A 144,179-nucleotide genomic window follows, 5' to 3' on the forward strand; every position below is an offset into this window, starting at 1 on the left:
AGACGAGAGGGACAGGGGAGGAAAGAGGGGGGAAGGGGAGAACAGATGGGAGAGGAAGGGCAGGAAAGCAGACGGGAGAAGGGGAGAAGAGAAGGGAGAGGAGGAAAGGAGAGGCGAGGGAAAGAGAGGGGAGGGGAGGAGGGAGGAGAGGGGAGTCAGCAGAAGAAACAGAGGGAGGAAGGGAGGAGGGGCAAGTGGGAAAAGGGAAGGAAGGAGGAGGAGAGGAGATGGGGGAGACAGAGGAGGGAGGATGGAAGGAGGTAGGAGGGGAGGACAGGGAAAGAGGGAGCAGGGGAGGAGAGGGAAGGAGGGAGGAGGGCGGTGGGAGAAGGGAGGAGGAGGGAGGGAAGGAGAGGAGGGAGGAGAAGGGAGGAGGGGAAAAGGGAAGAGGAGGGCAGAGAGGAAGACGGCAGAGGGGAGGAGAGGAGAAAGAACGTGAGGAGGGCAGGAGACCAGGGAGGAATGCAGGGGAGGGGAGGGGAAGACAGGGGCTGGGAGAAGAGAAGGGGAGGAGAGGGGAGGGAAGAAGGGAAGGGGGGGAGGGAAAAAGCAAAGAGAAGTAGAGGGGAAGAAAGAAAAGAAGTAGAAGGGAAGAGAGAAGTAGAAGGGAAGAAAGGGGAGAAGAAGGCAAGGCAAGAGAGAGAGGCAGTGAACCCCAGTTCCCTCTACTCTGACATGGGATTTCAGTGTATAAATTCCTACAAAAAACAAACCCAGTTAATCACTGGCTTCAAAGTGTTAGTGTGAGTCTGGAGCCTACCCCTGAGTCTAAGGTGTTGATGTCCCGAATCCACAAAGGGGAATTCTCAGTTTTTCCACCAGTTTCTCATTAGTAAACTCGAGTGAAGCTGCCTTCTGTGCATCCTATGATTATGGCAATTCTTTTTTCTTTCCCTTTTTCTCAGAATTTGAATTCCGAGGAAGATTTTAATGGTTCTCAATTCATCACCAGCATTGTCATGGGACCCTGGAAATGTCTCACAGACATGTGTCACCTTTCCTTCTTTTTATTCTCCAAGATGGGAAGAGATACACTATCTCTTGCTTTCTCCACTATCTCTTGGCTTCTCCCTTTTCTTCAATCTCAATAAAAATATGGTTATCCTGAAAAGTCTCGTGGATGTGCACATTTTTATTGGTTGTGATTATTAATCTACACAGCACATGCCGCACGCATTTCCTGTGTAATGTAGGAATCAGTACTGATTGCACGCCCGTTGTGCTTGCAGATACTACATACACTAAGTGATCGTTTCAAGGGGAAAAAAAGACAATTTAAAACTGACATATTTTTCTTCTGTTGGCCATGCTTAAATTCAGACTTCTGCTTTCTAGGCAGTTGTTTTCCCATAAAAAAAGTCATGAAAATTAAAACCTATTTACTTTTTTCATCTAAAACGCTTTCCTTTGCCCAGAGAAAAAACTCCTCCTGTATAAATATTAGCTGGGCAGGAAAGAACTGTTTATATATTATTATAAAGCCTGAAAAATACCGAGAAGGGAATCTTCTGTTTATTTTTTAAGACAAAATAATATTTAAATGCTTCAATGGCTGGATAAGACGTGAGAAAGTAAATTAATAGGAAGAGAAAAACTTTAGTAAAATTACACATTCCTATCTTCCAGTAGTTACCCTATATCATGAAATCACTGAGGATGTCTCATACATAGCATTGTATCTGCAGAGAATGGGCTCAGCAAATCTCCAGCCCTTAAACAAATGCAGGCTGAATATTATTTTCGTCTCCAATATGAGGAGCTTTGCCAAGTCAGGATAAAGCCCTAGCGGGGAAGAATGTAACTGTTAGCCAACGACCACGGAGGCATCCTGGAAACAGCTACTTTTCTTGTTACTCTTTAGGCTATTTTAAAATACAATTTCTCTCGTTGCCAATCCTTCCACTCCATAAATGGGAAGCGTGTTCTCTTATTTGCTAACGTTTGTCATTTGTTTTCTTTAAGTCAATCTTACTTAGTCTTTCTTAGTAAAAGCATCTGGGGAACGCTAGCTTATTCATTTGTCACAAACAATTTGCAACACTGCCGTTTTGGTAGGGCTTTCAGTGTAGCAAATAAAAATACAGCCTACTCACTACCATAAGTATGACCCGCATGTTGTATGGGATATACTTCCACTAAAACAAGATTTACTGTTTACCCCAAATTAAAATTTAACTGGGTGTCCTGTATTTTATCTGGGAACCCAACTTTTATGAGCTGAAACTATTGCTGTTTTGTTTTGTTGTTAAAGTACCATAGGGTATGACAATGATACCATTGTGGTCTGGGAGAGATGTTTCATTGCTGGCCTTCTGAAGAAACTATTGGAAGCCAGTCATTATGATGACGATATCATTATGGTCTGGGAGAAATGCTTCATCATTGGCCTTCTGAAGAAACTAGAAGCCAGATTGTTGCATTACAGTCTGCTTAGGGTTCTATCTTCCCTCTTCAACAATGACAATTTGCCCTGAGGGTATCTGTAACATTAAAAGTTCATACCTGCAATTTGTCACTGAACATACAATGCTAGGTGCCATGGCTCATGTCTGTAATCCCAGCACTTAGAGGAGCCAAGGTAAGAGGACTCCTTGAGGCCAGGAGTTTGAGATCAGCCTGTGCAGCACAGCGAGAAACTCCTCATCTCTACAAGAAAATGTAAAAATTAATCAGGCTTGGTGTTTTGTGCCTATAGTCCTAGCTACCAGGGAGGCTGAGGCAGGAGGATAGGTTAACACCAGGAGGTTGAGGCTGCAGTGAGCCAAGATTGCACCACTGCACTCCAGCCTGGACAACAGAACAAGACCCTATCTCAAAAAATAAAATTAAAATAAACATAAGACCTCATTGTGGAATGTGACATTCAGCTATTTAAATTATCTGAAAATAAAAACATGTCTTTGTTTGTTTGTTTGTTTTTCTGAGATGGAGTCTCACTCTGTCAGCCAGGCTGGAGTGCAGTGGCGCGATCTCGGCTCATTGCAAGCTCTGCCTCCCAGGTTCATGCCATTCTCCTGCCTCAGCCTCCCAAGTAGCTGGTACTACAGGCATCTGCCATGACGCCTGAGAATTTTATTTTTGTATTTTTAGTACAGACAGGGTTTCACCGTGTTAGCCAGGATGGTCTCAATCTCCTGACCTCGTGATCTGCCCGCCTTGGCCTCCCAAAGTGCTGGGATTACAGGCGTGAGCAACCAAGTCCAGCCAAAAACATACCTTTTAAACATGCAAGGAAAGACTTGACATGGAATTAAAATGAATTAGAAATAAAGGTTGCCTTCCACTTCTGGATTTTCTGCAATAAAATGAAAACATACAAGTTTATCAGATGCTCCAGACATCACCTCATAACCCTGAAGTAGATTCTAAATGATCCAGCCCTAGGGATTTACAAAATAAATGAACAGACCTTACATTTAGTCCTATTAAAAAAAAAAAACAAAAAAAACCATGAGAACACATCATAATTATTATTCTGCCTTGAGAGAACCAAAACTAAAGCGTAATCACTCCCACTAACCCACAATTATCTAGTTACAAAGAAAAATGTTCCCATTTTGTACTCTTTCTTGGAACACATAATTATTTGGAATGGGTTCTTTGAAGGATATTAATTTTCCAATTATTCTGTTCTAAAAGGAGTCTTCTGTGTATTTCTAAGAATTCTAATTTACCCTTTTCTCAACTCTTTCCTTTAGCATAGAGGATGGTGATACCTGACACAGGTTAGAATCTGTGCAAGGGACCATAACAGAGATGGAAAGAGTAGGTATCCAATCTAACTCTGCTATCATTGAATAAATGAATAGTGGACATGCATTCGTGAAATAGTTAAGGCTAGATGTGGTTTTGAGGAAAGGGGAGGCCACCATAGGAAATGCTAAAACCGCCTTTGCAAAAATTATAACTGAACAGAGCTTCTGACCTAACCGACTCCATTTCAAAAAATAAAAAAATAAAAAGCAACTTGTGGCCCAGGGGTGGTGGCTCATGTCTGTAATACCAATATTTTGGGAGGCTGAGGTGGGAGAATGACTTGAGGCCAGCCTGGGCAACACAGCAAGACTCCATCTCTACAAAAAAAAAAATTTAATTAGCTGAATGTAGTGACACGTCTCTATAGTCGCACCTACTCAGGGGGCTTGAGTGGGAGGATCGCTTGAGCCCAGGAGGCGGGGGCTGCAGTGAGCTATGATCGCACCATGGCAGTCCAACCTGGAAGATACAGCAAGATCCTATTTAAAAATAAATATTCTCAATGGTCTTGAAGTGTTAAAAATAATTAATTAATTAAAATTAATTACAGCAACCTGAAAAAGTATAATGGATGATTAACCTAAATTACAACTTCAATTATTTAAACATAATTGCAAGTCAAAACATAATAGTATTTATGTACACACTTGGCAAAGAAAATTCAAAAGTATAATAACATTTATGATAGCAAATGTCTGAGGAAAAATGTTAAGAGAACAACTTTAGGTGCACTAAATTTAAAAGAGTTGAACTGAGCAAAGAATGATTTGCTAATCGGGCTGACTCCCAAGCCAAAGTCTGCTCTGAGATTCCAGCATAATCACGTGGCGGAAGATTTGTGGATAGAAAACAGAAAGTGGAATATGAAAAGCAGAAGTGAGATTCAGAAATAGCTGGTTTGGTGACAGCTCGGCATTTACCTTATTTGGGCACAATTTGAACAGTTGGCTACATTTGATTGGCTGAAACTCAGTGATGGGTGCAAGAGTAGGCTATTGTCCTTCTACATCTCCACTTGTTAGAGTTCACAATGTACCGAGAAACCTTTGGGCTGAACTTAAAATACGTAAGGAGGCAGCTTTAGGCTAAACTTGATTTCACAAGTATTTTTTGGTTGTTTTCTTTTTAAACTATTGATTGAGTATAAACAAGAGGAGTATTATATTTTCTGGAGGCCAGTTTGCCAATGTTAAAATGTAAAATGCCTGTAAGTAACAAGTATAAAGGTGAGAGGTGCGGCAGGAGGTATTCATCTACGTTCTTTTCTTCAGGGGAGAAAGAAGCACCTTACAAATGGTTCTTGGTTCCTCTGGGGACCCTAAGTCAATCCATGATTTTCATGTGCTAACGTGTCCATTTAAAACAATGGAGTGGGAACAAGAAAGAATGATGGAGAAGCCACATTTCTGCCATGTTCTTGAGGCTCCTGGCTTTGGGGTGAGGTCTTTCTGACTGGGCTAATTCCTTCTGACCCTCCTAACATGCAGGACAGTCTAAGGAAAAGATTAGAGACCTTAAATGAAGCCCCTTAGTTCCCAAGTCCACCAAGAGAAGGGGAGAAAGAAGCGCCTTACAAATGGTTCTTGCTTCCTCTGGGGACCCTCAGTCAATCCATGATGACTCCTGGCTTCTTCCAGCTCTTTAGAGGTGATTGTTAAAATATTCAAGAGCTAGCTGAGCAGGGTGGTTCATGCCTGTAATGCCAGAATTTTGGGAGACTGAGGTGGGTGTATCACCTGAGGTCAGGAATTCAAGACAGCCTGGCCAACATGGTTAAACCCCATCTCTAATAAAAATACATACAACAAAAATTAGTCAGGGATGGTGGCGGGTGCCTGCAATCTCAGTTACTTGGGGAGGCTGAGGCAAGAGAATCACTTGAACCCAGGAGGCAAAGGTTGCAGTGAGCCAAGATCACACCATTGCATTCTTGCCTGGACAACAAGAACAAAACTCCGTCCCAAAAAAATGAAAAAAAAAATTCAAGAATTTTGTGAGCTAGTTGTTGTTAAACTGTTGGCAGCATGAGATCAATTATGGGAAGAATAAGCATTTACACCACAGAAGCTGTCAAAGGCTACAAATTGGGGCTTTATTTTACCCAGGGGAAACGGCTCACCAGCACAGCAGCCTCTTCCTCTTCTTTGTTTTTTTTTATTTTATTTTATTTTTTGAGACAGGGTCTTGCTCTGTCACCTGCACTGGAGTGCAGTGGTGCAATCATAGCTCACTACAGTCTCTACCTCTGGGACTCAAGTAAACCTCCCACCTTAGTCTCCCAAGTAGCTGCAGCCACAGGTGCACACCATTACCACATTCAACTCATTTTTTTAATTTTTTGTAGAGACAGGGTCTTGCTATGTTGCCCAGGCTGGTCTTGAACTCCTGGGCTGAAGTGATCCTCCTGCCTTTGCCCGCCGAAGTGCTGGGATTACAGGCGTGAGCCACTGTGTCTGGCATAACAGAGTTTTCCATCTTCTTAATGCTGTTCTTTTTTTTTTTTTTTGTCTTGTTTTTTGAACCATACAGGAGACTTAATAATCCCTTAGAGTCTTGAAAGGACAATGGTAGCCTGATATTTAAGGAGTTCTTTTCATCTGGCCAGCTACTAGCTTGTTTTTAAGGTGTCAAGAGAATGCCAGTGATAGTGGGGATATATCAAAAAGTAAATGTGTGACAAAGTCTGGAATGCCTGTAGGAAAAACTCTGAGGTACTAAAGAGTTCTGGAAAAAAGGAGATTTCCAGCAGCCTAAATGTAAATTTTAGCAAAAAATATATTCCATGAGCAGCTATCACTTAACCAATACAAAGCAGATGGGTAAACCGAGGAACAAAAATAATTCTCAATATAGAAATAAAATGCACTGTAATCTATTATTCAAAATAACTGGCAGAAGAGACAATAAACTACTTCAACACATCTACTAATTTACTTCCAAATGTTACCTAAATATGGCAGGTCCACAACTACTAGCGAATATTCACATGTTACACACAGACTATGAAATAAAACACAAAATGGGCACTCATAAAAAATAAAATTAATGAAAGTTTTATTTGGCATTAATAACCTAACATGACATGGAAACCCTTTACTATGTGATTAGTTGCAAAGTTCAGAAGTTGAATAGGGAAAGATGGTTTATAACAATTGTTTAGTTTTTGTTTTTTTGTTTTTTTTTTTTTTGAGATGGAATCTCACTCTTGTTGCCCAGGCTGAAGTGCAATGGCGCAATCTCAGCTCACTGCAGCCTCCACCTCCCGGTTCAAGTGATTCTCCTGCCTCAGCCTCCAGAGTAGCTGGGACTACAGGCGCATGCCACCATGCCCAGCTAATTTTTGTATTTTTAGTATACAGACAGGGTTTTGCCATGTTGGCCAGGCTGGTCTCTAACTCCTGACCTCAGGTGATCCACCTGCCTCAGGCTCCCAACGTTCTGGGATTACAGGCATGAGCCATGGTGCCCAGCCCTGATTATTTTATGTAGTATTGTTTGTAACATCAAAATGGCAAACCATTTAATTCTCTTTTTCTTAGGCAACTAGATAAATTACAATGAACCTTATTCATAATGTCATACCATGACTGCAAATGAAAATACAGCATGATGGAGGAGAATCATCACTAATACAGTTTCACATGAGGAATGCACCACCTACGTTATCAGATACTGTTCTAGGTGCCAGGGTTTCAACAAACCCAACCAAAGACCAAATTCCTTGCCTGCCTGGAGTTTGCATTCTAGTGGGATGAGGAAGACAATAAACAAAAGAAAGAAAAGGGTACAAACCAGTAGAAAGTGCTCAGTGATGGAGAGAAAAAATAAATAACTTTGGGAAAGTGGTAGACAGTGTTGGAAACAAGTTAAAATTTTAAATAAAGTGCTGGAGGAATTGAGAAGATATTTGAGCAAAGAGTTGAAGATGGTGAAGGTGAACGCTATGCTGGTATCTAGAAGAAAAGGGCCAGAGCAAAGGCCGCATGGCAGGAGCTTTTGGGATGTGTTCTAAATCAGCAGAGTCCAGGCATTGGCAGTGGATGCCCTGGAGAGAGACTCTGGGACATTATTGACAGCGGATCATGGAGATGCTCCTACACTGTTGTTATAATGTTATTTTGTCCTCTGAGTGCAACAGAGAGCTACTGGAGGTTTCTGATCAGAAAGGGAGCCCACAGGAATAATTACTGCCCCTATTTGAAGATGGATCCATTAATACGGAGAACAGCTTAAGAAACATGCCCAACACGATGGCCCCAGTGAGAAGCAGAGCCTGACCCAGGTCTCTGACTCATGACTCAAGGCACTTTCAGGCACCCGAGGCTCTTACTTACAATTCACTACACTGTTCATAGAAATATTTCCTGTTTGGCAAAAGATCAAACGTTGACTTGGCGACATTGACTAAAATCCTGAGATGAATTCAGAGAAAGGAAAGGCAACACATCAGAAAAAAATATCCTTCAAATGCCCACTGCAAGAGATCTTTACACCTCTTTTCTATTTCTTGTTGTGAAAGCTTAAAGGAAGATCACCATTCAAGTTCTGGTTCTTTCTGTTTTGCTCTCAGTTGATGGCTCCCAAATGGTCCCCAATCTTATTTTTCTAAGTAGTGGTTTTCAACCAGGGGAGATTTTACCTCCCAGGGGCTTTTGGCAATGTCTGGAGACATTTTTAGTTGTCATCACAGGAGTGGGGGCCAAGGGGGATACTGGTATCTAGGGAGTAGAGGCCAAAGATGTCTATAAGCATCCTATAATGCATAGAATGGCACCAACGACCAAGAATCACCCAACCTCAGATGTCAGCAGTGCTCAGTTAGAGAAACCCTTGGCTTTTGCATGACAAATTCTATCGTTCAACCTATCTAACCATCTATCATCCATCCCTATAAACCTATTATCTATCATCTATCCCTGTCAACCTATTATCTATCGTCTATCTATTCATCTATATCTATCTACCTGTCATCTACCTATCTACACACACACACACACACACAAACACACACACACACACACACACACACCCCTCCTGGGCTCAAGCAATTTTCTTACCTCAGCCTCCTGAGTAGTTAGGACTACAGGCATGCACCACAACATCCAGCTAATTTTTTCATTTTTTTTGTAGAGACAGGGTCTCACTAGGTTGCCTAGCTCAAGTTTTATAAATTGTAATAGAATTGTGAAGCCCATATAACAATTACCAAAGTAGATACTGATAGAGAACTCTATACATGATGAAGTGGTTTTATTTCTGGGATATGTTTTAAGACTTATTTTCATTGTCACAAATGCTGTAACATTTACAATATGAAACATGACAATATTTACATATTATAATATTTAAAAATTTTAAAAATAATTAAGCCATTTAAAATATTGACTAATTCAAATTTGAAAAGCTAACCAAACCCCTCAAAAAGATATAAATTTTTTAAAAATGAGCCATCAAAATTTATTCTGCCTGTCTAGAAAGAGTATATCTACTACAATCTTTGCAGCCTAGAATAAGGATGATCTGTCATTACTTAAAGAACACATTTAAAGGCAGAAAACTAAGCTAAACTTCAGTGAAGATAAAGGGACAGAAAATGTTAGGGAATAGCCAAATCAGGTGAAGAGTAAGAAAATAAAGGTATAGGATCAAGATATAGGCAAATGGTTAAAATGGTACACCCTCCTACCTGTTCTGTGAACCCTGAAGGAGTCATCGCTCAAGGTGGATCCCAAGTCACTCAATGGGACTACATTGCCCAGGCTGGTCTCAAACGCCTGGGCTTAAGCAATCCTCCTGCCTTGGCCTCCCAAAGCACTGCGCTTATAGGCATGCACCTCCGTGCCTAATTATAGCAGCTTTTTTGCACCCTGTGCAGCAGAGACTGTGTATCCTGCAGTGCGGAATATCTGCCATGTGGTCCCTAGAGATAATTGCCCATCCCTGGATTAGACCAAAGGAGAAAAGTCACAGCTTGTTTGGAGACAGAAGCGACAAAACTCAGACTTCTGAAAAGATATAAAGTTTTATTAAACAAACCTAGAATCATCAGTAGTATTACATAAATTAGACAGCGGTAAAATTTTCCTAGGGCATATGTACAAATCACAGTGATTTCCATTGCGCAACAAACAAGATTAAAAATAGGCACTCCCCTCCCTGACCCCCCATGAGAAGGTGGGGTCACTCCATGGGGTTCCCAGTTCTGGCTCGCCAAGGGGTGCACAAACCTGCCAAGGCACTCTGCCTGTGTGCACGGCATCCGGCAGCAGTCACAGGGGCCCCAGAAGCACGTTGGCAACAAGGTGAGGCTGCCCAGTGTTCAGCACAAAAAAAGAATTCAGCTGCGACAGCTGAGCAGAGCTCAACAGCCATCTCAGAGCACAAGGACTGCGGAAAAGCTTCAAATCCCACCTGCTAAAACACAGATGTAATGCTTTTTATATACAGAACAGACATGTCCACCATGGAAGATCAAACTAAGCCTCAACAGAACTTCCCAACACACAACAATTTACAGAGAACCATGACAGAGCATCCCCCTGTTATTAGGAAGGACTGTACTGCTGGGGGCAAGGCCAGATGGTTTGCAAAGCAAACTTGATTATGAAAAGGCTTGGTGAAAATACAGCCCACCTTCACCAAGACACACATACACACAGGCACACACCCCAAAGTATCCAAATGCATTAAGACACCTGTTCATGTGCTTTTCTTCTTGCTTTTAAGTGAATCCCGTCCATTTAAGTTAGACTAATTAGAAGGTGTTCTTGCCTCCATCAGCAAGAGAAAAACAGTGCATACGACTCCTCCAATGTGTGTAAAATGCATGCTAGGTAGATTGAAGGAAAAATGAGAGGAACCCAGGCACCCCATTTCAAATCTCTACAACTGGAGAAATCAAAGGCTGCAAGGACTGTGTAGACCTGATGCAAAGTTAACTGGCTGCAAAAATAAAACCCAAGCCAGTGCTATCTTGCACTCTTGTCAATCAGTAGCTGGAGCAATGAATGATTGTGACATTCTGGTGGGGTATTTGTGCAGCCTGAGGTGCACCTGGCTACAGAGTGGAGCCTTGGAGTCTTTAACAGTGTTAAGCCATAGTTTCACAGTTACAATGGTCCAAAGAACTAGAGGCCATGTAGGTCAAACACAGAAATGGTGAACACATCCCAAACCACTCAACTGTTTAGTTCCACTGGTGATTTTTTTTAATGGATAGTGATTTCAAATGATTTGGTGTTTTTGTTGCTTTTGCTTTTTCTTCAAAGCAAACAAATAATTTGGTCTTTAAGTATGGACAGAAAGAAACAAAACACTGAATGAGAAATTCAGTAACAAGTGATTGTGCAGTTGTTTGATGGGCATGGAGAGGGAGTGGGGCTGAACTGCATTTTGAGGGGATGAAGCGTGCAATCTTACCCCACTGCTGGGGGGTTTCTGTTTCTTATTCCATCATGCTGACAGCAAATATAATTTGCCCATCGCTGGCTATAGATATGTTTAGGCTAAGCAGGATTTAGACTTCTGTTGTGAAGGAATTAGAAGAATTCAGTAGATACAGTTTATACTATTCGGTTGTGACTTTATTTCCTTCCTGGCTTTATCAATGCCTATGAAAGCAGGCCGGTGGCATTTCCCTTCAGAAAAACAACCTCTTGTTACTTCTTGTTTTAACATTTCCATTTCCTAAAGATATTCTCTTACTGTATCCCAATTTAAGAAAATACTGCCAATTCATAAAATTACATTGAGCAAAGTAAATTTGTAATGTTTTTCTGATACAAATTTTGTGATTATTATAAGAATTTTCCTCCACATTTTGCACAGTGATTGTTTCACAATCATCTATGGGAACATTTTGGAATGCCCACCCGGGTCAACTATTTTTATTTTTTTATTTTTATTTTTTGAGATGGGAGTCTCACTCCTTCGCCCTGGCTAGAGTGCAGTGGTGCAATCTTGGTTGACTGCAGCCTCCGCCTCCTGAGTTCCATATTCTCCTGCCTCAGCCTCCCGACTAACTGGGATTACAGGCATGTGCCACCACATCTGGCTAATTTTTGTGTTTTTAATAGAGACGAGGGTTTCATCATGTTGGCCAGGCTGGTCTCAAACTCCTGACCTCAGCTGATCTGCCTGCCTTGGCCTCCCAAAGTGCTGGGATTGCAGGCATGACACACTCTGCCAGGTAAACTCTTTTTAAATTATTCAGTGATTGTTCCATGTTTTAGCTCATTTTGATTAAATTAACCTCTACATGACATTGGGCCATTTAAATTATGACCCCGCCATGGGCAGTTAACAGGTAGCCTGTGTCTCTTCAAATGCTGAAATGTGTGTGACGGTCAAAAGTGGGTTTCACACCATCACACGTTCTTGGAATTGCTTCTAATTTCTCATTTGTTCTGTATGGCTGAAGGCTGATCATGATGTCTGTAAAGAACAAGGTCACCAATGTGCTTACATATTTCATTTTCCTGCATATCAGTTCACAATTAAGGCATTTCAGGCTTTCCTGATGCTAATGCTCATCTGAGTATGAAATCCTGGATAATAAAACAGACAACATAAAATTACACATATGGACTCATGGGTTTATGTACTTTTTAAAGTGTGCTCAAGTGTTTCATTTATGGTTTTATTAATAATTTTTAAAGTAGAATGTTCAATAATATTACTATGATTTATTTTTATAGTCAGCAAACATGAGACTTCATGCTTTTCCTTCTAGCTCCACATGTCGGTGCACAGTGTAACCTTTTTTTAAAAAAATATGGAATGCTGCATGAATCTGCGGATCTTCCTCGCGCAGGGGGCCATGCTAATCTCCTCTGTGTCATTCCAATTTTAGTATACCTGCTGCCGAAGTCAGCACCAGTTTCACCTTTTCACATTCACGGTAAAACTGACGGGAAACTGCATGCTAAATGTTCAGACAGTGTTAGTCAGTCAGGCCCTCAACTGTTAATCCCAACAGGATGGTGAGTGAGAAGCACAGGCTGAAAATAGAGTTGTCTAAAACATTTCCACATTTCACAATCTGAACATCATTTTCCACTGAGTTATTAATTGTAAAGAGTTTATTCTACTGAACCTACTAATTATTCTCACCTACTGAGTTGACCTCCACGTGAAGAAAAGGTCACTGATGAAAAAGGGTGGCTATGTTCTGTTTCTGTAATTTCACTGTTTTAACATCTTTTTTTTAATATAGAGATGGGGTCTCGCTATGCTGCCCAGGCCAGTCTCAAACTCCCAGGCTCAAGCAATCTTTCTGCTTCAGCTTCCCCAAATCCTAGGATTATAAGAGTGAGCCACTACAACTAGCTTCACTGTCTTTTAAAGCCTTAAAGTGGATGTTCTCTTCATACCACCTCCAAAAGCAAAAAGCCATTGAGGTTTTTTGGGTTTTTTTTTTTTTTTTATGGAACAGGGTCTCACTCTGTCACCCAGGCTGGAGGGCAATGGTGTGATCTCAGATCACTGTGGCCTGGACCTCCTCAGGCTCAAGTGATCCTCTCATCTCAGCCTCCTGAGTAGCTGAGACTACAGGCATGCTCCACCATGCCCCGTTAACTTTTTTGTATTTTGTAGAGATGAGGTGTTTCCCAGACTGGTATTGAACTCCTGGGCTCAAGCAATCATCTCGCCTCAGCCTCCCAAAGTGTTACTTAGGATTACAGGTGTGAGCCTGGCCCAGTGCCTTCTTATCTGTAGGCGAACTCTGGCCAAATCTGATTACATTTCCCTTGACATTTTGCTACATTTTTAAAAATGTATGGCTTTTCCTAAGAGAAACTCTCCACAGTACTGATGTGTGATGTGTGTGCAGAAGAGAGGTAGCAAGTGCTAGAGGGAGAAATCTCTTCCCAGATATTGCTTGGAAAAACAGCTCCAATAGCAAGGAATGCACCGGATGGCTCCAGAGAACCTGAGCTACTGAGTTTTGAGAAGAGATTAGGAGCCGGGGGGACCCAAGTGGCTTCTCACTGCACACATTTTCACTAACACATGGCAAGGGTACACTCCACCCCTACTCTGGGTGCAGAAGGAGACAGATGAAGGCAGGGCATGGGAAAAAGAAGAGGTGGAGAAGAAAGTCTTGGAGGTCTGTGTGAGTGTACCCCTGTTGTCAACAAGGCATTCCTGGAAGGCTCCAAAACCTACTTCTTCAGTGCACTCACCCCTGCCACAGCTGGGCCCTGTGACCTCATACACAGCAGATTTGAGCAATGCCATATTTGAGGTGAGTCACAGTAAAGAGAAAAGGTGCACCCTGTTCAGATGTCTACAGCCAAGTTTCGAGCCAGGATGGTCCAGAGAAAAAGCAAGGAAGAAAATGAGTTATGTACAAAGCCAGAACCCACACCCTCAGTTTATGCTGTGTCTAGCATGACCCACATTTAGCAAGAGATGTTTGAGAACAAACTCACTGTATGGCTGTCATGACATCAACACCCAGGGAAGAACATCTGGAGGTTGCTCCTTTCGGGTGTCTCCCCAGTCATTTCCCAAGAGAACACTCTCACGCCTGGATTATTCTGCATAAAACAGCATGACTTGTCGAGGAGAGTATTAGGCACAGTCAACATGAATATTTAAAAGGAGAAATTAGGAACAGGTGAGGTTCCTTTTGACTCTGCCACCCACTCACGTCCTATAGATCATCTGTTTCTCGCTTTTCCCAAAACTAAAGGTGAAATAAAATCTCTGCATGAAGGTCAGCCTTATAGATGAGCTGATCTTAAAAGTTATTTGTGAACTGTGGGAGGTGTATTTTTTCAAAAAATTTCAACTGGGACTTTAATAGGTAGCCATTTCCCTGTGCAGGATGAATTTTTTTTTTAATACAGGGTCTTGCTCTGTCGTCGAGGCTGGAGTGCACTGGCACAATCAGGGCTCACTGCAGCCTCAACCTCTTGAGCTCAAGCCATCCTCCTACCACAGCTCCTGAATAGCTGGGACTACAGGTATGCACAATGACACCCGACTAATTTTTATAATTTATGTAAATTCCATAGAGACAGGGTTTCACTATGTTGCCCAAGCTGGTCTCAAATTCCTGGCCTTAAGCAATACTCCCAACCCAGGTTCCCAGAGTCCTGGGACTACAGGAACAAGCCACTGCACCTAGCCTAGATGAAATTTTTGAATGTGACACAGGTTTTCTGAATACAGTGCATTGCTCTAACAACTTCAAAGTCATTGTGGATTCCTGCAATAAATTTGCTCCCACATCTTCTCCATGTTTCTTCTTTTAAAGTCTCAAGTTACTATGTAGGAAGCACTGAAGATACTGAATGTAGACACCCCCGGCCCCCGGATATCTTCTTCCCCCAAACTATACAATGCATATGAGATGATTTTTTTAAAAATGCATGCAACATACCCTTCAGATGTTGTCCCCAAGAGAAGGGAAGATAATTTGAGAAACTGAATTGAAAAATAAAAATAATAGGCTCTGTGAAGTATGTATATTTACATCACTGCACAATTTTTGTGCATCTGCCATAATGACTTCTATATATATATATATACACACACACACACACACACACACACACACACACAATTTGTGGTTATAATCAAATAAGTCCAGTTCAAACTTATAAAGTCTATGAGAAAAACCAAGACAACACCAAAAGATAAGATAAAATCTACAACGAAACAATTTTCAAAACCTTCCTACAGTGTGGAATTCTGGTTGCTTAAATAATGCCAGTTCCATGAATTTCAACTGTGCTCTGATCTATTTCTATACACACAGGTACAGAGAAAACTGGCAATGTCCTCAGGCCGTGAAGAAGACATTTTGCTTCTGGTCTGCTTAGGTGCAGTTCTTTGTTTCAGGCAGATTCCAATCTTCCTGTTTCTAGCATGAAATAGGATGAAAGATTTTATGAGTTGCTCAGTAACTGGATGAATTTTGTAATCATCATCTCAATGATAATACAAAGGTTTCCTTTGCCTAAGTGATAACAAAGAAAACTTCCCTTTGTAATTCTTTTTGCAAGGATCCATAAGCCTGAATTCTAAAAGGAGAGGCCAATAAAAAGGAAATGAAGAATGTTTTAAAGGTAAGGGGTTTTTTTGGTTGGTTTGTTTGAGACGGAGTACAGTGGCGCAATCTCAGCTCACTGCAACCTCCGCCTCCAACTTCAAGTGATTCTGCTACCTCAGCCTCCTGAGTAGTTGGGGTTACAGGTGCCCGCCACCATGCCTGGCTAATTTTTATATTTTTTGTAGAGACAGGGTTTCACCATATTGGCCAGGCTCAGCTCCAACTCCTGACCTCAGATAATGTGCCCACCTCGGCCTCCCAAATTGCTGGGATTACAGGTGTGAGCCACTGTGCCCAGCCCTGTTTTCATTTTGAGATAAAGTCTAACTCTGCTACCCAGGCCAGAGTACAGGCACAATCACAGCTCACTGCAGCCTTAACTTTCCTGGCCCAAGCGAGCCTCCCACCTCAGCCTCTAGAATAGCTGGGACAACAGGTTATGTATCACCACGCCTGGCTTTTTTATTTTTTGTAGAGATGGGGTCTCACTATGTTGCCCAGGCTTGATCTCAAACTCCTGACCTCAAATGAGCCTCCCACCTTGGCCTCCCAAACTGCCAGTATTACAGGTAGGAGCCACCACACCCAGTCTACATAATGTCCTATCACATGCTTATCTATAAATAGATAAATTTATCCACCGATAGATGAACTACACAAGAAAAATGGGATCCCTAATTCAATATGCTTCCTCAGAGAACCTTACAGCAAAACAGAAAATATTTTATTACAAAGTAAAATAAAAGACATAATGAGTCAGTTCTCCTAAATTCCTCCTCCACATTCAGAAAGTCATGCAGGGTGATTCAAACAAAGATGAACAGCTAAAGCATAGTGTGGTTTTTTTTGTTTTGTTTTTTGAGGAGTCTCACTCCGTCGCCAGTCTGGAGTGCAGTGATGTGATCTCAGCTCACTGCAACCTCTGCCTCCTGGGTTCCAGTGATTGTCCTGCCTCAGCCTCCCAAGTAACTGAGACTACAGGCGTGTGCCACCATGCCCAGCTAATTTTTTGTATTTTAGTAGAGATGGGGTTTCACCATGTTGGCCAGGGAGGTCTCAATCTCCTGACCTCGTGATCTGCCCACCTAGGCTTCCCAAAGTGCTGGAATTACAGGTGTGAGCCACCCCGCCCGGCCTAAAGCACAGTTTCTAAGCTGCCTTCAAGTGCAGTGATTCATCTGAACTGGTGTCTTATTCACAAGAGAAGATTTGGCTTCATGAAGAAATATCTTCCTGCATAAAATTCCTGAACCTAATCTCTCTTCACTGAAAATGCCAGAGATGTGTTTGGTGTACAAATTACTTTCGATAAAATTACCGAGATAGATTAAAATATTGCATATGGGCTGGGAGCAGTGGATCACACCTGTAATCCCAGCACTTTTGGAGGCCAAGGCGGGTGGATTACCTGAGCTCAGTAGTTTGACACCAGCCTGGCCAACATGGTGAAACCTCTACTGAAAATACAAAAACTTAGCCTAGTGTGGTGGCACGCACCTGTAAACCCAGCTACTCAGGAGGCTGAGGCAGGAGAATTACTTGAACCCAGGAGGCAGAGGTTGCAGTGAGCCAAGATAGTGCCACCGCACTCCAGCCTGGGCAACAGAGCGTGACTTTGTCTCAAAATAAATAAATAAATAAATAAAATAAAATTCATTGAACAGAGCCCTGACCACTAGCCAAACTATATTAAAAATGATTCCAGCCAGGCACAGTGGCTCGCGCCTGTAATCCCAGCACTTTGGGAGGCCAAGGTGGGCACATCATGAGGTAAAGGGATCGAGACCAGCCTGACCAACATGGTAAAACCACATCTCTATTAAAAATACAAAAATTGGCTGGGTGTTGTCGCATGCACCTGTAGTCCCAGCTACTAGGGAGGCTGAAGCAGGAGAATCACTTAAACCCAGGAGGCGGAAGTTGCAGTGAGCCGGGATCATGCCACTGCACTCCAGCCTAGCAATAGAGTGAGACTCTGTCTCAAAAAAATAAACGAATAAATAAAAATAATTCCACTTAGCAAAAATAATACTTACACATGCTTTCTCAAGAATACATACCAGACTGAGAAAGGCTAGACCTATGTGTGAAATCTTTTTCAGGGACAGTAGGGCCAGCTGTGGACAGTATGTGATGAAACTATTCACTGATTATGAGACAAAAATCCATCAAGTGGAAGCTTTTTTGTTCTTTAAGTAAATTTTATACTTGAAGGGGTCTCTATTAGAGGAAATATATGGTTTATCAACTAGGGGTCCTTCATACTAAAGCAAACCAGTCTTTACATCATTTTAAAGATTTCCTGGAGAGACACAATTTGTAAGATGTTATGGGCGAGTCAGCTAAAATGTAAGCCCCAGAGTAGAGCAGAGAAACAAAAAGAAGAAAATAATTCAGGAACATCTTATGATTTTTAAAACCCGCAACTGGATTTCATGAGCATTTATGAAGTTGGTAAAGTTACACGCTCTCATGTTAATACAAACCAGTCACCACTGTAAAAGCGTTCATCACACACTGAGAGGTGAAGCCATGCCATGGAGACAGGTTATCTTCTCGAGGTCATAGCCACCTATTCCTCTACCATTTTGTTGTCTATTATTTTAATTTGTATCCAGCTTTCCTCTTGGTACATCCATGTAAACACCTGCCCAGGATGGAGGGCTCTCATTCACCATGTCTTTCAGCATGTTGGCTCCTCTCCCCAGTCAGCAATTGTGACATTTGGTGTCTGTTTCAAAATGGTGTTGGTTAGCCAATTGGCTTTCCACTTCACATAACTGGGAAGACTACAGGAAAATTACAGGAATGGAAATCAAAATGGGAAAAACAAGCTATGTCAATGAATAGACACATCACTGACAATATTTTGCTTCACTGGTATTTTTCTTGCTTATATGTTATAGGAAGAAAGATCTAGTTAAAGACATACAAGCAGTTTAGAATTGAGGAGTAACTGAAAGCTCTTTTTAATCCATACTTAAAAACTAATAATAGACTTTCAAAGGCTCAAGGAAATAACACAGTCAAAACCCTTTTTCAGTCATCTTAAATTAAAGCTTAGCAAATGAGGGATTCTAAAAAATATTATTATTATTTAAAAAATAATAATAGATCTTCAAAGGCTCAAAGAAGTAATAGACTCAAAATCCTTTTCCAGTCATCTTCAATTAAGCTTAGCAAATTTCCTATGAGGGCATATTTCTTCTTCTTATTTTTTAACCAAAGGAGACCTAAAGAGACTTTTGAAAATAACTTGTTAATTATTCTAAGGAAGCTCGCCTGTCACTCGGTTTCTGGAACAGGGACCAGAGGAGCTGGGCTTCTCAAATGTTCAGGCACACACAAACCACCTAGCGGTCTTATTTAGACGTGCAGGTTCTGACACAGAACATGGATTCTGGACTGTCACGCTGATGCCTCTGACGGTCACATGCTGACCTGGAGTCACAGGCATGGCTGTGTTTATTTCGCTGACCCTTGCAATCAATCCCCTTTGCTCTGCTTCACTGCTGACCTCTGTGTGCATGAGGTTAAGCCCCACTCAGTAAACACAGCCACACCTGGATGTGGGGTCGAGCCAGTCTCATTTTTTGGTAATTACTAAATATAAAGATATACCTTCCAGATGTGAGCTCCTGTCCTCAGAAATTCTTGAAGATTTCTAAATCCTTCTGCGGCACGGGCGCGGCTGTGTCCCAGTCATTCTCAGGGTAAGTTTCGAAGTTGGAAGTGTCGCCGTCGCCAGCTGTCGTGGGCACGATGGGAGGCTATAAGACATGGCCGAAGCACTAAGGCATGGTTAGAAAGGAACGGGACACTTGGATGCTGCACACACCCCTTTATTTCTGTCACTGTACCTAAAAATGAAAATGATTTGCAAAACACTAAAGCTGTCTTCCCTTCGTTTATGAACGTGGCAATCTTTGAATTAAAATATTGTGAATGAGGCTGCGTGTGGGGACTCACACCTGTAATCCCAACACTTTAAGAAGGTGAGGCGGGAGGGTCGCTTGAGCCTCAGAAGTTTGAGACCAGCCTGGGGAACACAGGGAGTCCCCTGTCTCTACAAAAAATACAATTAGCTGGGTGTGGTGCTGTGTGCCTGCAGTCTCAGCTACTCAGTAGGCTGAGGTGGGAGGACTGCTTGAGCCCAGGAGGTCGATACTCCAAGTGAGCCATGATTGCACCACTGCATTCCAGCCTGAATGACTGAGTGAGATCCTGTCTCAAAATATATACATATATAGTATTAAGTAAGCTATGGTACAGTCATGTGATGGAATACAATGCAGTATTTTTAAAATGAGGAAGCTGGCTAGGCGCAGGGGCTCATGCCTGTAATCCCAGCACTATGGGAGGCCAAGGTGGGCGGATCACCTGAGGTCAGGAGTTCAAGTCCAGCCCGGCCAACATCTCGAAACCCTGTCTCTACCAAGAATACAAAAATTAGCCGGGCATAGTGGTGGGTGCCTGTAATCCTAGCTACTCGGGAGGCTGAGGCAGGAGAATCGCTTGAACCTGGGAGGTGGAGGTTGCAGTGAGCCGAGATCGCACCACTGAACTCCAGCCTGGGCAACAGAGTGAGACTTTGTCTAAAAAAAAAAAAAAGGAAGCTAGCCAGGTATGTAGACAGGTCCAAATTATACAGTCAAGTGCAAAAAGCAAGACTATAATCACGTACATACTATGCTACTCTAGATTTGTATAAATGAGTGGCAAAACTAAGAATGCATGTATGCATGTGTGTTTTTATTAGCACAAAGAAACTCTAGAAGGATACACAGAAAAATTTAATAAAAGATGATTACCTACAGGTGCTTGGAGGGGGTAAAAGGGAGACTTGGCAATATATCTGTTTTAATATTGACTTGGTTTTTGACCAACGTGGATAGATAAAATGTACTCAAACTGTTTTTTTAATGCAATTTAATACAATAAAGTATCTGAAAAGGTAAAACTTTGTGAACAAAATGATGTGCATCAGCCCAGGCCCGGTGGCTCACGCTTGTAATCCCAATACTTTGGGAGGCCAAGGAGAGTGGATCATTTGAGGTCATGAGTTAGAGACCAGCCTGGCCAACACAGTGAAACGCCGTCTCTTCTACAACAACTACAAAAAAAAATTAGCTGGGTGTGGTGATACACACCTATAATCCCAGCTACTTGGGAGGCTAATGCAGAAGAATCACTTGAACCCAGGAGATGGGGGTTGCAGTGAGTTGAGATTGCTCCACTGCACTCCAGCCTGAGCAACAAAGTGAGAGTCCATTTCAAAAAAAAAAAAGAAGTGTATCATCCCAGGCTCCAGCCCCAGAAACTCTGGTCTGAGCTGAGGACAGGTAATTAGCACTTCTAAGCATTCTCCATTCTTTTGACTCTGAAGTGCAAAGGTGAAAACACTACCATTGAACACTCCCATCAGTAACATATGCAGTTCAGAGTGTTCACAAAAGCCAAGATATGGAATCAACCTAAGTGTCCACCAATGGATGAATGGATAAAGAAAGCGTGGTCCATACACACAATGAAAAACTATTCAGCCGTAAAATGGAATGAAATCCTGTCATTTACAGCACCATGAATGGAATGGGAGATCATTATGTTAAGTAAACTAAGCCAGGCTGGGTGTGGCAGCTCATGCCTGTAATCGCATCACTTTGGGAGACCAAGGCTCATGGATCACTTGAGGTTAGGAGATTGAGACCAGCCTGGCCAACATGGTGAAACCCCATCTCTAGTAAAAATACAAAAATTAGCTGGGCGTCTGTAATCCCAGCTACTCAAGAGGCTAAGGTATGAGAATTGCTTGAAGCCAGCAGGTGGAGGCTTCTATGAGCAAGATCGTGCCACTGCACTCCAGCCTGGGCAATAGAGCAAAAATAAATAAATAATAAATAAACTAAGCCAGATGCAGAATGAGAAATACAAGCACATTCCCACTCACATGTAGAAACTAAAAATGTTGATCTCATGAAGCTTGACAGTAGCATGATGATTACCAGAGAGTGGGAAGGGTGTGTGGGTGGGGGATGAAGGGGAGATGAAGAACTCTTGGCTAAAGGGTACAAACATTCCGATAGATAAAAGGAGTAAGTTCCAGTGTTTGACAGCATAGTTGGGTGGCCAGAGTTAACAACAATATATTGTATATTTCAGAATAGCTAGAAGATTTGCAATATTCCCAACCCATAAAAATGATAATGTTTGAGCTGATGGATACCCTGATTACCCTTAGTTGATCATTACACATTTTTTTTTCTTTTTTTTTTTTCCTCCTTTTTTTTAGATGGAGTCTCGCTCTGTCGCCCAGGCTGGAGTGCAGTGGTGCGATCTCGGCTCACTGCAACTTCTAATGCCTGCATTCAAGGAATTCTCTGCCTCAGCCTCCAGAGTAACTGGGATTACAGGCAAGTGCCACCATGCCCAGCTAACTTTTGTATTTTTAGTAGACATGGGGTTTCACCATCGTGGCCCAGCTGGTCTTGAACTCCTGACCTCATGACCCACTGGCCTTAGCCTCTGAAAGTGCTGGGATTACAGGCATAAACCAGTATGCCTGGCCAATACATTCTATGCGTGTGTTGAAATATAACATGTACACCCATAAATATGTACATGTGACAGTTACACCGCTTAGCAGCTATGTAACCTTCAACACACTGCTTAACTTCTCTGAGGCAGTCTACTCATTTATAAAATGGACAAGTATTACATATTGATAAAAATGCCAGATTTTTTTTTTTCAGATGGAGTTTCGCTCTGTCACCAGGCTGGAGTGCAGTGGCATGATTTCAGCTCACTGCAATCTCCGCATGCCAGGTTCAAGCAATTCTCCTTCCTCAGCCTCTGAAGTAGCTGGGACTACCAGCATGCACCACCACACCCAGTTAATTTTTGTATTTTTAGTAAAGACAGGGTTTCACCATGTTGGCCAGGATGGTCTCGATCCCTTGACCTCGTGATCTGCCCACCGAGGCCTCCCAAAGTGCTGGGATTGTAGGGTTTTTTTTTTTTTTTTTGAAATGGGATCCAGCTCTGTCACCCAGGCTGCAGGGCAGTAGCACAATCTCAGCTCACTGCAACCTCCACCTCCTGGAATCAAGCAATTCTCATGCCTCAGCCTCCCAAGAAGTTGGGAAGACAAGCATATGCCACCACGCCTGGCTAATTTTTGTATTTTTTGTAGAGATGGGATTTCACCGTATTGCTCAGGCCAGTCTTAAACGCCTGAGTTCAAGCGATCTGCCCAAACTGGCCTCTAAAAGTGCTGCAATTATAGGAGTGAGCCACTGCACCCAGACAAAAAGCCAGATGTGCAGTTTGGCCAGAAATGTTCCAAAGAATATTCTCCACGTAACACTACCATCACTGAACAATGACCATGGTGCTAGACACTTGCTTATCTCTGTAATCCTGCTTACCACTTTCCACTAGAGGACGGAGTGGGATTCACTAGTCACAGAGCTAGTCAGGAATCAGGCCAGGTCTCCTAAAATCTGCTTCAAAATCTGGGATAAGTGTCCATGCAGGGATGAATGGACAAAGAACATGTGGTATATGACTGGGTGTGGCGGCTCCTGCCTTTGTGGGAGCTAGGTAGATGGTTAGCACTAAGACACTCAGAGTGGGGAACTTGGCTTATGAACAGTTTTAGACAAATAGTTGTATTATATAAATTAATTACATGTCAGCCATCAATAAAGAAGTCCCAGGATTCAGAGGCAGTCCCTGTTCATGGGAGAGCTCGGGCATACTGAGTCACCCACTGATATGTGTTGTACCTTCAGTTTTCTCTGCGGAACAGCTTCCCAGTCCACGGAGCGGAACCACCGATGGCGTTTCATATCATTCGCCCCATTCTTCAAAAGAAACAACACGTGTTGTCAGTGTACAGAATTTTGACAGGGCAGGAAAGAAAAATACCCCAAAGAATCTCTACATTATTTTAGTATTGAAATAAACAGACCAAGTTTGCTGCATTTTGGAGAACTGTGCCTGGAGGGTGAGCTGCCAGGAAAACCTGCAAGCAAAGCTGTTAGTGTTTTGTTTCCCTTTTTTGTCGCAGAAACAAATCCAGTCATTCTGCTCCTGTGCAATGCATTTGCATTCCGGACCAAAGACGAAAAAGGTAAATACGATTCCATCTCTCGACATAAAATTGGACAGACAGTAATTTCTCAGTTTGTCTCCTGTTTTCATCTTGGCAAACTTATTCAGTATTTTACAGACATAGAAACTAGGGTTCAAGGAATGATGTTAATTTGCTCCGTAGGACCCAGCAAGTAAATAACAAGACTGGGAACTCAAACTAAGGATGTCCAATCTAAGAGAACTTAGGAACGACATTGCACAGCCTGGCAATTAACAAGGTGCGTTCAAGTCGGCCTGCTTCATGCTCAAGGGTAGCACCAGGCATCGCTGGCTCACACTGTGGCCATCACGACCTCTGAAATCCCTCCCAAGTGCTCATCCGTAAACCTCACTCTGCTTCCTTTTCTTATACTTGTAGTGATGTTGTTATCAATTAAATGTGGGACAGCAGAAGAAATAAACGTAGGTTCCATGAAACAGAAGCCAGTACATCTGAATTTAACGCGTCTATCAGTTAGCATTACTGTAGTTTCAAATTTCTTATCCTTAAAGAGGAATACATACACAACCATATCTTCAAAAGGAAAAAATGTGAATTTTTTCTATTGTTTTCCCATCCAGTTGTTTTGACAACTTTTTCTTTTCTTATTGCAAAACAGGTATTTTTGATCTATAGCTAAGTCAGGCAACAAACAATAGCTGTTGAGTTTTACCTTCAGCAATGTTGTGAATAAGAATAAATAAGAGTGCTGTGAATAAAATAAGAGAATAAAATAAAACAAATTTTACCCATCAGATAAAATTCTAATTTGGATACTAAAGGATGTGTGTGTCTGGGTATACTCACATGCATACATAGTAATAAATAAACACATATATTTATATATACACACATATATTTATATATACACATACTTATATACATACACACGTTAATATATACACATATATTTATATATACACATACTTATACGCATACACACGTTAATATATACACATATTTATATATACAAATACTTATATGCATACACACGTTAATATACCCACATACATTTATATATACACATACTTATATGCATATACGTTTATATTTATATATACACATACTTATATACATACACACAATATATACACATATATATACACGTACGTATACACATAGACACGTTTATACACACATATATTTATATGTACACATACTTTTACATACACATAAGTATCCAGATTAGTGTGTGTGTGTCTGTGTGTGTACGATATAAAGTGTGTGGGGGGTGGGAGCAGTGGCTCACATTTATATTCCAGCATCTTGGGAGGCCGAGGCAGGAGGAATGCTTGAGCCCAGGACTTTGAGACTAACCAGGGCAACAAAGTGAAACCTGGTCTTTACAAAAAAATATTAAAAATTAGCCAGGCATGGTGGTGCATGCATGTACTCCCAGCTATTTGGGAGGCTGAGGTGGGAGGATCACTTGAGTCTAGGAGGTCAAGGTTGCAATGAGCTGTGATTACACAACTGCACTCCAGCCTGGGTGACAGAGCAAAACCTTGTCTAAAAAAAAAAAAAAATTGTGTGTATGTGTGCGTCTACAGTCATGAGCCTCAAAATGACACTTCAGTCAACAATGAATGTCATATACAGTGGTGCTCCCGTAAGATTATAATGATCTTAAAAACTCCTATCCCCTAGTGACGTCATGGCCGTTGTAACCACAGGACAGAGCATCCCTCCTGTTGCACTGCCAGCCACGTAACAGTCTAACACATACGTTATCTGCAGCACCTAATAGTTGGTAATGATAATAAATGACTGTTTCCCTGATTTATCTATTTACTATACTCTACTTTTTTTTTTTTTTTTTAAGATGCAGTTTCACTCTGTCATCCAGGCTGGAGTGCAGTGGTGCCATCTTGTCTCACTGCAACCTACCCCTACTGAGTTCAAGCAATTCTCGTGCCTCAGCCTTCCAAGTAGCTGGGTTACAGGCATGCACCACCATGCCTGGCTAATTTTTGTATACTGTGTAGAGATGGGGCCTCCCTGTTGTTGCCCGCACTGGTCTGGAACTCCTGGGATCAAGCAATCCTCCTGCCTTGGCCTCCTGAAGTCCTGGGATTACAGGTGTGAGCCACCGCACCCAGCATCACACTCTATATCTATATACCTACATTATATATCTATATATTTATACTTATATATGTATTATATTATATATTATTTATATTTCTAAATATAAATATATTCACATATTTCTAAGTATATACACTATATATTTACAGATATATAAATATCAATATATAAATATATAAATTATAGAGAAATCTACATAATGCACAATTATCTATTTATATAATGTACAGATAAATCTATATTCCTTTGACCTTTTTGTATGCTGGATTGTATATGAAGTGTATAAAAATGCAATGTGTGTATATAGATACCCTTTATATTATATAAATAAATTTGTATATAAATCTTTATATATTTTATATTATATAAACTGTGTGTGCCAATGCATGTGTGTGCCAATGCATGTGTGTGTATAAGGCCAGCTAATAAGAAAAAAAGGAACCCATGTGCTGGGGATTTTCCAAGCGTGAAGGGCACAGCAGTGTCCACAGGGGATGAGGGAGTTCAACAGAATGGATGTGGTTCCAGAAGAAGGAAAGACCCCCGAATGGAGAGGTGCCAAGCAAAGAGAGAAGAACAGCAAAGTGCGATGGTGACAGGTGCAGGAGCAGGTGGCTCATCCATCCTGGCTGCATGAGGGTTCACGGGGAAGACCAGGGAATCATCAGACGAGAAGCGCGGGATGAGAGGAACCTGGAAGGTTCTGAGCACCAAGGTAAGGCCCTGGGGCTCCAGGCTATGAATGACAAACCCTTCTTCCTAGTGAAGACGAGGGATTGATGGGGAAAGTCAGGGGCGTGGGGGGCAGTGCCACAGGCAGCTATGAGAACTGCCTGAGAACGCAGTGATACACTCAGGCTGAGGATGGTGGTGCAGCTGAGAGTGGAGAGGTGGTCACAGCAGGAAAAAGAGTAAGTGTTCCTCTCCAGGGCACCCATAGACCAGGGGCTACCCACGAACATAACTCCATTTTAATCAGACAGTTTCTTCCTTGAGAACCTAAAAATAGAATGTAGGCTCCAGCAATCCCACTACTGGGTATACACCCAAAGAAAAAACAAATGAGTATATAATTTGCACCCTCCGCTCATTGCAGCAGGTCAAAACAGCCAAGATGTAGAATCAAGCTACATGCCAATCAAGAGGGCAGTGGATAAAGAAAATGTGTAATATATATACCATGGAGTACTATTCAGCAAGTAAAAGGAGGGAAATGTCATTTTCAAAACATGCATCAACCTGGAGGATAGTATATTAAGAGAAATAAGGTCCAGGCATGGTAACTCACACCTGTAATCCCAACACTTTGGGAGGCTGACACAGATAGATCACTTGAGGTCATGAGTTCATGACCAACCTGGCCATCATGGTGAAACCCCATCTGTACCCAAAAATACAAAAATTAGCCAGGTGTGGTGCAATCCCAGCTACTCGGGAGGCTGATGAAGGAGAATCTTTTGAGGTTGCAGTGAGCGGAGATGGCACCACTGTACTCCAGCCTAGGCAATAGAGCACGACTGTCTCACACACACAAAAAAAGAGAGAGAGAAATAAGCCAGGCACAGATAGACAAATATAGTCTGACCTCACTTACATGGGAAATCTAAAAAAGTTGAATTCATAGAAGCAGAGAGTAGAATGGTGGATACCAGGGGCTGGGAAGGGGCTAAGATGGGAAGTTATTGGTCAAAAGAGAGAAAGGTGAGTGAAACAGGAGGAACAAGTTCAGTCCGTCACTTGCACAGCTTGGTGACTATAACTAATGATGTATTCTCAAGAATCTCTGGAAGAGTAGATCTTGCTGGGTGCAGTGGCTCTTGCCTGTAACCCTACCACTTTGTGAGGCTGAGGCGGGCAGATCACTTGAGCTCAGAAGTTGAGACCAGCCTGGGCAACACATTGAGACCCCATCTCTTAAAAACAAATTTTTTCAAAGGGTAGATTAGATCTTAAGTTTTCCCACCACAAATAAATGGTAATTATGTGAGGTAATGCATATGTTAATGGACCCATTGTTCAATGGGTGCATATTTCAAAACTTCATGTTGTACATGATAAATAAAACCATTTTTATTTGTTAATTTTACAAAAATAAAATAAAATAAAAGTCAGTGTTTTCTTGAGTCTCTTTCAGTTTATCTCCCTATCAGGAAGCTTTAACTAGACTTTAAGACCTAGCTTGGGAGTTTGTGAGGTTTTCCCCAATTCCTTTGATTGGGAAACTTGTTCTTCCCCCTTGGAAGGTACCTATGATGGTCACTACGCCATTCCCAGCAGATTCTAGATATGGGTCGTCTGTGATTCCCTGCAGTCCCAGCAAGAGACCCAGCTCTTTTCTAAATGGCTGTGGCATTAAAACAGGACCCGTCCAATCTTATGAAGAGCCGTGGCACAGATGAGTCCACACCGTGCAACCTGGCTGGATAGGCTCCTTGGAGACCTGAAGGTATCGGTTGCTGTCTGCAAATAATGTAAAGGACAGAGGCTTGACTACTGTTATAGGGTAAACAATGTCCCTCAAAAAGATATGAGCACATCCTATCCCCAAGTGCCTGTGAATATCACTTTATTTGGAAATAGGGTCTTTGCAGATGTAACTAAATTAAGGTTCTTGAGATGACATCATCCTGGAGAAGGGTGGGCCCTAAATCCAGTGACAGGTGTCCTCATAAGAGACAGAGGAGGAGATACAAACATAGAGGAGAAGGCCATGTGAAAATGGAGGTGGAGACTGCAGTGGTGTGGCCACAAGCCCAGGGATGCCTGGAGCCCCCAGGAGCTGGGAGAGGCAGGAAGGATCCCCCCCTAGAGCCTCTAGCAGGAAGTGGAAACAATTATTACACACTGGGCAGTGGCTCCCAAAATATATGCCGATGTCCTGACTTCCAGTACCTGGCAATGGAACCCTACACGCAAATAGGGTCTTTGTAAATGTAATTAAGGGAAGGCTCTTAAGATGAGATAATCCTGCATTAGGGTGGCCCTAAACCCAATGACAGGTGTACTTCTGAGAGAGAGAACAGAAGACACAGGCACAGAGGAGAAGACTACATGGAGGCGGAGGCAGAGACTAGAGCGATGTGTCCACAAGCCCAGGGATGCTTGGAGCCCCCAGGAGCTGGGAGAGGCAGAAAGGATCCTCCCCTAGAGCCTCTGGAGGCCTGAGATATCTGATCTCAGAGTCTTGGCTTCCACGACTGGGTCTGGGAGAGCATAAATTCCTGTTGTTTAAGCCCCTTGTTTGTGGTCAGTTGTTATGGCAGTCACTGGAGACTCCCAAACCACACAGAGGGTGCAACACGAACCCAAGAGAGCCAAGTGGTTCAACCCTCACACCCTGGTGTACTGTGTCTCTCCAAAATGGAATTTATAGGGTCAAGATGAATATGGAAGACCCTCCATGTATAAGTCCCTCCAATGTTGTCCAGAGCTAGAAACAGCCTACAAAACGTCCATGAATTCTATCAAATCCGGGAATACCAAAACATGCATATAAAGTATGATACTATTTATGGAACAGTCTGTTTGTCAATTATGTATTTGCCTTCATATAAAAAGTTTGTAGAAATCATACCTGATGTATAACTTCTAAAATCATAGCTTACATACATAAAAATATATACACCCATGTCCATGGCAGAACTATTAACAAAAGCCAAAGGTGGAAACAGCCCAGGCGTCCATCCATGGATGAATGGATAAATAAAATGAGGTCCACCTACACAAATGGAATACTATGCAGCCATGAAAAGGAAGGAAGCTCTGACACAGGCTACAGCATGGATGAAACTTGAAAACATCATGCTCAGTGAAACAGGCCAGACACAAAACGTTATATTTTGTACAATTCCATTTTTAGCAGAGCCCAGAATATAGAACCGTACAGAGAAGTCAGTAGATTAGTGGTTGCTTAGGGTAGGGGTCCCCAACCCCAGGGCCATGAACCAGTAGCAGTCCATGGCCTGTTAGGAACCAAAATGGGCCACACAGCAGGAAGTGAGCAGCAGGTAAATGAGTGAAGCATCATCTGTATTTACAGCCACACCCCATCATTTGCATTACCACCTGAGTTGCATTTCCTGTCAGATCAGCCATATTAGATTCACATAGGTGCACACACCCTACTGTCAACTGCACATGTAAGGTATCTAGGCTGCATGCTCCGTGGAAAAACTGTCTTCCACGAAACTAGTCCCTGGTGCCAAAAAGGTTGGGGAACGCTGGCTTAGGGCAAGAAAGGATGAAAGATTAGAACAGTGATAGCTGAAGGGTGCAGGGTTTCTTTTTTTGAGCTGATGAAGATGTTCTAAGATTAACCACGGGGGTGGCTGTACGTAATCGTGTGTATACTAACGGAGCCACCGAATTGCACATTTTAGATGGGTAAATGGCATGGCGTGTGAATTCACTCTCCGTAAAACTGTTTAAAAAATAAAATAAATAAGTAAACAAAATAATGAGTAATAACTTATAAATTGTTATTGCTCTATTAACCTTGCTTGAGGGGAGGGGAGATACGGTGTAGACCCAGTTTGACGTTGTGGGCCCAGAAACCCAGAGTTGATAGATCTTTCCTGGTAGTTTCAAGTAAAATTTAAAAAAATAAATAAAACACCAGATTTGAAATTTAGGCAGTGATTAAATACGACCGCTAAGCCTTGGTTTATACCTGCACATGCCAATGTGGGTGTTAGACGGCAGACACGCACATCGGGTACCACTGAATACCTACGGGATCAAATACTGACCTTCATGTTTCCTAATCGCCTTGTTCTGTCAACCACGAGCAGTTTCTTAATGAGGTCTCTATGTTGGGGAAGGAGACAAAAAAAAAAAAAAGTACACAGATTATATATCAACATCAGCAAATGCAGCATGGCAACAGAGATAAGATCTATCTGACATGAGGACCGCAGTTCAATTTCCACTTTGGCAAAACACTTTCTAGTGCTTATTTCCTACTATCACCGGCTCTCAAATAGTTTATGCAAGGCTGGGTTGCCCCGTGCAAGGCTGAAGCTAAGGGAAGGGGGTTGATTACATCTTTGTAAAGAAAATACACCTTTGAGTAGAAAAGGGTGAAATTTATATGTGCCTGCAGGGAGGATCCAGACACTTAACGTAAACATGCCTGTCAGGCTGTCCCTGCAAAATAGAAGACATCTGCTTTCACCAACATCAACACTCATGCGCTGCCCTGGGGGTCTGCTTATTGATGGGATTCCTGTTTTAAAAGGCTGGCTTTCCCATAAGCACACACATTAGGATGAGTCTCCTAAGTCTGCTTCTTCACTTGTAATCTTCCTTTTAAATAACAGACCATGTCAGAAGTACAGCAGGTGGGGAGGCCAAGCATAATGACTCATGCCTGTAATCCCAACATTTTGGGAGACCGACGGGCATGGATCACTTGACGTCAGGAGTTTGAGACCAGCATGGCCAACACGGTGAAACCCCACCTCTATTTAAAAAAACAAAAAACAAAAAAATTTAGCTGGGCATGCTGACGCTTGCCTGTGGTCCCAGCTACTTGGCAGGCTGAGACACAAGAACTGCTTGGACCCAGGAGGTGAAGGTTGCAATGAGCTGAGATGGCACCACTACACTCCAGCCTGGGCAACAGAGTGAGACTTTGTCTCAAAACAAAACAAAAGAAAAACAGCAAGCTGGTTCAATTAGGATGGGTAGTTGGAGATGATGTTGAAGACTTCCAGGAGATTAGGTGAGTTCTAAGATGCATATTTATGGAATTAGAAATGATCATTTGTGTCTGTGTGTACACATATAATACACAGAGTATATTATGTATAATAATGTACATAATATGATATAATAATGTAATATATTGAAGTCCCCCAAAACAATCCAATACCCATGACTGCGGTGTTAGCATCTAGGCTCTCCCGGCATAAACTATGCCCCAGGGTAAGTAGCATGAACTTGGACTGGGCCACTCCCGGGTTCTGTGACAGACTGTGGAGTCTCTGCAAGCCAGGTGATGTCCCAGGGTCAGACTCCACCATCTAGATTGTGAATCTCACCAGTCCCATCTGATTGGAAATTTAACCAGAGTTTCCTGCTGCCGTGCTTTCTGAATTACGATGAGATGCTTGTCACACTTCACCGCTTCTCTGTCTCAAAGTAAAACTCAGAGACCATCTGTCTGCCTCCCGCTAAGGCTGGGATTTTGTAACCATTGTAAGGCTGAAAAGCTTTGAGTAGGGTGGGGAATATAAACATCACTGAAAAGTTAGAAACCTTTACAGTACTTACCGAGTTTCTCCTTCATTATTTTGACATGCTGCCCCTTGCCAAAAAATATTAAGGTCATCAAACACTATACCCCCAAAACAGTCCCAAATAAATATGGGGCTTTTTTTCCCCCATAAAATTTACACCACTGTCTGCCCCGTTAGTGCACACACTAAACTTAAAGCTGACCGGAGTGGGATTATAAGACAGATTTCTTTATGCTTTTATATTTTAAATAAACTTGTTTCCTTATCATTCCAATCCAATTAGCTTTTAAGTATGTGTGCTAATGGGGCAGGCAGTGATGTGTAAATTATAGGGGAAGAAAAGCCCCATGTTTATTTCAGGATGTTTTGGGGATCACCTTAATAAACTTCATTCTGTTGTTGCTGTTGTTGTTGTTGTTGTTTGTTTTGTTTTGTTTTTGGTGTTTGGCATGTAAGATGACCTTGTTTTTTGTTTTTTGTTTTTCTTTTGGTGTTTGGCATCTAAGAAAACGAAGATTTATTTAAAATACAGGGCACAGTGTCTTGTAATCCCAGCTATGCAGGAGGCTAAAGTGGCAAGATCAGTTGAGACCAAGAGTTTGAGACTAGTGTGGGTAACGTAGTAAGACCCCCCATCTCTACAAAAAATCAAAACATTAGTGAGGCATGGTGGTGTGTGCCTGTAGTACCAGCTACTCAGGAGGCTGAGGTGGGAGCATCATTTGAGCCCAGGACATTGGGGCAGAAGTGAGCTATGATTGTGCCACTGCACTCCAGCCTGGGTGACAGAGCAAGACACCCGTCTCTTTAAAAGAAAAAGTAAAATACCAAAGCAAATTCTTGTAAAGCAGTTTAGAAAGCAAACACTGTGGATGAGAAGGGGCCCCCCAAAAAGGCAAAGCCCTATAAAGGAACAATAGAAGTGTCCACAGCTGTAGATGGGTCCCTTGACCTCAGGATAGCGATATATCTGCTGGCACTCTTTTGATTCACCATAGCCAAAATTCTAAACTTTATTTATGATCCTGGCACCAGCTGGCTCCTCTCAGATCCAGATACTTTCAGGCATGAAAAAAACACTAGCAGATAAAACCTCTGCTGAATTGGCAACAAGTCCTAAAGCTTTGTTTTGGTGTTTTTGTTTCTTTTAAATGACATTTATTTCTATAAGGAATGTCAATTCTGACGTGCCATATGCCCAGGCAATATGTTTACCCAGTCAAATGTTAAAAGCTGCAGGAACCAGCATGACTTTAAAAGCTGAGAATCAAAATTCTAGCATCACAGACAACCAGGGACAGCAATTTGCATAAGAAATGTGTCATTAAGGCCAGGTGCAGTGGCTCACACTTGGGGAGGAAAAGGCAGGAGGATCACTTGAGCCGAGGAGTATAAGATCAGCCTGGGTAATGCAACAAGACGCCCCCATACCCATCTCTACCAAAAAAAGGAAAGATATGAGTCATTGAGGCCTTGCTTCTCAGCCAATTTGATAAGATTTAACAAATAATGGAAAGAAGTGAAGTTTTACTCAACTACCACTGTTCCTGCTCTTGGTGGACCCGCACTGGGTATGTAAAGAGACAGGGGCATCGTGGGGAACACTGGAAGGGGCTGGGAGCTACATAAAGAGAGGCACGTTAGATTAGACCATACCAAGATGGTCACTGATGGTTCCCTACTCTCTAGGAGAGAAAGAAGGACAAGTGGCAAGAAACTGGACTGTGATTACACTTCTGGTTTGTTCTACTTCTGTAATTCCCTTTTTTGTTGTTGTTTCCACAGAACATTGGAAACCTCTCTGTGTGTTTGTGTGTGTGTGTATATATGTATATATACACACACACACACACATTTTTTTTAATTTTAATTTTTTTTTTTTTTTGAGACAGGGTTTCACTCTTTCATCCAGTCTGGAGTGCAGTGGTGCAATCACAGGTCACTGCAGCCTCGACTTCCTGGGCTCAAGCAGTCCTCCCATCTCAGCCTCCCTAGTAGCTGGGACTACAGGCACCTGCTACCATGTCCAGCTAATTTTTTAATTTTTTGTAGACATGGGGTCTTGCTACATTGTCCAGGCTGGCCTCAAACTATTGGATTGGCCCGAAGCAATCCTCCCACTTCGGATTGCTCCTGAACTGCTGGGATTATAGGCATGAGCACCTCACCTGGCCAAACTCGATCATAAAAGTGCTTTGCCATCCACTTGATATAACGTCACTCAACTCAGATGGGATTTGGGGCCTGAGAGAGAAGTTCTATATAATCCTTTCTATTTCCTTCCAGAGCAGTCGGCTTCTGAGGTGCTGTTTCCCCTGACACCTCCCTGTCTTACCATTCACTGCACAGGGTGTCCCTTCTAGGCGACTCATTGTTAAGCGGAGCCTCGTTTTCTTGCTAAAGTCTTTTAAAGCCTGCCTCTATTGTGTCAAACACAACACATGCTCAAGCCAATAAAACACGACCTTATCTTCTGTTCAGACAAAGGACCTCTGCTTAGGATGGGGTGCGTTCACCACCAAGAAAGTCAACTGAACGTAGCCAGTGGCCCCATAAGGGGCATATTCAAAACAACCTGGTCCATCACCCTGAAATAAGTCTTCTCTGAACTGAACTACCACCAGCTCATAAGAAAATAGGCCATGGAAAAGAAAAGTTTAATTCTCAACTAGATGCATTTAGCTCTAGTTTGTGCCCAGGGGGCTGGTGCACCCATCAACTCATCTGAAAAATACAGTGAAACAAACAGAAATCAGTGCTTCTTACAGTAAAAATGGCTACCAGTTGACCAGATTGGGTAAGGTACCCAGAAAACCAAAAGCATTCTTATATTTAACAAAATGTCTTTTTTCCCTACTGCCACGACCTTTATAAAATGTGCATCCAAAGTTGCCAATATCCAGCAACTGTAAATATTCTTGAAGCAACATGCTCAGAACTGAAAATGCTGATGTTAAAAAGGACTTAGACGCTGAGCATAATTTAAGCAGAAGAGAAAGGATAAAACTCTGCTAAACCCATCAACAGCTCTGCAAGCCACAGAATTAGGAGGATCCTTCTTGTCAAATTGCAAAACTGCTCTCTTATAAAATATGATGACAAACTCATTAATTGGCTCATTTTAAATATAACATATCACCAAAAGAATAAAATATGGCCAAGACTCATTAAAATGTGAAGCTATCATTAAAGTAGAATACTGAAAATCTTTTTCTTTTCTTGTGGAAAAGACAACTGTCCAAAATAGTTTACGCGCAGCACATTTAATAACACAATATGGTATCCTGCTGAGTGCGTATTTTCACGGTGATTTTAGACACTTTAAAAATAAACACACCCTGTGATGAGGCAAACGGTTTACTTACTTTACACGGAAATCCAAATGTCTGGGGAAATCTAGTTTGCCTGCAAGAATTTTCTGATAAATGCCCAACGGGTTTTCATCAAAAAATGGAGGAAACCTGTTAGAAAAACAAACATGTATTTTTAGTGGGGAGTAAGCATGGAAAAAAATCCCTGCTTTGTAACGATAGCTATTTCTGCTTCACACAGGCAGAAGATAATTTATTTCACATGCTCTTCCCCGCACACTGAAGTTGTCACGATCTGAAAGCACGTGACAGTCAGATGGTTCCAAGAGGCAAGGCACTGGGTGCCACAGTCCGATGCAGGGGAAGCTCCCTTGGAGAGAATATAAAGACCATTTGAGAGGTGTCTGCTGAGCAGAAGGCAACTCCTTTGGGCATCTTATTGAGGGGCCACCAGCTCATTCCTTAACTGTGCACTAAACACTGGACAGAAATGCTCTCTCATGTTTACCAGGGTGAATCCACCACCATGACCAAGCATGGAACTCAAATGTCTCAAGAGCGAAAAGATAAGCACTCCAATTAAAAAATGGACAGGTGGTCTTCACAGACATTTGTCAAAAGAAAACATGGAAAAGGCCAACACGTATATGAAAAAAAATGCTCAACGTCACTAATCATCAGGGAAATGCAAATCAAAACCTCAATGCGGTGTCAATCATCTCAACCCAGTTAAGATGGCCATTTTCAAAAAGACACTGTGATCCCAGCACTTTGGGAGGCCGAGGCGGGTGGATAACCTGACGTCAGGATTTGAGATCAGCCTGGCCAACAGTGAAACCTCGTCTCTACTAAAAATACAAAAATTAGCCAAGTGTGGTGGTCAGCACCTGTAGTCCCAGCTACTTGGAAGGTTGAGGCAAGAGAATCACTTGAATCCCTGGAGATGGACATTGTAGTCAGCCAAGATTGTGCCACTGCACTCCAGCCTGGGTGACAAGAGTGAAACTCTGTCTAAAAAAAAACAAACAAAAAAACAAACAAAAAAAAAGTATACACACAAAAATAACAATGCTGGTGACGATGTGAAGAAAAGGGAACTCTTTTTTTTTTTTTTTTTTTTTGAGACAGGATCTTGCTCTATCAACCAGGTGGGAGTGCAGTGGTGCAATCTCAGCTCGCTGCAACCTCCACCTCCCAGGCTCAGCCTTCCAAGTAGCTGGGACCACAGTAGGTGGCACCCACCACCATACCAGGTAATTTCTGTATTTTTTTTGTAGAGGTGGGATTTCACCATGTTGCCTAAGCTGGTCTCAAAGTCCTGGGCTCAAGTGATCCACCCAGCTTGGTCTCCCAAATAGCTAGGATTACCAGCGTGAGCCACTGTGCCTGGCAGAAAAGGGAACTCTTACGCAATGTTGGTGGGAACGTAAACTAGTAGAGCCACCATAGAGAAGAGTATGGAGGTTCGTCAAAAAACTAGAAATAGAACTCCCATATGACCCAGCCATCACATTACTAGGTATCTGTTCAAAGGAAAGGAAGTCATGATACTGGAGAGACATCGGCACGCCCATGTTTACCGCAGCACTATTCACAACAGCCAAGATAGGGAATCAGCATAGGTGTCCATCAACAGATGAGCAGATAGGTAAAGAAAAGGTGGTATCTACACACAGCAGAATACTATTCAGCCATGAAAAGGAATACAATCCTCTGATTGGCAGCAACATGGATGAAACTGGAGGACATTATGTTAGGTGAAATAAGCCAGGAAAAGAACATTAAACAGCACTTGTGCTTACTCATACATGAAAGCTAAAAAAAAGCTGATCTCCTGAAAGGATAAAGAAGAACAGAGGATACTAGAGGCTGGGAAGGGAAGACGTGAGAGACAGGGAGAGGTTTGTTAAAGGATATAAAATTACAAGCAGATAGGATGAATATGTTCCAGTGTTCTATAGCCCTGTAGGGTGACTATAATTAGCAATAACATGTCGTATAGTTTCAAACAGACAGAAAGAGGATACTGAATGTTCCTAACACAAATAAATGGTAAATGATTGAGATGATGGATATGCTAATTACTCTGATCTGATTACTCCATTCTTCGTATCAAAGCATCACTGTGTACGCCATGAATATATACAATTATTATGTATCAATTTAAAAAATAAAATAAGCTTGGGAAATAGGGCACAACCCAGTCTTAAAAAAAAAAAAATTGGCTGGGTGTGGTGGTATACACGTGTGGTCCCAGCCACTTGGAAGGCTGAGGGGGGAGGATCGCCTGAGCACAGGAGGTCAAGGCTGCAGTGAGCTGTGATCACACCACCACACTCCAGCCTGGGTGACAGAGTGAGACCTTGTCTACAATACAATACAAAACAAAATAAAATAAAGTATTTTAAACAAGTCAAATAATACAATGCAATGCAATGCAGTGCAGTGCAGTGCAGTGCAATACAGTACAGTACAATACAATACAATACAATACAATACAAGCCAGGCACTGTCGCTCATGCCTATAATCCCAGCACTCTGAGAGACCGAGGCAAGCAGGTCACTTGAGGTAAGGAGTTCAAGACCATCTTGGCCAACACAGTGAAAGCTGTCTCTACTAAAAATACAAAAATCAGCTGGGCATGGTTGTGGGTGCTTGTAATCTCAGATACTTGGGAGGCTGAGGCAGGAGAATCACTTGTACCTGGGAGGCAGAGGTTTCAGCGAGCTGAGATTGTACCACTGCACTCCAGCCTGGGTGACACAGTGAGACAGAGTAAATAAATAAATAAATAGAAATGAAATCAAATATAAAGTAATTGTTAAAGTAAAGTTTATAGTGGTGAATACGCCACTATGGTCAAGAACAGGACACTTGCAGAGGTTGCAGTGAGATGAAATTGCACCACTGCACTCCAGCCTGGGTGACAGAGTGAGACGGAGTAAATAAATAAATAAATAGAAATGAAATCAAATATAAAGTAATTGTTAAAGTAAAGTTTATAGTGGTGAATACGTCACTATGGCCAAGAACAGGACACCTTTCTCGAGGCTTCCTTCAGTCTACAGCACAAGCAATACCTGACATGTACTGCCTTGGAGAGCCCAGTATTGACCCTGCTTGCACAGCACTATAAGGCACCCACAATAAACTGCAATTGAACGTCAGTGAAGTCCTTTTTTTTTGAGACAGGGTCTTGCTCTGTTGCCCCCAGGCTGGAGTACTGCAGCGTGATCCTGGCTCACTGCACTGAACCTTGACCTACAGGGCTCAAGGTATGCTCCTACCTCAGCCTCCTGAGCAGCTGGGGTTACAGGTGCACACCACCATGCCAGGCTGTTTTTTGTTTGTTTGTTTGTCTTTAATTTTTGGTAAAGACAAGGTCTCACTATGTTGCCCAGGCTGGTCTCAAACGCTTGGGCTCAAGTGATCCTCCCACTTCAGCCTTCCAAAGTAATGGGACTACAGATGTGAGCCACCACACCCATCACTGAATTTCTTTATATTCCTCATTCATGGAACAGTATGTGGCACACAACAGGTGCTCAATAAATGTGTACAGGCCAAATGAAAGAGCCGGAGATATCATATTTTTCTTTTGTTTTGCGACAGGGTTTGAGTCTGTCACCCAGGCTGGAGTGCAGTGGTGCAATCACAGCTCACTGTAGCCTCGACAGGGTTTGAGTCTGTCACCCAGGCTGGAGTGCAGTGGTGCCATCACAGCTCACTGTAGCCTCGACAGGGTTTGAGTCTGTCACCCAGGCTGGAGTGCAGTGGTGCCATCACAGCTCACTGTAGCCTCGACAGGGTTTGAGTCTGTCACCCAGGCTGGAGTGCAGTGGTGCCATCACAGCTGACTGTAGCCTCAACAGGGTTTGAGTCTGTCACCCAGGCTGGAGTGCAGTGGTGCCATCACAGCTGACTGTAGCCTCGACAGGGTTTGAGTCTGTCACCCAGGCTGGAGTGCAGTGGTGCAATCACAGCTCACTGTAGCCTCGACAGGGTTTGAGTCTGTCACCCAGGCTGGAGTGCAGTGGTGCCATCACAGCTGACTGTAGCCTCGACCTACCCCAGGAGGCCATCCTCCCACCTCAGGCTCCCATGTAGCGGGGACCACAGGTGTGTGCCACCATGCCTGGCTAATTTTTTACTTTCTGTAGGGATGCGGTCTCACTATGCGACTACTTTTTAAGGTGCAGGAGCAGAGTCTGTACTTGTAACTGAGACTGGGTAGTCTGCAAAGCTGACCAAAGCTCGTTGCCCCAAGAAAAGCATTTCTTGACCCCTGGAGCCCAGGAAAAAGACAGAAATACATGCAAATACAGCCTTGAAAATGGTGCATGTGTAAAAACAAGATTGTCATACTATGCTTTGTTGACTGTAGTAAAAAGATTACAGTCCTGCTGCAGAAACCAACAGACTTTAATAATATCTAGAAATGTTCAAAATATGTGAAATAAACTAAAAATATATATATACTTAAAACTGCAAAGACCAAGATAAATCCAAGAACATCTAGAAGTCAACTGTATTAGTCCATCTCCAGTCTGCTATAAAGAACTACCTGAGACTGGGTAATTTATAAAGAAAAAACATTTAACTGACTCACAGTTCCGCATGGCTGGGGAGGCCTCAGGAAACTTACAATCATGGTGGAAGGCGAAGGGGAAGCAAGGCACATTTACATGGTGGCAGATGAGTGAAAGCGAGCAAAGGGGGAAGTACTACACTTTAACACCATCAGATCTCCTGAGAACTCTATCATGAGACTGTACTAGGGCAATGTTGCTAAACCGTCAGAAACCACTCCCATGATCCAACCACCTCTCACCAGGTCCCACCTCCAACACTGGGGATTACATTTAAACATGACATTTGCTTGGGGACACAAAGCCAAACCATTTCATCAACCACTAAGTGTATACTAGATCCCTACATGTCCAAAGCACAACTTATACTTCTAAGATTTTCTCATATCGCCCAGGACAGAGACTCACACTGATTCAAAGTCATGCTTTCTATTTAGCTTCTTTTGACTTAAATACTCTAATCCAGGTATTCAAGCAATAGAAATACCTTATAAAATGGAGCTTTCAAATGATACCCTCATTGATGATCAGAAATGCCAGAGAGCAAAATTAATTCTCTTGTAGCTTCCAAATCACTTCCTGACCTTAATGAAATTCAGTGGAGTGGGTGGAATGAGAGGTCTCCAAAAAGATATATCTGTGATCCTGCCCCAACAACCTATGAATGGGACCTTATTGGGAAATAGGGTCTTTGCAGATAGAATTAACTTGAGGAGCTTCAGATGAAATCATCCTGGAATAGGGTAGGTCCAAATCCAATGACAGGTATCGTCATAAGAGACTCAAGAGGAGGCACACACACAGAGGAGAAGGCCACATGGGGACAGAGGCAGAGACTGTAGTGATGCAGCCACAAGTCCAGGGATGCCTGAAGCCCCAGGAGCTGGAAGAGGCAGGGAGTATCCTCCCCTAGAGCCTCCAGAGGGAACTGGATACACCTGTAGTGGATTGAACTGTGGCCCTCAGAAAGATCTGTCCACGTCCTAATGCCCAGACCTGGAATGAGACCTTATTCAGCAATAGGGTCTTTGCAGATGTGATTAATTGAAGGATCTTGAGATGAGATCGTCCTGGATTAGGGTGGCCCTAAATCCAATGACAGGTGGCCTTCCTTCTAAGAGACTGAAGAGGAGACAGAGACACAGAGGAGAAGGCCACATGAAGGTGGAGGCAGAGACTGCAGTGATGTAGCCACAACCCCAGGGATGCCTGGAGCCCCCAGGAGCTGGCAGAGGCAGGAAGGATCCTTCCTTGGAGCACAGTCCTGAGACACTTTGATCTCAAACTTCTGGTCTCCAGGACTAAGAGAGGATAAAGTTCTCTTGTTTAAACCTTTCAGTCTGTGGTAGTTTCTAACTGCAGCGTCAGGACATTCATACGTAGAACTACACACATGAACTGTCCAATACACTGCAGTGGAGAAAAATTCAAAGAAAAACAGAGGGGAAATATGAAGTACAAAAATGGAAATCAATGGGAGAGGTAACAGAGAAGTGGGGGTGGGTTACATGAGGAAATGAAAGTTACCAGAGAAAGGTAAATGATAAGGTGCGTGCGACGTGGCCCTAACACAGCATTTCTTCCTTCTTAAATAACATTTCAGTTGCTTGTTTTGCACTTTAGCATGAAGGTGAGTTTCCCAATAGGGTATCTCTTTGGGCCGCTGGTCCTGGAGTTACGAGCCACCACAACGTACTGAAAAACCACCCAGGCCAGGCTGGGAAGCAGAGCTCTGAGTACAGACACTCATGCGATCTGCGCCAACCCTGCCGCCTCAGACGTTAACAACCTCCTGAGCCCATCCTCCCTCACCTGCCCGCAGCGTTCTAACAGTGGTTGGGGGAGTTGTATTCCTGTTTCTCTCTGGGTTTGGGTGGCGACCCTGTCTGAATACATTCAGCTGTGTGAATAATGCACAAATACAGGAATGGAGCATTAAACTCCAGGAGCAAACGTCTCATACATACCTAAAAACATTTATGGAGAATATTAAACAAAGTGCTCTTGGACAGTAGACATTACATAAGATCATGGGAAAGGTATTAATAAGCGGAAAAAGATAAATAATAAGTGAGCACTAACTGATGATCTTGCCTGAAAGAAAAAGCAGAGACAGTGTGTGTGTATGTCTGAGAAACAGCACTCCCCCGGACGCCTGGGCAGTGCCCTCTGAAACCCTCAAATTTCTGTCTCTAAACATACAGACTGCTTCCAATTCTTACCAAGCGGAGAATAAATTCTCATTATACGGCATTTGGCATTATTAAGCAAGTTAAACTGATCTGTGGTGACAGCTACACTTGCAAGGACTATCTGCTAATCAGCATGAATGCAAGCTCAAGATTTTCGCCTGAAAAATTCATGCCCAGGCTAGGCATAGTGGCTCATGCCTGTCATCCCAGCATTTGGGGAGGCCAAGGCAGGAGGACTGCTTGAGCCCAGGAGTTCAAGACCAGCCTGGACAACACAGTGAGACCTCGTCTCTACAAAAAATTTAAAAACTAGCTGGATGTAGTGGTGTGCACCTGTGGTCCCAGCTACTCAGGAGGCTGAAGCAGGAGAATCACTTGAGCCCAGGAGGTCAAGGCTTCAGTGAGCTATGATTGTGCCACTGTACTCCAGAGTGGGCGACAGAGTGAGACCCTGTCTCAAAAGAAAAAAACAGTGGGCACAGTGGTTCGTGCCTGTAATCGCAGCACTTTGAGAGCCCAAGGCAGGAGAATTGCTTGAGCCCAGGAGTTCAAGACCAGCCTGACAACACAATGAGACCTCATCTCTACAAAAAATTTAAAATTTAGCTGGATGTGCTGCTGTGTGCCTGTGTTCCCACCTACAGCCTTCTGTGGTCCCAAGAAACCGAGGCAGGAGGATCCCTTGCGCTCAGGAGGTAGAGGCTTCAGTGAGCTATGATTGCACCACTGCACTGAAGTATGGACACAGAACAAGACCCTGTCTCAAAAGAAAAAATTGCTTGGTGCAGTGGCTCATGCCTGTAATCCCAGCACTTTGGGAGGCTGAGGTGGGTGGATTCCTTGAGCCCAGGAATTCGAAACTATCCTGAGTAACATAGCAAGACCCTATCTCTACAAAAAAAATTTTTTAAAAATCAGTCAGGCATGGTGGCATGTGCCTGTCATCCCAGCTACTCAGGAGGCAGAAGCAGGAGGATCACTTGAGCCCAGGAGGTGGTGGCTGCAGCAAGCTGTGACTGCACCACTGCACTTTTCCCTGGGCGACAGAGCAAGACTGTCTGAAAAAAAAAAAAAAAAGAAAGAAAAAAAATTCTTGCCAATTGTACCTCTATCATTTGCCCATAAAATTTTAATGCAATCATCCACCTATCTACATCTTCCCATAAAATAGATGGTCCTGGCAGAGGTGGTGTTGAGAGGAGGTCTCCTACTCAGAGACCTCAGCTGGAAAAACACCCTCCTAAACTATCAGCTGACACACTACCTGCCCCAGTTCTGAAGACCAGGGCTGGCCTTCGAAGACACGTGCTTTGGAAATGCATGCAAGAAAAGGAAGGCAGAGATTTTTAAAGAAAAGAAGAAAACTGTCACTAGAATTTCATCCCACCTTGACTTCTTCCTCAAAGATTCCTGTCCCAATACCTTCAGACGAAAAACTAAAATCTAGGCTGGGCACAGTGGCTCATGGCTGTAATCTCAGCACTTTGGAAGATTGGCCAAGGCAGGTGGATCACTTGAGGTCAGGAGTTCGAGACATCTGGCCAACATGGTGAAACCCAGTCTCTACTAAAAATACAAAAATTAGCTAAGCATGGTTACATGTGCCGGTAATCCTACCCACTTGGGAGGCTGAAGCAGGAGAATCGCTTGAACCCGGGAGATGGGGGTTGCAGTGAGCCAAGATCACAGCACTGCACTCCAGCCTGGGCGACAGAGTGAGACTTTCTCCAAAAAATAATAATAATAATAAATAAATATAAAATCTGTGCTCCTCAGATGAACCAGTGTGGCTGAGGTGGCAGATGAGAAAGGGAAACTCAAGGGCCAGATAAAGCGGAAGGAGCAAGCACTGGGGCGTGTGAGGGTTGGGGCAGAGTGGAGGGTGAAAATATAGCCCGGGCACGTTGACTTGGGCATCACAGCAGTGGCCCTCAAAGTGCAGTCCCAGGGTGGCTTCCCGACCTCAGTTTAGGGATGGCTGAGGTCGTTTTTCTGACTCCAGTTCAGAACAGTGATGAATTTTCTCCTATGCCTCAACTAAACAACATGCAGCACAGCAGACAGGCTGCAGACAGAGGGAGGAGAGGCCAGCAGCCCTTGTGAAAGCTGGACACTAAAGAGATTCAACACAGAAAATACAACCAACCTCCTCACGAATGTTTTCTCTCTTTTTAGAGACAGGGTCTCTCTGTCGCCCTGGCTGGAGTGCAGTGACGAGACCACAGCTCACTGCGGCCTTGACCTCCCAGCCTCAGTGATCCTCCCGCCTCAGCCTCCCAAAGGACTGGGACCCTGGGCGTGTACCATCATGCTCGGCTAATTGGTTTATTTATTTCATTTTATTTTTTGTGGAAATGGGGTCTCACTATGTTGCCCAGGCTGGCCTCCAACTCCTGGGCTCAAGTGATCCTCCCACCTCAGCCTCCTGAAGTGCTAGGATTACAGGCGTGAGCCACCATGCCCAGCCTGAATGGTTTTAATTCTAGAAAGTGTGGTTACACGTATTTATTTTTTCATTTAAAAAAGCTATTTATATTCACCTCTGCGACTATCATTTAACTTCTCATATATATTATTTATGTATTCTATTTATTTATATTTCAGTCCCACTTTAATTTCAAATGCAGTCAGCGTAGACAGCTATAACACAGAGAAATGAAAGTTCTGCGGGTTGTTAATAACTTTGAGCTGTGTGTTGAAGGGTTCCCGAGGCCAACATGTTTGAGAACCACTGCACAATGCCTAATGCTCCCCGTGGAAGAGGCTCCACTGCAGACAGATTCCACCTTCTCTAGGATCTTCTGCACCCTGTCTGCTATGCTGTATTGTCTTAGTTGACACCTATGAAGAAAATTCATCACTATTCAGATCTGTCGTTGGAAAAATGATCTCACTCATCTGCTGAAACACACTTCAGGAACCCCATAGTCCTCTGGGGTGCCACTTGAGAATCACTGCTGTCATAACTAAGACAAGATGGCCCGGGGGCTTTCTCTTACCCTGCACTCTGCTGTATGTCTTGTGTGTCCCTGTGTTTTGTTCTTGATGCTTTAGCTGATTTTTTTTTTTTCTTTTTCTGAGACAGTGTCTCGCTCTGTTACCCAAGCTGATGTGCACTGGTGCAATCTCAGCTCACTGCAGCCTCGACTTCCTGGGCTGAAGCAATCCTCCCACCTCCGCCTCCTGAGTAGCTGGGACTACAGGGACATACAACCACACCCAGCTAGTTTTACTTTTATTTTTTGTAGAGATGGGGTCCCACTATGTTGCCCAGGCTGGTCTTGAACTCTTGGGCTTAAGCAATTCTTCTGTCTCAGGCTCCCAAAGTGCTGGGAGGACAGGCATGAGCCACCACGCCCAGCCTTTACCTGACTCTTGAGTTAAACTCTCTGGGAGAATAAAACCACAGAAATGGATGAGGAAAGAGAATAAGATGGAAGAAATCGGAGCTGCGCTTGGGTCCTTGGAAAGTGCATGATTGATTTTCTTCCAGAACGTGCCACACAATTTTCATCTGACCTAAACATGTCTCATTCCATGAAAATAAAATCTGCATCATGACATGATCTCCTTCCTAATCATATGGCAGATTTTACCACATAGATGGTTTTCCCTGTGCTTAGTGGAAGATTGAGATAATCACTTAAAGCAATAAGACAGAGAAGGCACAGCCTCACTTGATCCTGCTAAGAGTGGGAGTCCAGCAAATGCAGCTGCGATAGGAAAGGTGCAGACACGGGCTGCGAAGGGAGCATGAGGACTCTGACTGCAGGCTGGCTCCACTTGTATGTGCAGCAGCACCCTCCCTCCAGCCACCAGAAGTTTCTGAGTTCAAGGAGGTGAGGAGAGCAGCTTGGGAGCATTGCTCTCAGAGGCAGTCAACACATACAAAGTCAAGTTGGTTTCAGAGCTGCTAAGCAGTATAAAGAAAACAGATGGGCTGATCGGACAGGGCATGGCCCAGGAGAACAGGAGGAGCCCCAGAGGGCTCTGGGAGCAAGTAACAGGTGAGCTCGCAACACGTGTAGTGGAAGAGAAAGGGCCAGCCCCAGGGACGCCCATAGGCAGGGGGACAGGTCAGGCTTCCTGGCATGTTTAAAAAGCAGTGGGAAGACAAGGAGGGGTGAGGCTGTTGTCTAAGGCGGGTGGACAACCCACAGACAGACTGTCTCAGAACCTCACGATAACGAGCCTCCAATTCTACTCCAGTCATCCAGGAAGCTACATGTGGGCTCTCAACAGAAGAGGGACACACATAGACAAGACACCTGCAGCTGCTTCAATGAAAAGGTACTGCAGGCAGAAGGAGATGCAGGAGACTGTGAGAAAGCTGTATCCTGCATCTCCGTCAAGGCAAGAGCTCAGGCCAGCGAGAGTGGAGGGAGAGCCCAGAAATGCCTAGGGAGAGCTGGGGTTGGCGAGGCTTGCCACTCTTACAAAACCCACCTGTGCAAAGAGACACAAGGTTGCTGAGAAATAGGGGAAAAAATTCACCCAGAAATAGATTCTAATTAGGAAAACGGAAAATAAAAGCAGGCTTACTCTGAATCAACAGCTCCCTGTCTCATAAAAGGCACAGGACAGCAGGCTGGGCTTTAGACTGGGAGATGTTTATTTATTTAATTATTCTTTTTTTTTTTGAGACACACGTGTCATTCTGTTGCCCAGGCTGGAGTGCACTGGCGCGAGCTCAGCTCACTGCAACATCCCGTTCCCAGGTTCAAGTGATTCTCCTGCCGCAGCTTCCCAAATAGCTGGGATTACAGGCTTCTACCACCACGCCTGGCTAGTATTTTTTGATATTTTTAGTACACATGGGGTTTCACCATGTTGGCCAGGCTGGTCTCGAACCCCTGAACTCAGGTGATCCACCAGCCTCAGCCTCCCAAAGTGCTGGGACTATATGTGTGAGCCACCACACCTGGAATATTAATTTTCAATTAGCCTAATGATATATTATAATTAGGTTATTTTCCATTCTACTGTATTCTAATATATTTAAATATTCTAATATATTATAGCCCATTAACAATTCTGATAACTTTATATAATAATTCCAATATAGTTCTGATTGTAATATTCTTTTCTTTTTAAATTTATTTTTATGTATTTTAACTTCAGTGTACCCTGAGACTAACATTTTGTTTTAATTATATTCTAATAATTTTGTTATATTGTAACATTATGTTCTAATAGTATATTGCATTCTAATAACAGGCTATTCTATCCAATCACCAGTAAAATTTGAGGCACATGCACCTCACTCTTCAGACCCCAGCATACAATGAATGATCCTTAGGCAATGCTGCCCTCGTGTGGTCGGTGTTATCATAGAGGGAAAATGTGGTGCTTTTCCCTGGGTGGATGCCAATCAATATGCGTTTTTGTTTTGTTTTGTTTTGGTTTTGATACGGGAATTTCGCTCTTGTTGCCCAGGCTACAGTGCAATGGCGAGGTGCGATCTCAGCTCACTGCAGCCTCCGCCTCCCAGGTTCAAGCAATTCTCCTGCCTCTGCCTCCTGCGTAGCTGGGATTAAAAACATGTGCCACCATGCCCAGCTAATTTTGTATTTTTAGTAGGAACAGGGTTTCTCCACATTGGTCAGGCTGGTCTCGAACTCCCAACCTCAGGGCCTCCCAAAGTGCTGGGATTGCAGGATTGAGCCACTGTGCCCAGCCTGCCTAAGTTATTTTTAACCTTTTGGGTTTGCCTAGGACATCATGGGCTCAGGTGCACATGGAGAAGTTTGATTCTATGTGATTTGTAGGCATGTCTCAGCAAAGAGTAAAGGAAAATTCAAAAGACCAGCGGGTAGGTAGGTAGAGTTTGATAGCCAGACAGACAGGCAGAGATAGATGGATAGGTAGGTAGGTAGGTAGGTGGATAGATGATTGATAGATGAATAGGTAGATAGATATATAGAAAAGCAGACAGATGAATAGGTAGAGAGATGATTCACAGATGGATAGGTAAGTAGGTAGACAGTTACATAGAAAGATCAATGATTAACAGTTGGATAAACAGAAAGACACATGAATAGGAAGTAGATAGACTGATACATGAATGACGGATGACAGGTAAATATATAGATGATAGGTAGGTAGACAGATAAAAATATCATAGAGATAAAAAGATGGACAGAGAGATGGATATATAAATATCTAAATGAGAGCTTGGACAGATGATAGATAAGGATAAATGGAAAAACATGTGTATACACATACATAAAAGGTAGACCATAGAGATAGACAGGGGTGGGTGGGTAGATGGATGGATGGATAGATGGATGGATGGATGGGTGGACAAATGGATGGATAGATGGTTGGGTGGATAGAGATGGAAAAGGAGTGGGTGGGTGGAAGGATGGATAGATGGATGGATGGATGAATGGGTGGGTGTGTGGATGGATGGATAAGTATACAGACTTAGATAAAAAGATAGATGGGTAGATGGATGGATGATAAACAATACACGGATAGCCAGACAATGAAATACAGGTTTTCAAAAGTTCCACTCTCCTCCCTTTGCTTCTCATCGTGGAATTCTTTGATAATGCTTGTTCAACATCATTCAGATCCCTAAGCTAGTGTGGGAATTAACGGATTCACTTTTTTCATAAAACACGGCAGAGATAAGCACACGAGGGCAATGACCCCTGTCTGCTCCCCAAAGTCAGCGACTGCCTGGATTTCCTGAGGTGGATGTTAGAATGTCACATGCTCCACACCCCCAGGAACAAGCGCTCGGTGCTCCCCGCCAGCAGGATCTGGCTTAGACACACCTTCCGGGCAGGAGAATGCCTCTCTTTCTTCCCTCCTTTGTTTCCAACTGAAAGGGAAGGTTCCCCAGTAAAACTCTGGTCTTTACCCCCTGCAGGGAATCAGAGAGATGTGAGAGAGGATCTGGCTTTTGCGACAATGGAGGCCACTCAGAGGATACGCTGGTGTCTGTCTTTGAGACTCGGGGGCAAGCAGAAGAAAGAAGGAAATAGGAAAAGAGAGAACCTAGGAGGCAGAGTGTCAGCTGTGGCAAAGCGCGGCAGAGGATCCCCCAACCAGTGTTCTGGGCCCTCGCTGGCTGGGCTTCCTCTCGTCTTCATCCTAGAGAAGAGTCTTTCGTGCAGAGCCACACGGTGCAACAGTTCCTCTGACACGTAGCTCACTCCTTCCTACAGGTTCCTATCTGGAAAAGTGCCATGCTACTGTGTCATCTTAGCACTAACAACAGAACGAGGATGACGCCCACGTCCTGGGTTTCCAAGTGTTGCGTGCTTCCTTTGCGTTTCTGCTCAAGTCATAGTGGAGCTGTCTCAGGCATATGCTAGACTTGAACACTCAATCATGCTGACATCCCAACAAATGACCGACCTCTCTGTTATGTGGTCGCTGGGGGGATGGCACCCCTCCTGACTTCCAAATCTCACCCAACACAGGTATCACAGGCGTTGGAACGAGAGTGACTCCATCTTGAACAGGGGCCGGGTAAAATGAGGCTGAGACCTACTGGGCTGCACTCCCAGACAGTTAGGGCATTCTAAGACACAGGATGAGATAGGAGGCTGGCACAAGATACAGGTCACAAAGACCCTGCTGATAAAACAGGCTGCAGTAAAGCCGGCCAAATGCCATCAAAACCAAGATGGTGACAACAGTGACCTCTGATCATCCTCACAGCTCATTATACATTAATTATAATGCATTAGGTACTAAAAGACACTCCCACCAGGGCCATGACAGTTTACAAATGCCATGACAAGGTCAGGATGTTACCCTGTATGCTCTAAAAAGGGGAGAAACCCTCAGCTCCAGGAATTGCCTACCACTTTCCCGGAAAACTCACGAAAAATCCACCCCTTGTTTAGCATATAGTCAAGAAATAACCACCAAAATAGCCAAACAGCAGCCCTTGGGGCTGCTCTGCCTAATGAGTAACCATACTTTTATTCTTTTACTTTTTACTTTCTTTTTTTTTTTTTTTTTTTTTTTTTGAGATGGAATCTCACTCACCAGGCTGGAGTGCAGTGGTGCCATCCTGGCTCACTGCAACCTCCGCCTCCCAGGTTCAAGCGATTCTCCTGCCCTAGCTTGCCAAGTAGCTGGCACTACAGGAGCACCCAACCAGGCCCAGCTAAGTGTTTTTAGTAGAGACAGGTTTCACCACATTGGCCAGGATGATCTCAATCTCTTGACTTCGTGATCCACCCTCTTCGGCCTCCCAAAGTGCTGGGATTACAGGATTACGTTCTTAATAAACTTGCTTTCACTTGATCTATGGACTTTCCCTGAATTCTTTCTTGCAAGAGATCCTACAACCCTCTGTTGGGGTCTAGATCAGGACTCCTTCCTGGTATAAGTCTGGGGTTTTAGGAAAGAATACATTCTTGCCTTCCTTGCCAGCTGTTCATCCAGAAACCACTCAATTGTATTTGGCTGATTTACACTGACCCAACCTGTGCCCTCCTGACCTCTGCAGATTGCTTCAGGAAGCGTCAGTGCAGAAGGTTATTTTTTGTATTTAATTTTTAAATTCTAAGACTAATCAAGCACAGAAGTGATAAGGGGAGAAAAAGCAGAGTAAGGAGTTCAACTGGTAGCTGACTGTGAAAATCAACTGAGATAACTCACTACCTTCAGAGCAGCCCAGAATGTTAATTGTATATTTAAAGAAGATATGGATATTTCAATATAAAAATCTCAATGGGCATGCATGGGTGGTTGCTTCACAAGTTTGGGTTTTTTGCCTCTTATTCACACAAGCTCAATTGCTAATTCACATTGCCAACCTCAGCAGGGCAGCAGATGTGTGTGCAGCCACACTGTGTGTTTGTGACACTCACGTACCGTTTTCAAGGTTACAGAAATGCCGAGTGGACGAATGGGTGGGGGAAGGGGGTGCTGGCCTGTAAGATGAAGATTCTCTACAGAGACTCTACTTACCCCGAAAGCATCTCGAATATCAGGATGCCGAGGGCCCACCAGTCCACAGCCCTTCCGTGGCCCTTGCTCTGAATGACTTCGGGGGCTAGGTACTCAGGTGTTCCACAGAGGGTCCAAGTCCTATATGGGCGACAGAGACAGGCCCCCACAACACTCAGTGGTCCTTGGCTAATGCAGTCACCTTAGAAGCTCTGATTGTTACAATAACTTCGTTGAGTAAAACCACGCTCCGTTTACCCTCCTGTGCACATATTTTAATGTGTAAAGACAGTAACATTGTTTTCGCCGATTTCTTTCCATAGAAACATTTCTTAACGGGCTTGGAAGCTAAGAATTGGTTTTATCATCCTTGCTCCTGTTGCTGGTACTGTTACCACTGTTACTCAGAAGCAAAAAAAAAACCTCATTTTTTTTGAGTTATTTATACCTGTCCTAGTATAAATCATAAAGAATAAAATTAATTAATTAAAGGAAAAAGAACAAGATCATGTCCTCTGCAGCAGCATGGATGGAGGTGGAGAGGCCATTCCCCTAAGTGGACTCACATCACGCACCAAATACCACATGTTCTCACTTATATGTGGGAGCTAAACACTGGCTATACGCTGACACGGAGAGGGGGAAAAACAGATACCTGGACCTGCCTGAAGATGGAGGGTGGGAGGAGGATGAGGATGGGAAATCTACCTGTCACGTATGATGTGTATTACCTGGGTGACAAAATAATTCGTAAACCAAGTGGCATGCAGTTTACCCATATAACAAACCTGCACATGTACCTCTGAACCTAAAACGAAAGTTCTTAAAGTAAATATATGAATAAGTAAATAAAATTAATTTTAAAAAATCCTTTATCCTTCAAACAAACAAACAAACAAAAAAAGTGTCACTGAAAAGAATAATTCAAGAACTCAGTTAGGCCAGCTCAGTAGCTCATGCCTGTAGTCCCAGCACTTTGGCAGGCCAAGGCAGGTGGATCACCAGGCGTTCAACACCAGCCGGGCCAATATAGCGAAACCTCATCTCTACTAAACATACAAAATTAGCTGGGTGTGGTGATGCATGTCTGTAATCCCACCTACTTGGGAGGCTGAGGCAGGAGAATCAGTTGAACCTGGGAGGCAGACGTTGCAGTAAGCCAAGATCACACCACTGCACTCCAGCCTGAGCGACACAGTGAGACTCTCCCCACCCCCAAAAAAAGTGCAAGAGCAGAGTCCTTACTTGTAACTGAGACTGGATGGTCAGCAGAGCTTATGTATGTGTTCTTTCACTCTCTACCCTCTGCAAAAAAAAAAACATTTCTTGCCCCCGGAAACCAGTGTAAAGACGGAAATACACTTCCTCCCCTGCATGCCATTTTAAAAGTGCCTGCTTTGTGCTCCGAAAACAAAGGGGTGGCCTCAAGCAGGAAGCCTGTACTTCTTACCCTAAGAAAGCTCTGGAATAAAAACTCACTTTCTTTACACTAGACCTTGCTCTTGCTAATTGCACTCTGCAAATGGCAAGGGGCTGAACCTGTGTTTTGGTTACAGAAGCAACTGCTAAACAAAGTCAGGGCAATATAACAACGACTGCAGCAGAAGCTGGAAGACTCATGGGCTGGAAAGGAGCTGAGTATCAGTAACCTCAAAGAGGGGACTGTGTCTAGGCCATAATTGGCACTCTACTGCTGGGGAGAATGTCGCTTCAGGCTTTCAGCAATTCAGACCCATAGCACACCTGCAGGCCACATCCACCCTTCCTGACACATGCTTCCTAGCCTGGTGTGTGGGGCCCGTCTGTAGACAGGCAGAAAGAAGCAACACCCCTGGAGGGGAAAAAAATATAGATGCTTTGCAAAGGCCCTTCTTTTTTATAATATATTTTTATATATGTAATTTTTTTTTTACATTTTAAAAAATATATACTTACATATTTTTTTGAATGTAAAGAGAACAAAAAGCAAGTTCCATAGAGCCTGGTAATGTACATGTTTATCCACTCTCGAGTTCTTTGCACAATGTATCAAGCATGTGCAAAGCCTATTTTATAGCCAGCACATCTTGCCTGAGTCCACACTGTTTGCAGTGGTGTGGGCACGTATCTTGGCTTCAGCTCCTCAGCTTCCTGCTTGCAGGAACCCACCCAAAATGTTGTTACTGTTATCTTTCCTTCCCTTCCCCACCACACCTCCATACCCCACCTCTTTCCAGACAACAGACTTTTCCACACTAATCTGTAAGCCCTTGGGATAACAACAAACTGGTTGCCATCCAAATTTCAAATTCTGTCGGCCATCCATGAAATAAAAGTACTGCAAGGCCAGGCATGGTGATTCACACCTGTAATCTCAATACTTTCGGAGGCTAAGGCAAGAGGATTGCTTGAGGCTAGGAGTCTCAGACTAGCTTGGACAACATAGCAAGACCTCTTCTTTACCAAAAAAAGACCAAGAACGGTGTCATGCCTGTCATCCCAGCACTTGGGGAGGCAGAGGCAGGTAGATCACCTGAGGTCAGGAGTTCGAGACCAGCCTGGCCAACATGGTGAAACGCTGTCTCTACTAAAAATACAAAAATTAGCAAGGCATGGTGGTGAGCGCCTGTAATCTCAACTACTTGGGAGGGTGAGGCAGGAGAATCACTTGAACCCAGGAGGTGGGGGTTGCAGTGAGCCAAAATTGCACCACTGCACTCCAGCCTGGGCGACAAGAGCGAAATGCCATTTCAAAAAAAAAAGCCAGGCATGCTAACAGGTGTTTGTAGTGTCAGCTAGTTGAGATGGGAGGATCACTTGAGCCCAGGAGTTCAAGGCTACAGGGAGCATGATAGTACTACTGCACTACAGCCTGGATAAGAGAGCAAGACCCTGTCTCAAGGGAAAAAAAAAAAAAGAAAGAAAAAAAGTACTGCAGGCTCTGGCAGATACAAGTCAGGAAAGAAAGAAGACAAGGAGAGAAATTAAGTTACCTTCCCATGGAGGAATGTGGGAAGGGGCTTACTTTATCTGCATGCTAGATCTAAGCATGGAACAAGGATCCCCTTGTGGTCCTATTAAGTGCTTCTCACTCATTAGACTTAAGTCTACAAACGGAAAGTACAATGCACATTATTTTAGAAACATCCTCTCCCCGGCCCCTCCCAGCAGAATCAACTCCAAGTACACCCTAGTTGATTCAATGCATAACATTTCTGTTACTCTGCAAGACGACTGACTTATTGGCCTACTAATTTTGTATTTTCACCTTGCTAGCCCATCCAAAATGGCCTGAAAGTAGCTAAAAGCATAGAACTTAGCTGATACGAACCCAAAGTAGAAGTGGCCGCAAGTCATCCTATAGGCATTTAGTTGCAACTTCCACTTACCTTTAAAAAGATGAGGCTCTTTTTGGCTCCATGTTAGGGTAAGGACACACACCTAAGGTTGTATAAGTACCCAGGTTCTAACTGCCTCAGGAGGACTCCTGCCCTGTTAGAGTCACTCCTTCCTGCAAAAAGCCCCAATGCCTAGCTGAATGTACAGAGAGGCATACGCTGCTATGGAGAGATGCTGACTGCATGAATGAATATGAGATGAGACAGCCTGAGTGTTATGTCGAGACCACTGGTCTGGGCAGTGAATTATCCACTTCCCTGCTCCTATCTCCTTTTGCTCACCTGGCTTTTGGGTAGAAGGAAGGTGACACCTGCTGTTCTCAGTTTTCTCACTGTTCTTAGTTTCACTATGGCCGGGGGGAGGGGAGGGAGGAGGCCATGTTAACGAAGGAGAAACAGAGCTAAGGATAGGATTATCTATAAAGTATAGATATCCAATGACTCCTGTGTTCTTAATGCCCACGCCTTCCGCCACACCTGCACTGGCTGAACGGTGCACCCCCCAAAGTCCTAAACCCCAGTATTTGTGAGTGGGACCTTATGTGCAAACATGATCTTTGTAGCTGCGATCAAGTTAAGATGAGACCATCCTGGCTTAGGATGGGGAATAATTGCTTAACAGATACAAGTTCTCTTTGGGGATCGTGAAAATGTTCTGGAACTAGAGAGAGGTGATGGTTGCACGACATGGTAAATGCAATAAATGCCATGAGATTATGCAACTTAAGATGGTTCAAACGGGCTGGGTACAGTGGCTCATGCCTATAATCTCAATGCTTTGGAAGGCCAAGGTAGGAGGATAACTTGAGCCTCAGAGTTCCAGACCAGCCTAGGCAACATAGCAAGACCCTGTCTGTACAAAAATATTTAAAAATTAGCCAGGCATAGTGGCTCACCCCTCTAGTCTCAGGTACTCAGGAGGCTGAGGCAACAGGATTGTTTCAGCCCAGGAGTTGGAGGCTGCAGTGAGCCATGATTGCACCACTGCATTCCAGCCTGGCTGACAGAGCAAGACCCTGTTTCAAAAAATATAAAAATGTAAATAAATAAAGATGGTTGCTACGGTACATTTTAAGGGTATTTTACCATAATAAAAAGAGAAAAAGAGAGAGAAATGGATGACATCTCCCAGTTCAGTTTCAGTCCAGTCCCTCTTACGTCCTAGCAGGTGGCGTCACCAGCCTCACTTTCTGTCTCTCCTCATGGCTTTACGACATGGTGAGCATGTCACTCAGCTAACAGGGGCACAGAGGGGCTCATGAAGAATATGGACAGCTGATGACAGCTTTTACTCTTGATTACAGAAACGAATGGATTTTTTTCCTTTTCATCAGAAAAGTATGGGAGTGTTTTCTCTACATTTGGTAATTCAGGAAATAGATGTTAGCTCAGTACTCATGATGAAAATACTACACGCCTTTTCTTATAGGATCTTGGGTTACAATCAAGAAGCAGGGTGTGGGGGTTTCTCAGAAAAAGGAAAGTTTTTCATCGTTGTTTTTTTACAGGGACACAATCACAGTTCCTAGAACTGTCTGATGGGAACAAACAGTTGAGAATTTCAGGACTGTCAAGGGAGAAGGTGCATGTCCGCAAGCATGGGACAGCTTCCGATGGCCAGCCCAGGCCCTGGGAGGGGTTTCCTAGGTGACTATGGTTCCGAAACACCACTGACCAGCAGGGAGAAGTGTGTCTGTCACCAACCTCGGCACAGTAATACCCACCTCCTAGTATGAACTATAGCAAAATTAAACAGGGCTGAAGGGACAGTAACAACACGGACTGCAAACAGACTCGACATCTCAGGCCCTCCTTGGCTTCCATTAAATGCTCAAAAGTAAGAAGCTAAGGGAAAACGTCCAAAGTAAGTAGAAAGACTTTTCTGACGTTATGAAATATATATAAAATAATTATGTATTTATAAATGTATACATTTAAATTTGAACATATAATGTAAACACTAAATGTGTAACACATACTAATATATAAATTTAAATTTAAAAAATTATAAATATACATTTATGAAATTATATATAGAAAACTATGGATACTGTATAATTATAGCTACATATAACTTTCTAAATATATATTTATATCATAATTTATGAGCATATAAAAGTATTCAGTAGTTTAATTACATATGTAACATTTAATTAAATATAAAATATCAGTTTATTATATAATTATATTAAATATATATTTTTAAAATATAATTATGTTTAAAAATTACATTGTATTTGTTTCAAATATAATCGGAATATATTATATTAATACATTATGTTATCTTAATTAACACATTACATTAATATATTTATATATTAAATTTACATATGAATATATTTAAATATTTAATATATTAAAGAGATAAATATATTTAAATATATAAATTTACTACAGGATGTATTATTTATGTCTAATTAAATATTACAATTATGTATACAGTTATTTGGTAAAATACAGCTATCATAAAATTTTCCATTTTAATCATTTTTAAGTGTATGGTTCAGTGGCGGGAAGCCTATCAACCTTGTTGTGCAACCCTCTCTACCATCCATTGGTGGAACTTCATCATTCCAAACAGAAACTCCCTCCTCATTAAACAGTATCTCCCCCTTCCCTGCACCTCCCCAGCCCCTGGCACCCACCATTCTACCTTCTGTCCCTATGACTTAGAAGAATCTAGGGCCCCTTTTTTGTCTGGCTTATTTCATCCTACATCATGTTTTGAAGGTTTACCAATGTGGAGTAGAATGTGTCAGAACTATATTCCTTTTCATGGTCAAATAATACTCCACTGCAAAAAGTTCCTGGTCAATTTTAACCGTTCACAAAGCAAATGGACTGGCTCAGGAGTGGGCAAATATTCTCTCTAAGGAGCCAGATGGCAAATACTTTAGGCTTTGTAGATCACATGGTCTCTGTTAGAAATATCCCCCAAGATGTGCCTGTGTTCCAATAAAACTTTATTAACAGACATACAGCAGGGTGGATTTAACCTATGGAAGGCTAATTTTTTTGTTTCTGATGTTTTGCAGAGATGAGGTCTTGCTATGTTGCCCAGGCTGGATTTTTTTCCTAAAAAAATTAGTTTGGTCAGATGTGATAATGCATTGAATTTCTTTTTTAAAGGGAGTTATCTATTAGAGATAGGATGGAGTGCATCTGCTTTAAAATAACTCAAGAAACAAATGGGCAAAGAGAAAAAAACCAACAAAGTGGCAAAGCTTTGATAACAATCGAAGCTGGGTGATGGGACCACAAGGTTTCAATATGAACTACTCTCTATTCCTGTGTGTATTTGAAAGGATTAAGTAGAAATTTCAAAAGATTAGGTTCAATATTACCCCTAGATGCTAGAAATAAAAACCCAGAGGACAGTAATCAATGTAACATCTGGACTTAAAATGCTACAACAGAAGAACTAGGAAAGAGCTGTTGCACCCAATGCAGTGGCTCACGGATACCATCCTGGCACTTTGGGAAGCCAAGGTGGGAGGATCACTTGAGGCCAGGAGTTCAAGACTATCCTGGTCAATACAGTGAAACCCTGTCTCAAAAGAAACACAAAAACACACACAAAAAAAACAAAAAATTGTTGTAGAGAAATAAAAAACACCAAAAACAAACAAACAAAAAAGAACTGTTGGAGAGAAAGAAATCACCTGTTATAGTTTAAAGACAGGTGTATACAAGTTGAGCATTTTTAATCCAAATCTGAAATCTGAAATGCTCGAAAAATCAATACTTTTCCAGCACTGACATGATGCTCACAGCTCAAAGGAAATGCTCACTGGAGCAGTGGATTTCAAATTTTCGAATTAGGGATGCTCACAGGTAAAGGTAATTCAAATATTCCAAAATCTGAAAAAACCCAAAACCCAAAACAATTCTGGTCTCGAGTATTTCAAATAAGGGATGCTTGTGTTATGCATTTGACTTAGAAAATCATATTAAATGCATCAGTATTTTATTTTGACCATTTCATAAAACCAGAAATAATTCTAGTTTGCCATCAAGTCTTTTAGGGGAGCTATCCAGATAATATATAATAAAGTGTGTGCAAAATATTTAAAATACAAACATAAGAAATACTGCTGTTAGAAAACAAGAGCCTGATGAAAGCAAGCCACAAAAGAAAAAGAAAACCATCTCAACATATTGACAACCTAGGAAAGCCAAATACCAAGTCACCATGAGCAGTGGTTTAAAATAAGTATTATACGAGTCATTCAGTTAACAGGATAAAGAAAGAAAAGAGAGGAAGAGGGAGAGTAGAGGAAAAGAGAAGAGAGAAAAGAAATAATAATAAAAAAAAAAGGAACAGGGGGAAGGGGAGTAGAGGAGATGGGCAGGGAGGGGAGGGGAGGGGTGGAAGAGAGGGGAGGGCAGGGGCACTGTGCTTCCCACCTGTCATAGCAAAACTTTGGGAGGCCAAGGCGGGAGGATTGCTTCAGCTTAGGAGTTAGAGACCAGCCCTGGCCACATAGTGAAACCCCATCTCTATAAAAAATTTAAAAATTAGCCAGGCATGGTGGTGCAGGCTTGTAGTCCCAGCTACTTGGGAGGCTGACACAGGAGAACTGCTTGAACCTGGGAGTTCCAGGCTGCGGTGAGCCATGGTCACACCACTGCACTCTAGCCTGGGTGACAGAGCAAGACCCTGTCTCAATAAAGAAACAAAAAACAAAGACAGAGATTCATGTAGTGAGTAGAAAACTTAATCACAACATGCTTAAATGTGTTTTTACCCCATGCTATAAGAGAAAAATGAAAACGTTACCTTTCTGGGATACGTTCAAAAATGTTATTCAAGACCTGGTGTGTTGGCTCACACCTGTAATCCCAGCACTTTGGAAGGTCGAGGTGGGCAGATTACATGAGATCCAGAGTTCAAGACCAGCGTGGGCAACGTGATGAAACCAGGTCTTAACTAAAAATACAAAAATTAGCCAGCTGTGGTGGTACATGCCTATAATCTCAGCTACTTGGGAGGCTGAGAAGGGAGGACTGCTGAAGCCCAGGACGCTGAGGGTGCAGTGAGCTGAGATCCCACCACTGTACTTCAGCCTTGGTGACAGAATAAGGTCCTGTCTCAAATAATAATAATAATAATAATAATAATAAATAAAGGCCAGGCGCATTGGCTCACACTTGTAATCCCACCACTTTGGGAGGCTGAGGGGGCAAGATCATGAGGTGAGGAGTTTGAGATCGGCCTCACCAACATAGTGAAACCCCAAATCTACTAAAAACACAAAAATTAGCTGGCTGTGGTGGCGCGTGTCTGTAATCCCAGCTGCTCAGGAGGCTGAGGCAGGAGAATCACTTGAACCCCGGAGGCAGACGTTGCAGTGAGCCAAGATTGCACCACTGCACTCCAGTCTGGGCAACAGAGTAAAACTCCATCTCAAAAATAAAAAAAGTCATTCATGATGAAGCCTCCCTGTTTACTTCCATCTATTCTGTAGTGGTCCACAGTACACTGGTAAATTTCTTTTAAGTTTTATTCAAAAAGTACATGTAGTGTTTGAATCCTGAACCAGGGGCAGAGCCATCTATCTGCCCATGAACACAACTTCCTTGGGGCCAGGCCAGAAGAGAAATGTTTTGTTAGAAAGAAGGTCAAAAAAAAAAAAAAAAAGGAGAAAAAGCCCACACAAAAAAAAGTTACAGAAGCTACACTACCCATACAGAGAAAGATGCAGTTCTTTGTAAAAGCAACCTATCAGTGGCTCATGCCTGTAATCCCAGCACTTTGGGAGGCAGAGGTGGGTGGGTCACCTGAGGTCAGGAGTTCAAGACCAGCCTGGCCAACATGGTGAAACCCCGTCTCTACCAAAAATACAAAAATTATTCGAGCATGGTGGTGGGTGCCTGTAATCCCAGCTACTTGGGAGTCTGGGGCGGAAGAATTGCTTGAATCCAGGAGGCAGAGCTTGCAGTGAGCTGAGATTGCACTACTGCACTCCAGCCTGGGTGACAGAGCAAGACTCTGTCTCAAAAACAAAAACAAAAAAAGAGAAAGCAATATATCAAGATGGTAATGAAGCATTTTCTAAGATTTTCGCATGTTCATTAAGTAAAATAATTGGTGCACGTTATATAGTAAACCATCTTCATCCATTTAATCTTAAATAGACATCATGAATTAACTGGACAGTAACATGGTTTGTCAAATTTATAAACAAGTGAATATATGCAAGATTTTATCTCTGGTTTGTTGAATTAGACTTCCAAATAAAATAACAAAAAAAGAATTTACAGCCAGGCATGGTGGCTCACACATATAATCCCAGCACTTTGGAAGGCCAAGGAGGGTGGATTACTGGAGGTCAGGATTACAAAACCAGCCTGGTCAACATGGTGAAAACCCATCTCTACTAAAAATACAAAATAAGATGGGCGTGCTGGCATGTGCCTGTATTCCCAGCTACTAAGGAGGCTGAGGCAGGAGAACTGCTTGAACCCAGGGAAGAAGAGGTTGCAGTGAGCCAAGATGGCACCATTGCATTCCAGCCTGGGTAACAGAGAAAAACTCTGTCTCAAAAAAAAAAAAAAAAAAAGGACTACACATTGGATACAGTGTATACTGTTTGGATGGCAAATACAACAAAATCTCAGAAATCGCCACTAAAGAACTTTTCCATGCAACAAAGAAAACAAAAAAAAAACTGTTCCCCAAAAGGTATTGAATTAAAATAAAATCAGAAAGGAAAAAAAAAAAAAGGTGGGACTTTCATGACGGGAATGGGACTGCTGGCTTTATAAGAAGAGGAAGAGAGACCTGAACTGACACCTTTCCTCTTTCTGCCCATGTCCTGCCTTCGGCCACATTACAGCATAGCAACAAGACCCTCACCAGCTGCAGCCCTTTGACCTTGGACTTCTCAGCCTCCAAAACTGTAAGAAACACACTTATTTTCTTTATAAATAAATTTTTTAAAAAAGAAGACTCTGAGCTGTCAGGCCTGGCTGGATTTCCCCACTCAGTCTATTCCCATCAGCTCATACACTTTTTTCCAATCACATTTCTACATGGCTGTCCCTGCTTCATAGAACCTAAGCATAAAAATAGGGTTTTTTTTAATTTTGGTATCTTTGGGTGTTCATTCTGGTTTTACATGATGCATCATGTAAAACTATGATCAAATAAATTTGTCAGGCTTTTCTCGAAAGGGAGGGGAGGGAGGACCCATTCTCTCTCTCTCTTTAGATGGGGTGTCTCACTACGTTGTCCAGGCTGATTTTGAACTCCTAGGCTCAAGCGATCCTCCCACCTCAGCATCCCAAAGTGCTGGGATTACAAGTGTGAGCCACCATGCCCGACCAGATCCATTATTATTTCTGATGAGAATCGGCACCCTGATATAAATGAACTGTGTGTGTAAAATACACATGGGATTTCAAAAACTGAGCAGGAAAAATTCATGTAAAATATCTCAATTTTTGTATGAATTATATGTTGAAATGAAAATATTGTGGATGTACTGAATTACTGAAATAAACTACATTATGAAAATTTTCTCCACCTGTTTGTTTTATATTTTAACACATGACTACACTAGAAAATTTAAAATAACATGGGATTTGCGTTGGACTTCTACTGGACAGTGTTGCCCTAGATAAAGAAAAATTTTAGGAGCATACATTACTAAAACTGGAGGCAGAAAACACCCCTCTTTGTCTTTGTAAATGGAGTGTTTGTGACTGCATGTTATTATCAGTGCTGTGGCGGTGTTAGAAAGAACACAGCCCAATCTCTCCCCAGGTCTGTGTGGGCATCTCTAACACGTCATCCTACCAGGCAATATGGTGGGCACACAGGACAGAGAAAAGAGAATTTGTGTTTCAATAGGGGTACTGACAAAAAAGAAACAGAAACAAATCAACCAACACAAAATAACTCAAAAACGAAACAAATACACAGACCAGAATTTTAATCGATGAGATGAAGGAGAGAAAATGCCAGGATAGAGAAGGGAAAGATCCACTCATTCACCTACAGACATATCCCTCCCCCTATTATCTTCTTTGGACTAAAAGTCTAGGCTTGGCCCAGTGACTCAAGCCTGTAATCTCAGCACTTACAGAAGCTGAGGAGTCGGGGGGGATTCCTTGAGCCCAAAAGTTCAAGACTAGACTGGGAAACAGCATAGTGAGAACCTGTTTCCAGTTTTTAGAAAATTAAAAAATAGGCAATGGCTCACGGTTGTAATGTCAGCATTTTGGGAGGCTGAGGTGGGCAGATCACGAGGTCAGGAGATTGTGAACATCCTGGCTAACACGATGAAACCTCACCTCTACTTAAAAAAAAAAAAAAAAAAATTAGCCAGGCATGGTGGCAGGCACCTGTAGTCCCAGCTACTCAGGAGGCTGAGGCAGGAGAATGGTGTGAACCTGGCAGGCAGAGCTTGCAGCGAGCTGAGATCATGCGACTGCACTCCAGCCTGGACAAGACAGCAAGACTCCTTCTGCAAAAAAAAAAAGAAAAAAGAAAAAATAGGCCAAAATAGGCCAGGCACAGTGGTGGCTCAAGTCTGTAATCACAGCACTTTGGAAGGTAAGGCCAGCGGGTCACCTCAGATGAGTTCAAGACCAGCCTGGCCAACATGGTGAAACCCCGTCTCTACTAAAAATACAAAAATTAGCCAGGCGTGGTGGCTCACGCCTGTAGTCCCAGCTACTCGGGTGGCTGAGGCAGGGGAATGATGTGAACCCAGGAGGCAGAGGTTGCAGTGAGCTGAGATCACAGAACTGCACTCCAGCCTGGCGACAGAGCAAGATTGTGTCTCAAAAAAGAGGAAAATTTTAAAAATAATAATAATAAAAACATCTAGACTTGCCCTCAAAACAAACCTTTAAGGCCAAGTGAAGCCCTTTGTGTAAGCAGTATTGTTCTTGGCTTAACTGGGTGGGATTTAAAATATTAACAGTTCTTTTCTCTTACATATTAAACAGTGCATGTTCATTATATAGACAATACACTCTCTAGAGAGCCCAGCACCAAAACAGACACACAAGGCGCCACAGTGGCTTTGCAAGGACAATACCTCCCATATGCTGAACACTATACAATTAAACAATTGTCCCAGTTTGGCATAGCATTCTGGACCATTGAGGCGAATTAAGCCAAAAGGCCCTTTACCTCATAAACTATGTAAGATGAGATTTTATAAAATGATTCTTGGCCAGGTGCAACAGCTCATGTCTGTAATCCCAGGCCGAGGCGGGCAGATCACGAGGTCAGGAATTTGAGAACAGCCTCACCAACATGGTGAAACCCCGTCTCTACTAAAAATACATAAAAATTAGCCGGGCATGGTGGCACGCGCCTATCATCCCAGCAACTCAGGAGGCTGAGAGGCAGGAGAATCACTTGAACCTGGGAGGCAGAGGTTGCAGTGAGCTGAAATCGCACCACTGCACTCCAGCCTGGGCGACAGAGTGAGACTCCATCTAAATAAATAAACAAATAATAAAATGATACTTAATGATTTAACAACTGTCTGGTGCTAAAAATGTTAAATTCAAAAATAGAATTGGCCAGGCACAGTGGCACATGCTTCTAATTCCAGTGCTTTGGGAAGCTGAGGTGGGAAGATCTCTTGGGGCCAAGAATTCAAGACCAGCCTGAGCAATAAAGTGAGATCACATCTCTAAAATTAAAAATAAAAAAATTAGCCTGCTATGGTGGCACATGCCTGTAGTCCCAGCTGCTTCGGAGGCTGAGGAGGGAGGATCACTTGAGCCCAGGAGTTTGAGGCTATAGTGAGAAAAGATTGTGCCACAGCACTTCAGCTTGGGTGACAGGATGAGACCCTGTCTTGAAAAAAAAAAAAAAAGAAACTAAGTATATAGTATTTCACTGCAGTATAGTATAATAGCACAGTTCAGAGTTGAGATCAATTTTCCAACCACAGCATCTTTGGAAGGATGTAAATGTTCAGAATTACAAACAACTTGTTCAGATATAAAGAGGAGGTACCCTGAAAAATTGTGTTGGGTAACTGCAAAACAGACCTAATACTGAGGATGCCTGCAACATGTTTACACGCCTGTAATCCTAGCACTTTGGGTGACCAAGGTGGGCAGATAACCTGAGGTCAGGACTTCAAGAGCAGCTTGGCCAACATGGAGAAACCACATCGCTACTAAAAATACAAAAATTAGCCTGGCACGGTTGCGGTCGCCTGTAATCCCAGATACTCAAGAGACTGAGGCAGGAGAATCACCTAAACGCCACAGGGGGAAGTTGCAGTGAGCTGACTGCACTGAACTTCAGCCTAGGCAACACAGCGAGACTCAGTTTCAAAATAAAAAACTGATTCCAAGAAAACAAAAATAAGGTATAGTCACACACACACACACACACACACACACAAACACACGGCTACAATGTGGCAATTTCTAACTGGTAAGCTTACAATATACACAAAGTCCATTTCTTCCCCCTTGTGGTTGCCATAGAAAAGTATAAAAAGCTTTTTATTTCATAATATAGCAGGAAAAATACTGTAAAATTATATATAATAAAAATAACATTTCTCTTTTTTTTTTTTTTTTTACTTTTATCAACCTCTTTAATTAATGAGGATGGTATCAAAATCTTGACAGGAACACATCTTGCTTTTTTTTTTTTTTTTTTTTGAGACGGAGCCTCACTCTGTCACCCAGGCTGGAGAGCAGTGGTGCAATCACAGCTCACCACAGCCTCAACCTGCGAGGCTCAAATTATCCTCCACCTCAGCCTCCCAAATAGCTAGGACTATAGTTGTATCTGGCTCATTTTTTGTAGAGAGGGAGTCTTGCTATGTTACCCAAGCTGGTCTTGAACTCCTGGGATCAAGCGATCCTCCTGCCTTGGCCTCCCAAAATGCTGGAATCATCATGCCCAACCTGTCTTGCTTTTGGTCACATCTCATTTCTCACTACATCTGTCTTCGGTCTTTCATGGTAGTTTACATACCTTACTCAAATTCACTCATCATGTCATTATTCTGACACAGTAAAATGAAGTCACTGTCACCAAATTTGGCAGTAACAGGTTTTTCCTGCCAATTTCAACACTTCACCAAAACTCCACACCTCATCCCTCAAGGTATCATTTTGAGGCAGTAAAACAGTAATTAATGGAAACTTTGGAGTAGGAGAGTATAGATAGTTGTCGTCATTTTTGTCAGGGGAAACATAAGAATAATTTTAACACTGAGGGTTCCCAGACTGTCTGTTTAAAAAAAAAAGAACCACACAGATACAACTGCCTCCTGAATCTGTAATCAGGAAATTACCTCTGTAACTGGCTCCTCCCACCCTCCCCACTTCTGAGTCTCCAGTGTCTGTTACACTCCTCTATATGCCCTGCACACCCATAGCTTACCTCCCACCTATAAGTGACAACACATCCTATTTGGTTTTCCATTTCTGAGTTACTTCACTTAACGATAATACCCTCCACTTCCATTGAAGTTGCCAGTAATCGCAGCCCACCTAAAACGAGCTGTGGGTCAAGCTGGCTCTCTCATCCCTGGTTGCAAGTGTCTCCTACACATGAGAGTTAAACTCTGGTTCCCAATCTTTCCCTGCCTGACCTGCCACAACTACCACCACCTTTCTCATTGCCAAGCAGTGTAGATTCCATCGGAGTTCACGTTCCTCTTACCTGTCTACCAGCTTCTTGGCGAACCCAAAGTCCGTGAGCTTGATGTGGCCATCCCTATCCAGCAGGATGTTCTCCGGCTCCAAATCCCTGTAGACGATCTCCTTGGAGTGCAGGTACTCCATGGCACAGATGATCTCCGCAGAGTAGAAGAGCCCCGTGGTGCTGGAGAAGCACCCCTGGTTGCGCAGGTAGCTGAAGAGCTCGCCGCCCGGCACGTACTCCATGAGCATGTAGAGGAAGTGCTCGTCATGCCACGTCCAGAACCTGCGGGGACAGCATACGCTCAGGGCCCCGCCAGGGCAGGGCAGGGGGTACGCCATCAGCTAGGTGTCAGCACACGCTCAGGGCACTCCCAGGGCAGGGCAGGGGGTACACCGTCAGCTAGGTGTCAGCACATGCTCACAGCCCCGCCACAGGAGGGGAGGGGATATGCCATGACCTAGGTGTCAGTACACACTCAGGGCCCTGCCAGGGCAGGGCAGGGGGTATGCTGTCAGCTAGGTGTCAGCACAGACACAGGGCCCCGCCAAGGCAGGGCAGGGGGTACACCATCAGCTAGGCATCAGCACACGCTCAGGGCCCCACCACAGGAGGGAAAGGGATATGCCGTATGCTAGATGTTGGGGTAGAGACTCAGCTAGATGACAAAATGTGTGGACAGACACACAGTAATAGCTAGGTACAGATATTGGGACATGGAGCACATAGGTATGAGCACATGGGTAAAGACAGATATTAATATATGGGTATAGATAGGTGTTAGAATGCATGTACATATAAATGTTACAATCTGCTGAGAGACAGAGGTTAGTATATGGGTGCAGATGGGGGCTAATATATGGGTGTACACAGTGTTATAATATGGTATAGAATGTGGATATAGATATATGTTAGTATACAGATATATATGGATGTTAATATGTAGTTATAGATAGGTGTTAGGATATAGGTGTAGACAGATTAATATATGGGTGTAGACAGATACTACAACACGGATATAGATAAATGTTACGATACAGGTGCAGAAGGGGTTAATATGTAGGTACAAAGAGATGTTAGGATGCTACTATATTACTATATGGGTGTAGATGGATGTTAGGATATGGGTTTAGACAGATGTTAATATATGGCTGTAGATGTTAGGACATGGCTGTAGACAGACGTTATATATGGATGTAGACAAATATTAGAATACAGATATAGATAAATGTTAGAATATAGGTGTAGACAGATGTTAATATATAGGTAGAGATAGATGTTAGGATATAGATGTAGACAGGCATTACAAACAATATGGATAGACATAAATGTTAGAATATGGGTGAAGAGAGATGTTAACACATAGGTAGAGACCAATGTTATAATATGGATGCTGGGATATGGGTGTAGACAGACGTTAATATACACATAAAGACCAATGTTAGAATATGAATGTAGATAGATATTAACATAGAGGTATAAAGAGATGTTAGGATATGGGTGTAAATGGATGTAGACTGGTGTTGCTCTGTGAGTGTAGACACATATTAGGATATGGATGTAGACAGATGCTAATATATGGATGTGAGGGCAATCTGGCTGCAACATCTGCCCGCCATTGATCACCAGGGTTGATTCGGCTGATGTGACTGGCTAGGCGGTTGTCCCCTTCCTCCCTCACCGCTCCATATGCATCCCTCCCAAAGCTGCGTGTTCGGTCAAAGAGGATGACCAACCCCAATAGAGGAGGACTGGTCTTCAGTCAAGGGTATACAAGTAGCTGCATTCCCGTGCTAGAACCTCCAGACAAGTTCTCAAGGTCCATAGATGCTAATATATGTGATAGACAGATGCTAAGGTGTGCATACAGACAGATGTTAGGATATGCGTGTGTGTAGATGTGACTCCACAGGTATAGACAGGTGCTGAGGTCTGCATATAGAAAGGTGTAATTCATCAGTATAGGTAGATGCTAAGACGTGTGTAGATGTTAAGAGGTGTATAATCAGATACTGGGATAAGCATATAGATGGACATTAAAGTACAAGTTCCACAGATGTTACACAGATGTTGTCTTAGTCCATTCTGGCTGCTATCACAAAAATACCATATACTAGGGGGTCTTACAAACAAGAAAAATGTACTATTCTCAGTTCCAGAGGCTGGAAGTCCAGGGCGCCCACTAATGAACTGCATGGTAAGGGCCCATTCCTGAGGGAAGGGCCCTTCTCGCTGTCCTCCCATGGACCAAGGGGAAACGGGCTCCCTCAGGCCCCTTCACCGAGGGCACTGGTCCTGTTCAACGGCTTCACCCTCACGATCTAATCACTTCCCCCAAAGCTCCACCTTTTAATTCCATAGCTTTGGGGGTTACTGTCTCAACATATGAATTTGAGGGATGCATTTAGACAACAGCAGATGTTAAGATATGTGTATCCTGGGAAATGGGTAAAGGTCTCATTGTCATGGAATAAATGGAGAGTAAATATCAACATCTTGTAATACACCAGCTAACAGTGTGCTATGGACTGAACTGCATCCTCCCAATATCCATATGTAGAAGTCCAGACTCTCAAGACCTCAGAATATGACTGTATTTGGAGACAGGGCATGTAAAGAGGTGATTAAGATAAAATGTGGTTGTAGAATGTGCCCCAGCCCAACAGGACTGGAGTCCTTTTAAGAGGAGAGGATGAGGACACAGACACACACAGAAGGACAACCATGTAAGGACACAGGGAGAAGATGACATCTACAAGCCAAGGTGCCTGAAGAGGCACCAGCCCTGCTAACATATTCTTCTCAAAATTCTAGCTTTAAGAATGGTAAAAAAAATAAATCAATGTTGTTTAATCCACCCAATCTATGCTACTTTGTTATGGCAGCCCTAACCTACTAACCAACAACACATAGATCTTCAGAGAGCACACCCAATTCAGTAACCTGGAACTATCATTAAAAGCCTGGGAATCAACAATAAACTAGCAGACTGCATCCCAAACCTGCTGGGAAAAAGCCCTTTTAAAAAGCCCCAAATGAGGTATTCCTAAATATTTGCTTGTGGTAGCTTGCCCAAGGTGCCTTCTCCTTACAAAGGTGTTGATCAGTGGAAGAAAACACAGCAATGAGAGATCAAGGAAGAGGGAGGGGTAGAGATGAAAGTAGGAAACAGAAGATACTGAGGTACGTCTTGTGCATTCAACATCTCAGCACAAATATAAATACAGTTTGGAGAGATATGCATGGATAATGAAAGGTTTGCTCCTAAAGAAGAGGTGGGGGAAATGACGCAAGATGTGGAACTAAGGGTTTTGGGATTTTGTTTGTTTGGGGTGTTTGGGAACAGGTTCTTACTCTATCCACTAGGCTGAAGTGCAATGGTACAATCATGGCTCATGCAGCCTCAACCTCCTGGGCTCAAGCGATTCTCCTACCTCAGCCTCCCAACTAGGACTACAGGTGCATGTCACCACGCCTGGCTTATTTTATTATTATTATTATTATTATCATTATTATTATTATTTGTACAGACAGGATCTGTGTTGCCCACGCTGGTCTTGAACTCCAGGGCTGAAGTGATCCTCCCACCTCGTCCTCCGAAAATGCTGGGATTACAGACGTGAGACACTGTGCCTAACTTGGGCTTTGTTTTTGGAGAGGACCTAGAAGACACCAGTATGCCCATGTTTCCATTAGCACATGAGAGGGCCACCAGCAGACGGCACCCAGAAGAATCGGAAGCATAAAGGACAACCTTAACCATGACCACGACACATACTGTTTTGTTTCATCTGATCATGACACTATCATGGATGCTCCCTTGCAAGGTCATTCCAATGAGTTGCAGCCAGTCGGTGTACAAAGAAAACAAAACAATGCGCAGGAAACCTTTCCTGAGGACAGGGAAGGATGCTCAAGGTCAACCAGATGGGCTTGTCTGCCAGCACAGGCCATTCCACCAAAACAGTGTAGAATGAAGGCAAAGACCCAGGAGACAGCTTACAATGACACAGAGATTAATGCTAGGAAAAATCATAGGATGGGCACAATGGCTCAATGCCTGTCATCCCAGCACTTCGGGAAGCCAAGGCAGGAGGATCACTTGAGGCCAGGTGTTCGAAAGCAGCATGAGCAGCACAGCAAGACCCCATCTCTACAATAAAAGAATCAGCCAGGCATGGTGGCGTCCCAGCAATTCAGGAGGCTGAGGTGGGAGGATCACTTGAGCCCAGGAATTGGAGGCTTGCAATGAGCTATGATCACAACATCACTGCACTTCAACCTGGGTGACAGAGCCAGATCCTATCTCTAAAAGAAAAAAATAAATAAATAAAACAACATGCTACTGTCAATTTTAAATAAACATTTATTTGACTAAACACAATGTTTATATGTATTAGCAAAATATAGGCCTCTTATATAAAAGAGTCTTACCTAATGCACTTTAAAACCTGCAGATTCTGCAAGGATGCTGGAGTTCGGGGACTAATGTCCCACAAATACAGGTTGTAGGAATGCCTTCCGCTCTCCACCTTGCTGCTAGATTCCTGCCCCTCAGCAGCTGAGTGGCTGAAGGGAGCTCAGGAAGCTCAGGATTAGAAATTTCTTTTGTTTTTTTTCCTTCAGTTACTGAAGGCTGTGCACCTGTGTCCCACCTCTCCACTCACTACAGCTCAGCAAGTTCAAAATCTGTGGTCTTGAGGCATAAAGGGATCCAGGGAGAGTATATGAGGAGGGAGAAGTATTTGTTGGAGTGGTTTTGTTGCTTTGTTTTGTTTGTTTGTTTTGAGACACAGTCTCGCTCTGTCACCCAGGCCTGGAGTGCAATGGCATGATCTTGGCTCACTGCAACCTCCGCCTCCTGGGTTCAAGTGATTGTCCTGCCTCAGCCTCCTGAGTAGCTGCGATTACAGGCACATGCCACTAAGACTGGCTAAATTTTGGTATGTAGTGATTGTTTTCTAGAGCAATCTGTTGGAGTTATAAAGACCTACCACATACCCACACTCCTTTCATCTTATAGCTGACATCTCAAGTCATTTTCTCCTAGCTAAATGCCCTATTGTTCTGTTTTGCACCATTATTGGTTGGGCAAGAGTGTTCCTCTCAGCAATACTTCGTGATTAAGCACATGGTATCTCAAACGCATGAGAGTCAAACTGTACTTCTGTGGATGACCTTAGAAGACAACCACAATTTCACTGTTCTGGTGGGGAAATATTTTCCAAGATCCAAATACTATCATACTGGCGAACTTTTACAATAAACTTCTGTGTCAGCTCGTGACTTTCTAAATTTCTTCAGGCCACAAAAATGGTCAAGGCAATAACAAGACCACTGTGTACAACTATTAATGTGGCTGAAGAGAATGGCTGAAATATGCACGAAAAAGATGCATTCCCTCCCTCATTCCCTCACCCCCCCATTAGTTTGCAACACATTCTTTGGATATATCCTGTATCCTCCCCATTCATCTCTCTCTCTCTCTCTCTCTCTCTCTCTCTCTCTCTCTCTCTCTCTCTCTCTGTCTCTCTCTCCCTCCTGTTAGTTTGCAACATATTCTTTGGATATATCCTGTATCCTCCCCCATCTATCCCACTCTGGGATAATAATCTATACAGATCCTCTTATAATGCATCACCTTGTCACAATGTAGCAGCAGGTCACCTTTCAGGAGCATCAGAGATAATTAACCGTGGTGGGAGATTAGAAGGATTTGGGTAGGTTAGAAGCAAGGAATGAAAGAACTTTGAGGATTATGCAGGCATGTAGAATATGCAAGCCCTGACAATACAAACATCTCAGGTTCGGTTACTTGGCTTGCAGGGGAAGTTGCCATTTCAACCATGGGTAGGATGATCTGTAGAGGAAGAGAGTTAGGGCTTTGTATCAAATGAGAAGAGGAGGGAAGGGACGAGGAGAGGAGGGGAAGGAAGAAGAGGTGGGGTGAGGAGGAGGGAAAGCAGGGGAGAAAAAGTTACTGCACGAGTAGGGAAAACTACTGAGATGTGTAAGGTTGTATGAAAATACATCTGTTCCACAAGTGTCTCAGTAAAATCAACATCAACAAACCACAAGGCTTAATAAAGTCACCTAATCAGTATATATGAAATGGAGACATCATTTTTACCTATACACTAATGCGGGATCACCCTTCAGCATCTTTAAGAAGCAATAGTTTATACAGAGAGAGGTACCAAGTAAAAACATATTCCTATAAGAAAAAAAAAATCTAGAAAACTGGGATTCCCTTGCCCTTCCCTAAATCAATAAGATTAAGTAAATAGTATAAGAAAAAAAAAGTTCTCTGAGACATCCTTCCTTCAAATCTTTTATCAGACTTTGCAGGCGAGTGTGGTGGCTCACACCTGTAATCCCAGCACTTTGGGAGACTGAGGCAAGAGGATCACTTGAGACCAAGAGTTTGAGACTAGCCTGGGCAAAATAGGGAGACTCTGTCTCTGCAAAAAATAACAAGATCAGCCAGGTTGTGCAGGCCTGTAGTCCCAGGTACTTAAGAGGCTGAGGCAGGAGGACAGCCTGAGCCCAGGAGTTGAAGGCTGCAGTGAGCTATGACTGAACGTGTGCACTCCAGCCTCAGTGACAGAGCCAGACCCTATCTGGAAAAAAAAAAAAACAAGACTTTGCTTACGTGGACAGAATTTGTACAGAGCTGGGTATCACTAAAGATAAGGAACAAAATGTTGAAAGAGATACTGACTTTACTATCTCCAAAAAACATTTACAAAACTTAAGTCATCATGTGCAGGGGCTGTGGGATAGGACGAGTTTAGTGACCACAGGTGATTTCAAATCTGAGTTTGGAAAATTAGAAACCGGTGCATCGGTTCAATGATTCCAGTTAAATGCGGGACTCTGCCCCTAACATCAAGTCTATAAAAGTTCAAAAGCAATAGACGATAAGAGGGTTTATCACAATGGATATGAGAAGTATGTTCAAGATCTAACACTTACTGTACGTACTAGCCTCAGCAATCAATGAGTTCATCAACACATTAATCAGTAACTCACCAGCCACATTCTTTATTGGTTTCCAGATGTTTTGGACAAGGGCCCCTTATGTGCCAAGCAATGTCCTCGGTACATAATATCAGGAAGGGCAGATCTTGTGACTGTCATGAGCTTTGCAGGCTTGATGTGGAACAGACATTACATAGTAAACTTGGAAGGATGCCTGGAGGGGGTCTTGCAAGACCAGGTAGAAGGTGGGGACAGGGAGGCAGGGGGCATCTCTGTCCCCACAGCTGAAGGCCAAAGGAAGATTGGGGAGGGACATAAAAGAAGGCTAGAGGCCAAAGTGCTCCGGCACTTTGTGGGGCCAAGGTGGCAGACCACTTGAGCCCAAGAACTCAAGACCAGCCTAGGCACAAAGCAAGACCATGTCTCTATAAAAAAAATTAAAAATTAGGTGGGCCTGAGGTGTACACCTGTACTCCTAGCTACTTGAGAGACTGAGGTAGGAAAATCACTTGTACTCAAGAGTTCAAGATCAGCCTGGACAACATAGCAAGACCCTCAAAATTTAAAAATTAGCCAGGCTTGGTGGTACAGGCCTACAGTCCCAGCTATCTGGGAGGCTGAGGTGGGAGGATAACTTGGGCCCAGGAGAATGAGGCTGCAGTGAACTATGATGGCACCACTGCACTCCATCCTGGGCAACAGAGAAAGGCCCTGTCTTTGCAAAAAAAAAAAAAAAAATTAGAGATGGGGTCTCAGTATGATGCCCAGGTTGGTCTCAAACTCCTGGTCTCAAGCAGTCCTCCCACCTCAGCCTCCACAAGTGCTGAGATTACAGGCTTGAGTCACTGCACCCAGCCTATTTTCATGTCAGAAAGATTTGGGCTGATACAGCAGGAAGGGGTGAGTTCTGCAGAGATCAGAGATCAATGGAGAGAAGGGGAGGGAATTTAGATAAGCTATGGCAGCTTCCGTGAAGACATCATTGATGTGGATGGGCTCTGGAGATGTGTTTGAGAATTGGAAAGGGGCAAGGCATGGTGGTGTGCACCTGTAATCCTGGCTACTTAGGAGGCCGAGGCAGGGGAAACGCTTGAAACCATGAGTTTGAGACCAGCCTGAGCAACATAGTGAGATCCTGTCCCTACAAAAAAATTTTTTTAATTAGCTGGACATAGTGGTGTGCACTTGTGGTCCCAGTTTCTTGGGAGGCTGAGGTGGGAGGATCCCTTGAGCCTAGGAGGTCAAGGATGCAGTGAGACATGACTGCACCACTACACTTCAGCCTGGATGAGATGGCAAGACCACATCTTTTCAAAAAAAAAATTAAAAGGGCAGGATTCAGGATGAGAGTGAATACAGAGCCAAAGAAAAGGAAATAAAAAATGGTTCCTGGCTGAGCTCCAAGAGCAGAAGGGGCACTTATAAACGGGGAACTGCAAATGAGGAAATGACTAGGGCTGAGGGGCAAGGAGGAAGAGCAGGAACTCATTTTTGGTGAGAGGCATCTGAGCAGAAGGCTCAGAGAGTGGTCAAGTGGGCGCACACATGTAGCTTGGCAGGCTGAAGGGGTGGGCTGGCAGCAGCGCTTGAGAATCTTGAGACCAGCAAGACAGCGAATGCAAATACAGAGAAAGAGGAATGAGAGGGCAGAGGGGCTCCTGTTTCCCACTGTGGGGTCCAAGAAAACATCACCAGGAAGTGCATGCCCACAGGCACACCGCCTTGCTCCTAGGGTGACATGCACCCTCCCATCCTCTGCAACACTGCCTTGCACGGCTGAGCTCCTCTCGAGGAGAAGTGAGGTCACCTCCCCTGCTGCACGCACTGGAAGACCTCCCCCGCACCAGCAGCACATCCGCGGCCCCTTTCCTCCACTTCCACACCAACATCTGTTGTTTTCTTACTTTTCTGTTTTTTTCCTAGATAGGGTCTCACTCTGTTGTTGCATAGGCTGGAGTGCAGTGGTGCGATCATAGATCACTGCAACCTTCAACTCCTGAGCTCAAGCAATTCTCCCACCTCAGCCTCCTGAAGAACTGTGACTACAGGCGTGCAACACCATCCCTCGCTATTTCTTCGAGCTTTTTGTAGAGACAGGGTCTACCTATATTGCCCAGGCTGGTCTAAAACTCCTGGGCTCAAGCGATCCTCCTGCCTGGGTCTCTCAAAGTGCTGGGATTATAGGCGTGGGCCACCATGCCTGGATTTTTTTGAGTTTTTATAACAGCCATTCCAATAGATGACTGGATAAACAAAATTTAGTATATAAAAGTCACAGAAAATGTACTATATCGACACCGCCATAAAAAATAAAATCATGTCTTTTGCAACGACAGGGATGGAACTGGAAACCACTATCCTAAGTAAAATAACTGAGACACAGAAAGTCAAATACCGCATAGTCTCGCTCAAAAGTGGGAGCTCAACAGTGGGTCCACATGGACATAGAAATGGAAATAACAGATACGCGGACTCCCAAAAGGGGAAGGCTGGGAAGGGGTTGAGGGCTGAGAAATTACCTATCGGGTACAATGTTCACTATTCGGGTAAGGGGTACCCTAGAAGCCCAAAGCTCACCATGACATGATACATCCATGTACCAAACGTCCACGTGTATCCCTGAATGTCTAAAGATTAACAACAACACAATAATAACACAACTTCTCCTCCTCAAAATACCCCAGAGGGATCTCCAACAAAACAAGAGACAAAAATGATGCATACTCTAGTGGCATGAGGCCAAACTGCATGGGGCATGCGTGCGCATTGTGTGTGTGCATGCATGCATACATTTGTGCATGCATGTGTGCATGTGCACGTGTGTATGTGTGCATGTGCACGTGTGTGTGCTTGTGTGCATATGTGCTTGTGTGTGCACATGCTGGTGTGTGTGAGGGGGCTTTTTAACACAAAGAACAGTACAGAAGGATCCATACCAGGCTGTGAAATACAGTTACCTGGGAATGAGGGAGGGTAAGTGGAAGACAGGAAAACTTAAGGTAAGCCTCAGAAAAAATATTTAACTAAAAACACTGCAAAGGCTCCCTGCAAGAGTGGGAAAGGCATTTAATTACAATACTAAAAATGTATCAAGGGGCCAGGGGTGGTGGCTCACGCCTGTAATCCTAGCACTTTAGAAGGCCCAGGTGGGTACATCACCTGAGGTCAGGAATTCCAGATCAGCCTGGTCAACAAGGTGAAAACCTATATTTACTAAAAATACAAAATGAGCTGGGCATGGTGTTGCATGCTTGTAATCCCAGCTACTAGCAGGATGAGGTGGGAGAATCACTTGAATCCGGCAGGCAGAGGTTGCAGAGACCCAAGATCACCACTGCACTCCAGCCTGGGTGACAGAGCGAGACTCCATCTCAAAATAATAATAATAATAAATTAAAACAATGTATTCAAGCAGCTGAAAGCAGGCACTGGAACAGATATTTGCCGAACCTTGTTCATAGCAGCATTATTCACTACAGCCAAGAGGTGGAAGGCACCCCAGTGTCCAAGGATGAATGAATGAGTAAACACAACATGCTGTATCCTCTATACGATGGAACACTACTCGGGCTTAGAAAGGAGGGAAATTCCTTTCTACAGGACGGGGGAATCTGAAGGACATTACAGTAACTGAAAGAAGCCAGTCACAAAAGGACAAATGCCATATGATTCTGCCTATATAAGGCTCCTAGAATCACCAAATTCATAGAGTAGAGAGTATGCGGGAGGTTACCTGGGCAGGTCTGGAGGGAGGGGCAATAGGGCATGTTTCATGAGGACAGTTTCAGTTGGGGAAGATGAAAAGGAGTTCTGGAAACGGATGGGGATGGGGTTGGGGTGGCGGTTGCATAGAAACATGAATGTGCTCCATGTCACTAAACTGTGCATCTTATATTTTTTTTTCTGTTGCCCAGGATAGAGTGCAGTGGCACAAACTCAGCTCATGGCAACCTCCGCCTTGTGGGTTGAAATGGTCCTCCTGCTTCAGCCTCCTGAGTCATGAACCGTACATTTTAAAAATGGTTAAAATGAGGCCAGGCATGGAGGCTCATGCCTGTAATCTCAACCAAGGCAGGAGGACTGCCTGAGGTCAGAAGCTTGAGAACAGCCTGGGCAACAAAGCAAAATCACAACTTTACCAAAAATTAAAAGGTAAACTGGGCATGGTGGCATGAGCCTGTAGTCCTAGCTCTACTTGGGATCCTGAGGTAGCAGGACTGCTTGAGCCCGGTAGTTGGAGACCAGCCTGTGCAACACAGCAAAACCCCACCTCTACCAAAATTTTAAAAATTAGGCAGGTGTCGAAGTACACACCTGTAAGTCCCAGCTACTTGGGAGGCTGAGGCAGGAGGATCACCTGAGCCCAGGAGGTTGAGGCTGCAGTAAGCCACGATCACACCAGTGCACAGCGGCCTGGGCAACACAGCAAGACCACATTTCTTTAAAAAAAAGGAAGTTAAAATAGCAAAATTTTATGTGATATATGTTAACAAAATAAACAAATCCTAAAGAATGTTTTCCAGCATAGAGAGCAATCTATGAATCTATGAACGGGGGGAAAGTCAACATGAAGAAAGGATCAATGTCGTCAACAACGACTGAGACAAGGGAGGTTCCCAAGTCCCCTCCGCCTCCTCTCCAGTGACCTCAGCTGAGCAGCTCTGTCCTCATCTTTAGCTGACAGCAGCACTTTTCCATCCGCGAAGCTGATCTGCTGTCTTTTATTTGCAGGGTCTGCGGGGATGGCTTGTCCTCTAAAGGATTTTTTTTGCTTTTGTTTTTGTTTTTATGAACAGGCAAATCAGCCTCACTAATTTGGAGACACCTTACCGTAGAAGTTGGTCCTCCTCTCTCCAGAGCCCGCCATAAAGCTGGGCTTTTGTGGTGAGAAGAAGAAAATGAGCCATCCTCATCCCATCTCCTCCAACATCTATGCCACGTGAGGCTCCAGAACGGCTCTACTTTCCGACCTGGCTGCACTGCAACTAGCCCTTAACCAAGGTGACCTAGCAGCCCTCGGTGGCTCCATCCACCTGTGGCTTCCTCCCTCCAAGGACCCTGCCTCAGGCTCTCTTCTGAGACAGTTGCTGCAGATGTTTTGCCCTCAAAGTTTCCCAAATTGGAATGCACTCTCTCTCCCTGGATCTCCTCACTGTCCAGCAGCCCAAATGCACAGCTGAGCCAGAGCCAGTCCTTCCTTATAGGCACAGCCGAGCCAGAGCCAGTCCTTCCTCATACCCCAGTCCCCATGGCAGTCTCCTACACATCTGAGTCCACTGCATTCCTGTGTCCACCTCCTGGCTGAACTCAGATTTGAGTTTCTCCCCCATGTCCCTCCTGCGCCGTAGTGACCCATGGCTTCCGTGTCACTCCCTGTCTAGAATGATTTTCCACCACCCACCCCTTTCAGCCAATAAACCCCTACTCTTCCTGCAAAATTCTCCTTAGGTGTCCACGGCATCTTCATCCCCTACCTCTTGCCCTCCAGAGCTGTTAAGGCCCCTTTTCCACGTTATCGCTGGGACTCTTCTCACCCTATGCAGTTCTCCTTAGACCAAGACACTGGAAGGCTTGGCATCAAATGGAAAACTCCATTCAGAAGACACTACAATTGCATTCTCTTGCAAGAATTTAAACCTCCCTTTTCATACATGGAAAAAGGGAATGAAAGTAAAAAATAATAAAAAAGAAAATTATAGATAATAAAATAAGCCTCCCTTTTTGAAGCATCTGCTTTGCCCTTAAATACTAAAAATGCAATGTATCCGTCTCGGACAATCACCTATCTCAATATCTACCAATCATCAATCACCTATAGCTATCATCTACCTCAATATCTGTCACCTATCAAATATCTGTCTCAGTTATCAATATCTATCCATCCATTAACTATCTATCACAGTGGTTCAGAACTGGGGATAACTTTTTGTCCGCACAGAGGAAACCTGGTAGTATCTAGAGACATCTTTGGTTGTCACAGATGGGATGGATGCTCCTGGCATCTGAAGCCCAGGGATGCTGCTCAACACCCTACAGTACATAGAACTTCCACCACAGAGAGTCCTCCATGATCCCGCCCCATGTGTCAGCACTGCTGTGGTTGAGAAATTCTCTTTTAGCATGAGAGCTCTGTCTATATGCAATCGGTCATCAATCTATCAATCACCTACCCATCTCAATATCTATCATCTATAGCTATCTATATTAGTATCTATTGTCTATCACCTATCTTAATAGCTATCATCTATCAGCTACCCATCATCTATTCACCTATCCATCACCTATCATTTAGTCCTATATTAATATATATTATCTACCACCTATCCATCTCAACATATACCTACTATAGTATCCATCTATCATCTCTCTGTTGGTCATGTATAATAGAGGTTCACTAGTGGAGATAACTTTGCCCTCCCTCCTGGAAGGAACATTGGTGACATCTGGAAACATTTCTGGTTTTCAGAACTGGGGTTGCTGCTCCTGGCCCCTGCTGGGGGGAGCCCAGGGATGCTGTTCAACACCCTACAGTGTGCAGGATGGCCCCACCATAGAGACTCATCCAGCTGTAAATGTGAGGTACCTCCACTGAAAATCCTTGCTTTACACCTTCATCAATAAAAAGTCCAACACCTGGAACTGCCAGCAAGAGGTGGAGGCAGGTGGGCACCTTTAGCAAATCCCATCCATTCTGTACTGCCTTGGTGCAAGTCAAGTCAGCATTGCAACGGGGCCACCTAGAACGACAGCACAGCAGGAAGCACCATCCGAAGGGACCAGCAGCCTGGCCTCAGCCATGCTAAGGCACATTCTCTCCCCAGGATGACGATGATTCTAAACTGAATACAGATTCTCCCTAATGGCAGGTAGCAAAATGTATCTGTAGGCCAGGTGCAGTGGCTCACGCCTGTAATCCAGCACTTTGAGGGGCCAAGGCACGTGGATCACAAGATCAGGAGATCAAGACCATCCGGACTAACACGGTGAAACCCCATCTCTACTAAAAATACAAAAAACTAGCCAAGCGTGGTGGCGAGTGCCTGTACTCCCAGCTACTTAGGAGGCTAAGGCAGGAGAATGGCATGAACCCAGGGGGCGGAGCTTGCAGTGAGCCGAGGTCGCACCTCTGCACTCCAGCCTGGGCGACAGAGCGAGACTCCATCTTGAAAGAAAAAAAAAGTAACTGTAATGGGCAAAAATGAGCAATTCAAGAAACTACTACGTGAGGGCCGGGTGGGGTGGTTCACGTCTGTAATCCCAGCACTGTGGGAGGCAGAGACAGATGAATCACTTGAGTCAGGAGTTCGAAACCAGCCTGGCCAACATGGTGAAACCTGGTCTCTACTAAAAATACAAAATTAGCTGTACACTGTGGTGAGCACCAATAATCCCAGCTACTCTGGAGGCTGAGGCAAGAGAATTACTTGAACCCCGGAGGCAGCGGTTGCAACAAGCCAAGATTGCATCACCGCACTCCAGCCTGGGCGACAGAGTGAGACCCTGTCTCAAAAAAAAAAAAAAAAAAAAACAAACAAACAAACTACCACGTGGCAAACAGTGACCAGTGACTGTGGTATCTCATCCTTGTTCAGAGAAAGCCTGCAACAACTAGTGAGTGGCAAAGCCAAGTCATTGGGTTCTAGGGCCTGTCCATCCATCCATTCATCCATTTGTCTGTCTGTATCATCTACGTATCAATTTACCATCTATCTATACAAACTATCCAACTATCAGTCATGTATGTATTTATGAACACCTATCTATCCATCTGTCTATATCATCTATCTATCTATTTATCATCTGTCCTTATCATCTATTCATCTATCAACCTACCATATATCTATTTATGAATATTTAGCTATCCATCCATTCATCCGTTTATATCATTTATCCATTTATCAATCTATCATCTATCTATATCATCTATCCATTTATCAATCATGTATCTATGAATAATAATTATCTATCATCCATCCATCCATCCATCCACCTTTCATCTCTCTGTTGCACTGGTTTGTAACTACACACAATTTTACCCCCACACCCTCCAGTCTCCCACGTGATATCAGACAACATCTAGAGAAGTTTTTGGTTGTCTCGATCTTTCTGGTTGTCACCACTGGGGAAGAGTCCTGCTGCCATCTGGTGGGTAGAGCCCAGGCACATTGCTCAACACCCTACAGTGCACACAGGATGCCCCACCACAGAGAATCACCCACGCCCAGATGTCAGCAGTGCTCAGGTTGAGAAACCCTGTCCTGGATCCAAACGTCAGAAATTCCTGTATGCATCATGGTCATGGTCTCTGGGAGGAGCACAAAACTTTCCCTCTGGGAAAGTGACTTTGCTGGATTTCTTCTGCACCTTGGACACTTAGTTATTTGGCTCTTGTAAGAGTCTGAGATGGCCTTGAGAAATGGAATTATCACTGAACAGAATGTGGTCCTTCATGTACACTACATAAATTCCCTGGTGTCTTTTCAAACTTACAACCTGTAGCTGTTCAAATACCACATGCTGATAATGCCATTTGCAAACCTACCATGTTGTTCAAATGGCACTTTGAACTCCAAACAGTCACTGTTCAACTTGATTCCTGTCATGAGTAGCACTCCATGCGGCTTCCAGAAACGCAAGCAAAACAAGCTCAATGTTTCCCCATAACGTGAGAGCTCTGTCTATTTGCAATCTGTCATCAATCTATCAATCGCAAATCCATCTCAATATGTATCTCAATATCTATCATCTATAGCTATCTGTCTGTATTAATATCTATTATCTATCACCTATCTTAATATCTATCTTAATGTTAGCTACCCATCATCTATTCACCTATCAATCACCCATCACTTAGACCTGTCTATCTTAATATCTATTATTTATCACCTATCCATCTCAACATATACCTACGTATCATCTCTCTGTCGATTATCTGTCTATCGCATGGTTCACTAGTGGAGATAACTTTGCCCTTCCTCCCCCAAGGAATACTTGGTGATGTCTGGAGACATTTCTAGTTTTCATAACTGGGGTTGCTGCCCCTGGCATAGGCTGAGCAGAGCCCAGGGACACTCCCCAAAACCCTACAGTGTGCAGGGCGTCCCCACCACAGAAACTCATCCAGCCATAACTGTGAGACACTTCCATTGAAAGTCCTTGTTTTGTACTTTCATCAAGAAATCCAAGACCTAAAACTGCCAGTAGGGAAGCAGATGTTGAGCCAGGCAACCTACCTTTAGAAGAGAAGCTGCACAACTGGGAGGATGAAATTAGTTCCTCACAGAGGATCTAGGATTCTCCTCTAAGACATGCTCCTCAGCATGCAACATTGGACACCCTCCAGCATCTTATCCATGGGGATACACTGGACACCCTTCAGCGTTTTATCCACGGAGCTAGCCAGATCAAGCATTCTCTCCTGTGTTATATATAGGGAACATCAAGTGCCTGGATGCCCTGGATCAACTTTAATCCACTTCTTAAAGCCACAGGGTCTCTCAAGCATTCATGCAGAGAAAACACAAAATGCTATAATGGGTTATCATAACACTGCAGGGTACTGAAAAATCAATTCTCAGCAAGTCAGTACAAGGTCTCATGGGCTAAGTTACATCACTCTCTCCATCTGCATATTGGCTTTTGGATTCTTTTTTTGAGAAAAGGTCTCACTCTGTTGCCCAGGCTGCAGTACAGTGGCACAATCACAGCTCACTGCCACCTCCACCTCTCAGGCTCAAGCGATCCTCGCACTTCAGCCTCCCAAGTAGCTGAGACTATAGGCACCCACCACCACACCCAGCTAATTTTTGTACTTTTTGTAGAGACAGGGTCTTGCCATGTTGCCCAGGGTGGTCTCAAACTCCTGGGCACAAGGAATCCTCCTACCTTGGCTTCCTAAAATGCTGACATTATAGGTATGAGTCAATGTGTCCAAGTGGCAAACTTGTTTTCTGTAAATTTTGGAAAAAGTCACCTGTAAATTGCTATCACTGTTAAAAGTCACCTGTAAATTGTTATCACCCTTAAGTCTTTAAAGGCTCATTGTTGACAATCATTTCTCTAGATCCAAAACATTTCACAAGAGCTGCAGACTTCAGAGCCTGCCTTGTTTTCTGCACTATTTCAAAATTGAATAATTTTATTTATTTTTCTCTGGTTTTTTTTTTTGAGATGAAGTCTTGCTCTGTCACCCAGGCTGGAGTGCAGTGGTGCAATCTCGGCTCACTGCAATGTCTGCCTCCCAAACTTAAGAGATTCTAGTGCCCCAGTCTCCCAAGTAGTTGAGATTACCAACGTCCACCACCACGCCCAGTGAATTTTTCTATTTTTAGCAGAGACAGGGTTTCGCCACGTTGGCCAGGCTAAAATTTCTTTTCATATTTTTGTTAAGAGATGACATTCCACTATGTTGCCCAGGCTGGTCCAGAATTCCTGGTCTCAAGCGATCCTCCCATCTTGGCCTCCAAAAACACAGGGATTACAGGTGTGAGCCACTGAGCTTGGCCCCAAATCAGATAATTCTGAAATGAGCTCCTGCCATGTTTTCCCAAAACACTGAATAAAATCCTCCCAAGAATAATATCAAACGTGGCCTTAAATTCCGTGTAGACTTTAAATGATGAGGAAAAATTCATGCTTTTTGGCAACACCACCACGCGGACCTGACATACAAATAACAGCTACATTCGACTGTAACCAGCACTCGGAGGAGCCGGTGAGCTGTACGGGCAAAGGACAACCCATGAAGCATCCAAAATGTCCTCTTCAAAGGCTGTCATGGTGCAGAGAAATTTCACTCCTTAAGAAACAAAAATAGGCCAGGCAGAGTGGCTCTCATCTGTAATCTCAGCATGTTGGGAAGCCAAGGTGGGAAGATCATTTGAGCCCAGGAGTTTGAAACTGGCCTGGCAGCAAAGTGAGACTTCATTTCTACAAAAGACTTTAAAATGAGGCAGGTATGGTGGTACATACCTGTAATCTCAGCACACTGGAAGGCCGAGGCAAGTGGATGGCTTGAGGCCTAAAGTTAAAGCCCAGCCTCGGCAGTATAGCAAGACTCTGTTTATAGAAAAAAACAAAAACGTTACCTTCACCAAAGAAGTTGTGAAAAATATATACTTTTTTTTTAAATTAAAAATAACTAAAAACATTAGCAGGGTGTAGTGGTGCATGCCAGTAGTCCCAGCTACTCTGGAGGCTGAGACACGAGGACAGCTTGAGCCTGGGAGATTGGAGCTGCAGTGAGCATTGATTGCTCCACTGAACTCCAGCCTGAGCCACACAGCAAGACCCTGTCTCTAAATTAAGAAATATATATATACTTTTTTATATAAAAAGATAAAAATAAACCAACATAAATAACTTTGGATAGAATATCTAAAGTCTCTAGGGCTTTATATGAGATTTAAGAAATATAAAAGACCTTACTGATACTAAAATAGAGATACAGACCAATGGAACAGAACAGAGCCCTCAGAAATAATGCCGCATATCTACAACGATCTGATCTTTGACAAACCTGACAAAAACAAGAAGTGGGGAAACGATTCCCTATTTAGTAAACGGTGCTGGGAAAACTGGCTAGCCATATGTAGAAAGCTGAAACTGGATCCCTTCCTTACACCTTATACAAAAATTAATTCAAGATGGATTAAAGACTTAAATGTTAGACCTAAAACCATAAAACCCTAGAAGAAAACCTAGGCAATACCATTCAGGACATAGGCATGGGCAAGGACTTCGTGTCTAAAACACCAAAAGCAATGGCAACAAAAGCCAAAATTGACAAATGGGATCTAATTAAACTAAAGAGCTTCTGCACAGCAAAAGAAACCACCATCAGAGTGAACAGGCAACCTACAAAATGGGAGAAAATTTTTGCAATCTACCCATTTGACAAAGGGCTAATATCCAGAATCTACAATGAACTCAAACAAATTTACAAGAAAAAAACAAACAGCCCCATCAAAAAGTGGGCAAAGGATATGAACAGACACTTCTCAAAAGAAGACATTTATGCAGCCAAAAAACACATGAAAAAATGCTCACCATCACTGGCCATCAGAGAAATGCAAATCAAAACCACAATGCGATATCATCTCACGCCAGTTAGAGTGGTGATCACTGAAAAGTCAGGAAACAACAGGTGCTGGAGAGGATGTGGAGAAATAGTAACACTTTTACACTGTTGGTGGGACTGTAAACTAGTTCAACCATTGTGGAGGTCAGTGTGGTGATTCCTCAGGGATCTAGAACTAGAAATACCATTTGACCCAGCCATCCCATTACTGGGTATATACCCAAAGGATTATAAATCATGCTGCTATAAAGACACATGCATACGTATGTTTACTGTGGCACTATTCACAATAGCAAAGACTTGGAACCAACCCAAATGTCCAATAATGCTAGACTGGATAAAGAAAATGTGGCACATATACACCATGGAATACCATGCAGCCATAAAAAATGATGAGTTCATGTCCTTTGTAGGGACATGGATGAAGCTGGAAACCATCATTCTCAGCAAACTATCTCAAGGACAAAAAAACCAAACACCTCATGTTCTCACTCACAGGTAGGAATTGAACAATGAGAACACACGGACACAGGAAGGGGAACATCACACTCTGGGGACTGTTGTGGGCTGGGGGGAGCGGGGAGGGATAGCATTAGGAGATATACCTAATGCTAGATGACAAGTTAATGGGTGCAGCACAGCAACATGGCACATGTATACATATTTAACTAACCTGCACATTGTGCACATGTACCCTAAAACTTAAACGTATAATTAAAAAAAAACAAGAAAAAAGAACAAAAAAAGAAATATAGAAGACTTTGTTCCTTAATTGAAAGTAGGCAGGCTTGGCACAGTGGCTTACGCCTGTAATCCTAGCACACTGCGAGGCCGACGTGGGTGGATACTTTGAAGTCACAAGTTCAAGATCTGCCTGGCCAACACAGCAAAACCCCGTCTCTACAAAAAATACAAAAATTAGCTAGGCATGGTGACACGCACCTGGAGTCCCAGCTACTCTACTTGGGATGCTGAGGTAGGAGAATCATTTGAACACAGGAGGCAGCAGTTGCAGTGAACCGAAATAGCCCCACTGCAGTCCAGCCAGGGTGACAGAGCGAGACTCCAACAAAAAAGAAGAAAGCAGAGAACATCAAAATCAGAATCCATGTCCCTGCAGGAATCCACCTTATCTGCTAAGGAAAACAGCTGTTGAACTATCCTGGCTTGAAGAAAGGAGAATTATCTAACTAAAGCTCTGTTTTGCAAGCTCCTCTTTATTTTTTAACTTGTGGGAGATCAAGAATTCTATCCTAAGGAATTCTCTCACTTGCACACTCCACCCACTCCCATGTCTATGCAATTCTTCTGCGGGATTTTAGATTTTAAAATACCTGTAAGTCCATCCTCTACGCTGCTCTCCTGCGCATGCCACCATGCCCAGCTAATTTTTGTATTTTTAGTACAGACAGGGTTTTGCCATGTTGGCCAGGCTGGTCTCTAACTCCTGACCTCACGTGATCCACCTGCCTTGGCCTCCCAAAGTGCTGGGATTACGGGTATGAGCCACTGCGCCCATCCTCTGCATATGATTTTGTTCAGAACTCAGGCCATGTTGGGTTTAGAAAAGGCAGGTGCACTTGTTCCAATACATACGAGGTGCTTCAAGAACATGATGGGAGGCATCCTGTGTCCTGGGGACTACAGGTGAATGAGGGAAAACAAGTGTGTGTTTGTCAGGTGGGGGAAGTGAAGGACAATGATAAAGGCAAAGAACGAGGCCTGTCAAGGAGGAGTGGCCTAGGAGAAGACCCGTAGTGAGCGTGTAAACAGTACCTTCTACCTTCTACTACAGGGAGGTGCTGGCAGGAAGCCAGTCTGTGAGGATATTGATAGGAAGATGCTGCATCCTGGGGCTTTATATGAGATACTTCAGGAGCTTCCTGAGGATGACTGGAGAGAGACTGGTCATTGCAGAGGTACTTGGAGAGGATCAATGAGGCTATAAGGTGAGGGATGTCTTCAAGGGGAGCAAGGGTGGGAGGGAAAGACCAGATAGGAGGAAGTCCAGTGCAGAAAATCACGGTAGAGAGATGGGACCTAGATAAAGCAGAAGATGGGAGGCGGACAAGAGAGGCGTAGTAGCAAGATGGTGGTGAGAGGACATGGGAATTGGATAAAAGGGACCCATAGAGGGAAAAGAGAGACGTGCAGGACATCCTTGTCTAAGGCACCTGGGTGGAAATGGAATTACCCTGCTGGAATGGCCTGAATATCTTGTGTCCTCCCAAATCCCTATGTTGGATCCTCACCCACAGGTGATGGTGTTAGGTGGTGTGCCCTTTGGGAGTTCATGAGGGTGGAGTCTCATGAATGGGACAAGTGCCCTTATAAAAGGGACCCCAGAGAGATCCCTCACCCCTTCCACCATGTGAGGACACAGTGAAAAGGTGCCATCTATGAACCAGGAAGCGGGTCCTCGCCAGATACTGAATCCACCGTGTCTTGATCTTGGACTTTCCAGCCTCCAGAACCATGAGGCAAATGTCTGTCATTTGTAAATTACCGAGTCTAGGATCCTTTGTTATAGCAGCCTGAATGGACTAACACACCTACCCTAGGACATAAGACTGTTGTGTACCATCAGCTGGAAGTGTGTGGGCTGCATCTAAACGGGATATCTCTCATCCACAGTCAACCAGAAACCCAACAAAACCTGAAGCCCAGCCCCGTCCACATGACTGTGGTCCCTTAAAAACCAACTTAACCAGTTCTGCCAACAGCTATAGACGCAGAACCCAAGGAGGTGAGGAGACAAAGATTCCTGCATCGTTTTCCAGGCAGAGATACTTCGCTCACCCAGGAGAGGAGCAAGGGGCCTTGGGCACGGACTTCTGAACACAGAGCATTTCTTTTTGGACCTGGTCAGCCATGGAGGTCAGGAGCCCTGGAGGTATTCCAGCTCTAAGATCAGAGGCTGATAAGCCCTGACAGGTGGAGACTGCTGTGGCCTAAGGCTTTGCACGCAGGCCATGGTCTCAGCCCACCCAGCTTCTTATAAGAAGAGACACACAGGGGTCTAGGGAGAGTGCGTCGGGAGAGGCCTCAGGAGGGGACTCACAGCCTGATGAGGAACGGGTGGCTGACTTCCTTCAGGACAGACTTCTCATTGTGCACGTGCTGCTCCTGCTTCAGGCGGATGACGTCGGGAATGCTCATCACCTTGAGGGCGAAGAAATGCTTGGCTGTCTTCTCCTTCACCAGGTGCACCCGCCCGAACGTCCCAGTGCCTGGAGAGAGAAGAAATCGACAGAGGTCATTAAGTCTCCTGACAAAGGGAAAAACCACCGCAGCCAAGCAATCAGTGGGTGGCTGCACCAGGACAGCAAACACAGACCCCAAGTGAAACTTTCAGAGACTTTGTGTCATGGTGCATGTGGGGTGATGGCATTTAGTGAGAGGCGATCACCTGGAATTTTCCACTGAATAGAGAAATTGCAGAGAGAGAAAGAGGTAGAGAGAGGGAGACAGAGAGAGCCATCTGCTTCTTCAATTTGGGGACAAACTGGCCATAATTTCTGCAGATCAGTCTTTGCAGAGAGCACACCCACATATGCCCCACAGGCCCAGATGTAGAAGCATTACAGTAACAGTAAATGTATTTATGTAACATGTCTTTTTCTCTTCAGGCTCTCTGGTTTTATCAGTAATCCAGACAGGGTATAAAACAGGCAGCCCTCCTCAACACTGCTCTCTTCTTAAGACACACTAACTTGCTCAAAGCATGGAGTCCATATTCTACAATCTGCCATGGATTGCGATGAAGTGTTATATGTACCCACAAACAGAAAGAAAGACAACTGCAACCACTACAAATACAAAAGAAAACCAATAGCTCTACTGTATTCTGCTGGGACATTTTCAATCCAAACACTTTCTTCTCTTCCTTCCCCTCCTCCTTCATCTCTGCCTTCTCTTTTTTCTCTTCCTCAATCTTCTCCTCCTTCTCTTTCACCTCCTCCTCTATTTCCTTTTCTTTTCCACTTCCTCCTCCTCCATCTCCTCCTCTTCTCCCTCCTCTTCCTCCCACTGGGGTGCATCTAAATGAAGAAATCTAACAGTCAATGAGATATAAAAGAAAATCAAAATCTCTATAGTATCTTGGGAGCACATTTTCAATGTAAACACGCTTTGCTTGTTCCTCCTCCTTCTTTCTCCTCCTCTTCTTCTCTTCATCCTCCTCCTCTTCCTGTAACACATTGATCCTATAAGGTATGCATGTGTTCACATGCATATTGAAATATTCTTCACGTAGAATAAATGTTCTTCAGTTACTGGAATGAATGACTTTACTCTGTCGCCCAAGCTGGAATACAGTGACACCATCACAGCTCACTGCAGCCTCTACCTCCTGGGCTCAAGCAATCTTCCCGCCTCAGCCTACCTGGTTAATTTTTGTACTTTTTGTAGAGAAGAGGTCATACTACATTGCTCAGGCTAGCCTTGAACTCCTAGGCTCAAGCGATCCTCCTGCTTCAGCCTCCCAAAGTGCTGGGACTACAGGCATGAGCCACTGCAACTGATGCACGATTTCTAGAGTATCCCTAAATTGTCTTTGATCTACCTTGATCCCACAGTCAGCAGCCCCTTACTGACATGCAAGTCATTACTCAGCAATATTTTTAGACAACCCATTCACAGCTGCAGACAGAGATGAGTAACTAAAACAAAACTGCCCTCCCATATTATGTGATCACACCCACTCCAAAAAGCAGAGGAGGCTTCTCAGAAACTGACTTTCAGAGAAAGGATGGTTTGGAAGTTTATCCTTCTGAGGAACCAGCATCTGTTGACAAGCAAATCTCACCGATCAATATTGATCCATTTACCTATCCATTCATTGGCTGATACTCCTGTGCCTGCTTTATGCTAGATTGCAAAACCCACAAGAACTAGGATCTTCCAGACACCTGCACTCCCATGTTCATGGCAGCACTATTCACAACAGCCAAGACGTGGAAACAACCTCAGTGTCCGTCCAAGGGCAAATGGATAAAGAAAACATGGTACATATACACGATGGAATACCATTCAGCCCTAAAAAAGAAGGAAACTCTGGCATTTGCAGCAACATGGATGGAACTGGAGGCCATTATGTTCAGTGAAATAAGTTAGGCACAGAAAAACAAATATTAAATATTGCATGATCTCACTTATACAAGGAATCTGACATGGCTTGGCTGTGTCCCCACCCAAGTCTAATCTTGAATTGTGGCTCCCATAATCCCCATGTGTTGTGGGAGAGACCAGGTGGGAGGTAACTGAATCATGGCAGTGGGTTTTCCCATGCTGTCCTCCTGATAGTGAATAAGTCTCACAAGATCAGATGTTTTAATAAATGGGAGTTTCCCTCCTCGCGCTCTCTTCTTGCCTGCTGCCATGTAAGATGTGACTTTGCTCCTCCTTTTACCTTCTGCCATGACTGTCGGAACCTCCGCAGCCATGTGGAACTGTGAGTCCATTAAACCTCTTTCCTTTATAAATTAACCAGTCTCAGGTATGTCTTTATTAGCAGCATGAGAATGGACTAATGCAGAATCTACAATAGTCAAACTCATAGAAGTAGAGAGCAGAGAGACAGTTATCAGAAGATAGGCCTTGATAGGGAAGGGGAAATATATTGACTAAAGGATGAGCAAGATACATAAACCACGGAGATTGACCATACACCCAGTTCCTACAGTTAACAATACTGAATTGACATGTGAAATTTTTTATATAAAAATCTCACATATACAATAGTGAAATTGTATACATGAAAATTTGCTTAGAGGGTGGATCACATTATGTTGTTTTGTCTATTTTTTTGAGACAGGGTCTCTCTCTGTTGCCCAGGCTGGAGTGCAGTGGTGCAATCATAGCTCACTGCAGCCTTGACCTACCAGGCTCAAGCAATCCTCCCACGTCAGCCCAAGCATTTGGGACTATGGGCTGTGCACCATCAAGGACAGATAATTTTTAAAATTGTGACTGGGAATTTTTTATTGGTTTGAGAAGAAAAAAAAGAACACAACCATACAATGGATTTCCTTCCAAGAGTCTGGAATGCCATTGATTGCACATGGTAACATGAAAAGAATTTTTTAAAGTATTTGCTGTAAACTAAAATCCCCGTGTTGTAAAATATATAAGCTAATGAATGATGAATTTACTAGCTTATAGGGCAACTGGGAAAGGCAGAGAACCAACCTTTGCTTTTTAAGTAAAGTTTCCAATAATGAATATTTTATTGTGGCAGAAATAGAAAGTAAACTACAAAATAAAGAGAAAGTGTAAGAGGTAAACAATGTCAATAGCTGACAAGTGTTCAATTTTTTTAAAAAAGTAAACAAATAATGAAATAGTCAATTTTTAAAGTATATTATCTTAGTTAATTTGGAAATAAAATAGGTTTTATTACAGTACAACATGGTGTGGGCAAAATTAGGTGGAATCAGGTCAAAGACAGGAAGTGGGAGAAGGGCTTTGAGGACTGTGAACTGATACAGTTTAGGTGTTTGACTATGGCCACTGATGCTTCAATTGGATAAAACACAATTAGGAATCAGGAACACTGGCATCCAACCCAAGCTTATCTTGCCATTGGACCTATGAAATGGGCAACAGAGTAACCTTTTAACCTTTTAGTCTCCTGTTGCTCTTCTTTCCAACAGAACTTGCATATTATTAGGAAACATTAAATTCTTGCCACACCCTAAAACTCTAATAATGCAATGAATATGGTCCTTGACTTTTCTTCCTCTATCTGGTTCCTTCCTCCTTATTCATCTTTCTCTATCACCCACTCCAAGGAACCCATTCATTACTTGGCTGTGTTTACTGCATAACATTCTGTCTTCTTAGCACTTGTATTTGACCCTCAATGGAGATAATTCTCCATGCCTACTTTAAGAACAACAGCTATGACTCCACAGATTTTTTATACTTCTGTGACTAAAGCCTTCTCTGAGCTGTGTGAGTTATAAACACACAAAACTCAAAACACGTTATTTATGCACTGCAGCAGATCTTTGTGCTACCTTGGGGTAGATGTGGCCAGTCCCACCAATGCCACAATCAGATTGCAGAAGTATGTCGGTAAACAACCTTATTCAAAGCAGACAGAAGTGGCATGCTGTAATGTTTAAAGTTTATCAGCTTAAGTGCACAGAAGACAAAGGCAACATTTAATGGTGCTGGTAGATTTTCCTGAGGCTCTCCAGTACACATTTGCCAGATAACCATTATCCCACTTGAGTAGAAAACGTCTATTTGTAGCCTTCTCTGCAGCTAAGGGTGGCCATCTGACCCAGCTTTGCCCAATAAGACATAAAAAAAGAGTATTTTCAAGTGTTTCTAGGCAGGTCAGATATTTCCTTCCTGATAAGGGAGATCTTGAAGGTAAGTGGTCCATTCCCCACCCTAGAGATCCCCTCCGTCTCTCCAAGCTAAGTAGTAGTGTTACGCACGAGGGAAATCTGATGTGCAGTTTATGTCTTTTCTTTTAATTTTAGTGAGACCACGTCTGTAGTAAAAATACAAAAATAATTAGCCAGGCGTGGTGGCAGGTACCTGTAATCCCAGCTACTCCAGAGGCTGAGGCATGAGAATCTCTTGAACCTGGCAGGCAGAGGTTGCAGAGCTGAGACTGCACCATTGCACTGCAGCCTGGGCAACAGAAGGAGATTTTGTCTCATAAATAAATAAATAAAATCTCTCGGTTCAGAAATCTAAAGAAAAATAAAATTTTAAAATGTACAAAGTGGGGTATGAGAAAGCCCAAAAAACATGTTTCTCACTGTGAAAAGAGATGGGCTTTTCCTCTCTTCCTCAAGCCCAGCAAACCCTAAATCCCTCTTGCCTGTGACTTTGGAGGGAAGGAAGGAGGCGGCCAGCAGAAACAGAGGGAAGACAGCAGGCCACCGTGTTTATCATCATGAAGCCCATTCATAGTAAAGAAGTGTCCAGAAAGAGGAGAAACAAGGATTTAAGTTTCTTTGGTTATATTTTTAAATTTTGCTAGAACTCAAAACACTTCAGGAGATCTGTATGGAATAAACACAGGGACCGTGACATGGAATTTCACGCGGTCACAAAACGGAAAAGAAACCAACCAACCCTGAGTACTTTCCCTTGGGGTCCGTGGGTATATGGGATGGGGTGAGGAAGGTGACGGGAGAAGGACCATGTCTCACTGCAGCACATTCCCGGGAGTAGATTCACGGATGATCTCAGACACCAACAGCTGACACCATCTGAGCCCAGTTCTTCCTCTGTGCTGCAAGAGCAATGCCGCACAGCTAGCTCGGCCTTTCACAGGTCACCTAAACACAGCCAATCTCCCCTCTCCCCACTTTGTGTGCGTTGAATGGGGTGCCCTGGAAAAGATACGTTGACATCCTAATCCTTGGTACCTGTGAATGGGACCTTAGTTGGAAACAGGGTCTTTGCAGATGTGATTAAGATATACACAAAGGCTGGGCACAGTGGCTCACCCCTGTAATCCCAGCACAGGAGTTTGAGACCAGCCTGGGCAACACAGCAAGACCTCAGCTCCACTTTTTTAAAAAATGAAATAAAAAAAAGATATACATTAAGGTGAGGTCATCCTGAAGGTGGTCCAATATGAGTGGTGAACTAATAAGGAGACACAGACGCAGAGGAGAAGGCCACGTGGAGAAAGAGGCAGAGAGTGCAGTGATGCGGCCACAAGCCCAGGGACACTTGGAGCCCCCAGCAGCTGGGAGAGGCAGGAAGGAGCTTCCCCTGGAGCCTCCAGAAACAACTGGATACAACTGTAGTGGACTGAACTATGGTCTCCCAGAAAGATAGGTCCATGTCCTGACCCACAGAACCTGTAAATGAGACCTCATTTGGAAAAAGGGTCTTTGCAGATGTAATTAAGTTAAAGATCTCAAGGTGAGGTCATCCAAAATTGGAGTGGACCCTAAACACAATGACAGGTGTTCCTGTAAGAGAAGAAGAGAAGACACAGACACAGAGGAGAAGGCCACGTGGAGACGGAGGCAGAGACCGCAGTGATGCGGCCACAAGCTCAGGGACGCCTGGAGCCCCCAGGAGCTGGGAGAGGTAGGAAGGAGCCTCCCCTAGAGCCCGCAGAGGGAGCACAGCCCTGCCGCATCTGCACTTCAGAGTTGTGGTCTCCAGGACTGTGAAACAATTAACTTCTGTTATTTTAAGGCACCCAGTCTGTGGTATGTTACCAAAGCAAATATGCCCAGGGGTACAAATTCAACCAAATAGTTCCAAATTTAGCCAAGTACATTCCCTAGCAATGCTGCGAGCTCACAGTCAAAGGTGTAACTCCACCATCTCTGAGAACCTGAGAGAGGCTTCCAGGGTGGTCTGAACTGTGCAGACCTCAGCAAACAGCAACATCCCAGGAAAGAGTGGGGCTAAGGAGCTACTAATCCCTATTCCTACAAAGGCAGCCTAGACATGTCTGAGCCTTCCCAGGCCGATCACTAAGGAATGTCCACAACGCAGAGCCGCCCCAAACATGGGAGAAGACAGAAGTCTTCAAAGGAGCCAAGATGAAAAACCAAGTTCAAATTGTAAACTAGGCTGGGCAGGGTGGCTCACGCTTATAAGTCCAGCACTTTGGGAGGCCAAGATGGTGGGATCACTTGAGGCCAGGAGTTCAAGACCTGCATGGGCAACATAGCGAGATCCCAGCTACAAAAATAAAAATGAAAAATTACCCAGGTGTGGTGGTGCACAGCCGTCGTCCCCACTACTTGGGAGGCTGAGGTGGGAGGATTGCCTGAGCCTGGGAGGTCGAGGCTGCAGTGAGCTAAGATCACACCACTGCACTCCAGCCTGGGCAACAGAGCAAGACCCTGTCTCAAAACAAAAAACGACAACAACAAAAAACAAACAGGAGACTAATGGCTGATATTTTAGTCATCTGTACATAAATCCCTTCATAATCTCTACTGATGTAAGAAACACATTTTCATCCAAAAAAAATAAGGTAGTTAAGCAAGAATTTGTTAGGATTGGTCACAGGGAGAGACTACTTTCTGTGTCTCAATCTTTCCCCCTATCAAGTGTTGGTTATTTCTTTTAATCAGTACAAATATTCTGAGGTGCATAAAGATCTGACTTAAGCTGTCATCTAATTCAGCTTCTGCAGTATTTGCTAGTCTACTGAAAAAAAATCTAGTGGCTAATAGTAAATGTAAAAAAGAACCTATGAATTATGCTCTGACCTCAATTCATCCTGGAAAGCGTTACAGGGCCCTAATTCTGGCAGACTTCTATCTAAATAAAGTATTTTGCTCAGACTACCATAATAACATCACACAGACGAGGTGACTTAAAGAGAACTTTCTTCTCCCACAGGCCTGGAGGCTGGAAGTCAGACATCAAGGTGTGGGCAGGGCTGGTTCCCCGAGACCTCTCTCATGGCTTGGAGGTGCCATCTTCCTGTGTCCTCACCAGGCCATCCTCTGTGTGTGTCTGTGCTCTCATTTCTGTTTTTATTTATTTATTTTTATTTTTATTATGTGAGATGGAGTCCTCTCTTTGGCTCAGATTGGAGTATAGTGGCACAATCACAGGTCACTGCAACCGCCACTTCCTGGGTTCAAGCAATCCTCTGGCCTCAGACTCCCAAGTAGCTAGGATTACAAGCATGCAGCACCACAGCCAGCTAATTTTATTTTATTTATTTTTTTTTTTTTTGAGACAGAGTTTCACTCTGTCACCCAGGCTGGAGTGCAGTGGCACCATCTTGGCTCACTGCAACTTCTGCCTCCCCAGCTGAAGCAATTTTCTCCCTTACCCTCCCAAGTAGCTGGGATTACAGGTGCCCACCACCGCATCTGGGTAATTTTTTTGTATTTTTAGTAGAGACGGGGTTTCACCATCTTGGCCAGGCTGGTCTTGAACTCTTGGCCTCCTGATCCACCCACCTTGGCCTCCCAAAATGCTGGGATTAGAGGCACGAGCCACCATGCCCGGCCTGTTTTTTGTTCTGTTTTTCATTTTCCCTAAACCTCTTGTGTCAGTCTCCTGAGTAGCTGGGACTACAGGTACAAGCCACCACACTCAGCTAATTTTCTTCATTTTTTATAGCGACAGGGTCTGTTGCCCAGGGCAGTCTTCAACCCCTGGCCTCAAGCAATCCTCCTGCCTCAGCCTCTCAAAGTGCTGGGATGACAGGCATGAGCCACAATGCCTGGCCTAAAACAATTCTTACACACTTTCCATCTTGGGTCCTTCCTGAGAATAAACCCACCTGAACAGGGCACCTGTTCCTTCCTTCAGCCCTTCCCTCCTTCTTTCATCTGTTTCCTTCCTTCTTTCCTCTCATTCCTTCTTTCCATCCTTCCTTTCTCCCTTTTTCCTTCCTCTTCTTTCCATCCTCCTTTCTCCCTTCCTTCCCTCTCCTTTCCTTCCTTTCTCCCTACTTTCTTCCTTCCCTCCTTCTCTCTTTCTCTCCTTCCTACTTTTTTCCTTCCTCAGCCATCTCACTACTAAGCCTCATTCAAGAGGCGTCATCCCATCACAGTTAAAAGCTGTGTGACTGTGACAAGCCCTCTAACCTCTCTAAAATTCATCTACAAAATAGGGACCATAATCTTTACCCCCACTGGGTTTAAGTGAAATAACACACAGAAAGCACATCACACAGAATAATAAACATAGTAAATGAATGCATCTGTAAGTGTGAAAACATTCAAACATCGGCTTCCCAAATGTCCCATGTGGCGGTGCTTACCCAGCCCTATCCATTTGGCAAGGACTTCTCCCAGTGTGGGTGATTGTGTTGTATGTACATCTGAATAACACTGACACCTCCCCAAGATAGGCTAAGAGGAACTTAAAAAAAAAAAGAAAAAGTAAGCAAAACCAGGCTCAGTGGCACATGTCTGTAATCCTAGCACTTTGGGAGGCCAACGCAGGTGGATCACTGGAGCCCAGGCATTCAAGACCAGCCCAGGCAACATGGCGAAACCGTTTCTACAAAAAATTTAAAAATTAGCTGGGCATGGTGGCGCACATCTGTGTTCCCAGTTACGCAGGAGGCTGAGCAGGGAGGATCTCCTGAGCCCAGGAGGTATAGGCTGCAATGAGTACCATGACTGCACCACTGCACTCCAGCCTGGGAGACAGAGCAAGACCCCGTCTCAACAACAACAACAAAAAGTAAGCTTCATAGAAACAGAGCTGGTGTGTGTTTCTTCTTATTCTGCGTGGCACTGAATATAGACATTCATGAGGACCTGTGGGCTGAACAGCACAGCTCACCTTCCAGAATCAAGGATCTCACACCAGTAAGTGGGGGCTGAGAGCAAAATCTCCTGCCACAGGGCAATGGACAAGAAAAGGAGTTTGCACTCCCAACTCAGCTCCTTTATTCCAAAAGTCTGATATGTCCAAAACATAAGTCTTAAGATGTCCATTGAAGACACATAGGCAGGTCTGGGTCTCTACTTATGATCCAGAAAGAAAGTGAATGTTTTCTTTTTTTGGTTTTTGTTTTTGTTTTTTTTTTTAAGATGGGGTCTCACTCTGTTGCCCAGGCTGGTCTTGAACTCCTGGCTTTAGGCAATCCTCCCACCTCAATGCCCCAAAGTGCTAAGATTGCAAGCATGAGCCACTACACCTGGCACTGAATATACTTACTTTGTTTGTTTTAAATCTATTATTTGTTCATTATGGTAAGCAATGCACAACATAAAATTTACCATCTTAACGATTTTTAAGTGTACAGATTAGTGGTGTTAAATACATTCATAATGTCATCCATTCCCACCAACACCACCAACCATCTCCATTTGGACTTACTTTTATTTATTTATTTTTAATTAATTAATTAATTAATTTTTTTAGAGACAGGTCTTACTCTGTCCCACAGGCTAGAGCACAGTGATGCAATCTCAGCTTACTGCAGCATAAACTGCTGAGCTCAACCCATCAGCCCACCTCAGCCTCCCAAGCAGCTGATGCTACAGGCATGCAACACCATGTTTCGCTAATTTTGTTTTTGAGATCTCTTTGTTGCCCAGGATGGTCTCAAATTCCTGGGCTCAAGTGATCCTCCCACCTCAGCCTCCCAAAGTGCTGAGATTACAGGCGTGAGCGACTGCGCCCAGACTTAACTTACTTTTAATCAGAAAAGTCATATACAGGTCCCTAGTAAGCATATTAACTCAGCCAGTAATAAGGTAACATAATGAGAAATTATGTGGTGGGTCAGCAAATGGCTGATGTCAAAGTAACTTGGATAACAAAAAAATCACCATTTTTTTTAAAGATGTTTTGAGGATTATACACTTAAAAAGTAAGTTCCTTAATAAATTGTAAATGTCAGTCAACTATAAGAATTCCTAAGCCTCAGCCGGGCACAGTGGCTCACACCTGTAATCCCAGCACTTTGCGAGGCTGAGGCAGGGGAATCACCAGGTCAGGAGATCGAGATCATCCTGGCTAAAATGGCAAAACCCCGTCTCTACTAAAAATCCAAAAAAATAGCCAGATGTGGTGGCGGGTGCCTGTAGTCCCAGCTACTCAGGAGGCTGAGGCAGAAGAAAGGCATGAACCCAGGAGGCGGAGCTTGCAGTGAGCCAAGACTGCGCCACTGCGTACTCTCCAGCCTGGGCAACAGACCAAGACTCCGTCTCAAAAAAAGAAAACAAAAAACAAAACAAAAATTCTGCATTTCTTTCCTTAAACTGAGGTGCTTAAAGAACCTTCAACATGGGCATTCCAGGTGCTAACAAAACAGGATGCACCAATTCAATGGGAGAGAGAAGGTGAGGATGGATGAGCCCCAATTCTCCCTAAAATGCAAGAGAAAAAAACCCAAACATTCAATGTTGAGACATCATGGACAGAAATCTTTGCAAGAAGACAGCATCGCAGTGGCCCTGCAGAGACATCAAGAAGGACAGCATTGTGTTCCTCATGGGCACTCCAAGAGAGGTGGCCATGTGGAAAATGCACTTCAAAAAATGTAAAACCAGCCAGGTGCACTGACTCACGCTTGTAATCCCAACACTTTGGGAGGCCAAGAGGGGTGGATCACCTGAGGTCGGGAGTTAGAAACAAGCCTGACCAACATGGAGAAACCCCATTTCTACTAAAAATACAAAATTAGTCGGGTATGGTGGTGCATGCCTGTAATCCCAGCTACTCAGGAGGCCAAGGCAAGAGAATCGCTTGAACCCGGGAGGCACAGGTTGCAGTGAGCCAAGATCGCACCACTGCACTTCAGCCTGGGCAACAAAAGCAAAATTCCGTCTCAAAAAAAAAAAAAAAGTTAAAACCCAGCTGGGTGCCCTGGCTCACACCTGCAGTCTCAGCACTTTGGGAGGCCAAGGCGGGAGGATCATCTGAGGCCAGGAGTTTGAGACCAGCCCAGCCAACATGGTGTAACCCCGTCTCTATGAAAAATACAACAATTAGCTGCACATGGTGCCAGGCACCTGTAATCCCAGCTACTCAGGAGGCTGAGGTGGGAGAATTGCTTAAAGCTAGGAGAAGGAGACTGCAATAGGCCAAGATTGCACCACTGCATTCCAGCCTGGGCAACACAGTGAGACTCTGCTTCCAAAAAAAAAAAAAAAGGTAACTCAAGAAGTGGGCACAGCCCCTATCCATCTTGTCTACAGCCCGGGAGGCCAGTACATGCCACATTAGCTTGGGAGGGAACATGCTCTTGTTCCACACCTATAGATGGGTGGAGACTGGGAGCAGTGGCTCATGCCTGTAATCCCAGCACTTTAGAAGGCTAAGGCAGAAGAATCACTTGAGCCCAGGAGGTCAAGACTAGGTTGGGCAACATAGCCAGACATCATCTGCACAAAAAAATTTTTTTAATGAGCAGGGTGTGGTGGTATGCATCTGTAGTCCCAGCTGCTCGTGAGGCAGAGATGGGAGAATTGCTTGAGCCCGGGAGTTGGAGGCTGCAGTGAATTATGATAGTACCACTGCATTCCAGCCTGGACAACAGGGACCCCCACCTGTTTAAAAAAAAAAAAAGTGAAGCCCTTCTCCATAAGTGATACTTGCTTCCACATGTAGAAAGGACTTTGGAGAAATATACAAGACACATTAATATGGTCACCTGGGTGGGAGAAGAGGGCAAATTCTGCACAGGTGAGGCACAAAAACAGAGATGCATTTCATTATATAACTTTCTCACCTTTTAAAATGTGACTATCAAAATATTTCATCTACATAGGTTTAATTTATGTTAAATGAAACCGATGCACTGCATTAAATAATTGTTTCAAAGTAATGTTGATAGCAGAATGTATGAATTTAAAACTGTCAAACTCAGTTCCTTTCCTTGACATTCTCCACCCTAGGAAAAATCAGTAAAAGAACATTAAATACTATCATGTATGAAATAAGTGGGTGAAACATATGGAGATGGAGGGTTAAAGGCCTGTTTATAAGGTGCTTGGGCAGAGAATGGGCTCAACTGGGCTGCAAGAGGGAGGGTGGAGATGATCACAGCTTAGAACTTAGGCATATAAGCAGTGAGTGCTGATGACCTACGCAAGGTGTACAGGTGCACAGGGTCTCTTAAGTTGTTCTGTTTGGGGAAAGAAGGAGACACAGTTCATGTTGAACGCAGTGGACGTACTGAGGTTGAGGGGTGGATTAGGTTGAATGGTGCCCCCCAAAAATATGTCCACATCCTAACCCCTGGTATCTGTGAATAGAGCCTTATTCGAAAATAGGGTCGTTGTAGTTTCTATTAAGTAAACAATCTCCAGATGAGGCCATCCTGGATTTAGGGTGGGACCTAAATCCAACAACGGGTGTCCTTCTAAGAGACAAAAGAGAATGAATAAAAAATGGCCAGGCACAGTGGCTTATGCCTGTAATCCCAGCACTGTGCGAGGTCGAGCCAGGTGGATCACCTGGAGGACAGGAGTTTGAGACCAGCCTGGGCAACATGGTGAAATCCTGTCTCTACTAAAAATGGAAAAAATAAGCCAGGGGTGGTGGCAGGTGCCTATAATCCCAGCTACTCAGGAGGATGAAGCAGGAGAATCACTTGAACCCAGGAGGTGGATGGTGCAGTGAGCCAAGATGACACCGCTGTACTCCAGCCTGGGCAAAAGATTGAAACGCCATCTCAAATAAATAAATAAAATAAAGACACAGAAGACGAGACAGAGACACAGAAGAGAAGGCCCCATTTGGAGACAGAGGCAGAGACTGGAGTGATGTGGCCAGGAGAACCGGGACACATTTAAGGACACGCTTCTGTCGCAGGTGGCAGCTAACCTGTTTTCTCTGCACTTATTTCTGTGGCTTTTTGGGTAAAGAGGCAACTAGGGATACTGATTACACAGAGGAGGAAGCTGGAGCTCAAACAGCACCAGCAGGGTAACAGAAATTTTAAAAACGCAGAGCTCAATCAGTTTAATAGTCAAAAGCTATGAACACATCAGACTGTGAAACACCAAAATCAGGTGGTAAAACGTGGCGCTGCCCTGAAGACCTTTGAAAGGCAGAACGGATGGGGTTTCCTAAGTTTTCCTCAGTTATGATTCTACTTCTTCTAGGACCCTCTGGCTTGTGACAGTCAAAGCACCAGCTCAGAATCTGTATCAGCATACAATGCTTCAGGAAAATTCCAGAAACCTAAAATGAGTGGAGAAAAACAAAAGAAAAACCAGAGCAAACTGCAATGAAACTGAAAACAGGAAGTCAACACAGAAACATTAAAGAAACCCAAAGTAGTTTCTTTGCAAAGATTAATGCAACTGATAAACCGGAATCTGTGCTCAAAATAAAATACTGAACTGTTTAACAATGAACTAAACAAAAGCCTTAACAGATAAAATCACATCCAACAACAATTTCTATTCAACCGTGTAGGGAATATTTTGAGACATTACTGACTTTTTCTATATATTATTTTCTTTTACTTTTTTCTTCTTTTTTCTTCTTCTCCTTCCTTTCTCTTTTCCTTTTTGCTTTTCTTTCTTTTCTTTCATGGTTTCACTCTGTCACCAAGGCTGGAGTATAATGGCACAATCATAGCTCACTTCAGCCTCAACCTCCCAGACTCAAGTGATCCTCCCACATCAGCCTCCCAGGTTGCTGGGACTGCAGGCATGTGCCACCATGCCCGGCTAATTGTTATCTGTTTATTTTTTTTTTGTAAAGATAGGGTTTCACCATGTTGCCAAGGCTAGTCTCGAACCCCTGGTCTCAAGCCCTCCTCCCACCTCGACCTCCCAAAGTGCTGGAATTACAAGTGTCGAGAGACCACGCCCAGCCTGAAAATCAATGAAGTTGACAAGACAGAATTTGTTCTCAAAAGAAAACACTAAACTTTACGGATGAACTAAAAAAAGCTTTAATAAACAAAATCAAGCATAACAACTATTCTATTCGTGTCCACGGAATGTTTTGCATCTTTACAGATTTCTTTCTATATAAATATTTTTCTTTTTTCTTCTGTTTTCTTTCTTTTTATATTTTATGTCCGTTTCTTTTTTTCTTTCGTTTCAGAATCTTGCTCTTTTGCTAAGGCTGGAGTGCAGTGGCGCCATCATAGCTCACTGTAGCCTCCAACTCCTGGGTTTAAGTGATCCTCCTGCCTCAGCCTCCTGAATTGCTAGGACTATAGGTATGAGACCCACCATACACACGGCTAATTTTTTTCTATTTTTGTAAAGACAAGGTCTCACTATGTTGTATAGGCTACTCTAGAACCACTAGCCTCAAATGATTCTCCTTCTTTGACCTCCCAAAGCCCTGGGATTATAGGCATGAGCCACTATGTGTCACTTATTTCCTCTTCTATTTTTATGTTGTTGTTGTTGTTGTTGTTGTTGTTGTTGTTAAGAAGGAGTGTTGCTCTGTCCACCCAGACTGGAGTGCAGTGGCACAATCTCAGCTCACTGCAACCTCTGCCTCCCAGATTGAAGCAATTCTCTCACCTCAGCCTCCCAAGTAGCTGGGATTACAGGCACGCACCACCATGCCTGGCTGATTTTTGTATTTTTTTAGTAGAGACGGGGTTTCACGATGTTGGCCAGGCTAGTCTCTAACTCCTGCCTCAGCCTCCCAAAGTGCTGGGATTACAGGCACAAGCCACCGTGCCTGGCCTATTTTTTTCTTAAGGTGTGATTGCAAACAGAATCAACAGCCCATGAAGAGGAAATTCTAGACAAGTTGCTTTCTCAACACCCTTTTGATTTCTGGAATCTCATCCAAGCTGGATTTTGCAATCTTTTAAGAATAATTCCCTATGACATTGTCCCAACTATAAGCTAGCTCTGTCAGTGGCATCTGAACCAGAGCAACTCCATCTTGAAGAGGTGTTGGTTAACATGAGGCTGAAGCCTGCTGGGCTGCATGCCCAGATGGTTAAGGCATTCTAAGTCACGGGATGAGATAGGAGTTCAGCACAAGATGCCGGTCATAAAGAGCTTGCTGATAAAACAGGTTGCAGTAAAGAAGCTGGCCAAATCCCACCCAAACCAAGACGCCGACAAGAGTGACCTCTGGTTGTCCTCACAGCTATACTCCCACCAGCGCCATGACAGTTTACAAATGCCACGGCAACATCAGGAAGTTACCCTATTTAGTCCAAAAAGGGGAGGCATGAATAATTCACCTTTCATTTACCATATAATCAAGAAACAGCCATAAAAATGGGCAACCAGCAGCCCTCGAGGCTGCTCTGCCTATGGAGGAGCCATTCTTCTATTCCTCTACTTTCTCAGTAAACTTGCTTTCACTTTACTCTATGGATTTGCCCTGAATTTTTTCTTGCCCGAGATCCAAGAACCCTCTCTTGGCGTCTGGATATGGACCCCTTTCTGTTAACAGCTCTGTTCCCTCCACTCTGGTCCTCTCATTGCCAAGACTCCAACATAAACATGCATACCCAAATAAACGCAGGCAGGCTTCACAGGGTCCCCCTCTGCCTGCCCATCCAAAGAGATCCCAGGTGCCCTAAGCATGACAAAGCACTTCTTTCTTCTGTGCCAAGGTTTCTCTGGCCACACCTGTGTGCAACCCCTTTGTTCTGCAAAATGACTCCCAAGGGAACGATTCACCAAGGTGAAAACATCCACCAAATTAGTTGTCAACAATTTTAAAAGAACCCTCCACAGGCTGCCCTCCAAATCTCTCTGATGGGGTACCTCCCCAGTATAACATCCAAAATAACTACCTCGGAGAATAATGTAATGCCCACACACAACGCATGCTAAGTAAATGGTAGCGTGGGTTGCAAGGATCTGTGCGGACTTGTGCAATTTAACAGGAACTGCGTGAGACAACTTCCTTTTTCTATGTCCTGGTGAAAAATTCCACTGGATTTTTAAACAGGTACGAGGGCATGGAGGCCAGCAGGGAAGACATTGTATAGAAGGAAGGTCTATTTTTCTTTTTTTTTTTTTTAATTGAGGCAGGGTCTCACTCTGTCACACAAGTTAGAGTGCAGTAGCACAATCGCAGCTCACTGAAGCCTCTACCTCCCGAGCTCAAGCAATCCTCCCATCTCAGCCCCCCGAATAGCTGGGACCACAGGCATGCGTCCCCATGCGTGGCTGATTTTTTCTCCCCCTTTGTAGCAGTGGGGTCTTCTTATGTTGCCCAGGCTGGTCTCAAACGTCTGGACTCAAGTGATCCTCTCACCCTGGCCCTCCAAAGTGCTGGGATTACACGTGTGAGCCACTGTGCCCAGCCGTATTTTTCAAACATACTAAAGAATGATCAGGGTCTAAACTTGACAGTTCTGGATTAAGCAGGATGGAAAGGCCCAAACTAGTCATATGGACAGTTTTATGCCCTCCTCTCTTCTCTTCTCTCCATCTTATGAGAGAATGAGCTGCGCATGGTGGTGTGTCCCTGTAGTCCCAGCTACTTGGGAGACTGAGGCAGGAGGATCACTTGAGCCTTGTAGTTTGAGGCTGCAGCTGAGCTATTGGTTGCACCCCTACTGCATTCCAGCCTGGGCGACAGAGCAACACCTTGTCTCTAAAAAACAAAAAACAAATAAAATCATGATAATCCCTTGACCTGGCCACTGTATCATCTGACAGAAGACATGAAAGGCTGGAAGAACTGCCCAGAGGTGTCCCACAGGAAATTCCTCCGTAGGAAACTCACCATACTGGCAACAGCCTCCCACACTGACAACCTCTGTGTGGTCTCCTAGACCACAGGAAGGTGGAAGCCATCAGTGCTGGAGGGGGAAGGAATTTCCATCCTCGCACCTGAGTCTCCTCTGCAGATCATTTACATCTTCGCTAAAGGTGTTCAGACAGGGTAGGGTGAGTCTCCTGGATGCCTATTCTGCCATCATGGGAGAATAGCTGGGAGGCTTCAAATGCATCTAATGTGTTTTTGAGTGTTTTTGGTTGTTTTTTTTTTTTTTTTTTTTGAGATGGAGTCTCACTCTATCACCCCAGGTTGGAGTGCAGTGGCACAGACTCGGCTCACTGCAACCTCTATCTCCCGGGTTCAAGTGATTCACCTGCCTCAGCCTCCTGAGTAGCTGGGATGACAGGCACCCACTACCATGCCCAGCTAATTTTTGTATTTTTGGGTACAAACGGGGTTTCGTCATGTTGGCCAGGCTGGTTTCGAACTCCTGACCTCAAGTGATCTGCCCACCTCGGCCTACCAAAGTGCTGCGATTACAGGTGTGAGCCCCCAGGCCTGGCCTCTAATGGCTATTTGTCATGTTTTCTCCTACTCAGATCAAATGCAAATGCCAACTGGACTTTCACTTAAGATCCTAATAGGGAAGCAAAATGTCCATCATCCTGTGTCACCCAACACAGCACAGAATCAGAGATGCCAGGAAAACATGCCCACCCGAGAAATGCAGCGTGAAGATGCTCCAGAAAGGAGGGGCTTCTTAAAAGTATTGGTTGCATTGGTTTCATTCTTCTTGCACAAGGGAACCTTGGAAAAAAAGGGGCCTGCCAAGTTTACCCGCACACACGTGAGTATTACCAAATTCATCCACATGCCCAGGTTTCTGTGCAAACAATCTGCCCTCTAGCACCTGCGTTTCCGTCTTGCTCCTCCAGCAGGATACGAGATTTGCTTCTGGAATTCTAAAGTACATAGGTCAGGCAGAGCCTGGTGGCTCATGCCTGCAATCCCAGCACTTTGGGAGGCTAAACTAGGAGAATCACTTGAGGACAAGAGTTCAAGACCAGCCTGGGCAACATGACAAGACTCTATCTCTACAAAAAAAAATCAAAACAATAGCCTGGCGTGGTGATGCACACCTGCAGTCCCAGCTCCTCAGGAGGCTGAGGTGAGAGGATCCCTTGAGCCTGGGACGTCGATGCTGCAGTGACACCACGTCACTGCACTCCAGCCTGGGTGTCCGAGTGAGACCCTGTCCAAAAAAAAAGGAGTGAGATAATGCCGTATTTGTCTCTCTGTGCCTGGCTTATTTCTCAGAGCATAATGACCTCCAGTTGCATCCACATTGTTGCAAATGACAGGACTTTATTGTTTTTACAGGCTGAATAGTACACCACTGTGTACAGACCATATTTTCTTCACCCACTCATCCGCTGACAGGCACAGGGGTTGTTGCCCTATCTTGGTTATTGTGTGACTCAGGCTGCAGTGAACCTGGGAGTGCAGGTATCTCTTCATTGCATGTGAGTTTAAGCCACTGTATTTGTGATCCTTCATTCCAGCAGCCATGCAAGACTAAGACAGTGTGAAGGAACATGAGAGAGATCGCAGAAGTCAACCAAGAAGGGGTATCTTCTAAGAAGCCAGCTTTAACTGGGGTGACACTACAATATTGCTTTAGGAGAAGTTCCAATGTATCCCTGGATGCATTACAATTTTCACAGGGGCTATGATCTGAATTATGTCCCCCAAAAAATCATATATCAATGCCCTCACCCCCAGACTTTAGCATGTGACTGTTTGGAAATGCTGTCCTTGAGGAGTTAATTAAGGTAAAATGAAGTCATTAGGGAGGGCCCTGACCCAATAGGACTGGTATCCTAGTAAGAAGAGGAAGCTGGGTGCAGTGGTTCATACCTGTAATCGCAGCACTTTGGGAGGCTGAGGCAGGAGGATTTCTTGAGGCCAGGATTTGAGACCAGCCTGGGCAACATTGGGAGACTCCATCTCTAGGAAAAATATATATACAAAAGCTGAGCATGGTGGTGCACACCTGTGGTCCCAGCTATTCAAGAGGCTGAGGTGGGAGCGTTGCTTTGGGCCCAGGAAGCCAAGGCTGCAGTGAGCTATGATAGCACCACTGAACTCTGGGCTGGGCCAGAGCAAAATCCTGTCTCTAAAAAAATAAAAATTAAAAAAGAGGAGATAAGGACACAAAGTCGAATGGAGGGATGGCCCTGTGAGGATACAGGGAGAAGATAGCATCTACAAGCCCAAGAGAGAGGCCTTAGGAGGAACCAGGCCTGCCCACACCTTGATCTCAGACTTCCAGCCTCCAGGACTGTGGGAAAATTAATTTCTATTAAATAAGTCACTCAGTCTGTGGTATTTTGTTATGACAGTCAGAGCAAACTAATACAGTTACACCCTACATTCATTCTCGAAGGGGCTCCTGTGGCTTCCATCTCCAAAACAGAACAAGAAGACCAAGAATCCCACCACTCATGATCTCAATGGCGAAACCCCGTCTCTACCAAAAAGACAAAAATTAGCCAGGTGTGGTGGCAGGCATCTGTAGTCCCTGCTGCTCAGGAGACTGAGGTAGGAGAATCACTTGAACTGGGAGGTGGAGGTTAAAGTGAGCTGAGATCACGCCACTACACTCCAGCCTGGGCGACAGAGCTAGACTCAATAACAAAAAAAAAAAAAGTCTGCCACCATGCTCTGCAAGACCTGGCCACCAGTAGCGTCAAACTCTGTAGCGTCTGTCTCTTTCCTTGCAAAGTCCTGGGATTACAGGCTCAAGCCACCAGCTTCCTCTTTATCTTCTTTCCCATCAAGGTGAAATTCACTATAACATAAAATGAATCATTTTAAAATTGACCATCTAGTGACATTTAGCACATTCACAGTGCTGTACAACTGTCATCTCAATCTAGTTCCAAAATATGTTTATCGCCCCCAAAGGAGACTGGATATTCATTCAGCAGTCCTCCCCATTTCCCCTCCCAGCTGTCTCCCTGAGCCACTGGGTTGGCTTTCTCCATCTCTCGGGATCTGTGTGTTCTATGTTCCTCTTCATGTTAAAATTTCTTCGTCTTCTTCAGTTTCCATCTCCAAGGAGATGAGTAACAAGTGGGAGGCAAGGTAAGGAGACCCAGGGCCAGTAGCTTCTTGTTCAAGAGGATGGGGGAAATGCAGATCCCTGGAAAAGAAGACTTCAAAAGAGGCCAGAAACAAGAGGAATAATGCTGAGAAAATATAGCATGAAAAAGTGGAAGAGAACAGAACAGAAAAGCAGAGATGTTCAGTCTGCATGAAAGAGGTAATGATGGATCATCTCATCACAGCTGCCTTTCCATGGACCCTGCTGCATGGGGTGAATAGAGCCCCATCTAAATCCATTTGGGCTGCCATCACAAAACACAGTAGACCAAGGCTTAGAAACAATAGACATTTACTGCTGTCAGTCCTGGAGGATGGAAGTCCAAGATGAAGGTGTGGAAGATTCAGAGTCTGGCAGAGACCAGCTTCCTAATTAATAGTGCTATCTTGCTGTGTCCTCATATAGTGGAAGGGGCGAGAGAGCTCTCTGGGGTCCCTTTTATAAAGACACTGATCCCATTCATGAGGACCCACCCTCATGACCTCATCACCTCCTAAAAGCCCTACCTGCTAATATCATCATCTTGGGGACTAGGGTTTCGACATAAGAATCTTGGGGTGGGGGACACAAATATGATGATGGTGGCCCCAAACCTGGTTTTGAGTCTGGACCCACCACAGTAAACAACCACAGGGAGGCAACCTACAGAAACGGCAGAGGGAACCCGTCACACAGAAGAAACAACGGTTCCACTTTCTTACCAGGAAGCTGGCTTAACAGGAAGCTTCTAACCACAGACTTTTCTAACAGGGAAAACTCGGTCACAATTCCAAACAAAGCAAAGCACTTTCAGCTTTTTGGAAGGACTGCCTTGGGGCTTTCTCTGTATTTCCCCCAAGGTTTTTTGTTTGTTTGTTTGTTTTAAACAACCACAATGCCACCAACATTACTACCTTTTTGAAAGATTCTCTCTCTCTTTTTTCTTTTCAACTTTACATACGCAATTTCATGCTGGAGAGAAGAGGAAACTGATGGATAAAAAAGGTTTATTTTTTGGAGACCTACAGTGTGCCAGGCACTGTGTAATCATCTCCCTTGATACTTCCTTTTATTTTTGACATAGGCTCTTACTCTGTTGCCCAGGCTGGAGCACGGTGGCACCATCATGACTCCTGCAGTCTCCACCTCCTGGGCTCAAGTAATCCTCCTGCCTCAGCCTCCCTAGTAGTTGGGACTACATACAAGCCCACGCCACCACACTCAGCTACTTTAAAAATTTTTTTTTGGCCAGACGTGGTGGCTCATGCCTATAATCCCAGCAGTTTGGGACGTTAAGGCAGGTGGATCACAAGGCCAGGAGTTCAAGACCAGCCTGGCCAAAATGGTGAAACCACATCTCTATAAAAACTACAAAAATTAGCCAGGCACAGTGGCAGGAGCCTGTAATCCCAGTTACTTGGGAGGCTGAGGCAGGAGAATCGCTTGAACCTAGGTGACAGAGGTTGCAGTGAGCAGAGATTGCAGCACTGCACTCTAGCCTGGGTGACAAAGTGAGACTGTCTCAAAAAAAAAAAAATTTTTTTTTTTGAGATTGGGTATTACTATATTGCCCAGACAGATACTGAGCTCCTGGGCTCAAGAGATCCTCCCACCTCAGCGTCCTAAAGTGCTGGGATTACAGGCATGAGCCTCCACACCTGGCTTCCCATGAATTTTTATTTTTTTGAAACAAGGTCTCTGTCACCCAGACTGCAGTGCAGTACCATGATCTCAGCCCACTGCAGCCTCAACCTCCTGGGCTCACGATTGTCATGCCTTCACCCTCCTTTGATTTTCACAAACCATGTCTCTTCCTGGTGGGAGGTGTCCGCTGCTTTCGAGAGTTTAACATCTCCCTTCTTTGCAGCGTGCCCATGAACTGCAGATGACATTGCTTTTGTCGTCTGATCCAGTGTGCATGCCTTGCATTCCCAGGGAGGAGGCAGCGTGCTGCAGGCAAAACCTACTGCCACATAGCATCCCTTCTCTCAGACCCTCTTTCCATTAAGAAGACTACAAGCATGGTGGACACACCTGTAATCCCAGCTACTTCTGTGGCTGAGGTGGGAGGATCACTTGAGCATAGGAGTTCGAGACCAGCTTGGGCAACATAGCCATACCCAACTCTATAAAAATAAATAAATAAATTAGTTGAGTGTGGCAGTGCACATCTGTAGTTCCAGCTACTTGGGAGGCTGAAGTGGGAGGATCACTTGACCCAGGGAAGTGGAGGCTGCAGTGAGCTATGGCTGTAATACTACACCCTAGCCTTCACTACAGAGTAAAACTCTTGTCTTTTAAAAAAAAAAAAAAAAAAAAAAAGAGGCAGCCGGGCGCAGTGGCTCATGCCTGTAATCCCAGCACTTTGGTAGGCCAAGGCAGGTGGATCATGAGGTCAGGATATCGAGACCATCCCGGCTAACATGGTAAAACCCAGTCTCTACTAAAAATACAAAAAATTAGCCAGGCGTGGTGGTGGGCACCTGTAGTCCCAGCTACTCGGGAGGCTGAGGCAAGAGAACATCGTGAACCCGGGAGGTGGAGCTTGCAGTGAGCCAAGATTGCACCAATGTACTCCAGCCTGGGCGACAGAGCAAGACTCCATCTCAAAAAAAAAAAGAAAAAAGAAAAAAGAAAATAACGCTAATGTTGTTGTGGTGGAGCTTCTACCCATAGAGAAACTAATGTACATATTGTACCCGTCCAGTACTTGGCATCAGTGAGTGTCATAAAGAACAACTGCCAATAATGCCATCATCCATTCATTTATTTATTCACACACAGAGTGACCAGCTTGTCCCTGTCTCTGCCTGCGACTTTCCCAGCTAGCACTGAAGGTTTCCCACCTCAGGAAACCCCAGGCGCATGAGGAGGGTTGATTTCTCTATTCATGCGGTGGATGGTCTTGGGCACACACTAAGTGCCGGGTCTGTTCTTTGGATGTGGGAGATGAAAGGGGCTCCAACACACAGAGGTCCCTGCACTCTTGGCATTTATGTGCCAGCAGCGGAGGCAGGCGGAACGCTTGAGCCCAGGGGTTCAAGACTAGCCTGGGCAACACAGCGAGACCCTGTCTCTTTTATTTAAAATAAGTCCTGCACATGTATCTTAATTTAACTTAAATTTAATTTAACATGTATTTTAATTTAACTTAAATTAAAAAAATAAAATGAAATAAACAATGAAGAGGAGAAACCGGCAGGACTTCTATCCTTGGAGATGTTCTCTGACGTGTAATATTTGATCTCATCTCTTGGCATTTGCGTGACTTAAAGGAAACTGTCATTCACACATGCATGAGCCTGTCTCACACGGAGCACCCACACAAGATAAATAAGATCAAAGGGCTGAGCTCCACTTTCTGTGTATTGTTAGGCTACAAACAACACTCCTAATTGCTATGTCAACACTGCCCACAAGGCTGCTGATTTATGCACACAGTAGAATCTCACCAGTTCAGATGCCATTCGTCCCGGCAGCATGCTGTGTGACAGACAGGGTGGGGATGCCGTGGACTCAATGTCTGTGTCCCCCTAAAATTCCTGTGTTGAAATCCTCACCTGCAAGGTAATGGTGTCAGGAGGTGAGGCCCTAGGGAGGTGATGAGGTCGTGAGGCTGGAGCCTCATGAATGGGATCACTGCCCTTATAAAGGGGCCCCAGAGAGCTCCCTCACCCCTTCCACCATGTGAGGACACAGCGAGAAGGCACCATCTATGAACCAGGAAGCAGGTCCCCAACAGACACCAAATCTGCCATGCCTTCATCTTGGACCTCCAGCCTCCAGAATTGTGAACAATAATAAATGTCTGTGGTTTGCTACTCTGGAGGCTGAGGCAAGAGAACAGTGTGAACCCAGGAGGCGGAGTTTGCAGTGAGCCTAGATTGCACCACTACACTCCAGCCTGGGTGACAGAGCAAGACTCTGTCTCAAAAAAAAAAAAAAAGCCACCCAGTTGGTGGTATTTTGCTACAACAGCCTGAATGAACTATCTTAAGGCATTAATAAGACCCAGCAACGAGGAGAGCAAAGGAAAATTCTGGCCAATTTAGGAGAACCAATATGAGCTATGGCAAGGTTTCTCTTCAAACAGCCTGCTCAACCTTTTATTCTTTAATTCCCAGTATCCACCCCTGCATCTCTTTCTTCTCCTTTTCTTCTTTCTGACTTTACTACATGCCCAGGCATGCCACAGCACCAGTGGCATTATCAGCACCAGCTCACACTCCTTCCTTTATTTGGGAAAAGACTGGCTTTCTAGTTCGCCACAGACGACCCCTCCCTCCTCTCCCCTCTCTCCAATCATGTGTCCACCTTATCATTAAAGAACGTTGAAATGTTTAGCCAGTCGGGTCTATTTTAGATTGTGCAGTCTGACCCCAGCCAATGGGGAAAGGACACAGGGGCAGGAGTTGCCTTAGGAATAAAAACTTCTATCTCCTTTGTTCAGGGTGCTCTTGGGGCAACCAGCCACACAGGAGGCACCCTTCTGTGCAGAAATAAATTTTTTTTGCAGAGAAATCCTTTGTCTAAGGGCTAGTTTTTCCTTGCGACTCCAAGCCTTATTTCTAAAAACCAAGGACAGAATTAAAAACTACTAGTACAAGCGCTTTAGATTTCAGAACCATGCATCATTAATTATGAAGATCTCCTAGCTCTTAAGAATATAAAATATTTTCAGATGGTATATCGTGTGAAAGTTACAAAAAAAAAATGTGTTGAGGAAGACAGAGGGGTCTGCGGTGAGGGAATTCATCCTGCACCATGGTTTGGAGGGTGGTAGCTGCCAAATCCACACACTGGGTAAAACTGCACAGAACTCTACACACACACTCGCAAACACAAATGAGCACCTTTTGAAAACTAGTAAAAGGCTGAACAAGCCAGGCACGATGGCTCATGTCTGTATACAATCCCAGCACTTTGGGAGGCCGAGGTGGGAGGATCACTTGAGGCACCAGGAGATCAAGACCTAAGCAATATAACAAGACTCTACCTCTACAAAACATACAAAAATTAGCTGGGGATGGTGGTGCATGCCTGTAGTTCCAGCTACTTGGGAGGCTGAGGTGGGAGGATCACTTGCACCCAGGAGTTCAAGGCTGGGGTGAGCCGAGCTCGCACCACTGTACTCCAGACTGGGCAACAGAGTGAGACCATGTCTCAAAAAAAAAAAAAAAAAAAAAAAGCTGAACGAGGTATGTGTTCTCTTTAATAGGGATATACCAACATCAATGACTTGGTTCTGATATTGTCCCATGGATATGGAGACGTCACCATAGAGAAGCTGGCTGAAGGGTCTGTGAGACTCCAGGTACTGTTTTTGAAATCTCCTGTGAGCCTGTATTTCAAAATACATATATTTTAGTACGGGTCCAGGAACTTTGGAGTCTTCCTCATAGTAACCGTGTAGGACAGGTACTGTTATTACTTCCCTTTTTTTCAGATGAGTAAATGTAGAACTAGGTTAAGAAAAGGAAGATGAAATGTGGACCCAAATCCTGGCCACTGGTTTACCTGCTGAATTACCTCCTTCCTGACAGGCTAACATGGGGGATACCCATGAGAAACAAGCAGTGGCTTATAGATGCCAAATGATTCAATAAGGACACTTTTGGAATAAAACCTAAGTTTTTTGGGGTCTTTTTTTTTTTTTTGAGATGGAGTCTTGCTCTGTTGCCCAAGCTGGAATGCGGTGGTGTGATTTTGGCTCACTGTAACCTCAGACTCCCTGGTTGAAGGAATTTTCCTGTCTCAGCCTCCCATGTAGCTGGGATTAAAAGCTCACGACACCATACCCAACTAATTTTTGTATTTTTAGTAGAGACGGGATTTCACCTTGTTGTCCAGGATGGTCTCGATCTCCTGACCTCGTGATCTGCCCGCCTCAGCCTCCCAAAGTGCTGAGACTACAGGCATGAACCACCGTGCCTGGCCAAACCTAAGTATTTTTTATCTGATATACAGAGAAAGCAATTCTCAAGCAGTCATTTTAAGTGGGAAGATTGGTAAAATAAGGCTGGTGGATTGCTGCACAGAGAGACATCCTCTTCTGTCTACGTAGTGTAAGTTTTTCACTTCCATAAATTATTTTATTTTATCTTATTTTATTTCATTTTATTTTTTAGACAGGTTATTTTATTTTATTTTATTTTATTTATTTTATTTTATTTTATTTTTTAGACAGAGGGTCTCGCTCTATCACCCAGGCTGGAGTAGAGTAGCATGACTATGGTTGACTACAGCCTTGACCTCCTGGGCTCAAGTGATCCTCTTGCCTCAGCTTCCCGGGTAACTAAGAGCACAGGTATGCGCCAACATGCCCAACTACCTATTATTACTATTTTTTTTTTAAGAGATGAGGGTCGCGCTGTATTGCCTAGGCTAGTCTAGAACTCCTGGCCTCAAGCCATCCTCCCACTGCAACTTCCCAAATACCTGGGACTACAGGCACGCCCCACTGTACCTGGCCCAGATTTTCCTTTTTTAAAGCACAATTGTTCTCCCTCATAGGAACAAGCACGGCTTGGTTATATAAACAAGAAATTTAAAGAACCAGACTGAAACCCATTTTTTCTCTGAGGAGTCATATGGCTGTTCTGATCCAAAGTTCCTAAAACTATTAAATCAGCCTTTAAAGCAGACGTACTACAGAATCCCTTCATGCACAAAAAAGAAAAAAAAAATCCATTATCAGATTTTTCACAATTGCAAACTGCACTCTTTCTTCCTAACTACCTGAACTTGAGGAAAACTGGTCTATCTAGAACACTGACAGTTTCCTTTTTTTTTTTTCCTCCATTGCCCAGGCTGCAGTGCAATGCTGTGATTTTGGCTCACTGCAACCTCTGCCTCCTGGGTGGAAGCAATTCCTCTGCCTCAGCCTCCTGAGAAGCTGGGATTACAAGCGCCTGCCACCACGCCTGGCTGATTTTTGTATTTTTTCAGTAGAGATGGGGTTTTGCCACATTGACCAGGCTGGTCTCGAACTCCTGAGCACAAGTGATCCGCCTGCCTCGGCATCCCAAAGTGCTGGGACTACCAGCATGAGCCACCACGTCCAGCCTGTGATTGGCTTTAAGTCATAGAAAAGAGGATTGCTCAACTGGAAATCTGCATACAGATCCCCTCCACCCACCCCCAAAAAGTTCAGTACTTCTGGGGATGCTTGTTTGGGGCCTGAGAGAATTAGGAATGAGGGGGAAAGAGCACTTAAAGGCAAACTTATATTCCGGCGGTGACAGTTTAGGATGAAGAGGGGTCACACCCACACAGACTGGGTTTCAACTCCAGACTGAGACTCAAGCTCGCCCCTCACTCTTCTCCATCACGCCTTGTAAAAGAGTCCAAAGCTGCTGTAAATTGTGGCTCAGAGAGACAATCGTGAAGACTCTAAAACCCTTGGGTTTTTTAGAATTTATTCTACTACTTTTAGGTGAATCATACTCACATTGCTCTTTAACCAACAACAAAGAAAGGGGCTTGGATAAAATGCTGCAGATAATGTCACCAAAGCTGTGAAGTTGTCATGAGAGAGTGTTCCAGACACACACACACACACACACACACACACACACACACACACACCCTGGGTCCTGGTCTCCTGTTGCCCAATTAGTGTAGGATACCTAGCTCTCCTGTCACATCGTTGGAGCTCACAGGAAGTTATCCTTGAGAAAGCAGCATCATCCTCATTACGAGAGCACTGACTGGACTGAAAAAAAAAGCTGACCTCCCTGCCCAGCCAGCTTGGTCCCTAGAGACAAGGACAATCTATTTTTTAAAATGAGGTTACCCGCTGGGTACCCTAAGCTGACTTGATGTCAAACTGAGTGGCCCCCTGTCACACGAGAGCTCCTCACCTCTGCCGCCCTCCTGCCCGCATCCTGCTCTCTGCCCCGGCCTCCAGCCCCAGCTCCACGTTTCCCAAAGGACCCATGTGGGTGCCCCAAAGAATGACAAACGCTGGTGCTGAGTGCCAAGGAACGGCTGGACCTCATCAATTTTCCATTGTCGAGTTGTATTTCCACCTACTGTGGCGGCTGCGCCAGTCAGGGTTCCTGCCCCACCCTTCTTCCCCGCAAAACACACCCAGCTCTAAGATTAGACCAGGACAGCTTTCCATGGGGGACCAGAAGAAGAGGGAAAGCAGAGAGAAGGCAGGGAGACAGAGAGAGCAAGACAGTAAGGGAACAGACAGAAAGACAGAGAGAGACAGAGGAGAAGAAATGCAGATACACGAACAGGGTCACAGAAAGAGAGAGAAAGAGAAACAGAGAAAGAGAGAATGAGATAGGAGGAGGGAGGGAGCGCAGAAACAGAGAGGGCCTCGTCCCACTCTGTCCTTCCAAACTCAGGCTTTCCTCGTGGGCCCTTCCCTCAAGGTCTAAGTAGCAAAGAGGTCACTGAAGGAAGCTAAGTCCTCTCTTCCTCAGCGCTTCTGAAGGCCCTCAGGCTATGCCCGGTGGTCTTCCTCAGCCCTAAGGTGTGACCTTAAGCCCTTGGGCTTCCCAGCCCAGCTTCCTCCTTTCCAAAATGAGAGGACAAACAGGAGTTAAGAGGGTTTGAGAGCCCCCGCCCCACCAACACACCCAAGACACCCCCCTCCGCTCTCCCATTTATTTTCTTGACAACCAACACCCCACTTAGCCATACAGAGTCCCTAAGAGGCACAGGCGGGCCGGTGACAACTGTTTAAATCCAGCGCCCACATTCCGCTGGGATATTCTGACCCACTCAGGGCTGCCCCCATAAACCAGCGCGTGTCCGGATCCGAACGCACTGAGAACTCGAAACCTCTGTCAAGCTGCCCATTCGAGGTTAAGTTCAAAGACAGACGACAAAGGAAACGGATAAAGCGTCCAATACAAGAATTACCCATTTCAGACGCACAAGACGAAGAGCACAGGCGGTGTCAGGACATGTTAGGATCCGTCCCCAACTCCGCCGTCTTCATCCCCACAAAGCCACGAACACCTGTCCCCCGGGGCCCAGCTGCTCCTGCAGCCCATGGAGAAATCTGTACATTCCCCGCCAAGGACCCTGCCGCTGGGCACACGGGGAGGCTGGCCTGAGGGACCCCGCGCCCGTGTCCCTGGGGCCGCTACCTGGGAGAGCGCACGAGGTACCCTAGGCGAGATGTCCTACAGGAAGTTTTGTGACGTCGGACGGCCCAGGCCCCAGAGTGCTGTGTGCGCTGGGGATACAGAGTGGTCTTCCAGAGGAGCCCTCGGCGTTCCAGGGAAGGCCCCCAGCCAGATGGGGGGACTCGCCGGGGCTGGAGGGTGCGCTCCAGTTCTCCGAGCGGCCCCCGGGGAGACCCAGGGCGCAAGGGCAGCCCCGCGCGGGGATCCCGCTGCAGGGCCCTCCGCAGGAAGCGGGCACCCGGGGCCCTTTGTCCTACTACGGGGTCCTGGCCGCGCCGCGAGCCCCTGTGGGCCGAGTTCCCGCGCGCACTCACTCACCCACGGTGACCAGCGCGTCGAAGTCCTGCAGGCGGTAGGCAGGCGCCTCCGGCGACCGCGCCTCGGGGCTGGGGCAGAGCGCGGGCGCCCAGTCGGCGGTATCCTCCGCCACCTCTCGGGAGTTGCTCTCCGCCGCGGCCGCCTGGGCCGGCCCGGGCGCCTCCATGGGGAGGCACTCAGGTCCGGGGTGCCGGGCCAGGCCAGAGCGCTCGGGAAGCCGGACTCCCCGGGACGCAGCCTCGGAGGGCGGCGCGGCGGCCGCGGCAGCATCAACGGAGGCTCCCCATGCGCGCCCTCGCCTCTGGGTGCGCGGCTCGGCACGGCTGACGGAGACACAGAGACAATGGCTGGGCGGTGCTCACGGCACTAGCAGCAATAGCCCCGGGAGGGAGCAGCCGCTGGCCTCGCGGGGCGGGCACCGAGTGCTGGATGGCTGCGGGGAAGGCGGGGGCCCTAAGCATTCCCGGTCTCACGCCCGCCGCCTCCTCCAGCTCGGTGGCCGCGTGCGCGCTGTTGGGGCGGGCGAAAGCAGCCTGGGCGTGACTACGCCTCTCCCCGCCCCCACCCGGCCGCGGGGCTTTGGGGGGCGTCGCCTTCGCGTGGGCTCCGCCCGGACGGCGGCCCAGCCGAGGAGTCCAGGCGACTCCAGTCACCAAGGGCAGGGGCGGCGCTGGGGAGGTGCCCACGCCCCCTCCGCGCCCGGGGCGCCCCCGGGGTGGGACCCAGGATGACTTCTCCCCGGAGTCGCACTGGCGGGCCACCCGCGTTGCTGCACCCAAACCCGGAAGATGGGGAGGCTGGGTGGCCCGGGGACAGGGAGGGCGTGGCTCAGCAAAACTGAAGCTCAAAAATACAAAGTGAAATTGGCGTTTGGTGAGGAGAGGGGCTGGAATTAGCCTGGCTACTCAGGACGCGCGCTGCGCGCGGATCCCCAAGAGGGGCTGCCGGGTCTGGGGAACAAGGTCAGCGCCCTGGTTTCGTCGTAGGACTGGTGATTCCACATTTTTACTTGGAAAGGGGGAGAAAGGGTGGGCTTGACTCTGTGCGTTTGTTTGCAGCTTCCTGTGGATCTAGAATTCTTTCCAAATAAACATTTATTTAAAGAACTAGGGAAAGACAGATTTGAGAGGTCGCCCGACCAAATGTAGCGTGTGAAACTTGATTGGTCACTGTTTAAACACCCCGGCGACAACCTGTTAAAGAACTGTGCAGACGCATTTCAATTTCAGAAACGCAAAGATTTTTTTTTCCTAGCGTAAGTGTGGCTTAGGCAATAGTTGGACATACTTATATTTAAAACTGTTATCCGTGTGGATTTGAAATGCAAATATAGCTAGATATTTGGTCACCCCTTTCCCCAGGGAAATGCAGACAGTGCTTAATGCGGGCCTGGCACGGCCTAGACGCTTGCTCCCCTGACCCGCAACCAGGGCGCCCCAGGCTGTCGGTTGGCCAACCACACATTGAGCAGCAAGGGGTCAAAGAGCAAACGCCTTTGTTTTGAGGGATCTCAGCGATTCTGCGACTGAAAGCGGTCTCCAGTCCCTCAGTCCTCAGGTCAGGGGGGCTTTCCGAGAGCCAAAGCGGCCTCTAAGTTAGAACGGACACATTTTTAGGGGGACCAGGCCGAGCCATCCTTCCACAGCTAACGGGGAGGGGGAGTCAGGAAGTCTGAACCTGGCTCAGGCTTTGGATTTCTGGCCCCTGGCTGACAGCCTCGCCCAGCCTGCACCTGCATTTTGTGGGTGGCATATCCCCCTGGGGGTGACGCCCGCTCTCTATGCGCTGCAAAATCCTGAGCTGGAATGCAAAACATATGCGACACCAGCAGGCCCCCGCCATCCCCTGAGCCTGGTTAGGACAGGTCACGGCCCTGCCAAGCTTCACCAGCAAGCCGCGCAATCCCTTGATCCTGGTTAGGACAGGAAATGGCCCTGCCAAGCCCTGCCTGGCCGAGGGGTTCAGGGCCAGCAAGGAACGCGCACTCAGGAAAAGTTCGTGTCTCCCCGCGGAACGCGCGCCCTCTCCACTAGGGCCTGACCTTGGAAATGTAAGCCTGCGGCCTCATAAAGTCCTTTTAATCAAGGCCCGGGTTTCACACCCAATTAAGCATATGTCTTTGCCTGCAAATTGCACGCAGGAAGAAGAACGTGGCACAGATTTGCAGCGTTAACACTCTGCTTGGGCTGCTGGTTGGTCTGATTCCACCGAACCCACCCTGAACTTGACCACATACCTACCTCTTCTTATAAACAGACCCTGCACATTTCACAACACCTTGCTTAACAAAAGCTGCTTTGGAAGGATCACAAAAATCCTTCAGAAACCACAGCATAAAAATCCTTGAGAAACCACAGCCTATTACTTGAAAGACAAAAAAGGAAAGTGCCTATGAGTTAGACATGGAAGGGTCATTATGGCCTTAATGAAGTGGCATTATTTTGCAGGGGGGTCAGGAAATGCTGAACTCTGCCGTTCCAAAGAAATAAGTCCCTGACCCTAAACCAGAATGAGCTATAAATTTAATACCATGATAGGTACAGGTGTTGTTAAATATGAGAGGAATCAAAATTGTACCATCTGGCGGAGCGCAGTGACTCACACCTGTGATCTTAGCACTTTGGGAGGTGCGGGGATTCAAGACCAGCCTGGGCAGCATCGGAAGCCCCCCAGCGCCACCCCCCCACCCCCAGCCCCCATCTCTACCAAAAAAAAAAATCATTTAACAACTAGTCAGGTGTGGTGGTGCACACCTATAATCGCAGCACAATCAGAGGCGAAGGCACAAACATGCCATGAGCCCAGGAGGTCAAGGCTGCAATGAGCTGTGACTGTGCCACTGCCCTCCAGCCTGGGCAACAGAATGAGACCTGGACTCAAAAAAAAAAAAAAAAAATTCATACCATCTGTGAGGGGAGCTGAACATTCTTTAAGCATGCGTACCGTATGTCGGTGTTTGTGTGTATATCTGTGTATATATAATGTATATATAATATATAGTATCCATTACATATATATACTGAGTTAAATATAATACATTTGCGTTAATGTATGTGTACATAAGTATGGATGTATCATATATGATATATATTTTGCATAGATGATATATATAATCTATTTCTATATATGCTAAGATAAAATTTTTGTTCTATTTTTATGTTTTATTTTTTCTTTTTATATATTGAGGAGGTACAAGTGCAGATTTTCTGTTTCTGAGTAATTTTGCTTAAGATAATGGCCTCTACTTCCATCCATGTTGCTGCAAAAGATATTTCATTTTTTTTGCAGCTGCATAGTATTCCATGGGGGGGGGGGGGGGTGTGTGTGTGTAACATCTTTTCTGGGCGCAGTGGCTCACACCTGTAATCCCAGCACTTTGGGAGGCCAAGGTAGGTGGATTACCTGAGGTCAGGAGTTCCAGACCTGCCTGGCCAACATGGTGAAACCCCATCTCTATTAAAAATACAAAAATTAGCTAGGCATAGTGGCAGGCACCTGTAATGCCAGCTACTAGGGAGGCTGAGGCAGGAGAATTGCTTGAACCTGGGAAGCAGACATTGCCGTGAACCACAATCATGCTGTTGCACACCAGCGTGGCAGAGACATGGTGGCGTGCACCTCTAATCTCAACATACTTGGGAGGTCAAGGTGGCAAAGTCACTTGAGCCTAGGAGTTTGAGGCTGCAGTGGGCCATGATCACACCACTGCCCTTTAGCCTGGGTGACAGAACAAGACTCCATCTCTTCCAAATAATAAATAAATAAAAAAGGATCTGACTCAAGTGAATTCCAAATAACAAGGCCAGTGTTTTATAGGATACAGGAGAGTTGGTTAAGAGTTTTCACACACGTTTTTGCTTTCCCACATTGACATTATAGGGATCTAAATATTTAAAGGAAACCTCATTAACATATTACAGAACACAGCGATGGGTGTCCATGGTTATCTTACTCTCTGTTCCTTTTTAAATGGAGATGGGGTCTCACTATGTTGCCCAGGCTGATCTCAAACGCCTGGCCTCAAGTGATCCTCCCATCTCAGTTTCCCAAATCTCTGGGATTATAGGCAAGTGCCACCACATCCAGCTAATTAAATCTTTTTTTTTAGAGATGGGGTCTTTATATGTTGCCCAGGCATGTCTCACAAACTCCTAGGCTCAAGTGATCCTCCCACCTCAGCCTCCCAAAGTGCTGAGATTATAGGCATGAGCTGTTGCATGATGAATTCACTCTTAAGTCATCTTGCTTATTGACTTGCTTCAATACTCATGATTAATATTATTCTTTGAGTAAAACGTTACCTGTAACGTTCAAACATAGAAAAACCCTGTCTCTATTAAAAATACAAAAATCAGCCACTGTCGTGGTGCATACCTGTAATCCCAGCTACTCCAGATGCTGAAGCATGAGAATCGCTTGAACCTGGGAGGTCGCAGTGAGTCGAGATCGAGCCACTGCACTCCAGTCGAGGTGACAGAGTGAGACTCCATCTCACACACACACACACACAGACACACACAAAATTTAAAAATAAAAATAAAGTAATGGGAAAAACAGTGATTACTTTTGCGCCAACCTATTATTTCACACCTGCCTCTTGAAGGAAACCCATTTCCTCATCTGATAAAACCATAATTACTACTGCAAATATAATGGTTCTCTCTGATGGCAGAGAACCAGGTGGGCAGAGACTATACTCTTGGACAGCAACAGTTAGTAAATTCTGCCCCGGACGCTTTTCCTCCAGAGATCCCCTGCGACTCTGTTTGAAACCTCATTCCTTGTTGGTTCTTGGGGATTACGGTGATATCATTTTCATGCCACCTTCTCTAAGAAAATTACAGCTAAATAGAAGGAATACATTCTAGAGTTCTATAGCACTACAGAATAACTATAGTTAAAAATGATATATTATAGGCCAACATTTTGGGAGGGCAAGGTAGGAGGATCACTTGAGGCCAGGAGTTTCCAACCAGTCTGGGGAATGTGATGAAACCCCGTCTTTACAAAAAATACGAAATTAGTTGGGCATGATGGCTTGTGTCTGTATTATCAGCTACTCGAGAAGCTGAGGTGGGAGGATTCCTTGAGTCTGGCAAGTTGAGGCTGCATTGAGCTGTGATGGCACCACTGCACTCCAGCCTGGGTGACAGAGACCCTGTCTCAAAAAAAATTTATATATATATATATATATATATATATATATATATATATATATATATGCATGTGTGTGCGCGCATGCGCACGTGCGCGTATTTATGTGTATATATGTGTGCGCGTGTGTGTGTGTGTGTGTGTGTATATATATATGGGCCAAGCTCCATGGCTCACTCCCATAATCCTAGCACTTTAAGAGGCCAAGGTAGGTGGATCACTTGAGGTCAGGAGTTCCAGACCAGCCTGGCCAACATGGTGAAAACCCGTGTCTACTAAAAATAGAAAAATAAGCCAGACGTGGTGGCACGAGCCTGTAGTCCCAGCTACTTGGGAGGCTGAGATGGGAGGATCAGTTAAACCCAGGAGGTAGAGTTTGCAGTGAGCCGAGAGTGTGCCACTGCACTCCAGCCTGGGAGACAGAATGAGACCCTGTCTCAAAAAAAAAAAAAAATACACACACACACACACACACATATACACATACATATATACATATAAATGTGTGTGTGCATGTGTTTGCATAGATATATATTAGATATATGTATTATATAGTCTCAACTGTCTAGAAGGAGGATATCAAATCTTCCTAGAACAAAGAAGGAATAAATGTTTGAGATGATGGATATGGTAATTACCCTGATCTGATCACTATACATTATATGTATCAAAACATATACCCCATGAATATGTACACTTACTATTTGTCAATCAAAATAAATAAATAAAATATAAAAATGTTTTAAGTACTGATACTGCTGGCAACACTATTTTCAACAAGCAGCATGTCTTTTTCTGGTTATGCATCTGTAGACCTTCCATTTCCTTCTGTCACTTCAGAAGCACATAATCAATTCTTTGCACATTGAAAACATTCAAAAAATTTGTTTTCACCTAGGCATGATGGCTCATGCCTATAATCCCAGCACTTTAGGAGGCTCACATAAGAGGTTTGCTTGAGACCAGGAGACAGAGACCCACCTAGGGTCTCCAGTCTCTGGTGAGACCTGGTCTATAGCAAAATAAAAATTTTTTTACAATTATTGTAGCTTTAGCAATTTTGCAGCTTGCATTTTTTTCTTTTCTTTCTTTTTCTCTGTCTCTTTTTTTTTTTTTTTTGGCAGGTCCTTCCAGGAACAAAACCTTGAATTTCTCTTTGTTCAATGAAGAGGTTGGGCCAGGGACCTACCTAGGTCTCAGTATCACATTCTAGGCTGCTGCTACTGCTGCAGGAAGGCTCTGGAATGCACTGTACCCAAGATAGGGCATGAACTTGCCACAGGATATCTGCCTCCAAACTGTGACCTCACCTGGAGCTGTTGCTACCAATTTTCTTGTGCTCAAAGTCTTTTCTAGACTGCCTCTGCATCCAACAATAGGACCTACACCCAGTTTACAAAGACAGCAGCTGACTCCTCTGTGCTAGTTGAAATTGGTCATGAAAAAGGGAGCCAGTTATTTTCTCAGGGGCATTGCTGGGTGGCTGCAGGGCTTGGGGTTCCCATGGTGGTCCATTTGTTCTTCTGAGTGTCTGTGGTATAGGTTTGAGGGCCGGCCCTACTTGGGATACTTGGGATAGGTTTATAGGACCAGAGGGGGCTGTGTTTTTCCATACCTAGTCATCCCTCTCTTCAGCTGCTTACCACGAAAGCTTGGGAAAATTACAGTAAACATTGCTGAGGCCAGGCAAGGTGGCTCACTCTTGTAATCCTAAAACTTTAGGAGGTTGAGGTGGGAAGATTGCTTCAGTCCAGAAGTTCAAGAACAGTCTGGGCAATATGGCAAGACCCTGTTACTATAAAAACTTGAAAATTAACCAGGCATGGTGGCACATGTCTGTAGTCCCAGCTGTTTGGGAGGCAGATGTAGGAGGATCACTTGAGCTTGGGAGGATCGCAATGAGCTATGACCACAGTGCCGCACTCCAGCCTGGGTGGCAGAGCAAGACCGTTTCTCAAAAAAAAAAAAAATTAAGTTAAAAATTAAAACAAGGGCTGGGCATGCTGGCTCATTCCTATAATCCCAGCACTTTGGGAGGCTGAAGTGGGTGGATAATTTGAGGTCAGGAGTTCAAGCCAGCCTGGTCAACATGGCAAAACTCCATCTCTACTAAAAATACGAAAATGAGCTGGACATGGTGTCAGGTGCCTGTAACCCCAGCTATTTGGGAGGCTGAGGCATGAGAATTGCTTGAACCCAGGAGGCGGAGGTTGCAGTGAGCTGAGATCATGCTGCTTCACTCCAGCCTGGGGGACAGAGTGAGACTCTGTCTCAAAAATAATAATAATAATTAATAAATAAAATTGCTGAAAATAGAATCAAGAAAAGGACAGGACAAAATTATTTGGTTAATAAGCTCAATTTCTTTCTGCGCTAATGAATAATAATTTAATAGTATAAACTTTGCCTTTTGTCTTTCCATGGAAGGTAAGGGTACTTATATTTTTCTTTTTTTTTTTTTTTTTTGAGACAGAGTCTTGCTCTGTCACCCAGGCTGGAGAGCAGTGGCACAATCTTGGCTCACTGCAAACCCCAGCCTCCTGGGTTCAAGCAGTTCTCCTGCCTCAGACTCCTGGGTAGCTGGGATTGCAGGTGCACGCCACCACGCCCAGCCAATTTTTATATTTTTAGTAGAGAGGGGGTTTTACCATGTTGGCCGGACTGGTCTCGAACTCCTGACCTCAGGTGATCCACTGGCCTCGGCCTCCCAAAGTGCTGGGACTATAGGTGTGAGCCACTACACCTGGCCCAACATTTTTCATTAACTGTGATGAGAGCTGGATTGACTTCTATTTTGAAAGAAAAATAAGAGAGTTGACAAATTGCAAGCTTTTCCTTCTGAGAGACTCATGCCTGTTATAAATGAGCTACATTCTTACTGATGGGCTTTGTACAGATCTTTGGGAGAAAAACAAGTTTTTAAAGATCAAATGAGCCAGGCATGGGGGCACGAACCTATAGTCCCAGCACTTCAAGAGGGAGAATTGCCTGAAGCCAGCAGTTCAAGACCAGACTGGGCAACATAACAAGACTCCATCTCTACAAAAAATAGAAAAATTAGCTGGCATGATGGTGTGCCTGTAGTCACAGCTAACAGGGAGGCTAAGGTGGAAGTATTGCTTGAGCCCAAGAGTTCGAGGTTGCAGTGAGCTATGATGGCACCACTGCACTCCAGCCTTGGCAACAGAGCAATACCTAATCTCTAAAAAAATAAAAATAAATAGAGAAATAAAAGAGACCAATTAAAAGGTAAATAGAGCCATATATAGTTTTTATATAGGCTGGAGAGCAATGGTGCAATCTTGGCTCAAAGCAACCTCCGCCTCCTGGGTTCAAGTGATTCCCCAGCCTCAGCTTGCTGAGCAGCTGGGATTACAGGCAGGCACCAACACACCTTCCTAATTTTTTGTATTTTTAGTAGAGACAGGGGTTTCACCATTTTGGCCAGGCTGGTCTTAAAACTCCTGACCTCAGGTGATTCACCCACCTTGGCCTCCCAAATTGTTGGGATTACAGGTGTGAGCCACTGCTCCTGGCTGCTGTATATAAATTATTACGGGGGTGAAAGATGCAGTAATTCTTGTTCCTGAAAAAAGCACCCAATATTATTTTCAGAGCTGTAAATTTTGCAAGAAGATGTGAATTTTGTAACATTCTGTAATCTACAAGGCTAGAGACCACAAACCAGCGTGTTTTATGAAGCTTGTCTCAAACTTGTCTATTTACCCCAGGAAGGAGACTCCACTGAGAGAAAGTGAAATTATGTTTGCATGGAAAATAGTATAGCAAGAAATCCATTGTTGAAACCACAGTGAAGAAAAAAGAATACTGTTTTTGTGGGTGTTTTTTTAAGTTGTAAAAGTTCTGTTAAATCTAAAGCATTTTCACCTATTTTTGTTTGCACATGTTTAGGTACCATTATAACAATTTTACAGATGGGATTGCTGGCATTTGCAACACGTTCTTAGACAAATCCAGGAAGACAAACAGTACGCTTCATTTCTCTAAAGCCTTCTTAAGCTCATTTCAATAAATCTTTAAAATGTTACCCGAATAACTAAGAACATCTTAGTTTCTTGGGGAAGGTATCAGCAAACACAGCTTTTTGCCAGAAGTAGCAACTTCTAAACTGCAAAAACCTTCTTTCTAACATAACAATTCCTCCAGAGTAATCTTGCTTCAATGAGGAAATTACTTTGCATAAATAAACAGTTCATTAGGTGAAAGCTAGACGAGATTTTTTGTTGTTGTTGTTGTTATTGTTGTTGTTGTTGTTGTTGTTTGAGACGGAGTCTCACTCTGTCGCCCAGGCTGGAGTGCAGGGGTGTTGATCTCAGTTCACTGAAACCTCTACCTCCTGGGTTCAAGCGATTCTCCTGCCTCAGCCTCCTGAGCAGCTAGGATTACAGGCGCACGCCACCAGCTAATTTTTTAATTTTAGTAGAGACGGGATTTCACCACATTAGGTCAATCTCGAACTCCTGACCTCAGGTGATCCACCCACCTCAGACACCCAAAGTGCTGGGATAACAGGTGTGAGCCACTGTGCCCAGTGATAGTGCATCCAGAATTTGTGGGTTCTTGGTCTCGCTGACTTCAAGAATGAAGCCACGGACCCTTGCGGTGACTATTACAGTTCTTAAAGATGGTGTGTCCGGAGTCTGTTCCTTCAGATGTTCAAATGTGACCCAAGTTTCGTCCTTCTGGTGGGTTCGTGGTCTCATTGACTTCAGGAGTGAAGCTGCAGACCTTCACAGTGAGTGTTACAGCTCATAAAGGCCGCAGGGACCCAAAGAGTGAGCAGCAGCAAGATTCATTACCAAGAGCAAAAGAACAAAGCCTCCACACATTGGAAGGGCACTCCAGCTGGTTGCCGCTGCTTGCTGAGGCAGCCTGCTTTTATTCCCTTATCTGACCCCACCCACATCCTCCTGATTGGTCCATTTTACAGAGAGCTGAATGGCCCATTTTACAGAGAGCTGATGGGTCGGTTTTGACAGGGTGCTGACTGGTGCCTTTACAAACCTTGAGCTAGACAGAGTGCTGATTGGTGCATTTGCAATCCTTTAGCTAGATACAAAAGTTATCCAAGTCCCCTCTAGATTAGCTAGACACAGAGCGCTGATTGGTGCATTTACAAACCTTGAGCTATAGACACAGAGTGCTGATTGGTGCATTTACAATCCTTTAGCTACACACAAAAGTTCTCCAAGTCCCTACCAGATTAGGTAGACACAGAGCGCTGATTGGTGCCTTTACAAACCTTTAGCTAGACATAGAGTGCCGATTAGTGGCACTGGCTGCCCGTCAGTCCCGCGCCTCTGCGAACCTGCACTTCTCAGCCCTCAAGTGGTCTACGGAAAGAGCGCCTCTGAGCAGGAGGTGGAGCCTGTCGGTGGGGGCGGGGAGGGGCGGGGCGTGCTCCGGCTGCGCTGGAGTCCACTGGGCGCTGGTGCTTCGCGGGCGGCAGGACCGGAGCCCCGCCCCGCGGGGAGGCAGCCGCCGTGGCGATGGGGATGGAATGGGGCCGCAGCCTGGGCACCAGGCGTGAGCGCGCCCCGCTGCGGCTGCCTCAGCCCCCCACGAAGCGTCGGGCAGCTGGGGAACATGGCTCCTGAGAGGCTCTGCACGGTTCCTAAAGTGCCATCAGCAACAGTACTGGCAGTGGAAGGGATCCCCGCGGCCCAAAGAAAAACCCCAAGTTGGACAAAAAACCCCGAGATGGACAAAATATTGGAACCAAGCACACTCTTGCAATCCACTGTGGCATCTGGGTTCGAACCAAAAATAGAGGTCATTTGGGTTCACCTTGTTGTACCTGAGCGAGTTAGAGAAAATGCCACACTTTGAGACCAATTAAGAGTCCGTTTATTTAGCCGGAGGCCAAGACATGGCTAATGCTCAAAATTCTCTCGGCCCCAAAGAAGGGGCTAGATTTTCTTTTATACTTTGGTTTAGGAAGGCGGGGTGGGGGGGGGTCTAGTTAAAACAATTTTACAGAAGTAAAGTAGGCAAAAAGTTAAAAGGATAAATGGTTACAGGGAAGTAAACAGGTGCAGGGGCTTTAAGAATATTATAAGGTGATAGACACGGGGCTTTGGGCGTTATCAATCAGATTAATTCCTGGGAACTGTGGATATAGCTTGCCACAGTATCTTATCGGTTAATTGCATTCTTGGATGTGCTGGGAGTCAGCTTGCACAAGTTAAGTCCTTGAGGAAGGGGCTGCCAGTGAAAGAGCCAAGATGGAGTCTGTCTGCTTCTCTTAGCTAGCGAGAGTCCATTAGGCTAGGTGAGTAAAGTAAAGGGAGAGTCTAAAAATGGTGTTAGTAAAAACCAGGTTGGGCATTACAACCTCTCAATAGATTTAAAAAAAAAATGTAGACCATGCTGCTGAATTGTTTTGCTTAATGTATAAAGATATTTGAGCTGATTCACCCCTTAGCATTTAGTGTCACATCAATATTCTTTCATGAGTGTGCGCTTGCATGTGCTTTAATTGAGCAAGGAAGATCGCAGTGAGAAGAGAAACAATGTTCACTGCGTGGGCCTCTGATCTTGTCAGAACAACCAGACCTGATTGTGAGTAGTTTGTCCAGTTCCACCCAGCTGGGTGCTGAGGTTCAGTGAACATCAGTGGCTCTTACTATTATTACTCATGCCATTTCTTATCTTGGAGAGATGCTGTTCGAAGAATTTAGGACCTCTCTAACTCATCTGATTTTTATTGATCTGAAAATTCTTTCAACATACTGACATAAAGCCAATTGAGAAGCATCCCCAAATGCTATGAATAAAACAACATTGCTATCTGCATTAAATTAATATCCCATGTAAGCATAGTTTGAAAAGAAAAAAATACGGCTTACACATTCAAAACTGATTGTGGTTATTATGTGGATAATGTTAATAAAATAACTCAAAATGTTGAAACAATGTATAATTAGCATCTGTACTACGTAAGTCAACTTTTATTAAAGCAAGAGTAATTTAACATTTGTTTTTTAAGAGATAAGGTCTCACTCTGTTGCCCAGGCTGGAGTAAAGTGGTGCTGATCATGGCTCAGCCTTAACTGCCAGGGCTTGGCCTCCTAAGTAACTAGGACTACCGGCACTCACTACTGCACCTGGCTAGTTAAAAACAAATTTTTTTTTTAGGATTGGAATCTCGCTGTGTTGCCCAGGCTGGATTTGAATTCTCGGGCTCAAGCAATTATCCCACCACTTCCCAAAGTGTTAACTTTGGGACTTCCCTCCCAAAGTGTTAAGATTACAGGCATGAGTTACTCCACCTGGCCCTAAGACAAGAGTAAATGAGGCAAGTGGTATAAATATGGAATTAGCAGACACAATGAATAGTCCTTCTTTGATTTAATAAAATCAAACGGAGGGCATGGTGGCTTACGCCTGTATTCCCACCACTTTGGAAGGCCAAGGAGAGCAGATGACTTTAGGTCAGATGTTCGAGACCAGTCTGGCCAGCATGCCAAAAACCCGTCTCTACTTAAACTACAAAAATTAGCTGGGTGTGGTGGTGCACACCTGTAATCCCTCCTCCTTGGAAGGCTGAGGCATGAGAATCGCTTGAATCCAGGAGGCACAGATTGCAGTGAACTGAGATACTGCCACTGTACTCCAGCCTGGCAAAAGAGCGAGACTCTGTCTCAAAAACAAAGATGGAACTGATATCTCTTATTAATTTAACCCAGAGTTTAGTCTTTATCTTCTTAATGAGCTCCCCGGGTGATTCTATTTTGCAGCAAGTGTAAAGCCTGCCAAATTAGGTCTATCCATGCAGTTGCTTTGGGTTTCAGTTTGGAACGCTTTTACCATGGAAAGGGCTCCTGAAACGTGCTTTGTTATGAGTCCCCAACACTGTCTTTGTTTGAGTGTCAAGGCTGCATATATTAAGCTCGTGTTACCGGCTGAATCCTGTCCTGCTCCTGCAAATGCATATGTTAAAGTTGTAATTCCTAGGATTACCAGAAAGGGGTCCAGATCCAGATGCCAAGAGCATGCTCTTGGATCTTCTACAAGAAAAAATTCGGGGTGAGTCCATAAAGTGAAAGCAAGTTTATTAACAAAGTAGAGAAATAAAAGAATGGCTACTCCATAGACAGAGCGGCAGCATGGGCTGCTGGTTGCCCATTTTTATTGTTATTTCTTGACTATATGCTAAACAAGGGGTGGATGATTCATGGGTTTTCCAGAAAAGGACTGGGCAATTCTGGGAACTGAGGTTCCTCGCTTTTTCAGTTTAGGATTAGGATTAGGGCTAGGGTTAGGGTTAGGGCCATTGCCATGGCATTTGTAAACTGTCATGACACTGATGAGAGTGTACCACAGAGGACTACTAGAGGTCACTCTCATGGCCATCTTGGTTTTGGTGGGTTTTGGCTTACTTACTGCAACTTATTTTGTCAGCAAGGTTCTTTATGACCCATGTCTTTTGCTGACCTCCGATTTCATCCTGTGTCTTAGAATGCCTAACCTCCTGGGAATGCAGCCCTGTAGGCTTCAGCCTTATTTTACCCAGCCCTTATTCAAGATGGAGTTGCTCTGGTTCAAAGACCCTTGCTGCTAGGATGTGAGAATGTGATCTTAGTTGGTAAGAGTCACAGAAGCCGTAATTAGTTAAGGTGAGGCATGATGGTAGGCTATAATTCAAAATGACTGGTATTTTTATAAAAAGAGGAAAATTGGACCCAGACACACACACACACACACACACACACACACACACACACGCAGAACACCATGTGATGTAGGCAGAAATTGCAGTGACACAGCTACAAGGAACTCCAAGGCTCTCCAGCAACCACCAGAGGCTCAGAGAGAGGCATAGAATACATTCTGTCCTGGAGCCTGTTGTTACCAGAAAGGGGTACTGATCCAAAACCCAAGAGAGGATTTTTGGATCTTGCACAAGAAATAATTCTGGGCAAATCCACAGAGTAAAGTGAAATCAAGTTTATTAATAAAGTAAAAGAATAAAGAATGGCTACTTCATAGACAGAGCAGTGGTGTGGGCTGCTTGACCGTGTATACTTACAGTTATTTCTTATTTATTATTATGATTTTTTTGAGGTGCATTCTCACTCTGTTGCCCAGGCTGGAGTGCAGTGGCAGGATCTTGGCTCATTGCACCACTGCCTCCTGGGTTCAAGCGATTCTCCTGCCTCAGCCTCCTGAGTAGCTGGGACTACAGGAGCCTGCCACCATGCCTGGCAAATTTTTGTATTTTTAGTAGATATGAGGTTTTACCATGTTGGCCAGGCTGGTCTTGAACTCCTGACCTCAGGTGATCTGCCCACCTTAGCCTCCCAAAGTGCTGGAATTACAGGTGTGAGCCACCATGCCTGGCTTAAGCACCTGTGTATTTTTATTTTTATTTATTTATTTATTTTTGAGACAGGGTCTTGCTGTGTTGCCCAGGCTGGGGTGCAGTGGCATAATCTGAGGTCACTAAAACCTCCGCCTCCCAGGCTCAAGAGATTCTCCCACCTCAACCTCCTGAGTAGCTAGGTCCTTATAGTTATTTCTTGATTATATGCTAAACAAGGGGTGGATTATCCATGACATTTCCAGGAAAGGGATGGGCAATTCTCGGAACTGAGGGTTCCTCCCCTTTTTAGACCATATAAGGTAACTTCCAGGTATTGCTGTTGCAGGACTTTCTCCTTAGTTCAGATAAAAGCCAGGTTATTGCCACATGGCCATGATTAGGCTCGCAGACATTTTGAAGAGTGAGAAAAATGGAATTTATTGGGCAAAAAGGAAAAAAAGAGAAACAGGGACTCTCAGCAAAGCGAGAGTCCCTGCTAGCTGGTCTCCCCCTCACAGATTGAATCCTGGATTCCACCTGAAACAGAAGAGGCCAGTCTCCTCCCCGCTGCAAAGGGCGTGAACTCCGTGGCTCCAGCCCATTTTCCCAGTGCCCGCACAGTGGTCGGAGTTTCTCCGGGGACCGCTTTATACTTGACTGTCTCATTGCCATGGCATTTGTCAACTGTCGTGCTGCTGGTGGGAGTGTCTTTTAGTGTGCTAATGTATTATTATTAGTGTATAATGAGCCATGAGGATGACCAGAGGTCACTCTTGTCACCATCTTGGTTTCGGTGGGATTTGGCCGGCTTCTTTACCGCATGCCGTTTTATCCACAAGGTCTTTATAACCTGTATCTTGTGCTGACCTCCGGTCTCCTCCTGTGACTAAGAATGCCTAGCCTCCTGGGAATGCCACCCAGTAGGTCTCAGCCTTATTTTACCCAGTGGCTACTCAAGATGGAGTTGCTGTGGTTCAAATGCCTCTAACACTGAGACACAGCAGGCACTTCCTCTGTAGGGACCTGAGACCCGTAAAGCATGGAAATAAAGAAAAATCTTGAGTTCCTTCAAAGAAAATTTTCCCTTTATGCCCAATAAATTCCATTTTTCTGTCGCTTCAAAGTGTCTTGAGTGCCTTCAAAGAAAAGGCACCTAGCTAGCCATGAGAAATCAATGAGCAACTTGGTAAGTAAAATGGTAAAAGTAACTTAAAACAATAGCCGGGCAGGCACGGTGGCTGATGCATGTAATCCAAGCATTCTGGGAGGCCAACGCAGGCAGATCACCTGAGGTCAGGACTTTGACACCCAGCCTGGCCAACATGGTGAAATCTGTCTCTACTAATAATACAAAAAAATTAGCTGCGCATGGTATTGCATGCCTGTAATCCCAGCTACGTTGGAGGCTGAGGCAGGAGAATCATTTGAACCTGGGAGGCAAAGATTGCAGTGAGCCAAGATCATGCCATTGTACTCCAGCCTGGGCAACAATAGTGAAACTATGTCTCAAAAAAAAAAAAAAAAAAGCCAAGGAAGCTAGAGTCATGAGATACTTGGTTTTCTATAACAACTAAAGATGGCATTAGCCAGGTGCGGTGGCTCATGTCTGTAATTCCAGCACTTTGGGAGGCCAAGGCTGGAGGATCACTTGAGGTCAGGAATTTGAGACCAGCCTGGCCAACATGGTGAAACCCCATCTCTACTAAAAATACAAAAATTAGCTAGGTGAAAGACACAATGAATCTTTCTAAGTTTCTCTTCAAAAGGTTTAGGCTGTTAGCTTCCTTATTCTTTGTTCTGAAACTCAACTTTCTTGTTTGTCCTTGCCCCTAGTTAGTGTTAACAGCCTACCCCCTTCCCATCAGCTCTAATCAATAACTCACTCTGTTCCTTTGGTTACCTGTACCCATTGATCCCCTGAAACTGCACTTCTCACACACTGCACCTTTGTACCTCAAACCCCCCTCCCCTTCTATATTTAGGAAAATATGTACAAGTAGCCAATCAGGTCAGCTCAGATTGTGCGGTCAGACCCCAACCCATGGGGGAGTGACACAGAGATAGGGACTGCATTAAGGATAAAACCTCTCTTTTATCGTTTGTTCTCTGTGCTCTTGTGATCTTGATTGATGCTAGTGGCATCCTTCTGCAGAATTAAATTGCTTTGCTGAGAGAACTTTTGCCTGAGTGCTGGTTTCACTTTGTGGCACCGAGCATTTATTTCTAGAGCATTTTATATCCAACACCTGGCGTGGTGGCCGACCTAGGGGGCTGAGGCAGGAGGTTGAACCTGTGAGGCAGTGGTTGCAGTCCAGCCTGGGGGACAAGAGCGAGACTCTGTTGAGAGAAAGAGAGAAAGGGAAGGAGGGAAGGAAAGAAGGAAGGAAGGAAGCAGGGAGTGAGGGAGGGAGGGAAGGAAGGAAGGAATTTTAGCATACCTCCCCAAGTTGTTTTCTAGAAACCCAGACCCCAGCAAACGGATCTGCTGGCACAGCCGTCAGGTAAGGGGAACTGAGGACTGAACTCTTACCAGTGTACTTTGTCCTAAATTCTTTCCTGAGGGACCTGGAGGAAGTTATGCCCACAGACCAGAGCTAATAGTTTTTTCTGCTGACTCCAAACTTTTAAACAAAATTTCCCTTCCTTAACCTGTCACAAGTCAGAGATCTTTGCATCTACCTGTGTCCTGCGGGTCCCCTTTGCTTCAAGATGTTCTGCCTTTTTAGGTCAAACCACTCTATAATCTTCATGAATTGCTTTATGACTTTGCCTGTAACCTTTGGCTCCCACCTTGAAAAACCCTCACCTGTAATCCACTGGGGAGAGTGGGTTTTTTTTTTTTTTTTTTTTTGAGACAGAGTCTTGCTGTGTTGCCCAGGCTGGAGTGCAGTGGCACCATCACGGCTCACCACAGCCTTGACCTCCCAGGCTCAAGTGATCCTCCTGCTTCACTCTACTGAGGACCTGGGACTACAGGAGTGTACCACCACGCTCGGCTAATTTTTTAATGATTTGTAGAGATAGGGTCTTAATATGTTGCCCAGGCTAGTCTTAAACTCCTGGGCTCAAGTGATCCACCCACCTTGGCCTTCCAAAGTGCTGGAATTATAGACATGAGCTGCCTTGCCAAGCTAGGAGATCAGGTCTTAAGTGTGAGCTGCATGATTCTCCTTGCTTGGCACCCTACAAATTCATGCCCTCCTTTCTTATGCTGCAAACCTTGGAGTAGATATTTGGTCTTACTGTGCTGGGCCAAACCTTCAGAAGGAACCAACCCCACCGACACTTTGATCTCAGACTTATTCTGGCCACAGAACTGTAAGAACAGTAAGTTTCTGAGGTGGAGCTCACCTAGTCTATGACACTTGGTGAAGGCAGCCATGGGAAATGCATACAGCTCATTTGCACAAAAGGCAGAGAGTTTGAATCATTTGTAGAACTGGAGATGGGGCTTCCTCCAGGTGGAACTACTTGTGAAAGTTAGAGGTGTAGAAAGGAGAGAGGGCATTTGCGGGTGTCTTTGTGAGTGATGCTAAGGACAGATATTAAGGAAGACAGTTGCAGAGACAACTACTCACAAGATGAAGGAAGTTAAAAAGGCAAAGGATGATCAGAGTTCATTTTCCACACAAGAGTCAGACTCAGATTTTTTTTTTTTTTTTTTTTGAAATAGGGTCTCCCTCTGTCTCCCAGGCTGGAGTGCAGTGATGCGATCACAGCCCACTGCAGCCTCGAATACCTGTGCTCAAGCAATCCCCCTGCCTCAGCCTCCCAAAGTGCGGGGATTACAGGCGTGCACCACTGCATACAGCAGAGATTCAGAATATATTGGGAACTGGAGTCCCAGGTCCTCCATGGAGTTGCTGGAGGCCAGCTATCCGGCAAGCTGCAGATCCCATGGAGATGGCTGAGGGCACGTTTGGCAATTTTACATTCTAGGTCATCTCGGCCACGTGATGGGAAGTCTTCAGTCCCAGCAGACCACCAGGATTGGCCTTCACAGAGCGGAGGGCTGGAGAGTTGAGGACGAGAAGTGAATATAGGGCTATGTCAAGGGGCAGTGGAAATCCGTGATGCCATTCTTTAAAATCCTGAAGCTTGGCCAGGTGGGGTGGCTCATGCCTGTAATCCCAGCTCTTTGGGAGGCCGGGGTGGGCAGATCACTTGAGGTCATGAGTTCGAGGCCAGCCTGGCCAACATAGCAAAACCCCGTCTCTACTAAAAATACACACACAAAAAAAAATTTAGCCAGGCATGGTGGCACACACCTGCAATCCCAGATTCTTGGGAGGCTGAGGCATGAGAACATAGTGAGACCCTGTCTGTACAAAAATTAAATTTTAAAAAATTAGCCAGAAGTAGTGATGTGCGGCTGTAGTCCCAGCTACTCAGGAGGCTGAGTGGGGAGGATCATTTGAGTCCAGGAGTTGGAGGCTGCAGTGAGCTATGATGGTGTCTCTGCACTCCAGCCTGTGTGACAGTGAGACCCTGTCTCTAAATAAACAATGCAGAAGATGGATGATTTCTGCATTTCCATCTGAGGTACTGGGTTCATCTCACTAGGGAGTGCCAGACAGTGGGCGCAGGTCAGTGGGTGCACGCACCATGCGCCAGCCGAAGCAGGACGAGGCATTGCCTCACTTGGGAAGCGCAAGGGGTCAGGGAGTTCCCTTTCCTAGTCAAAGAAAGGGGTGACGGACGGCACCCGGAAAATGGGGTCACTCCCACCCAAATACTGTGCTTTTCCGATGGGCTTAAAAAACGGCACACCAGGAGATTATATCCCGCACATGGCTTGGAGGGTCCTACGCCTACGGAGTCTCGCTGATTGCTAGCACAGCAGTCTGAGATCAAACTGCAAGGCGGCAGCGAGGCTGGGGGAGGGGTGCTCGCCATTGCCCAGCCTTTCTTAGGTAAACAAAGCAGCCGGGAAGCTCGAACTGGGTGCAGCCCAGCACAGCTCAAGGAGGCCTGCCTGCCTCTGTAGGCTCCACCTCTGGGGGCAGGGCACAGACAAGCAAAAAGACAGCAGTAACCTCTGCAGACTTAAATGTCCCTGTCTGACACCTTTGAAGAGAGCAGTGGTTCTCCCAGCACGCAGCTGGAGATCTGAGAATGGGCAGACTGCCTCCTCAAGTGGGTCCCTGACCCCTGACCCCTGAGCAGCCTAACTGGGAGGCACCCCCCTGCAGGGGCACACTGACACCTCACATGGCAGGGTATTCCAACAGACCTGCAACTGAGGGTCCTGTCTGTTAGAAGGAAAACTAACAAACAGAAAGGACATCCACACCAAAAACCCATCTGTACATCACCATCATCAAAGACCAAAAGTAAATAAAACCACAAAGATGGGGAAAAAACAGAACAGAAAAACTGGAAACTCTAAAAAGCAGAGCGTCTCTCCTCCTCCAAAGGAACGCAGTTCCTCACCAGCAATGGAAGAAAGCTGGACGGAGAATGACTTTGACGAGCTGAGAGAAGAAGGCTTCAGACGATCAAATTACTCTGAGCTACGGGAGGACATTCAAACCAAAGGCAAAGAAGTTGAAAACTTTGAAAAAAATTTAGAAGAATGTATAACTAGAATAACCAATACAGAGAAGTGCTTAAAGGAGCTGATGGAGCTGAAAACCAAGGCTCAAGAACTACGTGAAGAATGCAGAAGCCTCAGGAGCCGATGCGATCAACTGGAAGAAAGGGTATCAGCAATGGAAGATGAAATGAATGAAATGAAGCGAGAATGGAAGTTTAGAGAAAAAAGAATAAAAAGAAATGAGCAAAGCCTCCAAGAAATATGGGACTATGTGAAAAGACCAAATCTATGTCTGATTGGTGTACCTGAAAGTGATGGGGAGAATGGAACCAAGTTGGAAAACACTCTGCAGGATATTATCCAGGAGAACTTCCCCAATCTAGCAAGGCAGGACAACGTTCAGATTCAGGAAATACACAGAACGCCACAAAGATACTCTCGAGAAGAGCAACTCCAAGACACATAATTGTCAGATTCACCAAAGTTGAAATGAAGGAAAAAATGTTAAGGGCAGCCAGAGAGAAAGGTCGGGTTACCCACAAAGGGAAGCCTATCAGACTAACAGCGGATCTCTCGGCAGAAACCCTACAAGCCAGAAGAGAGTGGGGGCCAATATTCAACATTCTTAAAGAAAAGAATTTTCAACCCAGAATTTCATATCCAGCCAAATTAAGCTTCATAAGTGAAGGAGAAATAAAATACTTTACAGACAAGCAAATGCTGAGAGATTTTGTCACCACCAGGCCTGCCCTAAAAGAGCTCCTGAAGGAAGCGCTAAACATGGAAAAGAACAACCAGTACCAGCTGCTGCAAAATCATGCCAAAATGTAAAGACCATCGAGACTAGGAAGAAACTGCATCAACTAACGAGCAAAATCACCAGCTAACATCATAATGACAGGATCAAATTCAAACACAACAATATTAACTTTAAAGGTAAATGGACTAAATGCTCCAATTAAAAGACACAGACTGGCAAATTGGATAAAGAGTCAAGATCCACCAGTGTGCTGTATTCAGGAAACCCATCTCACATGCAGAGACACACATAGGCTCAAAATAAAAGGATGGAGGAAGATCTACCAAGCAAATGGAAAACAAAAAAAGGCAGGGGTTGCAATCCTAGTCTCTGATAAAACAGACTTTAAACCAACAAAGATCAAAAGAGACAAAGAAGGCCATTACATAATGGTAAAGGGATCAATTCAACAAGAAGAACTAACTATCCTAAATATATAAGCACCCAACACAGGAGCACCCAGATTCATAAAGCAAGTCCTGAGTGACCTACAAAGAAACTTAGACTCCCACACATTAATAATGGGAGACTTTAACGCCCCACTGTCAACATTAGACAGATCAACAAGACAGCAAGTCAACAAGGATACCCAGGAATTGAACTCAGCTCTCCACCAAGCCGACCTAATAGACATATACAGAACTCTCCACCCCAAATCAACAGAATATACATTTTTTTCAGCACCACACCACACCTATTCCAAAATTGACCACATACTTGGAAGTAAAGCTCTCCTCAGCAAATGTAAAAGAACAGAGATTATAACAAACTATCTCTCAGACCGCAGTGCAATCAAACTAGAACTCAGGATTAAGAATCTCACTCAAAACTGCTCAACTACATGGAAACTGAACAACCTGCTCCTGAATGACTACTGGGTACATAACGAAATGAAGGCAGAAATACAGATGTTCTTTGAAACCAATGAGAACAAAGACACAACATGCCAGAATCTCTGGGACGCATTCAAGGCAGTGTGTAGAGGGAAATTTATAGCACTAAATGCCCACAAGAGAAAGCAGGAAAGATCCAAAATTGACACCCTAACATCACAGTTGAAAGAACTAGAAAAGCAAGAGCAAACACATTCAAAAGCTAGCAGAAGGCAAGAAATAACTAAAATCAGGGCAGAACTGAAGGAAATAGAGACACAAAAAAACCCTTCAAAAAATTAATGAATCCAGGAGCTGGTTTTTTGAAAGGATCAACAAAATTGATAGACCGCTAGCAAGACTAATAAAGAAAAAAAGAGAGAAGAAGCAAATAGACACAATAAAAAATGATAAAGGGGATATCACCACTGATCCCACAGAAATATACACTACCATCAGAGAATACTACAAACACCTCTACGCAAATAAACTAGAAAATCTAGAAGAAATGGATAAATTCCTCGACACATACACTCTCCCAAGACTAAACCAGGAAGAAGTTGAATCTCTGAATAGATCAATAACAGGAGCTGAAATTGTGGCAATAATCAATAGTTTACCAACCAAAAAGAGTCCAGGACAAGATGGATTCACAGCCGAATTCTATCAGAGGTACAAGGAGGAACTGGTACCATTCCTTCTGAAACTATTCCAATCAATAGAAAAAGAGGGAATCCTCCCTAACTCATTTTATGAGGCCAGCATCATTCTGATACCAAAGCTGGGCAGAGACACAACCAAAAAAGAGAATTTTAGACCAATATCCTTGATGAACATTGATGCAAAAATCCTGAATAAAATACTCGCAAAATGAATCCAGCAACACATCAAAAAGCTTATCCACCATGATCGAGTGGGCTTCATCCCTGGGATGCAAGGCTGGTTCAAATCAATAAATCAATAAATGTAATCCAGCATATAAACAGAGCCAAAGACAAAAACCACATGATTATCTCAATAGATGCAGAAAAGGCCTTTGACAAAATTCAACAACCCTTCATGTTAAAAACTCTCAATAAATTAGGTATTGTTGGGACGTATTTCAAAATAATAAGAGCTATCTATGACAAACCCACAGCCAATACCATACTGAATGGGCAAAAACTAGAAGCATTCCCTTTGAAAACTGGCACAAGACAGGGATGCCCTCTCTCACCACTCCTATTCAACACAGTGTTGGAAGTTCTGGCCAGGGCAATTAGGCAGGAGAAGGAAATAAAGGGAATTCAATTAGGATAAGAGGGAGTCAAATTGTCCCTGTTTGCACATGACATGATTGTATATCTAGAAAACCCCATTGTCTCAGCCCAAAATCTCCTTAAGCTGATAAGCAACTTCAGCAAACTCTCAGGATACAAAATCAATGTACAAAAATCACAAGCATTCTTATACACCAAAGCAGACAAACAGAGAGCCAAATCATGAGTGAACTCCCATTCACAATTGCTTCAAAGAGAATAAAATACCTAGGAATCCAACTTACAAGGGTTGTGAAGGACCTCTTCAAGGAGAACTACAAACCACTGCTCAAGGAAATAAGAGAGGATACAAACAAATGGAAGAACATTCCATGCTCATGGGTAGGAAGAATCAATATCGTGAAAATGGCCATACTGCCCAAGGTAATTTACAGATTCAATGTCATCCCCATCAAGCTACCAATGACTTTCTTCACAGAATTGGAAAAAACTACTTTAAAGTTCATATGGAACCAAAAAAGAGCCCGCATCGCCAAGGCAATTCTAAGCCAAAAGAACAAAGCTGGAGGCATCACACTACCTGACTTCAGACTATACTACAAGGCTACAGTAACCAAAACAGCATGGTACTGGTACCAAAACAGAGATATAGATCAATGGAAGAGAACAGAGCCCTCAGAAATAATGCCACATATCTACAACTATCTGATCTTTGACAAACCTGAGAAAAACAAGCAATGGGGAAAGGAATCCCTATTTAATAAATGGGGCTGGTAAAACTGGCTAGCCATATGTAGAAAGCTGAAACTGGATCCCTTCCTTACACCGTATACAAAAATTAATTCAAGATGGATTAAAGACTTAAACGTTAGACCTAAAACCATAAAAACCCTAGAAGAAAACCTAGGCATTACCATTCAGGACATAGGCATGGGCAAGGACTTCATGTCCAAAACACCAAAAGCAATGGCAACAAAAGCCAAAATTGACAAATGGGATCTAATTAAACTAAAGAGCTTCTGCACAGCAAAAGAAACTACCATCAGAGTGAACAGGCAACCTACAAAATGGGAGAAAATTTTCGCAACCTACTCATCTGACAATGGGCTAATATCCAGAATCTACAATAAACTCAAACAAATTTACAAGAAAAAAACGAACAACCCCATCAAAAAGTGGGCAAAGGACGTGAACAGCCTCTTCTCAAAAGAAGACATTTGTGCAGCCAAAAAACACATGAAAAAATGCTCACCATCACTGGCCATCAGAGAAATGCAAATCAAAACCACAATGAGATATCATCTCACACCAGTTAGAATGGCAATCATTAAAAAGTCAGGAAACAACAAGTGCTGGTGACGATGTGGAGAAATAGGAACACTTTTACACTGTTGGTGGGACTGTAAACTAGTTCAACCATTGTGGAAGTCAGTGTGGCGATTCCTCAGGGATCTAGAACTAGAAATACCATTTGACCCAGCCATCCCATTACTGGGTATACACCCAAAGGACTATAAATCATGCTGCTATAAAGACACATGCACACGTATGTTTATTGCGGCATTATTCACAATAGCAAAGACTTCGAACCAACCCAAATGTCCAACAGTGATAGACTGGATTAAGAAAATGTGGCACATATACACCATGGAATATTATGCAGCCATAAAAAGTGATGAGTTCATGTCCTTTGTAGGGACATGGATGAAATTGGAAATCATCATTCTCAGTAAACTATCACAAGAACAAAAAACCAAACACCGCATATTCTCACTCATAGGTGGGAATTGAACAATGAGATCACATGTACACAGGAAGGGGAATATCACACTCTGGGGACTGTGGTGGGGTTGGGAGAGGGGGGAGGGATAGCATTGGGTTATATACCTAATGCTAGATGACGAGTTAGTGGGTGCAGCGCACCAGCATGACACATGTATACATATGTAACTAACCTGCACAATGTGCACATGTACCCTAAAACTTAAAGTATAATAAAAAAAAATTAACTAGAATATTTGGTGGAGTTAAAAAAAATTGACAAAACAGTTACACTGTATTAGGTATTATAAGTAGAGATGGCTTAAAGTGTATGGGAAGATATGCCTGGGTGATATGCAAATACTGCGTCGTTTGCTACAAGGGGCTTGAGCATCCTTGGATTTTGATATCAGTGGAAGTCCGAGAACCAACTCCATGAAGATATTGAGGGCCAGCTGCACACACAGATGAGAAGGAATTAGGCCAATCAGTCAGTCTTCTCTGAAAGAAGTCTTTGTTCTGCCAAAAAGACAAAGCCAGTGTGTTCTCAGGCTGGCAAGACCCTCCCACTCCTCTCCCTCGGGGAAAGCAGTCCTGGGTACCTACCAACTTTGAGTTGGGGTTCTCTGCCTATAGCCCTTCCCCAGGGCTCTCTGCCCCAGCCCCCTCCTCCTCCAAGCCAGCACAGGCCACGCACCCCGTCCTCTGCGCAGAAGAGCCTGGAATGCAGGGGGAACAGTCAGAGAATAAACCACGTGCAAAAATGCAGGCCTGGTGACTTCTGTCCCTTGGGGCGGTCTTCCCACATGGGATTGTTTGTGCCATGTTTGGTCTTTTACCCATGTGGTTGGAGATACTTTGAGTACAGGGTCAAAGGGACTCACTTCACGTGCCTGTTTTTGTCTTCAGCAAATGGCTGGATTCCCTGTTTAGGATCTGGGGACATCTCGCTCTTGCTTCCAGCTCTTCAGTACATGGATACTTTCCTAAAAGTAGACAAAATGTCAGTTCTTTCCAAATTGACTGCAGAGAATGGAGGAGAACAGAGTAGCTTTCCAACATGGAGAAGTTTTCTCTTTTCCGCCCAGCGCCCATCGTATTGAGACAGACAGTTTCCATTTCCCAAGAAAACGTTTTCAAGCTGCCTTCGTGACTCCTTGGAACTCAAATGTGCAGCTCAGAAGCCGTGGGATGCAGCGGATGCGTCACTAGAGGTACTTGAAAACTTCAGTAACACGCTTATCCTAAAGGAGAAGAAATGGCACAGAAAAGTATGCTAAGCGTCCCACTCAAGAAGTTAGAAAAGGAACAGCAGAATTACACAGAACAGTAGAAGGAAATAAGTGAAAACCAGTAGAATTCACAAATTAGAGAAGAAATGAGAGAAGATGGAAGTAGCTGAAGTTAG

The 144,179-nt window shown here is 44.4% G+C and overlaps 1 protein-coding gene, 1 long non-coding RNA gene and 1 other non-coding gene across 3 annotated transcripts in view; 1 reads left to right on the forward strand and 2 right to left on the reverse strand.

Moving 5' to 3' along the window:
- LOC129138950 (uncharacterized) overlaps positions 1-1,111 on the forward strand; it is a 21,255-nt gene extending 20,144 nt beyond the window's left edge. Inside the window, exon 3 of the long non-coding RNA XR_008542179.1 lies at positions 906-1,111. This is a non-coding gene — a long non-coding RNA (uncharacterized LOC129138950). The remainder of the gene's footprint in view (positions 1-905) is intronic.
- An 11,412-nt stretch (positions 1,112-12,523) lies between these two features.
- On the reverse strand, positions 12,524-12,630 carry LOC112209736 (U6 spliceosomal RNA). Its single transcript, XR_002944540.1, has one exon. It is a non-coding gene; the product is annotated as a U6 spliceosomal RNA (small nuclear RNA).
- Positions 12,631-15,393: 2,763 nt separating this feature from the next.
- PRKY (protein kinase, Y-linked) lies at positions 15,394-118,231 on the reverse strand. Its single transcript, NM_001193662.1, has 9 exons — positions 118,066-118,231; positions 88,424-88,592; positions 66,324-66,587; positions 51,309-51,428; positions 35,644-35,739; positions 30,788-30,845; positions 23,602-23,679; positions 19,439-19,587; positions 15,394-15,628 (listed from the first exon to the last, which is right to left on the reverse strand). Exons 1-8 carry the CDS (start codon positions 118,229-118,231, stop codon positions 19,462-19,464), a joined length of 1,077 nt encoding a protein of 358 aa, NP_001180591.1. The 3' UTR covers positions 15,394-15,628; positions 19,439-19,461.
- Positions 118,232-144,179: the final 25,948 nt, after the last annotated feature.

Source organism: Pan troglodytes, chromosome Y, assembly GCF_028858775.2.
Source record: "Pan troglodytes isolate AG18354 chromosome Y, NHGRI_mPanTro3-v2.0_pri, whole genome shotgun sequence".
In the NCBI taxonomy this organism is placed as follows: domain Eukaryota; kingdom Metazoa; phylum Chordata; class Mammalia; order Primates; family Hominidae; genus Pan; species Pan troglodytes.

Coding starts and splice junctions, on each gene's coding strand:
- PRKY (NM_001193662.1), bottom strand. CDS start 118,231: ATGGAGGCGCCCGGGCCGGCCCAGGCGGCCGCGGCGGAGAGCAACTCC. Junction 88,593..118,065: donor CGACGCGCTGGTCACCGTGG/GTGAGTGAGTGC, acceptor TTCTCTCTCCAG/GCACTGGGACGTTCGGGCGG. Junction 23,680..30,787: donor GGCGATTAGGAAACATGAAG/GTCAGTATTTGA, acceptor TTTCTTTTGAAG/AATGGGGCGAATGATATGAA.